The following is a 113,153-nucleotide window of genomic DNA, read 5'->3' as shown; positions in this document are numbered from 1 at the left end:
CCCCAATCCTCAATTTCCCTATTACTGTAGAAGGCACCCCATCATCCCAGTCCTTCAGTCTCCTGGTCCAAATGGCATGTTGAATTTCTCATTATCTTCTACTTCCTGTCCCACATCCAATCTGTTGCCAAAGTTTGTAGATTTCACCTTTGCATCATCTCTTGAACACTCCCCCTTTCATCCTCTGATACCAGCACCACTATTGTGCAGGTCCTCATCACCTTGTGCCTGGACTACTGCAATAATCTTTTGGTGGGGTCTGCCCACCTCAAGACTCCTCCCCACTATAGTCCATCCTTCATTTAATGGCCAAAGTGATTTTTTTTCCAAAAGAACCTCAATTCATTCCTCAGTAAAACTCCCTATCACATCCGAGATCAAATATAAAATCCTCAGTTTGATATTCAAACTCTACCTTCTTCAAGCAGACAGTAACTAACATTAAGTGCCTACTATGTGCCCAGCCGACAGCTAGGTGACAGTGGATAGAACACTGTGCCTGGAGTCAGGAAGACCTGAATTTAAATTTAATCTCTGACACTTACTAGCTGTGTGTCCCTGGGCAAGATATTGAACCCAATTGGCCTCAGCTTCCTCCTTTGTAAAATTAGTTGGACAAGGAAATGGCAAACTGCTCTAGTATCTTCCCCAACAAAATTCCCAGTGGAGTCAGGAGCCCAACAGGACTGAAAAAAAAAAAGACTGAAGGACAATGTGCCCAGCACTTTGCCAAGCCCTAGGGATACAAAAAAGTGGTATAGAGAAGTCCATGGGTATGTGGCTGGTGGGTAGGAAATGTTGAAATATCAGCCTTAAATTAAGTTCTGGGAGGAGTTCTTCACTGCCCATCCTTCACCTTCTAGATGGAGGCTGGGAAGGGGGTTACCCAGAAGCTGGGAGTATTGAAGAGGTGTTGTTAATTTCAGTTGATTGTCCTTATCAGGATGATAAATTTCTGCGAACAATGATTGAGACCCTCAGAAAGCAGCCAGGTGGACAATAATGAAGCCACTTTCCGGGTTTCCTTCCTTAACTAGGAGGATCTGGGAGGGGCTCCCCACTGTCTATCTTTTACCTTCTCAATTGGTGGAGTGGGGCGCAAGAGCTGGAGGTATTTAAGAAGTGCACGTTTCTGAGTTGTCTTCACCTGGCCAAAAGATGAGTTTCTGGAGACTAAGATAAATTCCTGGGAAGGCTATGGTGGGCAATGAGGAAGCAGATAAATGGAGGTCCTGGCAGGGGCTTTCCGAAGTCCTCTCTTCCCCCATCTCTAATCAGAGTGAAGGACAAAGGGAGGGCCCAGGTGCTGGGCATGGTGAGGTGAGGTGTGAGACCCAGAACTAATGCAATCTCCCTTTTTCTCTGACTGCACTTGCCTGGAATGCTTTCCCTCCCATCTTTCCCAACCCCTTTTCCTTTCATTGCTTTCTGGTGGTTATATCCTATCTTTTTTGTCTATGGCTTGTTTGAACATAGATGTTTGCATGTATGTAGTTGTAAGCTCCTTGAGGGCAGGGGCTGTCTTTGATCTTGCTTTGGAATCCTATGGTAGGGCTTGAGAATGCTTGTTGACCGACGACCTACTGTGCCAAGCGCTTCAAATACCAAGGAAAAGTTCTTAGGACTCCGCGACCCTCAACCGACATGGCGCTTCAAGAGTCACTTGCCTATACTTAAAGCCCTTTACAATTTTGGACTTTGCTTTTGCCGCCCCGTACTAAGGCCGCCTGCCCTTAAGAAAGATGGCACCAAAGAAGCTTCGATGCCCTTCCCTGACATGTCCTCTGGCGGCGGCGCGTGCACGCTATCCCGGGACCTCTTCCGGGAGCTGAATGAGCTGAGCCTCGGGGTGGGGGCGTGGCCAGGGGCGGAGACAGGGCCTCGGAGGCCAGAGATGCCGTGCGCGCCCGCGCCCGTGGCGAAGGCGCGACGACAGCGCGGGGGGGGGGGGGGGGTGCTGGGCTCAGGGCGCAGGCGCGGTGGGAGGGGGGGGAAGCGGCGAGTAAGATGGAAGATGAGGAGGTCGCTGAGAGCTGGGAGGAGGCGGCCGACAGTGGGGTAAGGAGGAGCCGCCGGCCCAGGCTGGGCTAGGCGGGACCTGGCACGAGGGGGAGCCTCGGGGGACCGGGTCGGGGGGGATGGCTCTCCCTAGGGAAGGGTCCCCCCCACGCCGGGCCGGGGCAGGAGAGGCCCTGGGCCCCTGAGCGCCTTGAAGGCCTCTTAAAGGGGCCGTGCTCTATTTCCTTCGCTGCGCCTCTCGGGGTGCCCCCTGGGCGTGCGGGGCTCCGCGGACCCCCGGAGGTGTCGCCCTGCTGGCTGGGGCTCGCCCTTTACTCTCCTTGGATCCCGGGCTGCCCCCGAGGCCCCCGCGAGGCACCATTTTAAACTTCGTCGGCCCTGCCCTGCCCCGCCGTGGGGCAACGTGGGCGGCCCGGGCACGCTTCGTGGCCCCGGCGTGGAGGGGAAACTGAGTCTTCTCCGGTCTGCTTCTCTGTGAGCTGGGAAGTTGCTCCTAGAGTAGGGGGCCCCCTTCAATGATCAGGCTCCAGGAGTAAGTGCTCCTTCTTTGCAGGCAGCGCCTCGTGCTCGCGGCCCCCGAGGTTCGGGGCGCCCCTGCCCGCCAGTCTTGGGTTGACTGGAAGCAGTGGTGGGGTCAGGGCGGGGACGGGAAGTGCCTGCGCTCGGGAGGTGTGGGGCCTCCCGGGGCTTGGGGGAGGGGGAGTCCGGAAGCCCGACTAGGGGACCCGGGGTGGGGGGGGAGGGCCACCCAACTTTTGGACGGGGGTGGAGGTGGGGGAAGGCCGGAGTTTGGAGCCGCAATTAGGGTAGTTAGTGTGTGGTGCGCGTCCGAAGCCCGCCGGGGATGCTTGCCAGCCCTTGAACTTGGAAGGAAGGAAAAGCCCGCTTCCCCATTCTTGGCCGGGGTTGGGAGCTTGGCTGGCTCTGGGCCAGAACGGAGGACGGGGTGCTCCTTTCGGGAGAGGGCATCCACTTAAGGCCAGGCATTGATTGCTTCTGGGGGGCGGGGGTGTGATCCCAGCGCCTGGCACACCACTTAGGACTCGCTAGATAAGAGCTGACGGCTGGTGTGTTTCTCCGCTTGAAAAGGTGCATCTTTACCGGGCCCTGGACAGCTGGGTGGGGACGAGCTAGAGAATCAGTTGCTTTGCGTGGCCGAGCCTGGTGGTGGAAACGTGGCTTCTCTGTTGTCTGGACTGCCCACTGGGAGCTTTCTACTTACTGGTTTCTTTTTCTCCTTCAGGCAATAATGGTTGGGGACGTGCAGAATGGCTCTGCCTTGGGGCTACTCAGCAAAGTTCTTTTGTGTTTGCGGGGGTACTCGTCGACGTTTAGGCACTTAGTAGGGGATCAACCAATATTTAATGACTTGTTTCTTGGAAGTATAGGTTTGGTCTCTCTATGCCCTTGGCTGCAGTGATTTTGTGCTAGGAATTTCAGATTTTCCACGAATTCAGGCTTTTTGTTCCTTCTTTTAAAAACACTATCAATCTATTCTAACCAATTAAATATTCCACTTATATTCTCATTGATTAAATCACTTCCTAGAAAAAGTCAAACCTGGAATTGGAATGACTCATAGAATCAATCATTTAGAGCTGGAAGAGACCTTTGAAATCTAGTTGAAACATTCTTATTTTACAGGTGGGAGACAGACCCAGAGATATTTTTTTTTACCCAGTGTCAGGTAATGGTAGGTGGACTTTGGACTTGGAACCTCAGTCATCTGATTCCCAGGCTCTCCTTTTTTTTAAACTTCCCCAATAGAATGTAAGCTTCTTGAGGGTAGGAACTTATTTTTTTAAACCCATAGCATCTGTTTTAGAATTAATAATTACATATTGGTTCTAAGGCAGAAGAGTGATAAGAGATAGGCAGTGGAGGTTAAGTGATTTACTCAGGGTTACCCTCCTAGGATGTGTTCTCTTATCTCTAAGCCTGGCTCTAAATCCATTGAACCCCTAGCTGCCTCCAAGATAAGAACTTTTAAAGTCTTTGTTCCCATACTCAACCCAGTACCATACAGGACTCGATTTTTTAGTATTGGGAAGGAAGAAATTGGATTCTACAGAATTTAGGTAGTTGAAACTTTTGGACCTCAAGAAATCAAGTCACTCATTCATTCCTTCATTTTACCAAGGAGGATAGTTACTGGGAATCTATAGAGAAAATGATTTACTCAAGATGACACAACCATTTTAATGGCAGGTGCTATAGTTGAACCAGTCAGCCAGTAAACATTAGTTAAGCACCAATTCCAGTCATTGCACCAAATGATAGAGATACAGAGAAAGGTCAAAGCCATTCCCTGCTTTCAGGAAGCTCACAATCTGCTTCCAGTTCAACAGTCTGCTCTACTATGAAGCCCTTTGCTTGATTACCAAGATTTCAGAGCTGGAAGAACCCTTGGAGCTGATTGAGGTCCAGCCCTGGGTATTAGATGATAAAATTAACACTTGGGGAGGTTAAGTTACTTGACCAAGATCACACAATTCAAATCCAGGTCCTCTGATCTACAGTCCAGTGCTCTTTCCCCCTCCTACAATAAGATCTTAATTTAGGTTAAATCATGACCCAGAGTCTTATGTTTCTGAAGGTAACCTGGAGACTAACTGGAGGTGTTGGCCTTATTTCCCCTGACATCTTTGTCGCTAGGTACAAAGAAAGTGCTGTTCTTTAAAATGATGATGGCATTATTGTTGCTTCATTAGTAGGACATCTGATTGGACTATTTTTCCTAGTAATATATTTGCATTAGTTTGTCCACTTCCCCAAATTTATACTGTTATCTCCCATTTTAAGGTTTATCTCGATACCCTATGATGGAGTGGTGCAGGTTCAGAGGGACTTAGATTTAGACCTGAGAACCTTAGAAAGATGCTCTTGTCTAATCCCCTCATTTTCCAGATGAAACTGGGGTCCAGGGAGATGGTGACTTGCCCAAGATCACACAGATAATGAGTGGCAGAATTTAGCCCAGATCTTCCGACTTGGATCCTAGCTGGCTGGCCTCCTTTGAAGGCGGCATGTATGATGTTACCAAAAAGTAATTTCCTTGCCTTTAATCTTTCAGCATCCTACCTGGTGACTTAGGCTGGTGGAGGTACTCTATTAATGTTTATTGGATTGGATTGCATCACACCCTTGTTTGGGAGCTTCTGGGAGTGGGGCCTGGCCAGTTGAAAGAAGTAGAGCTTACTCTACCCTGGGGGCATTTTGCCTAGATAAGGGAATTGAGACTTAATAGTTGGGGCGCTGACCTCATTTGGAATACAGGCTTGCTTTGACCTTACAAAACAATTTTGGAAATTGACTTATTATTCTTCTATTTTTACTCTCTAATTTTGATTGGTTCTTAGCAGCTATGCCATAGAATAGGTAGCAGGTAAGAATGATAACATTTGTGTAATGCTTTCCAAGTTTACAAAGTGATTTACATGGTTAAATATTTTCATTTGAGCCACACCTCTATCCTTGCCTGTATTGTCCCTAGATTGTGAGCTCCTGGTGGGCTTGTCTTTTGTCTCTTTTTGAATTCCTAATACTTAGCACAGTACCTGATACATAGTAGGTGCTTAATAAATGTTTGGGACACCACTGCTTGATCACATGGGTCTGTGGGGATATGATTGGGGATGTAGACAAAACTGATCACCCTGGTGCAAATATCAATAATATGGAAATAGGTCTTGATCAATGACACATGTAAAACCCAGTGGAATTGCATGTTGGCTATGGGAGGGGGTGGGACAAGGGAAGGGAAAGAACATGAATCACTTAACCATGGAAAAATTTTCTTAATAAAATAAATTTTTAAAAATGTAAAAAAAAATGTTTGGGGCAGCTAGGTGGCAAAGTGGATAGAGTGTTGACCTCATTTTCCTGAGTTCAGATTTGACCTCTGGCACTAGCTGTGTGACCCTGTGCAAGTTATTTAACCCTGTTTGCTTCCACTTTTTTTTAATGAGTTGGAGAAGGAAATGGCAAACCACTGCAGTATCATTGCCAAGAAACCCCCAAATGGGGTCTCAGAATTAGACAGGACTGAACAACAATAAATATTGATTGATAAGGCAACTGAAGCCTATTGTCTTAGGGTACAGAAATGAGGTTCTCATACACATATCAGAAACTCATCTATTTCTTATGATGACTGTACAGTAATCCTAAATCCTATTTTAGCTAACCCATTTCATATATCACCTTAATGAGTGCCAACTAACAGCTAAGTAATACAGTGGATATAGAGCTGACCTGGGGTTAGGATGATCTGAATTCACGTCTGCTTAAGTTTTCTCATCTGTAAAATGGGGATGATAATAATAATATCTGCCTTCCAGGGTTATTGGGAGAATAAAATGATATAATATTTGTAAAGTGCTTTGAAAGCCCTAAATGCTGGATAAGTGCTAACTATTATTCCCTGATTTGAATTTCCCCTTCTTAGAGGAAACCTGGAGAAGCAGATTGAGGAAGCCCTAGGTTCAAATCCCACTTTATAAACTCTGGTAACTGTGATCCTGGGTGGGTTGCTTAATTTTTTTGTTTCGACTCCATTAAAAAAATATGACAATAATATACTCCAGGAGCACTTCCCTCACTGGGTTTTTGTGGATATTCCATGAGCTCATGTGTATAAAGTGTTTTGTAAACTGTAAAAATGTCCCCGCCCCCCATATATTTTTTTCCTGTTTCTTCCCAGTCTGAGCCCCTTAGTCAACCTGGATAAATGGTGAGGGGGAGTATCTTTAATTGGAGGGGACTTAGAGGCCAAATGCTAGGCATGCTCTTCAGACCTTCAGATAAGGAAGGCTGCTGAGTACTCCAGGCCACTTAATTCTAATCTGTTATTTCATTTTGTCTGGAATCTCCTGCAGTAGAGATCAGGAAATGGACTAGAAGTTTGAGAATTTAAGTGACTTACTTACAATTTAAGTGATCCACTCAGCCAGTATGGATGAACTCCATCATTCTAGTGCCTGCTTATTCTACTGTGGACAGTGAACTTAAATCTGCTTCTACCCATTTCCCACAGTTCTGTCCCTCTTTTACATGATAGACCTTTGAAAACTTGAGTCCTTGTTCCTCTCTTCCTCCTCCCTATTTTCTTTTCTGCAGTTTAAATAGCCCCATTTCTTTCATCCCACTGCTTCTGGAGCCAGCATGGATCGACAACATTTACAAAGATGTGTCTCTCAGTGAATGTTAACTAGTAACCATGTTTGCTGGTATGATCTGCAGGTGGGTGTAAGTGACTTGGTTTTCTAGGATTGAAGAATTTTAATTGTAGGGCCAGACTTAGACTGAAGTGGATATGAGGTGAAACAATCTGTATCCCTCATTTTACAGGGGAGGAAACTGAGGCCCAGAGAAGTTAGATGACTTGTTCAAGTTAGCGACAAAGACAGGATTGGAACCCAACACAAGCTCTCTTCTGCCTGCAAATGCATTAATACTTTTAGCTTCAGCCAGGCTGCCTTCTTGTAAATGTGCCTTTCATTGGCCCCAGGGAAGGGTCATTTTCACCCTATTGACCAGCAAAATGAGCTGGAAAAGGAAGCCATTGGCACCTCTGCCAGAAGATAGAAAAGAAACTGTAAACTGCCCCTCGGAAGCTTTGAACTACTTTCTGGACTGTGGAGAGCACAAAATGAGATATTTCTAAAGTGCTATCTAAGTAATAGCTGTTATTGCCTGATTTGAATTTCCCATCTAGAGGTAGCCTGGTGAATTGGCTGTCCTATCTGGACTGAGGAAGCCTTAGGAAGAGTTGAGGAGTTTTATTGTGTTGGTTTTATTTTCCTCTTTTTCCTCTTCTCTTTACCCGCCCCTGAGAGTAACTTGAAATTTCTAACTTGGAAATCTCAACATATTCAGAGTCTTGTTTTCTGGGTCTTTGGGATTCTCCTTAAATAAATCAGTAGCTCACCTTTCTGTTGCCTTTTTTTTCCTCCTGTTTCCACTTAAAAGTTTACAAAACATTTTCCTCACAGTGGCTCTGTAAGGTCAGTAATGGGGCAAGTAGTGTTTCCATTACACTGATGAAAAACTAAAATGGTATTTGGACACTGGAAGACTTGCTTTGAGAAATTCCTTCTGCTGACAGAATGGTTTCCACATAGGCCTTAGCTAATTTTATCCCATATACATGCTACATCCTTAAGCAAAGGAATTATGGCCTCTACATTACCAAGGAAATGCTTTTAAAAAAGAAACTAGGTTGGGACAGGATAGAGTGTTGTCAAAAGTCTTGAAAACATGACATTGAGTTCTAAATTTTAAGTTGCTTTTTGTTGGCTTAAGCAGACCTCAGTATTTTACAAACAGCATTTCATAGTTGAAAATAATCTTTGTGACTGGAGAAACAAGTCAGTGTTAATTTCTCCAGTTTTTGAAGCTGTTAAGGATCCAGCCTGAGAAGCAATGAGGTGGCTCAGTGGATAGAGAGCCAGTCCTGGAGTCTATAGGACCTGGGTACAAATTTGGCCTCAGACCCTTCCTAGATGTGTGGCACATTACAACCCCAGTTGCTTAGGGCTTGCCACTCTTCTAGAATACAAGTATCCCCCATTAGAAGAGAAGAGAAGATAAGGGTTTGAAGAAAAAAATCTAGCCTTTAATTCACATTGGATCACTTAGTCATGTCAAGTCCCACCAGCCCTGGTAGAAGGCCTTTTAGCTGGAGATATTTGTAAAGTCTTGGATAATAGCTTTTCCAATTGGGACAAGCCAGAAATAGGCCTTTTGGATTTGAGAGGAAGTATCTGACTCCCCTGGCCACTGACCTAAAGTAGTGAAAGTTCCCATTTAGATATAGTACAGTTTTGTTCACAAAGGACTTTAGGCCAAATATTACTGCCCCCATTTAAGAGTTGTAGAAACTGAGGCTTCTCCAGGAGAAATGACTTACTACAGAATCACATATATATAAACAACAGCCAGGAATGGAAAAATTTCCTGACTTCCATCAACATGCCTAATTTTCTTTGCCTGTTCTGTATTGCCTCACCTGTTTTCCAGTGCAGAGTTCTTAAATAGGAAGAAGTTCAACTGGTCTTCTGGAATAAGAATCCCAAGTTGGCATTTCCCCTCAAGCCCACTTCATGAGTGGAGAGTAAGAGTGAGAACCTACCGCTTAGTTTGCTCTTTTCCCTTCCAGAGAAAAAACACTATCAGCATTGTTTCCAGGCATTGAATATTTTTTTCAGCTTTTAAATCCTCAGCTCAAAGGATCCCAGATTTTAGAATTAGAAAAGGGCCGTAGTGATGTCTTGTCTAACCCCCTTCATTTTATAGATGGAAATTGGAAGGCCAGATTGCTGAAGGGACTTGCTCCTGTGGCAGGCCTGATGTTGAGGCGTGGGTACACAGAGATTCCCTCTGCAGAGCAGACCTCCTTGTAATGCTTGCCTGTCTCTTCCCTGCCTCTGGCCTTCCCTGGCTTCCTTTTTTCTACAACTCAGCTAGAGGTCTTTCCTGGGCCTCCTTTTGCCGGCCTCTGAGATTGCCTTTGTTTCACCAGCCTCTGCCTTGTGTGTGCCTAGTTTGCAGGTTGATGTTCCCATTAGATTGTGAGCTCCTCTTGAGGCCAGGGACTACTTTTACTTGTCTGGGTATCCCCAGCTTTAAGCCCTGAGCCTTCCACATAGCAAGTAAGTGTTTAACCAATGCTTGTTGACTTGCTGACAGCCTTAGAAGGTGGTATCATTATATGATGTGTCTAGCTGATCCTACAAGCTGCAGCATTCAACTCCTGACAGCCCTAAGGAAATCTTCCCCATGCAAATTGGCCCTAGCCAACCTGGTTCTGGGCTTACAAGCATTTATGTGCCTAAAGGAAGGGGATTTCTGTCTTCCAAGTGTTTGGTGATTGTGTCCACTGAGACTAAAGAGCAGTTCTTGCCTTAAGGAACATTTGTTCTGGGCTTCTGACAGGCTTAGGTGACCTAGCTAAGGTATGTTTCAGCCTGCTTGGCTGACCAACACTTGCTCTTCTTTCTGACTTGCTTATTATAACCCTGGAGGAAGAGTTTTCATCTGGGGCCAAAATACCTACATAATAACCATAGTGATTTAATTCCATGTCTTCAGTTTCCACCTTGTAGACTTTTGGTCTTTGGTTTTCACAGGATTATTGGGAGAAAAGCCCTTTTTAAATCTTTAGATGTTAGAGGAATGTGTCTGTCTTAATTCTTTTGTAGCCTAGCCTTCTTAACTGTGACATCAGCATCTCTGCTATCTGGCCCCCTCCTCTCCATTCCCAACTCTACTGCTCCCCCCCCCCCCCCCCAATCTGGTCTGTACTAGACTGTTGGCAACAACCTCTTAACCTGTCTTCCCACCTCTGCCTCATCCTCTTCTCCAGACCAACTTTCACTGAGTCATCTTCCATATATCTCTCTCTAATCCTGGCACTCTTGTATCATTGGCTTCCTATTGCCAAATTAAGTATAAAATGATTTTGGTATTCAAGACTTTCCCCAGTCTGACTGAAACTTCTGTTTCAACTCAAATGGGTTCTTCTTTCTTCCCTCTGCAGAAATTTGGCCTGCCTGCATTACTGAGGCCTATTGGTGATGGCAGTTCCTCTAAGAAACTTTTCCTAACCCCACACCTTGCACCTCCCCCCCCCCCCCCCCCATTTCTTATTGTCCTTTGCCCAAACCCTTCTTTTGGACTTAATTCAAGTTTCCCTTCAGAGTCTTGGCTATTTGTCTGTAAGCATCTTGAGAGTAGGGCCTGAGTCATACTCAGCACTTTCTGGTGCCAGGCACAGGATTGGTCATAGAGTAAAGCACTTAATAAGTATTTGTTGGAATGCATTGGATTAAACTGGGAGGAATGAGACTGGTTAATATGGAATCACCTGTAGCTCTTTTTACCAGAAATTTTAGTCCACGGCAATAAACTAGTCTCTAATTCCTATCACCACCAACCCCCACCTCCCCCAGGCTGCTGACCCCCAAATGTGGGAGCCATTTCCTGAGTCTTAGAGGCTCAGTAGCACAACACAGGAAATAGCAGGCATTCCCTTGTAAGAAGAATGATAAATACACACAGCTAAACCCAGCCTTTCTCAGGGGCCTTAGTTCTCAAACAGGATCCTCTAAAAAGACAAAGTGGTGACCTGTTTCTGGGAAAAGACAGTGCCCTTATGGAACAGCTGCTCTTCTGGGCCTCCAAAGAGTGGTTTTGTTTTCTACCTTCCAGTTCAGAGATTTGTGAGTTCTTCTGCCACCTTTTTCTACAGCTTCTTCTAAGGAGTTATCATGGACTGACTTCACAGGCCTCAGTCCCCCAATTCTTAGGCAAGACATTTGACCAACTTTTTGGAGCCTTTTTCCTAGTCCCTTGTGAGTTAAATTGGATTTGATTTACAAGTTAAATGCATTAGAATCCAAATACTTTCTTGGAATTGGCTGCTTGTTTCTTTAAACATTTAATCAAAACTGTAACCTGGATAAGAATGTAACAAGTTTGCCCACAAGCAGAGTATCTTTGGCTCCTAACTAATGGATCATGGCCTATATCAATAAAATATTGGCTTTCTTTTATTGGGGCCTTACCAAGTCTCCTTTCCTTTTCTGTCAGAGGTATCTACTTCTTTTAACCAACCCACCCTGAGAATTAAGCATTCACCTTTAGTTGATTTGAAAACTTAGGAAGTGCAGTTGTGGGGGGCAGATCTGGAAGATCATGTGTTTAAATTTTACTTGAATTGGTCCAGCCTTCATTTTGTGTATTTCTTCCTAGGTGTCTCAATTTAAAAGACACAAGTTCTCTGTTCTTCATCTACTCAACAAAGCCCATTCTCCCCATTGCTATTCACTGAGTGGAAAGAACCAGAAATGGTCCTATATACTTCCCTCTGGGAGGTACACGGTGTCTTTGGTTTGCATATGGGTTTTAAAAAAAAAAGCTAATTTAATTAATTTAGAATATTTTTCCATGGTTACATGATTCATGTTTTTTCCCACCCCCCTCCCATAGCCAAGGAACAGTTCCACTGGGTTTTACATGTGCCATTGATCAAGACCTATTTCCATGTTATTAATATTTATACTACTAGGGTGATCCGTTTAGAGTCTACATCCCCAATTATATCCCCATTGAACCATGTGATCAAGCAGTTGTTTTTCTTCTGGGGTTCTACTCCCACGGTTCTTCCTCTGGATGTGGATAGTGCTCTTTCTCATAAGTCCCTCAGAATTGTCCTGGATCATTGCATTGCTGCTAGTAGAGAAGTCCATTGTTAGATTGTGCCACAGTGTATCAATGTGTATAATGTTCCCTTGGTTCTGCTCCTTTTACTCTATATCACTTCCTTGCGGTCATTCCAGTTCACATGGATTTCCTCCAGTTCATCATTCCTTTTTAGCACAATAGTATTTCATCACCATCAGATACCACAACTTGTTTAACCCTTCCCCAATTGAAGGGCATCACCTCATTTTCCAATTTTTTGCCACCACAAAAAGCACATATGGGTTTTTTGATATTAATCTGGGGTAGCACTTGGGGGAGGTATTGTTCCTCTGCAATTTCTCATTATCTGTTTCTACAAACAGTTGAGAGCAACTCTAGGAGGTCTAGTCCCGAGTATTTCCTTGTTTGGAGTACCCTTGGGAATAGGGTCTACCCTATTGAAATACATTGGGCCTCTCATGAAGTGTTTTATGATAGGAGAAGCTTCCAGGCTACCACCTGGCTATTTTCGCTCTGATTGGGGAGGAGTTGGGGGAGAACTAGGAGCATCAGTTCATTCAGTTCAATTTTCCATTTGTAAATGAGGGGAGAGGGAAGTTAAATTTGGTAGGGGTTTTCCAAGGTACTGTATGGTTTATAATTTGTAAAAAATGTCTCAAGACGTTTACTTTTTCCTGAAATAGAACATGAAAAAGCTGACCTGTTTGTGTCTACCAAACTAGATACAATGGAGTGTGACTGTAGCATGCAAAGAATAGTAAAGGAGGTCCCTAGAGGTTTACATGAGACAAAATCCAAGAAGAGAGGCAGTGGTAAAATCTGTGGCTTCATGTATCTGTTCACAAGCAAAACAGACTATAAAGCAAGGGGACAAGTTTCCCCATCACTGAGACTGGGGTAGAGATAGTCAAAGAGCTGGTTGCCAAGGTGATAGGAACTGAAGTGTGAGGGGGTGGTAACTACCCCTATCTTGGCATCCTGATACAGAGGGAAACTAGAATCCTTTAATACCTTTCTTAAGTCTAAGGGGAAACCCCAAAACTCAGGCATGATCTCATGGCCTAAAGTTCTTCAGGGAAGGTAAAATAAGGAGGGATGGAAAGGGAGAAGCTGCAGGATGAAATGTTGAAGACAAAGAACTAGTTTGAAGAAAAACCATAATTGCCTACAGAGACCAGTGTGAATGCACAAGAAACTCATCTGCCAGCTGAAACTTTTTTTTAAACCTTTACCTTCTATCTTAGACTCCATACTAAGGATCTATTACAAGGCAGAAGAGAGCTAAGGGTTAGGTAATGGGAGTTGTGACTTACCCAGAGTCACACAGCTAAGAAGTATCTGAGGCTAGATTTGAACCTAGGACCTCTGTATTTCAAGCCTAGTTCTCCATCCACTTAGCCACCTAACTGCTTCTAACTGAGACTTTTAAAAGACATGAAAAATTGAAACAGGGAAAGGTAACAACTTGGCAGAATTCCAACTGTAGGTGAGAGTAATGTCAGGAAGTCCCTGTGTTCAGAGTGCTGAGGAAAGCTAAAGATCCTTGTTCCTATTGGATTGGGTCCTGATCTTCTGTGGCAGGTCTGTCATTGATTGTTTTCTCTGCCAAGGAGAACAACTTAAAAGGATAGAAATGAAAATGCTCTTAGGAAATTGAAACCCCGCTGAGTTGTCTGTTTAATAGGACAGGGGCACCTAGATGCCATAGAGGGTTTCAAGTCATCTGGCCCAGCTGCCCTACATCAATGAGTATTGAAAGAACTGTCCTTGCAGAGAATTGGCTTGCTGATTTAGAATTGGGAGAGGTGCAGTGTTACTTGAGTTTTCAGAAAATGCAAGAGAATGGGTCTGAAAACTTCAGAACATATCATTAAAGGCACAGGGAGTGACAATCTAGGAAAGGAAATGCCAAGGAGATAGAGCTAGGAGGTCTTCATCCTGAACATTAGCCTTATTGTAAGGGAACAGGATCAAGAGAATTTGATAAATGGAGAATTATCTACACTGTTGGTAGCATTTGGCAGGATGTCGTCTTCAGTGACATGCCCCAAGCATCTGTGCTTGGCCCCTCTGCTGTTTACTATTTTAATCAAGGACTGAGAGAAAAGTATAGATGGTATGCTAACTTACCAAATCTGCAGGTGACACTAAACTGAGAGGAGAGCTAATCCACTAGGTGTGGCCAGGATCCAAAGAAGCCTTGATAATCTAAAATATTACTCAAAATTATTAGGATGACATTTAATGTGTTTTACATGATTGCACATGTAAATTCTATATCAGAATGCTTACCCTTGCAGCAAAAAAAGGGAAGGAATAAAGGAGGGAGGATTTGGAACTCAATTGGGAATGTATGCTAAAAAAAAATTTTAAGATGGCATTTAATACACAAAATTTTGATGCTTGAGTTAAAAAAATGACTTCACACCTATAGGATAGGAGGAAGCATGGCTAGATAGCACTTTATCTGAAAATGATCTAGAATTGTTTATCCATAATAAGTAACTGTCTAGTAACAGTCAAAAATCGAATACAAACTTCCTCCAAGTTAAGGCCAAGGAGAGGGGAGTGATGTCCAGGACCAGGAAGGTAATAATAGTCCCACCATGCTTCCTCTGACCTGGTCAGACTCCTTCTTGAGTGTCTTGTGCAGTTCTGAGGGCTGTGATTTGACATGGATATCAATATACAACTTTCAAAGGAAGCCAGCCAGAATAGCCAATTAAGGATCTTGTAGAAAGATCATTTAACCTGGAGAAGGAGGAAAGTCCATGAGAGCTATCTTGAAGTCTGTGTTTAGCCCTGGAGCACCGGACTAGGAGCAAGGAGAGACAAATTTTGTTGGAAGGAGAAACTTGTAAAGTGCCTTTGGAGATTTTGTAACAGTTTGGGCAGCCACTGGTCAGTATGATGTAAGGGGGCTTTTTGTTAAGGTAGTAGTTGGACTAACTGATCTCCTGAAGTCCTTTCCAGCTCTGGATTTCTGTTTTTATGATCCTCTAGAACCTTCAATAGTTTCAAAGTTGCAGAGATGGCCAAGAGGATAGGATACTAAGACAGGAATTAAAATTGACTAGTAGGAGATCAATTGTTGGACTTCAATAGAACAGATCATTTCCAAACTTTAAACTGGGCATCATCAGGTTTAGTCTTTTGGATGTTACATATGGCTGGTCTGAGGGTTTAACTGGGAGCGGGGGAGAAGCTTTGCTCAAAAATTTTTTTTTGGCTCCCAGAGCAAGTTCTGCCATTCTAACCAAATTCCAGGTGAAGAGATCATTTGATGTTTATTGTGGACAATGTGTCCCAAATAGTCTTCTAATGAATAGAGAGATCAGGGAACTCCAGTAGCAACTCTGGGGAAGATCTGAAAGAAGAGTGAGTCTGGTTTTCTCTTCACAGCCATTTGGATGTTTCTTTAGAATCTTTGGGCTGTATTGTTTGCTCCTTACAATGCTTCTCATCCAGCCCAAGGCAGATGGCATGGCCCTGCCTGATACCAGAGCAGCAGTGCATTATTAAGAGTTTCCTGCCTTGCTGTTCCTCTGTACAAGTCTAACACTAGTTCTATGTACAGCCACCAGTGTGGGAGGCCTATAAGTACCAATAGAAAAAGGTGAGCTGCTGCTCGTGATTTCAGGTAGATTTTGAAGCAGATACTGAAAGGAAAGTGACTGATTTGAGGTGAAAGAAAAATTTAGAACAGACTTGGGAAATAATGAGTCTTCCTTGGCTGGATCCCCTTTCTCTTCATTTGTCCAACCCCATCCTTATCCTCAGGTGTAGGTATCTGCATTGAGGCAGAGGAAAAAAGAATCTTTGAAGGCAGACCTCACCAAACCCAGCCAGCCTTAAATTCATAAGGGACTGGCAAAAAGGATAGGAGAGCTTTGGAACTAGACTTGGACCTGAAATGACCCATTCAGTTGAAGTATGTGGTGGTGGTGGGGATTTTCCTGGGAGGAATGGGAACTCTGGACATCCCCCTCTGCAGGGGTTATAAAGAGGAAGAGGATGGTATTGGACATTTTCTGTGATCACTTACAGCTGCTTTTAATCCTTTAGGAGCAGCCTAAGATTTTTGTGGTAGCAAGACTATATATGGATATCAGATCTAGTAAATTTGGGTGGGATGTTGGGGAAGAAATGAAACTTTCAGTGGAGCACCAACTGACTGTTTCGCACATTGTGGGCTAAGGAAAGATGACTGGACTGTGCACTAAACATCTCTTGCCTTCAGTCTTTCCCTTCCCTTTGATGCCCTCCACTGGTCCTGTGGGCTTTCAGTAATTAATGCTTGCTAACTAGTATTATGTTGTGAACATACTAGGCAGTAGAAAACAAGCTGTATCTGCCTTTCAGAGGTAAGGTTTCAAATCCCTTCCTTGTGATTCACTACTTGTGTGACTGAGCAATTCACTTTCTTAGGCTGCTCCTTAGGTTCCTTATCTGTGAAGGAGGCAGGTAGGGGGTGCAGACCAGCTGGTCTTTCAAGGCTCCTTTTGCATTCTAAATCTGGAGAATTGTCAGACTGTGTTTGCTTCTCTCTCACTCAACTGATGACTAGGACAGACCTCCTAAGAAGACTATAAGGAGGGGAGCTTTGCTTCCCCAAAACTTCAATCCCTCCCCAAATACAAGAAAGGCTAATTGTGGCTACTTCTCAGTCAGCCTGCTAATCACATAATGAATGAGTTGGTGCTGAGGAAGTCAGCAAGGGGCACTAAAGGAAGCCTTTCAGAACAGCTTTACTCTTGGGTTATTCCAGAGCTATTCAGAATGCATGTCTAGACTTGAAGGCAATTGATTTACTTTAAAGGGCACAGAAACCCTCTCTAAAAATCTGATAATTAATTAGCCTGGTTCTTGTCTTATTCCTAGCATGGAAGCATTCTGCTTGTTATTAGTAATGAATCTGAGGGAGAGCAATTGTATACCCTATTAGGTTGTGCTAAGTTCTCTTCTAGATTTGTGTGGTAAAAAATGGAAGAGCTCTCCAATCCAAGAGCAGAGCAACTAAGTGGCCTTGAGGTTAACATCAGATCCATGGGATGAGAGATTACCTTGGCAAATAGTTTCAGAACAAAAATCTACCAGCTGAGATTAGGAATGTGGTCCAGCAGATGTTTATTTTTCTCCAGAAAGTCTTTTTTAAAAAAGTTTTATTTAATTAGATAATATAGAATAATTTTCCATGGTTACAAGATTCATGTTCCTTCCCTTCCCCCCATCCCCCTCTCATATCTGACGTGCAATTCCACTGGGTTTAACATGTGCCATCAATCAAGACCCTTTTCCTTATTATTAATATTTGCATTAGGGTGACCTTTTAGAGTCTACTCTGAAAGCCTTCTTTTTTCTTTCTCTTTAAAACTCTTACCCTTTGTTTTAGAATAGATATTAAGATACAAGTATTAAGTAATATCTTAAGAATAGATATTAGGGTTCTGTAAAAGTTAAAATTAAATCTCAATGATAAAAAATACTACATTTTAGGAGATTTAATAAATATCAATTCAAATCAAGGAATAAAGAGGGGTACAAAATAAAAGCCACATGCCCATGTCTGATCAGCCAGTTCAAACACCTGCCTTACCACCACCAAGCTTGGGACCAGAAGTAAAGAGGTAGGACTTTCCAAGTCCCCGCCTAATATCCCCTATCTACAGGAAGTATGGAATGACAGGAAGTCAGTGGGCGCCTGAGAAATGTAGTTTTTTTTTTTTTTTTTAGGTAATAGATTTTCAATTATACAGTTCCAAGACAGAAGAATGGTAAGGGCTAGGTAATGGGGTTAAGTGACTTGCCCAGGGTCGCACAGCTGGGAAGTGTCTGAGTTCAGATTTGAACCTTGGACCTCCCATCTCCAGGCCTGACTCTCCATCCACTGAGCCATCCAGTTGCCCCCTGAAAGCCCTCTTTTAAAGAAGTGTGATATCCTTTCTAGATTCTGAAAGAAATTAGTTGTATTTTCACTGAGTTTTGTGGTTTAGTCTTTTTTTTTTTAGATTATACCAGGGGTTAATCAAAGGTCTAGGATCAGTAAATTAGTGATCTGTCACTTTGTTTTTAGTAATTTGCTTCCGTTCTGCAGAGAAGGCTAAGGAGGGTATTGGAGAGTTTTAATCCCTGTAGAATTGAAATAAGGTAGACCCTTTTAATTTGGAGATAAGTTGGAAAATATCCTGAGAATGAGAAGCTTTCTAGAATCAACTCATGGACAAGATTAACCATTTGTGGAAATAGTTCTAGAAAATGACATGCCTAAGACATATTGCTTCTTGGATTGCTGATGAGTCTGGGCCTTTTCTAAATTATTGGTGTGCATACTAGAACTTCAGCCTTTAGATATCACTTTCTTGAAAAAGAAGCTACCATCACCTCTACTTTACCAGAAATGTTGGAGTGACTTATAAGGGTTAGTGAAAATGGAAATGTGGGGTCATTGCCCCATTAGAGCCATGATCAGAACGGATTGGTTGAAGGAACCAGAGATGGTTTGCATGGACACATAATGGCAGACATAGAAGCATTAGAAGATAACTGTGCAGATAAAAAAATTATGCTTATTGTTCTTTGTACCAATAGACCACTTTTTTGTCTCAATATAAGGAAGTGACTTAAAAAATTAGAGAGCTAACCAAAAGTAAACTAGGCTGTCTCAGGATACAAAACAAGATCTGATTATGGGAAACTTCCCAGCAGAATCTGAGAGAATCATTCGTGCAGTTAGATCGTAATTTTCTTCTACTGGTATAACTTAGACCTCTTGGGTCCTTTATGACATTGAGTTTATAAAATGAAGATTGGTTCATCATTATCTATCCTGGAAAAGAGACAGTTTGTTACAGAAGTGAATACAATAATCTGATGAACTGAGAGATACCCTTTGTATTGGGATAGCACTGTAGATCATCAGGGCACCCTGGTTTGGATGAAATATCCCACAAATCTGTTGCACTTGTCTTGGATTCCTTTTTCACTGAGCAGCCTTCTGATTGGCTAAGTACCCACTGATGGAAAGGGGATTTCTTAACTGGCAGGTGTAGGGTGTTAGTCACTGCAGAGGTACAAATCCATCTTTATACTCTAATACAAAAGTATCCTGGTTTTATAGTCATTTTTTTGTGAATTGATTTTCCTGAATGTGTTCACTCTTGGACAATTCAGTAAAACATGGTGATTTGACCTGCCAGACCCAGGATTAAGTTTGGGACCTTGGGGGGAATCTTATCAAAGTACAGGCACTCTTGAGACTCTACATTTCTTATTACCCCCCCCCCCCAACTACAACAGGAGGTGATGGCTAAATGAACTAAAAGAGCAGGCCTGAAACTCCCCTGTTTTTTTTGAGAGAATGTAGAGGACTACCATCTAGCCCTCTCTGCTTTTCCTCATCCCCTAAAGTTTCCAGAAAAACCTCTGAGCTCTGGTTTATGTAAGGTCCTATTCTTCCAACTCCTGTCTTTTCCTCAACATTGAACTGTAGTCAAATAACAAAGTTGTTGAAAAGGTGGTTACAATCAGCACTTGATGATCGTGCTGTATTTTTACTTTGTAAAATGGATTAATATCAAGGATGTTGGTTTTGAGTCTGACTCAACTCACCTTCACCCCTTGGACATCTTTTCTTTCAGAACTAAGAAGCTTTTTTTTTGTTTGTTTTTAATCTTCTCTCATTCCTAGGAATGTACAGTGTATCAGAGTTTACTACTGGAGGGGGCACTTTACTTTTAACCTTTTGGTGCAAAGGTGGGGAAGAGGACACTTGACACACATTCATCTCTTCTTGAAGTACTTCTCATGCCTCTTGGCCAAAAAGGGGGGGGTGGGGTTTGCAGGTGAAGACACCATTGATGACTTGGTGGCACCTTTTTAGCACTATTCATTGATGTCATGGCCTCTTGGACACATTGATTTATTTGAATGGCAGCTTCCAGGGTATGCTGCTTCTGTTTGAAAATGACTCCCTTTTGGCAGGAAGAGCTCACATGGAAGGGTAAGTCAAGATCCCAAAGGGTGACCAACCCTTTTAGCTCTATGACCCTGGGCAAGTCATTTAACTTCTCACTCTTTGCTTCCTGTAAAAGGGAAGGTTAGACTAGATGGCTTCCGAGTACCTTTGAGCTCAGTGATTCTGTAATCTACAGACTTCTCTGATAGGCCAGTGTGAAGTTAATACAAACTTGGAAAGTATGGTTGAGCCAAGCTTTGAAAAAGATCTGGTGCTTTTACTGGATGGCAGGTTCAACAGAGGTCAGCATTGTGCCCTGGCAGCCCCCAAAGCAAGAGCAGTCTTGGCTTGCCTCAGCACAGTGAGACAGATTTGTCTTGCTGCCACCTGCCTTAGTGAGGCACTGTCAAGCATCTTCTGTCTTCTCTTGCCTGAGTACCACATAGTAGGAAGGTCATTAAGAGCCTGGTGTCTGTCCAGAAGAGGGAACAAGAGGGTTAGAGAGAGTGTCTACACAAGGAAGAAAGAGTAGAAGGTTTAGCATAAGCATGGGTAAACTGTACTTCTGCCTCCCTGTCACACACAGAACAAGGACTGAGCTAGTTCCTTTTGGACGCGGTGGGCATCCCTGGGAACAGTAACAGATTTCCATTCTTTCTAAGGGAAAACTTATTAGAGAAATGTAATTACAAAGACCAAATCTGGCCCAATGAGAGTGCACCTCATTAGGAACCAAGTGCTGCCTATACCATCAGGCCCAAGGCCTCCCCTCTTTGTTTCCTGGGTGTAGAGAGGAGATATTCTGAAATGAAAGTGATATTACCCCTATAGTGCAAGCTCCACATAATGGGATAGGCTTCTTGGTTTGGGGTTCTGGCCCTTCTATTCTGTATGATTCTAATGACTCTGCTTTGTGAGGCTGCCCCTCTGCTCAGCTGGGACAGTAGCAACCTGGGCAATACCAGTGGTAAGGCAAAGAACTCTCAAAGGCTGATGTACCAGTGTGATGGTTGGTTCCCTTGGGCTTGCATTGCCAAGATCTAGATGGACACCGGGGCTTAGCATCTCCATTAAGGGAAGTGAATATTCCTAAGAAAAGAATAGACTCTCATTTTTGTGGTGCCCCTTTAATTTGCTGGGTCACTTGGTCCAAGGCCTGTTATCAGGAAGGGACAGAGTAACTTTTAAGAGCCATTTCGTGTTTATTATCTTTTTTTTTAATTTGTTTATTTTTTCAGTTATATATAGGAACAATTTTTGACAATTGTTTTGTCATTTTGGGGTTGTCCTCCTCTGTAAATAATTTGATATAGGTTCTACTCATACTTTGATGCAATACATATTTCCATGTTGCTCATGTTGTGATGAAGGAAATAAGTGGAAGATGCTTGCTTTGATCTTCACTCAGACAGACTCTTTAACAGTTCCTTCTTCACCGATGATCATTATGCAGTATTTCTGGTACACTGTTCTGGTTTTGCTCACTTCACTTTGTATCAGGTCATAAAAGTCTGGTTGGTTTTTTAACTCGTTCTGTTTATCATTTCTTATGGCACAATAGTATTCCATTAAAACCATTTCTATAACTTGTTCAGTCATTCCCTAATTGATGTTTCCTCAGTTTCCAATTTTTTGTCATTACAAAAAGCTGCTAAAATATTTTGGAACAGGTAGGTCCTTTTTCTTTATCTCTGGTCTCTTTGGGATACAGACATAGTAGTGGTATTGTTGGGTTAAATGGTTTTATGGCTCTTTTAAGTGTGTTTCTGTATTTCTCTCCACAATAGTTGAATCAGTTCATAGCCCCAACACTGAATTAGTGTCCCAGTTTTCCCAAACCCCTCCAACATTTATCTTTTCCCCTTTTTATCGTTAGCCAGGCAGCTAGGTGGTACCAGAATTGTTTTAATTTGCACTTCTCTAATCAATAGTTATTTGGAACATTTTTTAATATGACTGGATAGTTTTAATTTCTTCCCTTGAAAACCTCCTGTTTGTATCCTTTGACCATTTTGTATTCTTTTAAGTTTGACTAAGTTCTTTATATATTAGAAAAATGAAGCCTTTGCTAGAGAAGGGAGTCTTTTCTTAAAGAGATCCTGGCATCATCATGTGGAAAGTTTTGGCTTTATCCATTCCTTCAAAATTTTGACTGCTTGGAATATCCTAGTCCTCTGCAGTTTCCAGGTGGCTACCCACCAGTGGATGGATCAGCTTTCTGCTATATCAGCTCAGGTGGTCCATCCCACATTTGGGGTGATGGAGAATACCTTCAGAGAATCTGATTGCTGCTTGCCAGTCTAGCAGGATTCTAGGGGGGGTGGAATCAGATGAAAGATCCCCTTAAGTGTCCTTCATACTACCACTTATTAGATTGGCTCTGAAAGAAAGCTCCCAAGGGATGGAGGACAATACTTGGTTACTGGATTAGATTCCCTTTTAGTGGGTGGAATTGGGAGGGAGCTATTCATCAGTAGGAAATTAAACTAGCACTTCTGTAGTATTTAGGGCAATCCTTGGGGTGATGTTCCTGGTATCCTGGTTGTACTCCCTGTTGTGGGAGGGAACCCCATACTTTCCACTTAGATTAGTTTTCTTTTTGAACTCTTGTCTTAGTATCAGTTTTAAGTCAGAAGAGTGGTAAGGGCTAGGCAATTAGGGCTAAGTGATTCACTTATGGTTATACAGCTAGGAAGTATCTGAGCCTAGATTTGAACTTGGGTCCTCCTGATTCTAGACCTGGTCCTCTACACTGTGCCACTGCTGCTCATGGTTTTCATCTTTTCATTCTTTACATCCCTACAGCTCACCTGCTACATCTTAAGTCTTCTTTCCCTGTCCATCCAAGACCATTTAGATGCCTACAATTTGCCATCCTTGGTATAGGATGCTAATTTACCTGTAGATTTTCCTCTCAAAAATATATATTTTTTAAAGATTTTGAATTATTTTATTTTTTTGAAATTTTTATTTAATCAGTTAACATTTATTCCCATGGTTACAAAATTCATGTTCTTTCCCTCTACATGTGTCATTGATTATCCTGTTCTTTTTTTAAAAAGACATTATCAATCTTTTAATATCCTGGCCTCAGTTCTTTCTCATCTCTAACTCGTTTCAACCACCCATCTTTTACATAAGTCCTCTTCCATAATCTTAAACTCCAGAATACACCTTCCTCTCTGCCTCTCTTGACTGTCTTCTACCTATCCCACCCAGCTTGCTTGTCTAACTCTTGGACCTGCATGAATCCTTTCTATTTATTCTCCTCATGCTTCACTTCCATTATGATTATTTGTATCCTTATCCAATTTAGACTTGAGTTAGGAATTTTAGCAAGCTCTAAGCTCTTCCTATTGAATTTCTTGCCAGCTTTCCCACTTGTCCTGCCTAGCTAATGTCTGCACTAGACAACCTTCAATGTTAACTACGTCTGCCCCAGGTGGCAAGCTGCTAAACATTTTTGGAGAAAGACACCAAACTGCCTGTGGGTCCTACCAATGAGCTGGACTGCTGTTTAATTTAGGTGGGCTTTCACCTCAGCTTCACCTGTCTTAAGTTGACCTCTTGATGTCTCCTTAGGTTTCCTGCAGAGAATCTTACCAATTCTTCTAGTTCCCACCTACAGATAGGGTGTGTGAGAGAGAGGACTTTAGTCTCCACACTGTCAGTCTGAGCTCCATCTCTATTTCTGCCTCAGAGTCTTTCTCTCTTGAACCAAGTCCTACTTCATTTTCAAGGCCAAATTTAATCTTGGTCCTGTCTCCTCCTGTCACTTCCAAAGCCTTGTTCCATCAGGCATTCCTTCTAGTTTTAATTTGTCCTTCTACTGGCTCATTCTATTTTGCTCAGATCTCCCCTAGTCTTAAACAAAACCAAATAGACAAGGTTTTTCCTCTCCATGTTAGTATCTTAAACCTCAATTTTTCTATCCTTTCACATGAAGTTTCTTGAGAGTAATTTATAATCCCAGCCTCTCCATCTTTTCATATCGTTCCCTCAGTAAGAGTGCTTTTTTTTTTTTTAATAATCCTTACCTTCTGTTTTAGAATCAGTACTAAGTATTAGTTTCAAGGCAGAGAAGCAGTAAGGACTAGGCATGGAAGTTAGGTAACTTGCCCAGGGTCTTCACTCCAGACTTAGTGTTCTATCTATTGTGCTACCTCGATGCTCTCCACCAAATGTATGTTGAGGACATATCTGACCAAGTCTCACTTTAAAAGTTTCAGTGTGCATTGTTGATAACCTCTAGGCTAAAACACAAACTCCTTTCTTGCATTGAAGGCTGGTTCTGACCTCTCCTTATTTCATATTCTAGCCCCATTCAAGTTTCAGCTCAAGTCCACTTCCTAAGGGAGCCTTTTTTTTTCCAGCCCCCCTACTCAAGCTCCAATGTTAGCATTCTCCAAGTAAATTATTTTTTTAAACCTTTATCTTTTCCCTTCAAATTGATACTAAGTATTGGTTCCCAGGCAGAAGAGTGGTAAGGGATAGGCATTTGGTCATAAGTGGCATGCCAGGGGTCTCATAGCTAGTTAGTGTCTGAGAGCAAATTTGAACCCAGGGCTTCTTACCTCCAGGTTTGGCTTTCTATCCAATGAGCTGTCTAACTGCCTCTGGCCTCAATAGTTTTGAAGAATATAAAAGATTCCTGAGAATTTAACTTTCTGAGCCCCCAAGTACCACCTCTTTAGTTTCCTATTGTATACTTCCATTTGAGTGATCCACAAGGCTCATGTTTGCCCTGAATTCCCTTTTGGATATCATCAGCATCCAAGTCGTCTAGATTTGAAAGTAGTGTTGTCTGATAATTGATAATTTTGTCTTGACACAGAAATGTTTGATATTAACTGAAAGGAAACTTGACTAAATTGGTGCTTAAAATCATTCACTGTACTTGATCTGAGTTTTGTTGGCAACTCAGCCAAAACTAATAGGGTGCTGAAATTTAAAGGTTGCTGATGGCCATTGTCCTTCAAAGTAAATGGAAACAATTAAAATTTAGCACCTAATTGTCAAGCTAAAACTGGAAACTCAGGTAGTGATCTCTAGCTAGCTTATAGCCTCTTAGTGTCCTGGGCTTATTGGCTTATTGACTTTTCCCCTTTCCCCTGACATTGGGGGATGGTATATTTTATATCTGATTCTAGGCCCATATTATATCATTTGCTGAAAGCTCAGAAATGATTCCTAAGTTTTTACATTTACCATTTGATGACCTCTCTTCTCTCTTCCAAATCCAGGCAATTGTCAAGCGGTTTTACTTTTCCCTTTCTCTCATGTTAGTCTCCTTTTTGATCACCAGTGTCATGAATATAGAATTGAGCCCTCTCTCAATGGCTGTTTCTTCTAGTTGAATTAGTCCTTGGATACTGATAGAAGTTTAATCTTCCTCAAACTGTAATAGTTACTCCTCTAACTTAGCTCTTCTGCTCTCACACAAACATAGCTCTTGTCACTCCCTACTCATAAACCTCCTATGGCCTCACACACTTTCTCTCTCTCTCACCGGCTCACAGAGATTTTCCTGCCTCTTAAATATTTGCTTTTCCTTTCGGTTACCCTTCTTTCTGCTCCATTATCCCAGCTCTACTTGTTTCAGTCCTTTCCATCAAAAACATCATCCCCAAATCCATGGAACTTTCTATCAGCCCGCAAGTGGACATAAGTTCTCTTCTTTCACCACATAAGTCTTTGCTGATAAGAGTACTTTGTGTGACCCTGGCCCATTCATTGAGCTCCTAGCCTCATCTTTCCCTGGACTCCCTACCTTATCTGAAGCTAGAGAAATGAATATGATCATCTGTGGTTGCCTTTAGCTATCTTCTCATTTTGTCAATTGACTGTGATTGTGTGGCCTCTGTGTGCATAGTCTAGTTCCAGGGACCAACTACATTAATGGATCTCATGATTCTGAGAGAAGTTCAATGCCAAACTCTCCCAGGCCTTACTCCAGCTGGGCTTTAGCCTTGCCAGGACAGGAGTGGTTTGTTGGGAGTAGCATGAAAGGAATTGGACTACTTTGGAAATAAGGTTGGAAAACCAGGGATTGTCTTGGCCCTGGAAGACCTTGTGAAGCCCAGCAGTGGAGTTTGGCAGCTGGGAGCCATTACTAGCTCTTGAGTAGACCATAACCATAGATCAAGTCTTAGAATATTCTGGTGACTCTGCAGGATGAATTGGAGAGGTGAGAACTAAAAAGAACAGAGACTTTGGACTAAGGTATATGCTCTAGGTTCATCCCTGTTCCCTAGCTCTATCCTGTGACCTTAGGCCTACCCAGAGCCAGTTCCTTCCTGCCCTGGACTCCGGCTAATTACTCCCCAAAGAGAAAGCTTAGTCTTTTAGTTGCTGGATTTCAGTTTTAAGGGTTTTGTGCTGTGGTGCTACCAGTTCACCCCAAGTCTGGTCTCTGTGTGAATAATTGGTGGTCCTAGGGAGTATTTGCATCTTAAAAGGCAACTTTTGTTAATTAAATGAATTTGCTGGGAATGTCTTGCTACTCCTGGGAACTGAATCCATTTTTCTGCCTGAAGGGTAGGGTTGGTGTTTGATTTTGTTGGGGGGTTGGGATACTGTTTTCTAAAACAGAATTCATTTCGTGGAAGTGGTTTCCACTTTTAAAGTTCCCTTTGAAAAATAAGATCATCTTTTTAATCTGGGTTTGCTTCCTGCAGCATCCATCCATGTTGATGGTATTTAGGGCTTGCTTGCCCTTTGTATAATGATATAGCTGAAAAATAGCAGAAAGAATGCTAGCCTGGAGTCAGGAGACCTAAGTTAAAATCCCAGCTATTTGATAGCCATGTGAGCAAGTAATAGAACTACCTAACCTCAAGTAAAATGCCAGTCGCACTGTTTTCATAATCTGTCACTCAAGGTTGTTGTGAAGAAAGCACTTTGTAAACCTTTAAGCACTATAGAAATAGGAGTTACTGCCCCTAAGAGGCCAGTCACCAGCCTGGGGTCCAGAGAAGAGTGGTTTTGCCTGGTTTCTCTTTTCTGGTGTGAGCTCCAGGCATGCCCGCTCTGGTATGGCATGGGCACCTAGGCCTCCCTCCAGGTAGAGAGCAAGGTGTACTTCCTGGTCTGAAGACCTTGCCAGGGGTCTTCTTCAGGGGGTGTAACATTCTAGGGATGTTCTCATTTAGATGAGCCTTTCAGTCACTTCAAACACCAGCCAGGCAGTAGTAACCTTTACAGTATGTGACAATGTCCTGGATTCTTTTTTAAAATATAGACAATTGAACTTCTATTTGAGAGATATGTTTTTTCCACTTTTTATATACATTTTTTCCCTCTAGGAAATAGACAGACGGTTGGAAAAAAAACTGAAGATCACACAAAAGGAGAGGTAAGACTACTCTCTGCTCCAGAGGACCCTTGCTCTCTTCTGTTTGAGAGTTGGGTAGTCATTGGTATTTTTTAGCTGACCCAAAGGTTTAGACTCTAGGGAATGAGCCCGCCTCCCCTTTGAACTGGGACATTTGGGCATGTCCAGTAACCCAGGCTTCCTGGAGGATGGTTCTTTGGATGACTTCTAAGAACAATCGTGTTCCCCATCAGAACGGGGTTCAAGGTCCGAGTGGGAGGACTGTTTTCCAGAGAAGGGAGCTGAGATGCCAGCATGTGATTGTGGTTTGCTTCTGTGCCCTAGCTAAGTCAGGAGAACGCAGCCCAGGGCTGGTCTCCGGTTGGGGAGTGGGCCACAGTCACTCTCCAAAGAAGCTCTGTCTGGGATGGTCGGCGTGCCTCTGCTCTAGCTCTCCTGGCTCCCCACTTCCTTGATCAGACTCCTGGTTCCAGGTCTGTCTGTCTGTCTGTCTGCTCATCATGGTGACTGTGCGCACCACTTCCCCATTCCAGAATGTTTTTCCATGTCATCCCCATGCTTGTTCCAGCTCAGCTATGGCAGCAGCTGCCCTCCAGTCCTTACCCCTCCCAGCAATCAGTGTTCTATAAATAAATCTGATTCTCCCTTGCCCCCCACCCCATGCCAGCAAACCATTGTTGGGAGGGATGGGCATCATGGGTTATTATTTGTGCCTCTGAAGAACTGCATCGTCCTGCCTTGAACCCCTTTCCACCTGTTGTCTCTCCCCTGCCCTGTGGCATTGATAGGACCCTCCCTCTTGGAGGGCAGCAGGGGCGGAGTGTGGCATTTTTGTCTGTGTTTCCAGATGTGGCTGACTACACATCTCTTTGATGTATAGGAGGCCACTTTCCCAAGGCATGACCGTGCCCTCCTGGGATTTCTGGAATTTTCCTTAACCTAGGCCCCGCCGCTGTCCAACTGGAATGTGCAGCCAAGCCCAACAGCCAAAGAGTTTCTTGGATAACTGGGGTGTCTCTGGGGTCTGTCAGTAAGGAACAAAAGCCTCATTCCCCAAAAGATTTTGGGCTGTTTTCTCAATCCCACCAGAAATCTTTTGTAAGTCCCTTGTAGCATGGGGTGATTTGAACCCTTCAGATCTCACGTGGGTGGGGAGGTACTGCCATGCTGAGGTGTTGTGTTCTTGCAAAGTGGCCATGGTCCTCTCTGAGCAAGGAAGCTGGGATTCCTGTTGGAGCAGGCTTGCTCAGAGAGCTGTGTTCAGGATGTGCATTTTGTAGCTTTGGGGTGCCAAGCAGTTACTAAATCTCAGAAATTTTCAGTTGAGAGAGATCTCAATGGTCTTCTACTCCAACTCATACCCCCAGGGAGCCCTACCACAATATGCTTGACAAGTGGTCCTCCAGCCTTTGCTTGAGGACCACCAAGGAGGGGGCAACTACCGCCTCCCAAGGCAGCCCATTCCACTTTGGGAGACCTTTAATCAGGAGGGAAATTTTACTTATATTAAACCTAAATTTGTCTCTTTACAATTTCTACCTATCACTTTCAGTCCGGCTGGGGGGAGGAGGGCCAAAGGTCATGGAGGAGGCAATGTGGGGGAGCCTCTTATCCCACCTTGGGTTGAGTTGCCTTTGGAAGAGACCAGGGGCTTTAGCCTCAAAAAGCAGTTTCATGTGTCTTGGCTGAGTGTTGGCTTGCTGCTCGGGGCAGTATACCTGGGAGTCATGGTTTGCTCCTTGTCGTCTGAAGCCTGGGCATGGATGTTGTTAGTACCTGGGACACTCTGGGGATGTGGGGTTAAATGTGGTGCTTGACTCTTCTTGTCTGAGAATCTTGAGGCCCCTTTGCTTTCTCTTATCAGCAGGAAATCCACGTCTCCTCCCAAAGTGCCCATCGTTATTCAGGACGACAGCCTTCCCTCGGGACCCCCTCCTCAAATACGAATTCTCAAAAGGCCCACAAGCAACGGGGTCGTCAGTAGCCCCAACTCTAGCAGCAGGCCGGCCCTTCCTGTGAAGTCCTTGGCTCAGCGTGAGGCGGAATACGCTGAGGCCCGGAAGCGCATCCTAGGTAGTGCCAGCCCTGAGGAAGAACAAGAGAAGCCTATCCTGGACAGGTGAGCCTAGCGGCCAGTGCTCTCTTCTGCAGGCCCCCATCCTCCTCCAGGAGATTCAGAACAGAGGAAGCACACAAAGATGCACATCCTGTGTTGCTTTGTCTCCTGAGGCCTCTCAAACAAACCACTCTATTCAGCTTGCCCTTCCAAGGAACCCAAGTCACAAGACATGGGTTCAAAGCCCAGGACTGCTGCTTGTGGCCTGAATCACTCTGGACAAGTTCCTTTCCTCTCTGTGCCTCTGCTTCCTCCTCTGTAAAATGAGGGTTGAAGTAGAGGCTATCTTGGGCTTGCTAGAGACCCATAGCCACACTGGGAAGCCAGGCAGCTGCTGTCATTTTCTGATTGTGACCTCTGAACCTAGGTGTCTGCAGGGAGCCTTTCACAAGACTCAGGGTGATAGTGGTTTGTGGAGCAAAGATTTAGCCTGGGGAGAGCTCCGAGGGACACTTTGGGAAACACCTCAGAAGGGATGGGGTTCCCTCAAACACCTGTAGTTTCCCTTGATAACCAATTCTTCATCTGTTAACCCCCTTTTGGAAACTATGTAAGTGGGGACTGATATGTAGCACAGTGCTTAGGGGGCCAGGCCTGGAGGCAGGAGGAGGATATGGGTTCAAATGTGGCCTTACTTCCTAGCTGTGTGTTATTTAGCCTCAGTTGTCTGGCCCTTACTGCTCTTCTCTCTTAGAATTGCTACTAAGACAGAAGGGAAGGGTTTTAAAAAGAACCTATTCAGTAGCTGTCATTCAACAATCGAATTGAAGCCTTCTTGAAACGGGTGTGTTTTGGGTGTACTATCAGGAAAGAGGGCAGACTCTTCTAGTGAGAAGAGTCGTCTCATCTTTTCATGTGAGGACAGACTGCTCTTTAAATCCTAGAGCTGTCACATCCCTTCCCCTCTCTGGGACTAATTCCTCCATTGTAATCCCCAAAGGGTTAGAGCAGTTGGGCTGGGACTCGCCATCAGCTCCAGACCTTCTTAGCTTTTGAGGTAACAAGTCTTCTTTCTTGCCTGCTGAACTTGCCAGATCTTCCACAGAATCCCAAGAGAGAGGTCTGGCATCTTAGTTTCTTTGTACTTAGTCATAACCACTGGTCCCTTGGCCCCCTTTGATTTTTTTTTTTAAACCCTCACCTTCCATCTTAGAATCACTCCTAGGTTTTGGTTCCAAGGCAGAAGAGTAGTAAGGGCTAGGCAATGGGGGTCAAGTGACTTGTCCAGGGTCGCATAGCTGGGAAATGTCTGAGGCCAGATTTGAACCCAGGACCTCCCGTCTCTAGGCCTGACTGAATCCACTGAGCTACCCATCTGCCTGTCCCCCCACCTGCCCCTTTGTGATTTTTGAGGGTGTTGACCTTCTTGCCCTGTTGCTTTCTTTCTTTAGAATTTTAATCTGTCTTTGTGCTTTCTGTGACCTCCCATAGAGGCACTTGGCCTCCTTTCTTAGGTTGGTCTGTATCTCATTGCAGTATTTGGGAGAATATTTGGGACCCTTGTCAAGGAAGGACTGTGTAGCCCAGTGCATAGGATAGGCAGAACACCCTCATCCACAGAGATGATCTGGACTAGAGTCATCAAGCCTGGAAAGGCTCAGCAGGCTCAAAGATAGGTTGCCTGGAGGACCCCCTCCATCTCCATCTTGGCAGTAGCTCAGACCTCCAGACTTGGTGCCAAAAGGCCAGCATAGTCTGTTAATCCTCCAAGACTTCATTGGGGTGGGTTGGATTGGGGGGAGGGAAGAGGGAGAGGAAAGAACAGCATCAAGAGCTAGCAGTTGTCTACACAGCCCGAGGATGACCGCCATCACTTTGATCTCCTTTTCTTTAGGCCGACAAGGATCTCCCAGCCGGAAGACACCAGACAGCCCAATAATGTGATCAGGCAGCCTCTGGGTCCTGATGGTTCACAAGGCTTCAAGCAGCGCAGATAAATGTGGGTGCCAGAGGATGCTGCCGCTGCCCCCGCCACCAGGGTCGTCCGCCACGGGTTGCACTGCCGTGGCGGACAGCTGGACTTGAGCAGAGGGAACGACCTGATTTACTTGCACTGTGATCCCCTTTGCTCCGCCCACTGTGACCTTGAACCCCATGCACTGTGACCCCCGACCCTCTCCTCCCACTGTGATTGGCACATCGACAAGGGCTGTCCCAAGTCGCTGTAAAAGGAGAAAGTGGGGGCAGGAGGTGGGTTTGGGGGGCCCACCGAGGACTCAGAGCGGAGAGTCAGATGGTGCCACTTGGGGTGAAGCCAGTGCCAGCAATAACAGTTTATCATGCTCATTAATTTGGGATTTCAAAACACAAATGGGAACGCCCCAAACGTGCATGTCTTCATCACTTAAATAGCAAGTTCCATTTGAAAGGATCGTTTTCTTTTTTTTTTCTTTTCTATTTTTTTGTTTGTTTCAGTCTGATTTGCAAGGAAAAGTGCATGGGAGGGGTTTTAGCTGTTAAATGAATTTTTGTTTTAATTGAGAAGGGTAGTTGATAGTCTTCTAAAATGTTTCAATGAATTTGCAGAAACATTAACAGATAGGATTTTGGCAAGCTTAGCTTCTTGTTCTTTATTCCTATTGCTGCCCCCAGGAAGGATGGGGCTTCTCAGGCTCCCACCACATTGCCTGTCCTCAGCTGGGGCCCTTCAATGAGACCAGACCAGAGAGCTGGGGCTGGGCAGGAGGGCGGGGGGCCCACTGTCCTTGAATGCCACCACTAGTCTTCATGGAGGTGGTGAAAGCAGATGGACTTTCCCTCCCTTTCTCCCCAGGCTGGTCTCCCCACCCCAGCATTCAAATGGGCTGTTTGTTTCCAGCCAAGAGTTCAGGGTGAGGGAGGGAGGGAGACTTGTCATATCCAGGTTTACAAGCAAGAAAAACTAGATTTATTCAGTATTTTGACTTCTTGTCCAAGGAAAACATGGGAACGAGTCTGGTTCCAGGGCCTCTGTTGATGAGCCATCTGTACAGTGTTGTCAGAGGGTAGCTCGATTTCCCAGCGATGGCAAGGTTGGAACTCTTAGGAGCCCGGGAGCCGCTATCGCATCACCCACGGTACCAGTCCAGAGCTGGACCTGGCACGTTTCCTTTTAGGAGTCATTGTTTTGGGGACTAACCATACCGAATAACATTTGGAAAGAAGTCTCCCATCATGCATTGGCTGGTGATAACAGACTGGTTCCCTCTAGACCTAAGCTACAGTGTTGGATCACCCCGGCTAGATGCCCAGCCTCCGGAGCAAAGGCTGGAGGAGGGCATTTGGCCCCTTAGACCGGGGCAGAGGAAGCAGCTGTCGCCTAAAGCAGCTTCCTCCCCGGGGACACGCACTGTGGAAATGTCTGCCTTTCTTCTCAGTCCCCATCTACTCTCTTCTATTGCACTGATTCTTCCTGACTTAGTTATTAGCCAGCCCTCTTCTGATTTTAACTGACAAGTTTCCAAGGGATTGGGAGATTGTTGCATTTCACAGGTAGCACGCGTGCACTGCCAAGCCATATTTAGACCCAGTGCGGCAGGCCGAGTTGGCTCTGGAGGTCTCAAAGGCCTGAGCCTTGCCTTTTTTCCGTGGTGGAGCATATGCTGTCTCTCCTGTCCCAACTTGTCCTGTCTTGCCGTGGAGTCAGGCCCAGCGGGGGGAAAGGGCTATGATTAGGAGATGGCCTCTGCCCCAAAGTGGGGGGCTTGTGGTGTCACAAGGGACATGACTACCCACCAGCCCAGATCCTTTCTCCTTGCCCTCTGGGTCCCAGAGGCGAGGGAAGGGCTGTCCTCCTTGGCCTTGATCCACTCGCCTGAGTGCACAGTCTACACAACTCATTGGCCCAGAAAAAATGGGGGCAGGAAACACTCAAAGCAGGCTCTGGCCCTGCGGGGCCCCATGTGCCCATTGTTATAGTGATAGCCCCAGTGCCTGGACCTAGTCATGTGGGGCTTCTTACCTGGGAAAGACCTTCCTGGGTCCTTTCTGCAGGGTTAAGGGTGTTGCGAGCCCCCAGGCCTTGAGCTCAGTCCTCCTTTGCTGAGGTGAGACTCAGCCCCATTGGGGAACCCCAGCAGCTCCTACACCAAGGCTTTGCCTTGGCTTCCCCACAGGGGGAAAAGTGAGAGAAGAAAATAGGAAACTTTATTATGTGTGTGTGTTGTGGGGTCGGTCGGGCCAGGGAGATGGGAGAAGGAAGGGTTGGGCTTTGTGTGGTCGTCCACATCTTTCCTAAGTGCTTTTCCTTTGGTTTAGTTCTGTTGTGTTTCATTTCTTTTATTTTTAAAGTGAGCTGTGGGCTTTGGCTTAGGAAATCCGGGATGGAGGTAGAGGGCAGTCACCTAAGGCTGCTGCCCCCTTTAGCTACCTGTCCACGGTAACATCCTCTCCTCCAGCTCCTCTGACCCCATGGGCCAGGCCCCTGACCTCCCGGCTTAACAGCTTCCAATGAGCCACTTCTCCCACATCAGCCTAGCTAACCAAAGGAGCTGGGGGTGCAGGGGCTGGTTACCAGCCCCTCTCAGCCCAGTCAATCAGGGTGCTCCCCACCTGCAGGCAGGAGGCAACACCCCATAAGCCCAGCCCGCCCCTCCCTGGGGGAGCCTTCCTGTTGAGACTAGATGGGTGGGGCCACACTGGCCACCCCTGGCCCAGAGGCTCCAGAGACCTCTTGGAACCTTGTTTCTAGTTGTTGTGTTTCCCCCGGGGTGAGCCAAGGTTCCCTTGGGTGTGTTCAAGGGAGAAGAGTAGGGGAGGGAGGGAGAGATGCCATGTGTCCTGCAGTTCTGCAGCTCCCTGAACTCCCACCCCTCTCCGCGGGTCCCCAAGTCAGCAGATTAAGCATTTTATAAATTGTATTTTAAATAAATGTTTTAAACTTGTCAGAGCCTTGTCCCTGGTTTCTTCTATTCTTTAGCTCCCTGGTATGAATTGCAAAAGTACTCAAGGACCCTTGGGATTGAATCCCAGATATGGTAACACTAGTTGTATGACTCTAGCCTGTTTACTTCCCTTTTGAGTCTTAACATCCTCAACCTTCTTAAATTCTTCTTAATCTATTTTCATCGGTTCATAGAGGTTCTTCCCAGTTTTCTCTGAAAGTGTCTCCTTCACAATTTCCTCTGGCACAATAATACTCCTTTATGTTTGTATGCCACAGTTTCATTAGCTACTCTAATGGGACGCCATCAATAGTTTCCAGTTTTTGGCTACCATGACAAGTATTGCTAGTGGAGTAGCTGGGTTGCACAGTGGATAGAGAGTTAGGCCTGGAGTTGCAAAGTCCTGGGTTGCAAATACGGCCTCAGACACTTTGGTGACCCTGGGTAAGTCACTTAACCCCCATTGTCTATTCCTTACTGTCCTTCTGCCTTGGAACCAACACAGTATTGATTCTAAGACAAAGATAAGGGCTTAAAAAAAAAAAAGTTGTTTTCTGCCCATGTCAAATGCTGTGTTCAATTACAGACAGTGGTTTAGGGAAAAGATGATAATAACTTTGAATTTTCAGAGGATGACAACCTAGGTAGCTTAAGGGTTCTAGCCTGGAGTCTCCCACTTTCCCCTCTCATATCAGATCTCTAACAACACTAGATGTCACTGTGTGACCTTGGGCAAGTCACTTAAACCTCTGCTTGCCTCAGTTTCCTCAACTGTAAACTGGAGATAATAGCCTCTCCCTTTCAATGTTTCTGTAAGGACCAAATGAGATAGTAGTTGTAAATTGCGTAGCACAGGGGCCAGTAGGTGGCTCAGGATAGAGAAGAATCTGGAGAAGCTGGGTTCAAATCTAGTCTAGACAGCTTACTGACTCTGTGACCCTGGCCAAGATCCCATTGCTTAGCATTTGTCACTCTTTTGCCTTGGAACTATACACAGTATAGATTCCAAGATGGAAGGTCAGGGTTTCAGAAAAATGCTTGGCACAGTGCAATTGGTTCAGTTTGGCCTAAGAAGGCAGAAACGAGCAGAGGTTGTAAAGAACCCAATAAAGTCTTGGGGGGAAATTCTGTAACAATTAGTGACTCATAATTTAGAGGAATGGTCTGGATGAGAGTTCCTTCTCATAGCCAGCCTTCACAAACCTGACCAGTGACCAGGTGACAGCTGTTCTGTAGAGGCCACTCATTCAAGGTGGCCACTGAGGTCCCCTCCAGCTCTGAAATCCTGTGAGCCTTCTAGGGTCCCCCTAGCTGGGGGCTGGAATAGAAGTGACTCCAGATCCAGTTGCCATGACTTGGGGGACACTGGTTTGGGGGAGGAAATGCTGGATTCAGTGTTGGAGGACCTGAATTCAGATCTCATCCAGCCTTGGCTCAAAGGCCTTTAATGAATGAGAACCCACTGCTTTAGTGCTTCCTTACATGGAGCCTTAATCTGCTTCTTTGCAAGGAACCACATATTTCAACTTGTCCTGCCCTCCGGGACCAAACAGGAAATGGGGAAGAGAATAAGCATTTAAACTGCTATGTGCCAGGCCCTGTGCTGAGTGGTTTACATTTATTCTCAGTTGATCCTCATAACAATTCTGGAGCAGGAGGAGGTTATGTTATTATCTCTATTTTACACTAGAGGAAACTGAGGCAGGAGAGATGAAACCAACTTGCCCAGGGTCACAGAGTAGGTGTTTATGGCTGAATTTGAATTCGGTTTTCCTGACTCCAGACCTAGTCCTGGATCCAGGTGCCTGGCAGAACAAGGATCTTCCTTCATCCATAAACCAACCCTACTTGAAGATGGCGCTCATGTTCTACTTGTAACATACAATGCATACACTTTTAGGCTTTCTTTCTCCATGCTAAACCCCTTCTCCCATCCCATTCCACTGACCCTCAGAAGGCTTGAACTCGAGTCTTCACTGACTTCAAGATTTATAGAAATGGAACCAGTTATTGTTAGTAGTCATTGCCGTTTGCTGCCCCCATTCCCCTCTGGGAAAAAACCCAAACATAGTCCCCTTAGTGCAGAGTCAAGGTAGTGGACATAGGTGGTGTGCTTAGTGTTTATGGTGAGAGGCCAGAGAACTGGCGCCCTCTTATCTAAAGCTGTCTCTTAGGGCCCCAGCTACCAGGGAACCCTTTCTTGGCCCAGGCCTTCTTTAGGAGTAACCTTGATCCTGATTAGGGGCTAGAGGTGGCAGTGGGCAATCTGGGAGGAACGCATCAGCCCAGGAAGGGGAGGTTGGACACAAAGACCCTACCCCCTGAGAACCAGATGAGGATGTTTCCATTTATTGTCTGGGCTGGCTAAGCAGGTAGACTAGTACCAAAGGTTGCCTCCTATCCTAGGTCCAGCAGCACCTTATACTTGGATCCCCAAGCCTGGAGAAATCCTCAGCCAAAAGGGTGGAAGGGTGCCAAGGGCTCCCAGCAGCTTAGTGGGTGCGGCTTGACATTGAGGTGAGCCACTTTCGGAGAGTGGGGTTGAGATCCCTGTAAAGAAAAGGGAATGGGTGGGGTGGTAGTGGGACAGAGGGCAGGGATTCTCCGCAGGGAACGTGAAACAAGGACAGGAAGGAGTGGGGTTAATTCAGTCTCTCATGCAGGGTTGGGAGGGTAAAGGAGGGTGAGGGTGAGCCAACCTTCCCCCCATGGCACTGGGCCCCCATCCTGAGAAGGCAGCACCCAGCTCCTAATCTCCCAGGACCAGGGGGATATGAGGAGTGCCTGATATTTAGTAAGCACACCTGACTCCCTTGGGTCCCATCTGAAAGAAGTTCCTGAAGTCAGTGGTTAGGTCAATGGGCTTATACTCTTCCAAAATGACATGGGACCCCTGCTTCCGGCGGGTTATCTTCCTGTCTAGACGGGGGCACAGTGAGTGATTGGCTCCCTGGATCGCGTAGGGGCTCTGCAGGAAGGTAGCTGATGGAGAGGGAGAAAGCTGCTGTGAAAAAGGCATGTGGGAATTCACCCAGATCCTTTGGTTATTTGTCTGGCCACGAGCCCAGGTGCCCTTGTGCTCATCACCCAGGAAACAACACTCCCTCCCCTTTAAGCAAGCTTTTCTTCATCCCCAGGGCCTGAGACCCCTCTGCCCTCACCACCTCTACCTCTGGGCAATCAGAGCTGTTAATAAGACATATCTAAATTTGTCACAGTTGGAAGAGACTTGAGAATGTCGAATGTCAGAGCTGAGATGGCCCTGAAAACACAGTATGTCAGAACAGAGGGTGGCAGGGGCCTTAGAGAATGGATTGCCAAGGCTGGGAGGGATTCTAGAATGTGGAATGCCACAGATGGGAGGGACCTTAGAACATAACACAAGAGAGCTAGAAGGGCTCTTAGAGTATGGACTGTCAAAGCTGGAACTCTAGGATATAAGTCTGACTTGGCTCACTAGAACCCTCTACTCATAAGCAAACTCTCCTTCATCCTAGCTATCTTCATCTCACCTTTTTCCATCATCTACCCTCTGGAGGGCAAAACATCACTAGCCACTTTTTCCAGGACTTGCCACTTTAATAAACCATTGCTAACTTCCCAGTTTCCTTATCTGGTAAATGAGGTTGGCCTAGATGGTCCCTGATGTCCTTTCCAAGTTTAGTCCCACAAGTCTATAATCTCTTCCCCCTACCCCACTTGAAAACACACTCAGAGGAAACTACCTCCATATCTTTCCTCCTGCTGACTTCTTTGCTCTCATCTCAGAGGAGGAGAAAGAGTCTCTTCCTGCCAAGATCAGTCTCTCTATTTGAGGTCAGTTTGTTGAGAGTCTGTTCCCCATATCACCCCTTTCTCTTTTTGTTTTTAACTCTCCTTATCTAATGAGTCTCCTTCATCCTTTAAAAAACAAATCCTTGTTTTGAGTTTTTTTTTTTTTTAACCCTTACCTTCTGTCTTGGAGTCAATACTGTGTATTGGCTCCAAGGCAGAAGAGTGGTAAGGGCTAGGCAATGGGGGTCAAGTGACTTGCCCAGGGTCACACAGCTGGGAAGTGTCTGAGGCCAGATTTGAACCTAGGACCTCCCATCTCTAGGCCTAGCTCTCAATCCACTGAGCTACCCAGCTGCCCCCAAGTTTTCTTCTTTTTAAAACAATTATTTGTTATAAATAAAGGATGACTTTTTAGGAGGCAAGAAGAGGCAAGCAGGGAAATCCAGGTAGTGTGAAAACAAAAGATAGGAGCATGTTTAAAAAATAAAGTTCTCTCAATTCCACATTCTTCTCCAGTTTGTTTCTTACCTCTAATGGCAAAGTTCATTATCACCTCCATTCACCTCCTTTATGTTCTCATTGCCCATTCATTCTTTACTCCTTTGTAATTGAGCTTCCCACTCCCCACATCCCATTTCTCAGCCCTCTACTGAGACTGTTCTCTCCAGGTACTCTCATTTTCCAAACCCAGTGCCCCATCTTCTGCCCTCTTCTTTGACCTTTTCTGGTGCTTCCTACATTGTCAACCAATCCCTCATCCTAGAGACTTCCTCTTCTGGTTCTACTGTTCTGTCTTGGACTGTCTCCCAAGTGTATGACCACTCCTTAGTATCACAGGAGTACAGATTTACAGTTATATCTAGTCCAGTCCCTTTGTTTTATGGAGGAAGAGACTTCTGCTTTGAGCAGCCAAGATGACAGAGCACAGATTGCTCTGAGTTTGCCCAAGCCTACCTCCAAACAACCACCAAAAAAAAAAAAATCCTTAAAACAGAGGAGGAAACAGAGGTTCAGAGATAACAAGAGAGTTGTCTAAGGTCACACAAGAGTGCAGCAATCTTGGTCTTCTTAGTATGTAGAAAAGTTTCAGAGTTTTCAACTCCTTTGCTGGGCCACCACCTCTTCCCTGCTCTTCTGACTATGGATGTTTCCCAGGGTTCTTAGTCTTTGCCCCCTTCTTTCCTTTCTCTCCCTGCTCTCTCGTGGGGAAATTTATCCACTGCCATAGTTTTAGTGAATGTCTGGATACCTATGACGCCCAACTATAGCTCTTAGTGAACTTCAGCCCCACAATTATTGACTGTTGGACAGCTCCACCTGGATGCAGTCAGCCTCTCCAATTCAACAAGTCCAAAATGGAACTCAAGGCCTTTTTCATTAAACTCTGCTTCCCCACAAGTTCCCAGTTTCCACCATTGTCTCAGTTATTCAAACTTTGGAATCTTTCTGGGCTTCACTTTTCCCCTTGCTCCCCATGTGGAATCAATGCCCATGTTTTAGCAATATCACCTCTATACTATCTAGTCATCAGTCAACAAGCATTTAGTAAGCACTCTGTGTGCCAGCTACTGCTTTTCACACCTTCATCATCTGCTGTCTGGGCCTCCTAATTGGTCTGCCTCGTTCCAGACTTTTCCCTTCTCTAGTCTATCCTCCACATGGCTCCATAGACTCTTCCTGGTGAATGCGTTCAGCCATGTCTAATATGTCCAACTCTCCTATTCCAAAGACCATCAGGGCTTCCCTCTTGCCTTGAGGATAGAATATCCACAATCCAGCCTGGCATTTAATCTGCCTCCCATGTCCCTTTCCAGCCTTATTTCTCAATACTGTCCGAAGGTTACATTGCAGCCAAAATAGGAGATTCAACATGCTATCACTGGCCTCAAGCTTTGAACAAGCCTTCCCTGGTGCCTGGAATGTATTACGTTCAGCTTGATTACCACTCCTAGGATGCCCTGGTGCTGCAGAAGACAATAGGCACTCTTTCTGCCCACCACCTTCCCCCCAACCCCTATCTCCGTCTCTGTGTCGATGTCTGTTACTTTCTCCTCTCCTCTTTCTTCTCTTTCCCTCTGTCTCCCCCTTATTTCTCCTAACCCCAACCTTAATTTTTCTATTTTCTTATCTGTGTACATGCTGTTACCTCCCCTAGTAACAGACCTGGTAGGGCCCTTAGAACAGGTAATATCAGAGCTGAGAGGGACCTTAGAACAGAGAATGTCAGAGCTGGGAGAGATCTTAGAACAGAGAATGTCAGAGCTGGGAGGATCCCTAGAACATGGGGTGTCAGAGCTGGGAGGATCCCTAGAATAGAGAATGTCAGAGCTGGGAGGATCCCTAGAACATGGGATGTCAGAGCTGGGAGGATCCCTAGAACATGGGGTGTCAGCTGGGAGGATCCTTAGAACATGGGGTGTCAGCTGGGAGGATCCTTAGAACATGGGGTGTCAGCTGGGAGGGAGCTTTGAACCAGAATGTCAGAGCTGGGAGTTATCTCATTGATTATCTGATAAAACAACTTTTCTAAATGAAGCTGTTGAAGTCTATTAGGGTGGAGAAAGAAGCAGGATGGACAGAATGACTTTCCTAAGTTCCACATCTGGATGGTAGCAGAACCCTTATTTTCTGAGTAGTCCAGGGCACAGGGAGGATTCCCTGGTGAAGGCTTCAGCTGCCCCACTACAAGCCCACCCAGTAAACAGGTGGAGGACTCTAGATGACACTCAGGGGAAAGAGAGAACAGATAGGGCTCGGGGTCTGAGGAACAGAGTAACACAGTCCTTTGCCATGGTCTGGTAAGGAAGGAAGGGGGTGGGCATAAGGGGGCTCACAGTGGTTTTGTCGCTTGATTCGATCCACGATATTTATGACTTTTTGCTCGTGGGGGCTAACATCTGAGGTTCGGGCGAAGGTTCTCTTGTGGGGATGAGGTTGTCGGGAAGCAGTAATAGGAGATTCTTTATACCTTGACATACCTTTCATCTTCTTTTGATAATAACTGTGGAATCAGAGACCCTCACTTAGCCCTGGGCCCCAAGGTAAATTTCCATGATGTGAATTATGGGCAACCATGGGGGCCCACTGGCTAGGGCTGGGGTTGGAGTGGTGCTTTTTTGTTCAGGAATACTAATGGGCCTGGGCCTGTGGTCATTTCTACAGAGCAAACACTTTCTTCAAAATAGCCCTATAGGAAAAGTAATGCAAACATTATTATGCCCATTTTCCAGAGGAAGAAACTGTCTCTCAGCCTGGCTCAGAGATTATTCCCATGGTTAATGATTGGTAGAACTGTCCAGGTCTCGGGCTCCAGACTTAGGCTTTTTAGAAGCCCAAGTTTACATTTAGATGTTGATTGCTTTAGAGATGGAAAGGACCTTAGGGACCAAGTCCAGCCTCCTCCTTTTACAAATGAAGGAACTGAGGCAGTCAGAGGTAAAGTGATTTGCCCAGGTTCACACAACTGATGTCACAGACAAGATTTGAACTCAGATCTTCCTGATACAAAGCCCAGTGCTCTAATCACTTGTACCACTTGGCTGCCTTCACTATATCGCTCTCTTCCCAGTTTCATTGGTATAGGGGACTACTAGTATGAGAACTCCCTCCCTTAAGCAGTTCTACAAGTCATCTATAACTTTTCATCCAGGGCCACTTAGGAGTTGTCATGTGCTCAGGTTCACAACCAAGATTTGAACCCAAATTTTAGTGCTTCTGAAACCAGCCCTCTATCCATTGTACCATGCTGGCCATATTCTACGTTATATACTAAGAGGCATTTTGGCATAGAAAATAGAGGGCTGTTCTTGTGTTTTTAGGTATAGATAAGCATATCTATATCTACATATAGATGTTGAGAGAGAGACATAGACAGACAGAAAGAGATGAAGAGATAGAGATACAGATATAGAGACTGACCTAGAAATATAGAGATAGATAGGAAGGTAAAGAGATAGATATACAGGCAGCTAGGTGGTGTAGTAGATAAAGTGCTAGGCCTGGAGTTAGGAAGATTTCCTGAGTTGAAATCTGGCCTCAGACACTTACTAGCTATATGACCTTGGACAAGTCACTTCACCCTGTTTGCCTTGGTTTTCCTCATCTGTAAGAAATGGCAAACCACTCCTGTATCTTTGCCAAGAAAACCCCAAGTGAGGTCACAAAGAGTTAGATGTGACTGAAAAGCACTGAATACATACATACATATATATATATATATACATATATAAATGGATACTTAAAGATAGATATTTAGCAAGGGAAGGAACTAGTTACAGATAGAAAGAGATGGATACCAATAGAAATAGATATAGGAATAGATATATGTAGAGATATATAAAGATAGACATATACAGAAAAAAAGCTAGGTAGCTATACACATATAAAGAGATGGAGAAATAGAGATACGGAAATAGAAATAGGGAAAGACAGATATATAAAGAGAGGTAGGTATATAGAGACAGAAGAAACTAGCTACAGATAGATATAGAGAGAGTGAAATGAAGTGATAGAGATATAGAAATACAGAAGTAGATAGAGGGATAGAGAGAAAGCTAGCTAGCCACAATTATGTATATGTATATATATTTGTATATGTGTGTATGTGTATATATATATATATATATACACACACATATATATATATATATATATATATATATATATATATATATATATATATATATATATATATATGGAGAGAGGGGAAATACAGATACAGAAGAGATAGAAATATAGAGAGAATCAGCTATATAGAGACAGAGTTAGCTAGAGATAGTGATTGTCATATTAATAGAGAGATAGAGATAGTCTGACTGAGTAGATGAGTCCTGGGCAGCTGCTAAGTAGAATGACTGGGTAAATGTCAGGGGATGGATTTGAACCCATTGTTTTCCTGACTAATAGACTCATATATTTTATTAATAATAATGCCTTATAATTACAGCACGCCTCTCTCTTATGTTAGAATGTTTTACAACAAAACCCTTTCACTTCTGTTATTTTGCCTAAATCCTCACAAGCATCCTGTGAAGGAAGCGGGATATGAAATAGTAATTCTGTTATATAGAAAAATCCCTCCAACTCAGTAATGCCTGGTGGCTTTCCCAAGGACCAGGGGGTAGTAAGAGGCACAACCAGGACCTGAGGCCAGCTGGTCTCTCTCCTAGGACAGGGCTTTCTCACATCCCCTAGTTCCTCACTCCCCCACCCTTTTCTCCCTGCCCTTGATTCCCAAGGCTCACTTGGTGATTTCTTCCATGAAGTTTTCAGGCAAGGCTAGCATCTCTATCAACTGGGAAAGGACTTCAAAGAGTAGAGTATGGGGGTTTCGACCATTTGATGAAGGGTTAGTGTGCTGTTCTGGGGGAAGAGTGGAAGGTATCATCAGCTTACACACCATACTTTTCTTACATTTTATCATGTTAGGTATATTCCTTCCTTCCTTCCTTCCTTCCTTCCTTCCTTCCTTCCTTCCTTCCTTCCTTCCTTCCTTCCTTCCTTCCTTCCTTCCTTCCTTCCTTCCTTCCTTCCTTCCTTCCTTCCTTCTTTTCTTTTCTTTCCTTCTCTCTCTTTTTAAAAACTCTTATTTTCCATTTTAGAATAAATACTGTGTATTGGTTCCAAGGCAGAAAATCAGTAAGGGCTAGGCAATGGGAGTTAAGTGACTTGCCCAGTTAGGAAATTAGTTAGGAAGTGTCTCAAGCCATATTTGAACCTAGGACCTCTCATCTCTGGGCCTGGCTTTCAATTCATGGATCCACCTAGCTGCCTCCAGTGTATATTATTCTTGGCTACAGGCTTGGGGTCTTATCCCATCCCACTCTAAACTAAAAATTCTTTGAGGTTAAGGACTATGTTTTAAATAAACTTTCTATCTTTACAAGCTTAGCTTAGTGCCCTGGACACAGTAGGAGCTTAATAACTGTTAGTTGAATGGGTAAATATGGAAGAAGTCTCTTCCAGTCCCAATATCCTAGGTTGGTGACAGGCTGGTGCAGTAGGAGGGCCCTGTCAGGTCACCAGCCCTGTGTCTTCTGTACAGGACTCACCTTCTGCTCACTCAGCTTATCCCTGACCCCCACCTCACCCACAGGGGCCCCTTCTCACCCACAGATCGACAGAAGCGCTGAGTGTCTGTTAGAACAGTTAGGAAGTCCTTAAAGTCCACATGTCCATCACCTGCAAAAACATGCAAAGATTCACGCAAAAGCTTCTTTCCCAGATCCCACTCACCCATGTAATCATCTAAGAAATGAGCTCTTCTTTTCTTTTCTTTTCTTTTCTTTTCTTTTCTTTTCTTTTCTTTTCTTTTCTTTTCTTTTCTTTTCTTTTCTTTTCTTTTCTTTTCTTTTCTTTTCTTTTAAAACCTTTTCCTTCTGGCTTAGAATTGATACTGAGTATTGGTTCCAAGGTAATGGTAAGAGCTAGGCAATGGGGGTTAAATGACTTGCCCAAGGTCACACAGCTGGAAAGTGTCTTATTAATTAATATTCATTAACTCTAATCAATTTAATTCATTCAACATTTATTAAATGGCTATAGAGAATTGTTGAACAGGAGAGAAGTCAGGAAAATTAGGTAAGATATGACCTTTCCCTTTATGGAAATGACATCTAGGAGGGGGAATGAGTAGAACTTAAACATACTTTGAAAACAGTCATTTCTCACTCTTCTGCATTGGAACTAATATTTAGTACCAATCCTAAGACAGTATATAGGGCTTTTTTTTTAAAAAGGGAAAAAAAGGGGATAGCAAAGTAGTTCAATAGATAAGAGAGCCAGGCTTTGGAGTCAGGAGGTCCTGGGTTCATATCTAATTTCAGATACTTCTTAGCTATGTGACCCTGAACAAGTCACTTAACCTCAATTGCCTAGCCCTTGCCCTTCTTTGATGAGACAGAAAGTAAGGGGTTTAAAAAAATAAATTTCATCCCAGTATCCCTATTTTCTTTATCTTATAGACTTAAAAAATAGCTGTGTCACTTGATAAAGTTTGGTTCTTCAAGGCATTTAAAAAATTGAGTCCTGATAAGTGAATACACCTTCCAGATCCTTTCCTCAGGCATCTTGATAGATAGTTTCCTGCCAGCTAAGCTGTAGACCAGCAGATGGGCATTATCTAGGGTCTCAGTTTCCTTTTCTCTGCAATGCAGGGGTGAACAATATCATATTCCTTCCAGTTCCACCTTCTATCATTCTGTGATACTCACTTAGAAGAGATGGATGTGGGGGGGAATGAAGGGCAGGGGGCAGTTAGGTGGCTCAGTGGATAGAACTAGGCCTGGAGTCAGGAGGTCCTGGGTTAAAATATGACCTCGGACACATCCTGGCTGTGAGATCATGGGCAAATCACCCCATTGCCTAGGCCTTACCATTTTTTTTGCCTTGGAACCAACACTTAGTATAAATTCAAAGACAGAAGGTAAGATAAGAGTTAAAAAAACAAAAAGAAGAGGAGGAAGGAGAGTTGGTGAATGTCTGAGCTTGGCTAGACAGGTATTATAATCTCCATTTGACAAGTGAGGAAACTGGGGCTGGGGGTGATGTATGGTCTAATTACCTAAGATCACACACTAATTTATCCTAAATGAGTTAGTGCCAGGGCCAGATCTAAAACTCAGCCCTCCTGACTTCCAGTGAAGGGCCCTTTTTACCCCAGTGTCAGTCCTCAGAATGGATAGATGTTTGGGGAAGGAAATGTCAGGAGAATGGAGAGGAAGCTTGGATCCTGGGGAAAGGGTGAAGGGAGCTCTTCAGAGTTTGCTTACAATTCACATCAGCACTCATCAGCGCTTCAACCATCTCAGCCGAAGTCCTGGAGATCCCCACTATTGATAGGATGTTCTTTAGGCTGTGGATATCGATTTCTCCAGCATCACAGAAAAACTTGAAGTATTCTCTAAAAGCTATGGAAAAGTTGGGGTAAATTGATGGAGGGAGCTAAGGAAATCATGAAAAACTGAGAGCCATTCCCCTTAACGGACAAATAATCAAAAGATATGAACAAACCGATTTCAAAGGACCAAAGAAATAATCCAAGCTTTTAAGAAGGAAAAGAAAAAATGCTCTATGTCACTAATAATTATAGATATGCAAATGAAAGCAACTCTCAAGCATTTCTCACACCTGGCAATCAGATTGACAAAAAGGAAAATAAAAGAGGCAAAAGACCAATCTTGGAGGGGCTGAAGGAAAAGCAATACATTTGTGTACTGTTTGGTTCAGCCATTCAGCAAAGCATTTTGAAGCTCTGCCCAGAAAGTTACTAGATTCTGCATACTCTTTGACCCAACTATACCACTATGAGGCCCAAAGAAGTCAAAGGAAGAAAAAAGAGGGATCATATGTACAAAATTACGTAGACGGGACCTTCGTAAAGTAGCCCCAGGTTGGAAACTAAGGGGTGGTCCTCCTATTAGTGAATGCCTAAACAAAGTGGGATATTTGAATGCAATGAGATATTATTTTGCCATAAGAAATGATGAAATGGACAGTTTTCGAAGAAACAGATCTGATGTAGAACAAAGTAACAAGAGATGGGAGGACAATGTATACAACAATAAAAACAGTATAGAGAAATACAAAGTATTGGTGAACTGAGAGTCCAAAAAAATGATGAAACATACCCATTCCTTCTGACAGAGAGGGGAAAAGGAAAGGAATAAGCCTTTATAAGGTGCCTACTATGTGTGGGGCCCTGTGCTAAGTGCTTTTTACAAATATATCTCATCCCATTGAAGCACTAGCTGCCTCAGAGACTTCAATGAACTGAAACTGTAGAGGGAAATATACATGTTCAGACATAGCCAATATGGGAATTTGTTTTGCTTGGCTGTTCAATTATGGATTTTTTATTGTTTAGAATTTTTTATTTTAATATATCTATTATATTATCTCTTATTGTTTTATATTACTTTTCTAGATTATATAAATAATATTTATTTTAATCTTTGATCGTAATTATCTTTAATATACATTATATTTCTATTTTATATGTAATACAATTATACAATAACACAATATTATTTTATTTATCTAAAAATATTTTATTTTTTAGAGTTTTAAAAAATTTGCTCAATTGGGTGGGGGTCTTAGTGGGAGAGATTGATTTATAAGAAATACATATTAGTTGATTGGCTTCTCCCCACCAAAAAGAAGAATGATGTCTCCCTCGTTATTTCTTTCACTCTCCACCCACGAATCTACTTCTTCAGAAGGAACATCTTCAACTCAATTTGACTACCAAGTGTGTACATCACTCTGCTTGGTACTGAGAAAGGAAAAGTTTGGATAAAACCCAAAGTCTCTGCCCTGGTGAAGCTTACAGTCTAGAAGACACAAACACAAGTATCTCGTGTAAAAGTAGTAAAGAGAATTGGTTGCTAGAAGGAAATAACACAATATTAACAACCTCTTAGATTTTTCTTCATCTAGTCCTTGGGATATGCATGGACCACAATTGGCATCATGGAAGTAAAAAGGAATTGTTTTACTATTAAGCCAAATAAAACTTTAGACTAGAGGGCAGGCAGGTAGGTAGCTCAGTAGGTTGAGCCAAGCTTAGAGATGGGAGGTCCTGAGTTTGACCTCAGACACTTTCTACCTGTGTGACTCTGAGCAAGTCATTCAAATGCCCATTGCCTAGCTCTTTCCACTTTTCTGCCTTGGAATTGCCACCTAATATTGATTCTAAGGCATTAGGTAAGGGTTTAAAAAAAAAAAAAGCTTTCACTGAAAACAGCCTAAAAAGGTGCGGCACGGGAAAAGGAGTTAAAAAGATTTGCTTAAAAATCTTCAATACTTCTCTATAATTAGCTGTCTGAAGTTTGCATCACAAAAGAAGTAACCTATAAACTGAGTTGTAGATTCCTCCCTCTAAGGGGAAAAAGGTGCTTTGCAGCTTAAGATCAGAAGATGGCATGAGAGAACAGTAACAGCTTGGCATAGATGCCCAGCAGAGAGTGAAGGCTCCCTATAGAGAACAGCACACCATCACTAGAGGGTCACTGGCAACTCCATAGCATTAGAGGGGTGAATTTGACCTGCTGTTTGTGTTCCTCTTCACCTATGTTCCCTGGCCAAACATAACCTTACATATATGTTCTTGCATATATGTTTCCTGGCCATGTGTATCACTGATGGTCAAGTAACCAGAGGAACAATGTGTATGATGATATAGGGCAGTGATGGCAAACCTTTTAGAGTGCCTAAACTACAATCCTCATGTTGTATGTGAACCCCCCTGCCTTACCTCAGATGGGGGAGGGAGGAAATGCTTTCATTAGGTTGCAGGGCAGAGGGACAGATGATGTGAGAAATATCCTCAGGTATGCATGGAGAGGAGGAAGGGAGCATCCCCTTCCAGCACATGTACTATAGGTTCGACAATACAGATATAGGGCAATTTTTCTTTACACTTATTTTTTCTATATTGTTAAACATCCTTTATTTTGAATTAATATGTATTCTGGTTAGACTAGTAAATGAAAACACATCAGTGGGGGATTATAAGCTATACTTTTGAGCAGATACTCACCCATATGGGATACACAACCCTAAGCATGGGATATTTTTTGGGGGGAACCTAAGTGCTACATATTTATATTATGTCATATGCCATATTGTTGTTATATTATTATATTGTGCTATATGACATTACAGATAATGTATATAAGTTCATGAGAGAAGATGCAAGCAAATGCTACAAGAAAACATTCTTGAAATATTTCAGTGCCTAGATCTTTTTTTTTCCCTTTTACCAGCTTGTGACTAAGAAGATGAGGCAGTAAGATGGAAAAATTAGGATAGTGATTAGGGTACAGATAGTATTATGAGTTCATACAACTTAGTACTGGAATCATAATAACATATTTCTAAAATTCTTTTTAAAGCAAAGTTGATCAAGAAGTTCTGATCAACTGAATGTCCTGCAGTCCAACTCAAGTAGAAAGTAAAATATTCCCATATTCCCTGGCTTCCTTTATCTCATCCTTTATTGGAAGCCTTTCCCAATACCTTAACTGTAAATGACTTCTCTTTGTTAATTATTTCCTATTTATCCTATACATGATTCACTCATATATATTTGTTTGCATGTTGTTTCCCCCATTAGATCGTAATCTCCTTGAGGGGAGGAACTGTCTTTTGTCTGTATCCCTAGTGCTTAGCATAGTGCCTGGCACATACTAGGTGCTTAATATTTATTGATTGGTTTACAGGGATGATGAAATATTGAATTATGGACTTCAAGAGGCAGAAGACAAAAAAAATCCAAAGTGTTAAACTCTTAAATGGAATGTGAACATGTGTTTAAACTTTGTCAGTCCTTTCAGAGGGGTGAAGAAACTACTTCACTGAAGATGATTTAATCAGAGGATGGCTCAGCTGGCTGAACCCACCCTGGTGTGACCTTTAGAAGGAGGACAGAGTCTAGAAGTCATTTGGGTCAGGAGATACCACTGAGGAGCATGAGCACTGGAGTCTGGGAGAGGAGTCCATCTTCCCCTCTTCTGCCCTTGCTGCTGACCATGGCATCTCATAGCAGAGCCACTAAAGGAAAAGTCACTCACTCCATAGGAAACATTGCTCTTTAGCCCACTTGATGAAAATACAGTACTTAAGAAGAAAGTAGGGCAGCAGCTGGGTGGCTCAGTGGATTGGGACCCAACCCTGGAGAAGGGAGGTCCTAACCAAATTTAGCCTCAGACTCTTCCTTGTTGTGTGACCCTGGACAAGTCCCTTACCCCCCATTGCCTAACCCTTACAGCTCTTCTACCTTGGAACCAATACACAGTATCGATTCTAAGAAGGAAGGGAAGGGTTTAAAAAAAAAAAGAAGAAAGTAACAACTCCCAGGAGGCAACAGGGTGGCACAGTGTATAGAGTATTGGACCTGGAGTCAGGAAGACTCATCTTCCTGTGTTCAAATCCCACCTCAGACATTTATTTACCAGCTGAGTGAACCTGAGTAAGTCATGTAACTTTTCTCATACTGTTTCCTCATCTTTAAAATGAGAGGATTGAAAGTCATGGCATCTAAAGTCCCTTCCAAATTGAAATGGATGATCCGGTGATTGAGGGGAGCAAGAGCCATGGCTTTCTACTGATTTGTCTCAGAAGATGGGATGGTTAACAATATGTCTTGAATGAGAGACCAAACCTACACTCCAGCTATGGCCTCGGTTCACAAGAGTTCAGAAAGAGCAAGCAGTAGTACAGTGCCTCAATGTATGGTCAAGAACTCCAATTAAAGCATGGAATCCTGTTACCAAACCAGAAAAATACAAGCTAATAGACCAATAGACCCACCACATAGCAAGTAGTAGGAATTCTAAGCAGTTTGCTAAGCTACAGAATAGCTCCAGAGACTTGAATGTGGCCTCGAAAAGGCAATACATTGTTACTGTTTATTTTCTGTAAGGGAGGGTTTTTTTGGAGTCTCTGGCAAAGAGAACATAGAAGCCTCAAAGAATTCAGTCTTCTGAGAGACTGTATCCATTAGCTACAGATGGACACATAGTCCCAGATGATGCTCCCCCACCCCCAAGTCGAAGATCTGGTTTAAGATCCAAATGGAGATGGGAAGGAAGATTTTGATACCACTTTGGGCACTGGGTAATGATACCAAGTTTTCCCTAGCTCAAGGAGGAATCTTTGCCAAGGGGCAAGGGCTGTCACTCCGGTCTTAAGAGAACAAGTACTACCTATAAAGATGGATCTTGGGGGCAAGAGACAGTTCTTAGGAACCTAGCTAAAATCCGACCTTCAACAAAAAGTCTTTCACAATCCCCCTTAATTCTTTCCCTCTGTTATTTCTAATTTATCTTGTTTATATCAGAGTTTTTTACCTATTCTTTCCCCATTGGGCTGTGAGCTCCTAGAGGGCAGGGACTTTTTTTTGGTCTTTTTTTTTTGCAACCCCAGGACTTACTTAGCACAGTGACTGGCACATAGTAGGAGATTAAGGAATAATTCTTGACTTGACTTGATTGGCCTTGACTTCTAGTTCATTGGCCCTGGATTGGGACTCTTGGGCCAACAGACTGGAGAATACCAGATCTCATACCGATATGAAAAGATTAACACTGAAGAAAAGTCAGTGGTTCACCACAGAAGCACCCAGATTATATGGCCAGTAGCCAGTACCCAAAGGGAGATAGGTGAGGATGTCACACAGGAAACTAACTCAGCAGCATATGCAGGCTTGAAGAAAGTAAGATAGCACCTAGAATGTGAGGCACACTTTTCATGTAATTCTAATGTTGTATCATACTGTTGCATATCATATGCAATCTATATATCTGGTATGCTTTGCATGTTGCTCTATTATGTATATATGGATGTTATATGACAGATATCTACAGACCATGCATAAGTATCCACTGCAATTTGCAGGGGCTGCCAATTTGTTTATTGTGGGGGGGGAGGATGAAAGAAACATGAACTACCAGGAAAGGAAATTGTTTTTTCATAATGCTGTGGGTCTGAGATCCATGTATATTCAAGGCTTTGAGAACAGGGGTTTCTTGGAGGGAGAAGAGTCATGAGGAAGATGGAAGAAGGAATTTCTGAATGGTGGTAATGTAAGACAGTAGCAAGAAGCAGTGTGGATGGATGCAGCCCCTGGTGAGTGATTGTCAAGGAATTCTAGGAGCTATAGGACAGGCCACATCAGTGATGACCAAGAATTGTGATAGAGACAACAACAGACTTGGAATCAAGGCAAGAAGCAGATCTTCAGAAAACAGGTGATAGGGAGGGAAGCTTAGGATCTCCAAACCCATTTATGTATCTGGGATCTTTCTAACTGTGTTTTTGTGAGTTGATGGTGACTAGGTTAGGCCCTTGCAGGAAGGGAAGAAATGATACCATTGCTACCCAGGCTCAGGTATAAGTTTCTTTCCTGTTCCTTTCATTACTCTTAATAAATAAATCTATGTTATTTTGATAATTACAGGGGAATGAATACTATTAGGAGGATTTTCAGAGGAGTTCCAGCTTTTACTGCTACTCAGCTGCCATCTTGGCTCTTTCCCTCAATGAATAATACTACTAGGAAAGAACTAGAAATAAGTCCAGTTCTGAAGGTTATGGAGAGAACTCTGGGAGTCTAGGAGAGTAAATGCCAATGATTAAGTTTTTAATAACAATAATAATGATTGATAAATCTTTAAGATTAGAGCTGGTCTATATGATCTCAGAAACTACTTTTCTTGGGTGACATGAGCAACAGATTACAAGAAGGAAAACCAGAGCTCAGGTCCAGAAAGACCCTCTTTCTATTCAATCACATTGCTTATTGCTTCCTCCTTCCTCCCACCACAACCCCAGCTCTCTCCTGAATCCCTTACCTTCCTCTTGCTTCTGAGTGAGAAACTCATCCTTCCAGTCCTTGAAAGTAGAGACAACAGGGATCGAGTCACTGTCCCTTTTGTAGATATGAGAGCTGAGGGGCCTGGTTGAAGACTCCAGCCTTTCTATTGCTGAGGCAGTCATTGGGCTAGGGCAAGGCAAAGGGAAAGAACTGAAGTCGGGGGTGGGGGTGGGGGTGGTGTTGGCCAGGTGGAAAGGACAAGAGAAAGAAAGAATGATCCAGCCTCCTTCCCCATCCCAGACAGAAACCTTTGCCCAACCATTCAGGCTCAGGGATCCAAGGTCAATGGGGCAATAACCCGGGACTCAGATTCCTGAGCCATTAGAGAAAGAGAACAGAGAAAAAAGAAAAGAGAGGGGAATAATAGAGAAGATAAAATGGAAAGATAAAGGAGAGAGATTAAAATGAGGGAGAGATAGAAGAGAAAAGAGAGAAAGTCAAAGATAAAGAAAGGGAGGGAGATTTTTAAAAAGGAAAGAACAGGAGATAGAAGAGACAAGAGAAAGGGGGAAAGGAGACAAAAACGAAAAAAGACAGAAGGGCAAAAAGGTAGGAGGAAAAACACAAAGGAGAAGATAGATAAGAGAGTTGGAGGGAAGGAGAGGAAAAAGGAAAGAGACAAAGTGAGGTGGAAACAGATATAGGGAAAAAGACAAAAGAAAAGAGATGTAGGAGAAAGACAGGTGGGTGGGAGTGGGGTGAAGAAACAGATCAGGAGAGACAAAGTATAAATCATATACAGGAAAAAAGAGAGAGTGACAAGAAAAGTCAGAAGAAAATAGAGAGGGAAAGATAAAGAAAAGGGAGAGAGACAGAAACAAGGAACGATGGAAGAAATACTGTATATAGCCCAGGGTAGGGGTGGGGATGGGTTAGAAACAGAAGGAAATTCTATATTATTTAACAAGAAAGAAAGTCTAGGGCCCCAGATGAGAGAGGGGAGAGCATAAAGGAAAGAAGACTAAGAGAAGCTAGAGACACAGAGACAGGGACGCTTACACTGAATCATGCTTCAGATTCTCAAGGACTCCAAGCCTTGTCTGTCTTGTCTGCTCTGGCTGGGGGCTGACTGAGGAAGAAGGGCCCCATCCCCTATAATCACTCCTCTTAGGCAGCCCTTCAGGGAGGGATGGGGCTGAGGACAGTTCTGTAGGACTGATTAAAACAAGCTATAGGGACAGGAAGTCAAACAGGTATAAGATGCCCCAAGCTAGGGCTTCTTACCGAATCTTGCTGTGTGGCCTGTCCAAGTTCCGATGCAGCTCTGTCTTCTTCCAGTTCTTTTCTGAGCTGGTTGGGACTAGCGTCAAGGGAGAGGCCTGGGTAGTTAGATTTAGGGACACACTTGACTTCCAGGATTTAGTGCCCCAGACCTTCGACTTCCACCTCAGGGAAGATTCTTCTTTCTACAGAAGGCACTTCATGAAAGCTTGGGCTCTTCATGAAAGAGAGGCCCCTGGGCCCCCTCTTCTCCAAGGACCCATTGACCTCCAGAGACCAGAAGGATATTTCTTGATAGTTTTGGCAGTTTCTTTCTTTAATCCCTTTCTCCCCTCCAAACCAGGTTCTACTCCTGCCCTTTTCCCTCCTCACTTACCCCTGTCCTCCCTTAATATTACTCTTCCATCTCTTTAGACTAAGGTTTAAAACTGGTATATCCAGTAGGACAAATGGATCCTGAGTCAGAAATTCTGGTTCTGTTCTTTATTAGTCTTACAACATTGAACAAGTCATACACCTTTTAGACCTAAGGTAGGAACTAGTCTTGTGATTTAATCAGTTTAGGGAATTCCTAAATGAGTATTTCAAAGCTGGAAGGGCCCTCAGAATATAGAATGTCACAGTTAGAAGGGCTCTAGGACATAGAAAGTTAGAGCTAGAAGGACCCTTAGAACATAGACTGTCAGAGCTGGGAAGCCCTTAAAACACACAATGTTAGAGTTGGGAGGGCCTTAGAAAACACAATGTCAGAGCTAGGAGGATCCTTGAAGGATATGTTAGACCTAGAAGGGATTTTGGAACACTATGATTAGGACTAGGAACCTTAGAACAGAGAATGCTATAACTGAAAGAGGCCTTAGACTATAGAATGTTAGAACCAGAAGGTCCAAGAGGGATCAAAAGATTTGCTAGAGGATATGCAGTTAGTAAATATCAGAGCTGGGATTGAAACCCATGGCTCTTGACTCCAGATCCAGACCTTTACAACAACATTAGTCTGGGAGAAGGGTCTAGAAGAAATACATATGACTCTTAAAAACCTGGAAATTGGTGCTTTGTCATCTACAGTTTAACTGTCTTAAGCCTGTGACTGAGGTCCCCCCAACCATTCCTTGGGTGCTAATGAGCCCAAGATATGCAAATGTCAAAAGCCTGTTCTTCCTTCCCAGTTGGAATCCCCTGCTCTTCCATCTACCAGATCTTGCGAAGACCCTAACCCAATCTCCCATTCACAGTGTCCCCAACATGACTCTTTACCTTCCAATCTTCATCAGACTCATCTTCCCTGTCCTTCTTCTCTGGTTGGATTTTTTTACGTGAATGATGAATAGGGGGCACTGCTGGGCTTGGTACCAACTGGGCCTTAGGAACCTTCTCCCTAAGCAAGGAGGAGTCAAAGGGACAATGTCAGCTTGGTCTCTTTCTTCTCCAGATTGGAACTGTCCAAAAGTTCCTTGGTGGTTGGAAGGAATCAAGCTCATCATTCCTAGTGGTCACAATTGGAGACTTGTCAGGGATATTGAGGATATTGTAAGGAATTAACATTCTAGTATTTAGATCTGGAAGAAGTCTTGGAGGCTATCTAGTCCAAACCTTATTTAACTTTTATAATTATTTTTTTTATTTTAAAAATAAATTTTGATAAAGAAATTAAAACTATCTATAGTCACATTTTTAAATGCTCCAAATCACTATTAATTAGAGAAATGCAAATTAAAATAACTCTGAGATATTACCTCCTACCAATCAGACATGACCAAAAAGGAAAACGATAAATGTTGGAGGGAATTTGGGAAAATTGGGACACATACACTGCTGGTGGAACTGTGAACTGATACAACTATTCTGGAGAGCAATATGGAACCATACCCTAAGAGCCATAAAGCTATCCATACCCTTTGACCCAATAATACCACTACTAGAGAGAAATAAATAAATAAATCCCAAAGAGATCAGAGATGAAGACAAAAGACCTACCTGTACCAAAATATTTTTAGCAGCTCTTTTTGTAATGGCAAAGAATTGGAAACTGAGGACATGTCCATCAATTGGGGAACGGATGAAAAAGTTGTGGGGTGTGGCTGTAATGGAATACTGTTGTATATAAGAAATGATGAATGGTATGAGTTCAGAAAATACTGGAAAGACTTATGAACTGATGCAGAACTAGGAGAACAGTGTATACAATAACAGAAATATGGTGATCAACTGAGAAGGACTAAACTATTATCAGCAAAACAGTTCCCAAGATATCCACAAAGGACCCAAGATGAAAAATGCTCTCCACAGCCAAAGAGGACCTGTTGGAATCTGAGTGCAGATCAAACATACCATCCTTCCCTTTATTTCTCTCATGAATTTTTTATTGTATGTATCTTCTGTCATGGCATGGAGAATATGGAATTATGTCTTACATGCAAGCATTGGTATAAACCCATAAAAGGATTTTTCCGGGGTGGGGAGGTGGGGAAGAGAGAGGGAGGGAGAGAATCTGAATCACAAAATGTCAGAAAACAATTACCAAAAATAGTTTCTACCCAGAATTGAAAAAATAAAAGAAAGTTTAAAAGAAAAATATTTTTAAAAGTAAATTTTATTGCTATCATTTCTTTTTATATCCCATACATTTCCCAATGCACCCCTCCTAACTTCCTTTCCCAGGGAGGTATCTCTTTTATTTACTTATCTTCAAAATTTTTATTTATTTATTTTTCAAAAACCCTTACTTTCCATTTTAGAATCAATACTGTGTATTGGTTCCAAGGCAGACAAGCAGTAAGAGTCAGGAAATAGGGGTTATGCAATTTGTCAGGTCTAGAGCCTAGAGCCAGGCCTAGAGACTAGGAATTCTGGGTTCAAATGTGGCCTCAGACATGTTCTATCTGTGTGACTCTGGGGGAATCACTTTCCACTCTTCTGCCTTGGAACCAAAACATGGAAGGTAAGGGTTTAAATAAACAAACAAATCAAGTCCTCTGACTACAAATCTATACTTTTGTCTCCCCTATGTTGAATTTGGTTTTCAGGTTATGATTGGGCAAGCTCCTAGTTCTAAGATTTCTGATTCTCCCTCTCCCTCATTATCCCCTGCTAGCTTCCTGAATGCTTCTTATTAAATAGCACAATGAAATGGAGCATCGTATTTCAGAAATTCCAGGTTTGTGTCCCGGTTCATTATTTACTAGCTGTGTTACCTTGGGGACATTCCTTCTTCTCTTAGGCTCTTTTTTCTCCCTTGTAATCCTTACCTTATGTAAGGAGAGTTTTCTACAAATGAGAGCTTTTAGAAATGAGAATGCATCACTTCCTCATCTTTGTAGAAGTGGGGGACAGGGCATGTACTATTCTACTTGGCTGATGTTTTAGCCAGTTTTGCTTCTCTCTCTCTCTCTCTCTCTCTCTCTCTCTCTCTCTCTCTCTCTCTCTCTCTCTCTCTCTCTCTCTCTCTCTCTCTCTCTCTCTCTCTCTCTCTCCCCCCCTCCCTCCCTTCCTTCTGCCCTCCCTTCCTTTCTCTTAAAAAAAAGTTTTTACTTTCTGTATTAGTAATGACTCTAAGACAGAAGGGCAAACAGGATTAAGTGACTTGCCCAGAGTCACACAGCTAAGAAGTGTCTGAGGTCACATTTGAACACAGGACCTCCTATCCCCAGGTGTGGCTCTCTATCCAACTGTGCCATCTAGCTGCTTTTCTCTTTCATTTTTATATTTATTATAAGGGATGGCTCTTGGGAAAAGTTGGGATGGGGGTGGGGTTCAATGTGGCATGGCACAGTGGCACTCTGACTGGGTGGGGGTGGGGCCAGGTACTCCATCTCTTAAAGGTTCAACATCACTGCTGCAGGCTCTCTTCTAACCACCTTTCAGAAAGATCTGAGCCTTGTAGGGTGGTTCCTTTCTAAGTCACCCTACCCCTCTGCAGACCTAGGACCCTTTGAGTGAAGCTAGTGGCTATGAGCTGGGGCAGAGAGCTGGCAAAGAGCATGACTGTAGATTCACTCACCTCACCTTAGGCTGTATGGGTGTTGGGCTGAGCAGAGTGCTGGTGCTACTAGATGAAGGCCCATCCATGGAGGATGGTGTGGGTAGAGGAGATCTCTCCTCATCCTGTGACCTCAGCTGGAAACTTTGGTCTGGGGTGTTGTCCTCAAACTGCTCAGAATCCGCTTCCACTTTCTGCATGGGCACCCAGATGATTGGAGGGTCATGAACTTCCTGGGAGCTATGTCTTCCTGATTGCCCCATACTGTCTGGGTCTGATAATTCCTCCTTCTCCATCAATTCACCTTTGTCTACAGCCTGTTGATCTGGAAAGGGGTGGTCCTCTGGCTTCTGCTATTAATAAGAAAGCCAGAGATCCTGAGACCTTCTCACTCTTTGCCCCCACTACATCCTTTTGGGGCCCCTGCCAGCCTATGAAAATGTCAAGGACTTGCCCAGGCCTGGTCTTCTGGACTCCCACCAGGAATCAACTTCACATCCTATTAAGTTATCCAGTCACCCGCTCAGGTCATCTTACCATCTATCTGTTGTCACTGACCTGTTGTTCCCTATGAGGACCAGGACTCTTCATATCAGACCTGAGAGCTAAACCTTCAAACTTGGTCTTCCAGAATGCAGGCGATAGTTCCTGAAAGAAGTTGACATTCATTTTTGGAGTACCCACCCTAGGGCTCAACTGAGATGCTTGGTGACTGGGGGTCTGTGTAAACTAGCCTACAAAATCCACTATATCTAACAGATAGCTCTAGACACCAGACCGTGCTTCTACCAGCTCTCCCACCATCCTGACACCACTCACCTGCTCCTCCCCACAGGGGCCAGCACTTTCCACAGAAGATTTGACACCTGAACTTCTGGGAAAGTTAATCCACACATCTTTGGAAATCCCACCCGGGGCCCAGTACAGTTGATTGGAAACTATATTCAACTTAGCCCACTTGGTCCAATATAACCATTGGCTGTCCCTGGACACCAGACCATGTTTTCACCAAAGTTCTCACCATCCAGACATCTACCCAGACCATCTATCTCATCATCTACTTGCCATCTCTTACCTGCTTCTCTCCATTGGGACCAGAACTTTCTGAACCAGATTTAACACCTAACCTCCATCTCTGGTCTTCTTGTATACAGGCTTCAGTCCCTGGAAAAGTTATTCTACACATCTTTGGCGGGCCACTTAGGCCAATATAACCACTGGCTACCCCTAGACACTTGACCATACTTATATTAAACTTCTCACCCCCCATCTTTCAACCAGACCATCTTACTATCTCCCTGATATCTCTCACCTGCTCCTCTCCGATGGGACCAGAATTCTCCCCACCAGACTTGACACTTGAACCTCCTCCTCTGGTCTTCTTGTATCCAAGCCCCAGGCCCTGGGAAAGGTTAATCCACACATCTTTGGAAGTCCCACCCTAGATCCTAGCCCAGTTGGTTGGAGAACGTGTGTGTGTGTGTGTGTGTGTGTGTGTGTGTGTGTGTGTGTGTGTACCCTAACCCACTTAGCCCAATAAAACCATTAGCCAGATCAGACTTCTATGAAACCTCCCACCTCTCACCATCCACCCAGACCATCTCACCATCTACCTCTCACCACTCACCTGCTCCTCTCCACTAAGACCAGCACTCTCCCCACCAGACTTGACACTTGAACCTCCACCTCTGGTCTTCTTCAATCCATGCCCTTGTCCCTGGGGAAATCAATCCAAACATCCTTGGTGAGGGTTCCCACCCCAGAGCCTAGCCTAGTTGATGGGAGATTATGCGCTCCCTCACCCACCTAGCCCAATGTAACCCTTAGTTACCCCTGGACAACAGACCATGCTTCTACTAAGCCTTCTACCTCTCACCACTCACACAGACCATCTCACTATCTACCTATCATTACTCACCTGCTCCTCTCCACTAAGACCAGCACTTTCCCCACCAGACTTGACACTTGAACCTCCACCTCTGGTCTTCTTCAATCCATGCCCCAGTCCCTGGGGAAACCAATACAAACGTCTTTGGGGGTCCCCACTCCAGGAACCAGCTCAGTTGATTGGAGATTGAGTGTGTGCACTACAGGTCATTTAGCCCAATATAACAATTGGGTGCTCCTGGACATGAGACTGTTTCCACTAAACCTGCCACCATCCACCATCTACCCAGACCATCTCTCCATCTACTTGCCATCACTCACTTGTTCTTCTCCAATAGTTCCAGTTCTCTCCACACTAGACTTGATACCTGAACCTCCACATTTGTTCTTCATGAATCTATGCCCCAGACCCTGGGGAAGTTAATCCACAAATCTTTGGAGGTTCCCCACCTTGAGTCCAGTCTGGTTGATTGGAGACTGAGTAGAATTGTGTGACTTAGTCCATTTAGCCCAATATAACCACTGGCTGGGCCTGGACACCAGACCATTCTTCTACCAAACCTTCCACACTTTCCTCTACCATCTTACCATTTCACCATCTATTTGTCACCACTCACCTGCTCTTCTCCACTGAGACCAGCACTCTCCACACCAGATTTGAGACCTGAATCTCCTCCTCTGGTCTTCTTGTATCCAGACCCCAGTCCCTGGGGAAGTTAATCCATCTTTGGAAGTCCCACCCTAGGACCCAACCCAGTTGATTGGGACTGAGTTATGTGCAACTTGGGCCACTTAGCCTAATATATAACCACAGACTGGCCCTGGACCCCAGACCATGCTTCTTCTAAACCTCCTACCTCCTACCACCCTTTAGATCATCTCATCAACTCTCTGACACCACTTACCTGCTCTTCCCCACTGAGACCAGCACTCTCCCCACCAGATTTGAGACCTGTACTTCCTCCTCTGGTCTTCTTGTATCCTGGCCCTAGTCCCTGGGAAAGTTAATTCATACATCTTTAGAACTCTCACCCTAGGGCTTGGCCCAGTTGATTGGAGACAGAGAGTGAACAACCTAGCCCACTTAGTCTATCATAACCATTGGCTGGCCCTGCACACCAGCTATGCTTTCACTAAACTTCTTACTATTCAGATATCCACCCAAATCATCCCCCACCATCTATCTATCACCAACTCACCTGTTCCTCCCCATTGGGAACAGCACTCTCCCCACCAGACTTGAGACCTAGACTTCCTCCTCTGGTCTTCTTGTATCCAGGCCCCAGGCCCTGGGAAAATTAATCCACACATTTTTGGAGTTCCCACCCTGGGTCCTAGCCCAGTTGGTTAGAGTCCAAGTATGTGTACACTAACCCACTTAGCTTAATATAACCATTAGCTGTCCCTGGACAACAGATGATGCTTCTACCAAACCTCCCACCTCTCACCATCCACCAAGACCATTTTACCATCTGCCTATCACCACTCACCAGCTCTTCTCCACTAAGACCAGCACTCTCCCCACCAGACTTGACACTTGAACCTCCACCTCTAGTCTTCTTGAATCCATGCCCTAATCCTTGGGGAAGTTAATCCACACATCTTTGGAGCTTCTACTCTAAGGCAACTGAATGGTGGCTGAGTACCCTAGCCCACTTAGCCTAATGTAACCACTGGCTGGTCTTGGACAACAGATCATACTTCTATGAAACCTCCCACCATCTAGATCAGTGGTTCTCAACCTTTCTAATGCCGTGACTCCGCAATACAGTTCCTCATGTTGCAGTGACCCCAAACCAAAAAATTATTTTGGTGGCTACTTCAAAACTGTAATTTTGCTACAGTTATGATTTGGAATGTAAATACCTGATATGCATTATGTATTCTCATTGCTACAAATTGAGAGGTTGAGAACCGGTGATCTAGATAAAAACTCAGACTATCCCACCATCTACCTGCCACAAACTCACCTGCTCCTCCTCACTGGGACCAGTGTTCCCTACACCAGATTTGACACCTGAACTTCCACCTCTGGTCTTCTTGAATCCATGCTCTAGTCCCTAGGGAAATTAATACATACATCTTTGGAGCTTTTGCCCAAAGGCAGTTGACTGGAGACTAAGTGTGTACAACTTAGAACACGTAGACTATATAACCATTGGCCTTCCCTAGATACAGACCATTCTTCTACCTAATAGTCTATCCTTGCAGCCTAAAATAAATCCCTAAACTCAAAGGGTCTTCAGTCAAGAACTGTCCTCTGACCTTAGAGCTCCTCCTATTCCCTGCTCCTATCAGCCCAAAGTAGTGACCATTAGAGGGTTGTCGAGTTCCATTTGGAAAGGAAGACTTTAAAAAAGACTGCTGTGGATTTCTTTATTACTTCAGTCCCCTATGACCTGTTATCACCACTGACTCTCACCCCAAACTGTATTGAATTCTACCTGTATAATACCATCTGCAGAAGTTTCCACTTCTTACTTTCAGTTCCTGGAAACCCTGAGATTCTGACCTGCCTCCTGTGAGGTAAAAACTGGATTTCCCAGCTCACTCTCCCTACATTCCCATCTTTAACCAACTCTTCCCTCCCCTTTCCTAGTCATGAGATCATAGATCTAGAGTGGGAGGGGACCTCAGAGAATACTGCTTCCAATATCTACATTTTATATATGGCAAAAATGAGGCCCAGGGAGATGAAGTGATTCACCTGAGGTTGCATAGGTAGGAAGTATCTGAGGTGGGATTTGAACCCAAGTTATTTAATTTCAGATTCAATGCTCTTTCCACTTTATCTTCCCTATTCTTCATTTCTATGCCCTCTTTATCTCCTGCTTAGTTAAGGAACTCTCCTTCATCCTGGATCTCTTTCTTTCACATTCCTTCCATCTCTGGACATTTTAGGGAACCTGCCTTTCTATTGATAATACCGCATCCATGGCTACCCCTCAAATTTGCCCCTCTTCCAAATATCCCTTTTATTGTTAAGATTAACACTAGCCTCTCAGTTACCTCACTTTACAAACTCGGTGTCTTCCTTTCCTCATCTTCATTTGCACTTACCTCACATATCCAATCTATTGTCAAAATTATTTTTATTCTCCTTCCATAAGATCTCTAGTGTATGTTCTCTTTCTCCACTCACAGGGCCACCCCCTTGATTAGACTCTCATCACCTGTCAGCTAATAGATTTCTAAATATGCTAGAGAACTCAACCAATAGAATGTACTAGAACTACCATGTCATTATAAACCAAGTTATTGTCTACAATCCCCTGGATCAGCATTGGCAGGTTTTCAAGTTCCCATGCCCAGAGGGCAACTTTAAACTGTCTGTGAGCCCCTATCCCCATTCCTGCATTTACCAATAGAGCTAGAGAGTGGAAGGAGGAAGTGTTTGCTTTGAGTGGCTGGACAGAGGGGTGGAGGATGCAAAAAATGACCTCTGGCTCTGGGAAGAGGGGGAACAAAGTCGCTCCCCCATGCCAGTGGCCAGCCTGCATGCCAATACTTCACCAACATTGGCCTATATGTAGCACTGATCCATAAAAACTTGTTTTCAGTAGATGTAGTCATGACAAATATTTATAATCTCCATGCTTTATGTAACAAAAACCTTCCAAAATATAGAGGGTTCTCAAACCAGAAGAGATCAAAAGGATGAAGTGTGCCATCATCCTGTCTGCTTTTAGACTTGGCCTAAATGTTTTCTGTACATCTACAAAAGATGAGCTTACAAACTAACAATGTTATTCAATTATAAAAAGCAGAAGTTTTGTTCCCTTATATAATGATCCATAGAACATTAAACAAAAGAATCATAACAGATATCAAGTTGTAGTGGTACTGGTGCCAAAGCAGAAAGAACTAAGGGGCTTAGCCAACTGGGGTTAAGTGTCTTGTCCTGGGGTCACCCTGCGAGGAAGTGTCTGAGGCCAGATTTTAGCCCAGGACCTCCTATCTCCAGGTGTGGCTCTCTATCCACTGAGCCACGTAGCTGTCCTGAATTTTTGACATAGTGATGATTGATACGAAAGGTTCCCATTGAAGGGAAATTGAATATGAGGCAACAGTGCATTATTAATATAACTCCTTATAGTATTTAGCACCAAAGAGATGAAAGCCTAGCTGTCCTGTGTTTGGATCAGATCCCTGAAGAACGTGTTTACTTCTGATATCCAAACTTAGGAAGAACATTGACAAGCTGGAGAATGTCCAGGAGGGTACTCCTGGGATGGTGAAGGATCTGAAAACCAGTTCCCCCAAGGAAAGAATAGAATAAGCATAATTAAACACCTATAGTGCCATGCATTCTGCTAAGCATTTCACAAATAGTAACTCATGTGACCCTCACAATACTTATGCAAGGTAGGTACTGTTAGTATCCCCATTTTATAGTTAAGGAAACAGGCAGACAGAAGCTCATTGACATATCCAAGGTCACATAATTTTAAATCACAGAGGATAGACCTCAGAATTAAAAAGACCTAAGTTCAAATCCAGCCTCAGAAACTTACTAGCTGCGTGACCCTAAGCAAGTCACTTAACCTCTTTTTTCTCTTCTCTGTGAACAGATCTGACTCTGGGTAGTTCCAGAAAGCAGATCTAGAAGCCTAGAAACAGTGGATGGCAATCATAGTGAGGTCAACTTTGACTTTCTAAAATATGGGCTATCCTGATTCACACATACATACACATTCCTCTCCACATAAAGCTCCAGATATTACCTGTTGGTTCCCTGAAGCATGTAGATCTGGGCTGGGCAAATTCATTTGGTTATCATGATAGCCTTTTGCCGACTTCTCAGATCGGGTCTGGATTTTAGCCTCAAGACCCTGAATAGTCATGGTGGTTGGCACTGATGCTGATGTTGATGGTGATATATACTCGGCTCTGTCCTTTTCTGAGCGGAAAGCTTCTTTCCTTCAGGAAAGAGTCATCTGGGTGTTGCCATCCTCCCAGGATCACAGAACACAGAATATCAGAGTTGGGGAGACTTTAGAACAGAAAATATTGAAACTAGGGGATGGAGCATAGAATTTCTAAGCTGGAGGGGCCCTTAGAACATCAAATGTCAGAGCATAGAGTCCTTGGGACATAGAATGTGAGAGCTGGGAGGGACCTTAGAACACCAAATATGAGACCTGGGAGGGACCTTAGAACATCAAATGTCAGAGCATAGAGTCCTTGAGATATAGAATGTTAGAGTAGGGAGGGGACCTTAGAACACAGAACATGAGAGCTGGGAGGGACCTTATAGCATGGAACGTCAGAGCTAAGAAGGCCTATATATCAAAGAAAGTTGGAGCTACAAAATTGGATGAGTTTGATCTCTGCATTTTATAGATGAGTGACATTAAGGGCAAATACCCCAAATCAACAGTCAGCTAGTCTCCATTTCTTGATCATTAGAAGAACTCATCTAGAATGTGTCCTGAGGGTATGTTCTCGCCAGGCCACAATGTCCTTTAAGGACACTTGAACCTGGGGCTTAGGCCTAGGCCAATTTCAAGGGTGTATTAATAATTTCCAATTCAACTAATGCTTCTTAAGTGATTTCTGTGTGTCCACAATATGTCTGCATAGAATATACATGACTGGACACTTTTTCCTTTGTGAGCTTTGAATGACGTCTTTCCTAGCTCTGAGGTCAGTCATTATCTGTTTGCTTCTGGGTTTTTCATAGCATACATACATGCAAAATATACCCACAATTCCATCCCGAGAAGGTACACATGTACAAAGCATGTGCCCCACATGTATGTGACACACCAACACACGGGTGACATACACCAACAGTTGTACTCCCAAACATGCACACACATACAGACACACAGAGGTATACAGAGACTTTTCTGACCCTCTTCCCCAGGGGGAGAGGCCAGGCTAGGGGCCCTTGGGAGGAGACAGTTGGGCCCTGGAGGTGAAGTGTTCAGGAAGCCAATCACCCAGCTCACCCAGCTCACCCAGCCTCCGCTCCAGAACGGGGCCTCCTTTCCTTAGCCCTGTCATTCAAAGGCCCTTTCTCTGCTTCTTCTCCCTGTCTTGGGGTCTGCTCTGGCCCCCCAGGAGCCAATGTGGTCAGCCTCCCTCTTCCTCCTGCTCCTGCCTCCCGCTCCCTGGCTTGGAACAGATCCCAGTGTTTCTCCGTATGAGACTTCACCCCAGCTTGCTCCCTGACAGCACCACTGCCGCCGATGGAATCCAACCACAGATACCGCCCCTGCAGGAGAGACACGCCAACCCCCAGACCATATGAACCTCCATTCCTGGTCCTTTTCGGGAAAACCAACCAGCCACCACCCACATAGAGCCTCCCAGTCCAAGGGCCAGTGGGGACCTCTTCTGGGGCAGGGGGATGAGGAAGGAGGCAAGTTGAGGCAGTGTTGGGCAGGGCAGGGCAGGGGCAAGGCAGGGCAAAGACTGAGGACACCCAGAGTGGAATTAGCAGGGGGGCTGGATAGTGGGGAAGGGAAAGCTTTGGGGGAGCTCTGGGGTCCACAGCAAGTAGAAAACCTTCAGATTTGCTTTGTCTTGTTCTGAGATGAGATTGAGAATGTGTAACACCATCTGAAGAGAGAAGGAGCTGAATGAAGCTCAGAGGAGGACAAGAGACAGGGGGAAGGGAAGGGGAAGGGAAAAAAAAACTGGGAAGGGGAAAGGGAGGGAGAGATGAATACAGAGGTTTTCCCAGGGGCAGATAGGCAGACTAGGGTCGGTGTTGCCCTTCTAGAATTTTAGGGAGCAGAGCCAACTTCTGTAATATGTTACACAGAGGCAAGATGTAGTGGAAAGGGCACTGAATGGAGAGTCAAAAGTTGCTGATCAGTCATTTTAGTGTTGTCTGATTCTTTGTGACCCCATTTGGGGATTTCTTGGCAAAGATTCTAGAGTGGTTTGCCATATCCTTCTCCAATTCATTTTACAGATGAAGAAACTGAAGTTAACAGGTTAAGTGACTTGCCAGGGCCACACAGGTAATGAATATCTAGAGTCAGATTTAAACTCAGATCTTCATGACTCCAGGGTCTGTGCTCTATGTCCACTGAGACATCTCATTGGCTTATAGTCAATAGACCTGAGTTCAAATCCCAGCTGTGTCATTTACTGTCTGTATGGCTCTAGGCAAATCACTAAATTTCCTCTTTTGTAAAATGAAGGTGAGGACTTGATGACCTCTAAGGATCCTTCTAGTTCTAAATCCTGTGGTGTGTAGGGGCATTGAAGGCAATGTCCTTCCTCTTTTGATAATGACCCTAAAATCTAATCCATCTGGTCTCTCTCCCATAGTGGAGCTTGTCACCCATCTAGGCTTGCTCTTTCTTCTCAAGTAACTCTTGTACACCTCCATAGGTTCCCAAATATCCCGAGTCTTGCCTCTTTGGTTGTTATGTCTTGTCCTTTTCTCTGCATCTGCCTCTGATGCCTGACATTTCACTACTAAAGCCTAATGCACTGGGGCTAAGGCATTATTCTTTGCCTTTTAGAGACTGAAATAATCCCTGTGTCATTAATTAAAAAAAACAAAATGAACACACTCTTATCTTCCTCCTTAGAATTGGTACCCTATGTTGGTTCCAAGGCAGAAGATTGGTAAGGACTTAGCCAGGGGGAGTGAAATGACTTGCTTAGGGTCACACAGCTAAGAAGTATCTGAGGTCAGATTTGAACCTAGGACTTCCTGTCTCTAAGACTGGCTCTCTATCTACTGAACCACCTTGCTCCCCCATGAGTCATTAAATATTAAGATAACATTTGTCAGGACAGCGTGGTGCTTCAGGGGATAGACAGTCAGCCTTGGAGACTGGAGAACCTAGGTTCAAATCTAGTCTCAGATACTTCTTAGCTGTGTGACCCTAAGCAAGTCACTTACCTCCCCCTGACTAGCTCTTACACTCTTCTGCCTTGGAACCAATATGGTTCTTAGTATTGATTCTAAGATAGAAGGTAAGGGTTAAAAAAGACAGAGAGAGAGAGAGAGAGAGACAGAGAGAGAGAGAGAGACAGAGAGAGAGAGAAAGAACATTAGTCATTAACACTTGAATTATCTTCAGTGTCAGTCTGGATAGGGATTGTGGAGAGATGGGATCAGAGATTGGATAGGGACCTTGAGCCAATTTTGGAATAGAGGATGAAATGAGGATAAAGGACAACAAAAGGGGAGTCTGGAGGCAACTAGACTACCTTCAAAGGTTAGCCTTAGTTGGTCCTCTGGATGATTCCTTCCCCAAATTTAAAGAAAGCTCAAGGGTGCAGCTTGAGAACTGGTGGAGCTAATGTAGGGGTATGGACCAAACCCAAATGCAATATAGCTTCTCACCTTGGATGTCCACTCTTCGAATTGGGAATGTATTACCTGATTGAGTCCAGATGTTACTTTTGGAATTCTCTCTCTGCTATAGTTGACATTTCTCCGGCCTGTTGTTATTGGGAGTTCCAGAACACCCTCTAGCTCTGCTAGCTGCTGTCCCTGAGCTGGGACAAAGGTCTGAGAACGCGCCAACCGTTGCACCTGGGTTTCCTTGGAAACAGTCCCAAAAAAGTGTTGTCCATTCCATAACCCTAATACCCCCTGGAACAACCCATTTGAAGCCTGGAAATTTGTCCTGCTCTATGAAGACAGGTTTCTAGAATTGCAACCCAGGGGAAGTCAGAGAATCACAGAATCTGAGAATGTTAGAAATCTGGAAAGGGGTCCAGAATGAGGTCTGGGTTTGGAGTCTGAAGGTTGGAATTCAAATCATGAGTCTACTATTGACTATCTATGTGTCTTTGGACTTGAACTCTCTGGGCCTTAGTATCCTCACCTGTAAAATGAGGGGGTTGAACCAAAAGACCTTCCAGATGTAATGTAATGAGTGTGTGGATTAAAGCAGATGTATTATGTGTGGAGATGTATGCTTAAGGGCTCATTCATTCACATGTGTGCATATTCAGGGATGTATGTATAGGTAGCTATTATGTGTGTCTGTGTTACATGTATATGTCTTTGTATATTTTGCCATGAACATAAGAATATTAGAACAATGTTAGAACTGGAAGGGAGAAGATCTAATCCAACCCTCTTAATTTTATAGGTGAAAAAACTGGAACCTAGGGAGGAGAGATGACTTGCTTAAGGTCACATGGTAAGTTAGTGACAAATCGAGGACCTTGCACACAACACTCACACTCTTGCTTGTGACCCCCCCCTCCCAGTGGCCTTAGGGCCATTATTCTTAGGTCAATGGGTGTGGGCCCCCCATTTGGTCCTGTTGGCTCTATAACCCTCCATTTCCCATTGAACTAATTAATCATCCCTTCCCTGCTTCCTCCCCATGTCCTTGATTGGTGTCCCAAAGGACCCCTAGGCTCTTACTTCACACCAGGCCAGCTGGGCCCTCAAGTTTTTCCCTCTTCCCTTGGTGGTCCTCCCTTCTCCCATTTGGGCTCGAAGAGGTGCTCCTATCTCCTTACCCCACATGGGCTTCCCTTGAATTACTCTTTCCATTATTGTACATTGTTTCTCTCAGAACTTTCAGGCTCCAACATTCCAGGGGCTGAATTTTAAAGGGACAGGCTGTGCCAGCCCCTCCCCTGGGGCAGAAAATGGGTGGATGGTCTGGGACAGTCAGGATGACAAACTCATAGTTCATAACTGGGTTATACTATCGGCTTTTCTAGTCTGGTAGGTTCTGCCAGTCAAGGTGGCTTTTGTGGGGGGGAAAATCTAATATTAATTTAAAAAACTATGGGGGTGGTGGTGGTGGACAGCTAGGTGGCTCAGTGAATTGAAAGCCAGGTCTAGAGATAGAAAGTCCTGGGTTCAAATCTAGCCTTAGACATTTCCTAGTTATGTGACCCTAGACAAGTCACTTAACCCCCACTGCCTCATCCTTACTGCTCTTCTGCCTTGGAATCAATATATAGTATTGACTCTAAGATGGAAAGTAAGGGTTAAAAAATTATTCTGTCTATGTAATCTTATATTAAATTGATCAAAATGTCTATTTTTAACTCAATACTTTAAATTTTTTTCAATTACATGTAAAAAATTATTAACATTCATTTAAAAAAAAATGTGAGTTCCAAATTTTCTCCCTACCTCACTTCTCTCTCCCCTTCTTGAGGAGGCAAGCAATTTGATAAAGATTATACACATGTGAAGCCATATAAAATATATTTCCATACTAGCCATATTGCAACCCCCTCCCCAAATAAAGTAAAATAAGTATGTCTTGATTTGTATTCAGACTCCATTAGTCCATTCTCTGGAGATAGATAGCATTTTTCATCATAAGTCTTTTAGAATTGTTTTGGATCATCACATTGCTCAGAATAGCAGTTGATCAACATATGATATTGCTGTGACTATGTACAATGTTCTCCTGGTATTATTTCATTCTTCATCAGTACATGTGAGACTTCCCAGATTTTTCTGTTAGTCCTATAAGAGTCCATGTTTCTTTGAAATGATTAACTAACCCCCCTTTCCTCCATACACCCCTGATTGCTTTTTTTTCCTGAAACCATCCTGCTTATCATTTCTTATACCTCAAAGGTTTTCCATCATAATCACATATCAATTTGTTCAGCCATTCCCCAACTAACATTCCCTCAGTTTCCAATTCTTTGCCACCACAAAAAGAGCTTCTCTAAATAGTTTTGGATATGTAAGTCCTTTTTTCTTCTCTGATCTCTTTGGGATATAGAACTGGGAACAGTGGTATTGCTGGGTCAAAGGGTATGCAGAGTTTTATAGCCCTTTGGGTATAGTTCCAAATGCTCTCCAGAATGGTTGGATCAGTTCAGAACTCCACCAACAGTGCATTAGTATCCCTATTTTCCCACGTACCTGTCAGCATTTGTCATTTTTCCTTTTCTGTCATGTTATCTAATTTGATAGATATGAATTGGTACCTCACAGTTATTTTAATTGACATTTCTCTAATCAATTTAGAGTATTTTTTCAAATGACTTTAGATAATTTTATTTTTGTAACCTTTAACCTTCAAATCTGATAGATGACTATTATCATGCTTTAAAACATCAACAACAAGGAGGCAGCTAAGTGGCTTAGTGGATTGAGAGCCAGGCCCAAAGGAAGGAGGACCTGGGTTCAAATTTGACCTCAGATACTTCCTAGCTGTGTGACCCTGGGCAAGTCACTTAACCCCTATTGCCTAGCCATTAGTACTCTTTTGCCTTGGAACCAAGATATTGATTCCAATACAGAAGGTAAGGAAGGACTTAAAAAAAAAACCTAACTAAAAAAAATCAATAACAAAAAAAATGTTTTTATTCTTTCCATGTATTCATCCTGATACATTTCATGATCAAATTTAGCAAGATGTTTAAAATATCTTGCAGGATTTTAAAAATTGATATTTTATTAAATATATATGTCATTTTAGAGAGCTTTGTCATCTTCATTATATTTAGCTTATTTATTTAGCCAGAAGTAAAATATATTTCACCATTTATTCATTCATATCTCATAAGAATCTTATGTAATTTATAAGATGTTAGATTTAGAACTGAAATAGACCTTTGAAGTCAGAGTCCTGTGTCATAAAACACACAAGAGGTAGCTTAATACAGTGAAAAGGGAACTGGATTTGGAATCAGAACACCTGGGTCTGAATTCCAGCTCTGAAAATTATTGCTTGTGACCCTGGTCAGGTCATTTAGTTGCTCTGTGTCTCAGTTTCTATAAAAAGAAGGGGCTAGATTTGATGATCCCTAATATCCCTTCTACCTCCAAATCTAAAAACCTCTGAACTCTCTTAATTAACTGCCTTTGTGATTTTGGGCAAGATCCTTCACATATCTGGGCCTCAGTTTTCTCATCTGTAAAAAAGGAGAGAATTGGAGTAGACCTCAAATCTTTTTCTAGCTGTTATCCTAGGAAACAGGATTCTGAACATAGATTTTTCTGACTCCAGATTAGAATTTCATTGTTTTCTTTGAGCAAATATTTTGTGTCTTGAGTTAGGTTAATGCCTAAGTACCTAATGGTTTTTTTCTTGCAATTAAGAGATTGAAGCTTTTTTTTTTATTATCATATTTTCTAGCTATCTCACCTGTGCATTCCAATAAGTTCTCCTCAATTACTTCCTATTGACACAGAAGTGGCTCTGGCTCTTTCAAAGACTATATAGCTCTCTCTCTCTCTCTCTCTCTCTCTCTCTCTCTCTCTCTCTCTCTCTCTCTCTCTCTCTCTCTCTCTCTCTCTCTCTCTCTCTCTCTCTCTCTCTCTCTCTGTCATATCCTCCCAGGCTAGAAAACCTGCAGTGAAGAGTCTTTTTTCGTAAAATAGTAGCAAAGAGATTACAGCAATATGTCACAAAGATCATATACTCAGACCAAGTGAAAGTTATATCAGTATTATAGGACTGGTTCAATATTAGGAAAACTATAAGCATATTTGATCATATCAATAACAACAACAACAAAAAATACATATCAATAGATGCAGAAAAATTTTAACAAAATAAAATATCCATTCCTATTAAAAACAATAGAAAGGGGACAGCTAGGTAGCTCCATGAACAAAGATCCATTTCTGGAGACTGGAGGTCCTGGATTCAAATTTGACCCCAGACCTTTCTTAACTGTGTGTTCCTGGGCAAATCACTTAAACCCAAATGTCTACCTAGGAACTGATACTTAGTATAGATTCTCAAACAGAAAATAAAGATGAAAAAAAAACCACATTAGAAAGCATAGGAATAATTTCTTAAATGAGAAGTATGGTCCTTCTATAAGAAAGAGTAAGCATTATCTGTAATGAGGATAAGCTAGAAACCTTACCAATAAGATCAGGGTGAAGCAAGGATGCCCATTATCACCACTACTATTTAATATTGCACTAGCAATATTAACTATAGCAATGACAAGAAAAATAAATTTGAAGATAATGAAGAATCAAAACTATCACTCTCTGTAGAAGATAGTATACTTAGACAATCAACTAAAAAACTAGTTGAACTTAACAACTTTAGCAAAGTTGAAAAATATAAAATAAAGCCATAACAAAGTTACTGATAAAGTCCAACTGGAAGCTAGAAAGAGAAATTCCATTTAAATAGCTACATAGAATTCTTGGGAGTCTGCCTGACAAGACAAACCAGGACAGTATAAATACAATTACAAGACATTTTTCATACAAATAAAGACAGAGCTAAACAAATGGAGAAATAATAATTGCTCACATGTAGGCCAAGCCAATATTATAAAAATGACAATTTTATGCTAATGTACTTATTTGATGCTATGCCAATAAAACTATTAAAGAATTATTGTATGGAGGTAGAAAAATAATAATATAATTCATCTGGAAGAACAAAATATCAAGAATATCAAGGAAATTAATGAAAAAATATAAAACAAAGTGACCTAGCAGTATCCAATTTCAAACTATTTTATAAAGTGGTAATCATGAAAACCATCTGGTATTGGCTAAGAAGTAAAAAAGATGGGTCAATGGACTAGATTAGGTACCTAATACACAGTAATAAATGACCATAGTAATCTAGTGGTTGATAAACCCAAAGATCCAAGCTTTAGTGACAAGAACTCAGTGTTTTGCAAAAAATTTCTGGGAAAATTGGAAAACAGTGGCAGAAAATATATATAGATCAACATTCACATCATATACCAAAGTAAAGTCAAAATGGGTATATGATTTAGATATAAAGGGTGATATAATTAAATTAGTGAAGCATGGAAATGTCATATATATTGTAACAGTTAAAATTTAGGGGAGACTGAGGCAGGTAGAAATTAGTTTCTCTCTGCAAGGAGTATTATATTTTTAGAGGTTTATTGAAGTTAAGGATTAAAGAAAATACAGGATAAGGAAAACGTGCTTAGGCCAGGGAGGCCTAGACAAGCCCTCACCTACATTATGGAAAGAGCCATGTCTGCTCCAAACGGAAGTCCAAAAAGAGAGAGAGCTCAAAAACCTTTGCAATCAACTTAAGTACTTTCTTGATCTCGCCCACCTCAGAATTCCGTGAGATTACAAAGCATTTTGGGGAAGTGGAGCAAGGACTTGTGGGGATTGAAATCCAGAGTTCAAAATATGGAATGGGGAAGAGTTTGTAACAAACAAAAGACAGATCACAAGAAGTAAAATGGATAATTCTGATTATGTGAAATTTAGGATTGGCACCAATTAAACCAAATGCAGTCACAATTAGAAGGAAAACAGTAAACTGGTTGTGTGTGTGAAATTTAGAACAAGTTCCTCTGAAAAGGCATGATTTCTCACATATATAAGGACACCTGATAGTTCAGGGGATAGAGAGTAAGGCCTGGAGATGGGAGGTCCTGGGTTCAAATCTCAGATACTTCTTAGCTGTATAACCTTGAGCAAGTCATTGAACCTGAATTGACTAGTCCTTCTGCTGCTCTTCTGCCTTTGAACTGCAATTTAGTATTGATTCTAAGACATATACCAAGAGTGTATATATGTATATATATATGAAATGTTTATAACATATAATATTATGTGTGTATATAAGTATATGTATATATATGTATATATATATATATATATATATATATAGAGAGAGAGAGAGAGAGAGAGAGAGAGAGCGAATAGAGCCAAATTTATAAAAATAAGATCCATTCTCCAATTGATAAATGGTCAAAGGATATGAACATGCAGTTTTCAGATCTATCTAGAGTCACATAAAAAGTGGTCCAGATCACTGCTAATTGGAGAAACGAAAATTAAAACAACTGGTTAACATGACAGAAAAGGGGAAAAGAAAATGACAAATGTTGGAAGGGATGTGGGAAAATGAGGACATTAATGCTCTGTTGGTAGATTTGTGAATAATGGGTCCTACCATTCTGGAGAGCAATTTGGAATCATGCCCAAAGGACTATAAATACCCTTTGATCCAACAGTATCCCTCCTAGGTTGGCATCCCAAAGAGAACAAAGGAAAAGGAAAAGGACCTATATGTACAAAAATATTTTTAGCAGCATTTCCAAAGAAATATAAACCAAGAGGTTGCTCATCAATTAGGTAATGGCTGAACAAATTGTGGCATAAAATTGTGAAGGATACTATCTTGCTATTTTCTGAAAGCAGAATGACTTTAGAAAAATCTGGGAAATCTTATATGAATTGTTGCAAAATGAAGTAAGCAGAACCTGGAGAACAAAGTAACAGCAACAATGAACGATGATCAACTGTAAAGGACTTGGCTACAGTAATCAATTCAATAATTCAAGACAATTTCAAACATCCCAGGAGGAAAAATCCTTTCCACCTCCAGAGAGATAACTAACAAACTCTGAATGCAGATTGAATCAGATTTTTTTCCTTTTTATTTTTAAAAATTAATTAAAAAAACAAAACAACCCTTACCTCCTAGCTTAGAATCAATACTGTGTATTGGTTCCAAGGTAGAAGAGTGGTAAGATGGAGGTAGTGGGGGTTAAGTGACTTGCCCAGGGTCACACAGCTAGAAAGTGTCTGAGGGGAAAGTTGAACCGAGGACTCTCTAGGCAGGACTCTCAATCCATTGAGTTACCCAGCTGCCCACAAAAGGGTTGATTTGTAGTCTTTCTTTCTTTTTTTTTTAAAAACTCTTATCTTCTGTCTTACAATCAGTACTGAGTATTGGTTCCAAATCAGAAGAGTGGTAAGGGCTAGGCAATGGGGGTTAAGTGGCTTTATTTTTTGAAACACGGTTAATATGGAAATGTTTTCATGACTTTACATGTACAATGTATATCATAGTGCTTGCCTTCTCAATGGGTAGGGGATGGGCAAAAGGGAGGGAAAGAATTCAGAATTAAAAAAAAAATTTAAATGAATGTTAAAAATGATAAAGAGACTGTCAGATCCTGCCTTAGAACATGGAATGGCAGAGGTAGGAGGGAACTTAGAATCTGGAATGTCAGTGCTGAGAGGGAGAACAAGGGCTCTCAGCCTTGGGAGGAGCTCTTATAGAAGCCCTCATATTATGGAGGAGTGAGATGGGGCACAGAAAGGGCAGGCGGCTTAGGCCACGTCATACGGCCTGTCTGGGGCGCAGTCATCCGAAGCCAGGTCCTTCTTAGCTGAGACCTGGCACCGGAGCTTCCAGGTCTCCAGGCGCTCCAGCCTGTCCTAGCTCTCTCGGTCCTGGAGGGGCCGCGCGCTCAGGGGCTGCAGTGGCTTATGGGAGGAGTGTGAGAAAGATTCTTGCCTCCGGCTCGGCCCGATGAGAGTACTTCGCTCTAGCCCGCCTCTCACTGCCATAGAGCTCGGCCAGCCGTCCTTTCCGGGGAGGAACCGGATGTCCGGGTTTGGGTGCCAAAATGGAGGACAGTGAGTACGAGTCGGTTCTCTGCGTCAAGCCCGAGGTGCACGTCTACCGAATCCCGCCCCGGGCCACCAACCGCGGCTACAGGTGACCGCCCACCCGCCTCCCCTCCCTGGCGCCCCCTCGGCTCTCCCGGGGTTTTCCGCATCCTCACTTTTTCGGCATAACGCTGCCCTTCTCCGGGAGGGAGTCCTTCCCCATTCCCAGTTTATCAGGATCATCCTCTCCCTCGCTTTTCCGGAATGGCCCGGGCCGCGCAGGGATTTCCTAGACGCAGAGAATAGCGTACTTGGTATGCAGGGAGTCCGCCCTGGGTTCGAATTCGACAGTAACGCCTTGGGGGAGACACTTTCCCGGGTTGGCCCCTTTCTCCCTTTGTAAACAAATACCGAGGGGGTCGGGGTTGGATTCTGGCTCGGAGATCTTTTCCAGCCCTGGGTTTGCAGTCCTGGGAAACTGATCACAAGGGAAACAGACCGAGGATTCCCCCAGAGCGCCTCGCCCACAGTGGAACCAGTGGAACCTGTCTTCTAAGGGAACTTGAGCCTTGCCCTCCCCCACCACGTGGAGCCCCTCACTTCTCTGCCCCTTCCTACCCCTCTTTCCCCTTTAGGAGAGAGGGGGAGAGAGAAAGAGAGAGAGAGAGAGAGAGAGAGAGAGAGAGAGAGAGAGAGAGAGAGAGAGAGAGAGAGTGAGAGAGTGTGTGTGTGTGTGTGTGTGTGTGTGTGTATGTATGTGTATGCTGAAGAGAAGTTTTTGTCAGATCGGATGGCCTGAGAAGTTTCTTCCAGCTCCCTTTCACCTGTCTGGTCTGTCCCATTTGTAGGCCTCCCTTCATTCCATCGGTGCCCAGAATAATCCACTAGCATATTGACATGATTATATGGGAGTGAGCAGGCCCTTCTCCCATTCTCTGTAACAAGTCACCCCCCTTCCATATGGAAAGACAGCCTTTTCACCCTCGAGGCAGAATAGCCTTTGGTAGCCCAAATAGTCACAGCTGTTGAGGTGACAGCTGGAAAGGAGCTTTAGGAATCATTCGACATTTTAACAGCACCTACTGTGTGCCACATACTGCTAAGCATCCACAGGGCTGGTATCAGGGAATTGGAGACAATGATTGGCACAGAAACTCCTCCCCTTCTCAGTTTTTGATCCTCTGGTCCTTGTTCTAAATCTAGACTGTCTCATTATAGGGGTCTAGAGAGGGCAAGTGGGTGCCGGGTGAAGGACTAATAAAGCTCTTGGCTCTCAATTCAGGGCCCCTCCCAGCAAAGCACAGAGCTTCCCCATCTCGGAGCCTGACTTCCACTTGTCAGTAAAATATCCCAGCATGACAAAGGGAGGTCCCAGTTCCTCTGGAGAGGCAGAAGAGTGTTGTGCAGATAGAACTGGCTTTAGAGTTGGTGAACTTGGGAACAAGCCCAACTCTGTCCCTTCCAGTGTGACCTGGGGGAATGCCCTTCCTCTCTCCTGACCTCATTTTTCTCACTTGTAAAATGTGAATGTTGTACTTGGGGTTGTACAAGACTCAGTTCCTAGACTTTTATCTTCTGCCCCATGGGTAGTCCTTTTCATAGTGGAAGATAGCTTTGAATGTCACTCCCATTTCCCAGGTTTCTCCCAGAGTATTACTTCAGTCCCAGCCAACCAGTCAGTGTTTGGGAGGATGGGGCTTTAGGTAAGCTGCTTAGGGAAGAGAAATGCCTCCCTCCTCTCCTCCCTCCAGAAAAATCTACACCTGTCACATAACCTGTTTTATTAGCTTTCCTGGGCATTGGTCCAGAGGTTTTATGCTGTGGGCTTTGGTAAATTGTTGCTTCATCAGGACTTGGGAAATAAAAACCCTTTGGAAATTTTATTTTGCTTTGGGATTTTGTCTGAAACAACTCACTGATTTGCCTTAAGCCATGATTATATGTATTTCTGAGTTATTGTTTCTGTTTCAGATCTCTTGGCAATTTATGAACTCTCGGTTGATTTATCCTTAACGTTTTCAGATTTGGGACTTATCATGATACTTTCCCCTTCCTATTCCTCCCCCACCCCCCAAAGTATTATCAGCACATGGTTGTTAAAAAATTTAAGTTAATATGAATTTAGTCTTTAAGACTTGACCACACCACACCCTAGAGTCAGTTACTGACACTAGGATCAAGGAATCAATGATCTAGAACTGGGGTGATCTTAAGAGGTCATTTGGTGAAACTGAGGCTGCTCCAAGTTAAGTTAGGCAGCTAGATGGTATGGCGATAGAGCTATGGATCTGGAGTCAGAAAGTGAACTTCAGGACTTGAATTCAAATGTAGCTGAGATATAAACCACGTGACCCCAAGCAAGCGATTTAACTTCGGTTTATCTCAGTTTTCCTATTTATGAAATAGAGTTAATAACAGCAGCCATTTCCCAGGGTAGTTGTGAGGATCAAATGAGATAATAATTGCAAAGTGCTTTGCCGACCTTAAAAGCTATTTATAAATGTCCAACACCAAAAAGGCAGTAAGCCTTAGAGATGAGATTAAAACCCAGGCTCTCTGTTTCCAGAGCCTTTCCTCTTTTCTCTGTTATGCTGCCTTTTTCAGAGATGTGGCTAAACCAGAGAATCTGCCTTTATCCTCTGGTCGTGCTCTCCTTATATGATGTCAATGAAACTGATTTTGCTAATAGTTCTGCCCTTTTCAGAGAGCTTTTCTCCCTGACATGCTGTGAAGTGGGCAGTACAGATGTTATTCTCATTTTATAGATGAAGACTGTGAAGTGCCAAAAGAGGAAGTGATTTAGATGAGATTGAGTTGACTCATTTAGCACCATTTATCCACAGAACTGTGCTGGGCTTGATGCTAATATTTAGGATCTCCAGGAAAAGGAACTGAAAACAGCCTACTAAAGTATAGATTGAGGTTCTGCATTTGTGTGGGCCTGGAACAAATCAGGTGTCTAGTAGACTCTTGCTAAGGCTTAGCCTCACAAGGCTGTCATGAGCCAGTGCTGAAGTGAACTGAAGCACATGCTACCATTTTCCAGGAAAAACCAGAGCTCTTGTGACAGGGGTGTTTCCTGGACTGCTTCCTCAAATGTGAGCCAAGGGTCAAAGAATGGGATAAGAGATCCCACTTACCCCTACACATCAATTCCCCTTTGACTGTCTGCCAATAATCCCTTTCCATGGTAAATCCCTTGATCCTTTTTTCTTTCTCATACATCAAGATCTTCCCTTTTTCCTCTTCTCAAGGCCCTCTCCCTTCTGTTTCTTTCTCTAAGCTGTCCATAGGTCCTAGTTTGTTAGAGTAGGCAAGGGGTCTAGAGCAACCTTTGGATTTAGGGAAGTTCTGTTAAAGGTAGGGAAATGTTGGCTATATCTTCTGACTCTGAGCTCATTGACAAAGCCTCTCTTGTTGTCAGCCCTTCTTCCCCACCACTTTCAGAAGCATTACCCTGACACCTTAGTGGGCCACATCCCACTGGTGGTTTCTCAAAGACTTCTTTATGTCTTTGTGTCACTTGTGCTTTTTGCACAGTAGATGGCTAATAAATGTTTGCTAGGTGTCACTGAAATTTATTTTCTAATTGCCAACTACATTTTATAAGCTCTTGATTTTGAAACTTCACAGAATTGAAGAGTTGGAAGGGATCCTCAAAGGCCATCTAGTCTAATCTATACTTGAATAAGAATTCCCACTACACCCTTATCTTGTAACTTGACCCATGGTGACCTAGCCTTTGCTTGAAGAGCTTCCATGAGGGATAACTTTTGACAGCCCATGTCACGTGACCAAAACTTATATCAAAGTTCAGTTGATATCTTGATTGCTTTCATCCATTGTTCCAGTTTTTGCTCTTGGGGACCAAAAGCAACATTCTTTGAGCTCTCTTCTGTAGTCCATCAGGTACATGCAGGTAAATATAAAGTGCCCTTCCCCTCGAATTTTTTCATCCTACCATAAGTATTCAGTTCCTTTTAATCCAGAGGTTCTCAGAATATGGTTCCCTGAGACTTTAACGGGTTGATGAGGTCAAAACTGTTTTCATAAATACTAAGACTTTTTAATACAATATTAGCAGATATAACCAACATAAAAACTCTTGTGGGGGAGGGGCATCTATAAATTTTAAGATTGTAAAGGGACATAGCTAGGTAGTACAGTGGATAGGCCCCAAGATTAGAGATTCAGGAGGTCCTGGATCAAATCTGATTTCATACTTCGTAGCTGCGTGGCCCTAGGTAAGTTAGTTAACCTCCTTTGCCTAGCCCTAACTGCTCTTCTGATGTTTTAGAATTGATACTAAGGTAGAAGGTAACGGTTTTAAAAAAAAAGAGTGAAAAGGGGTACAACACCAAAAGTTTGAGAATCACTGCTTTAACATAACACTTCCTTATATGTCAGGAACTGGAATTCCTTCATTGTTCCATTCTCTGGACACTATTCTTCCCTAAATCATGGTCCCCAGACTTCAACACTGTACTCCAGCTGTACTCTGAGCACAGCAGAGTACAGGGGAACTTAAGCCCTTATTCCTGGAATCTCTAAATGAAGGCAGAAAAAGCATTCTCTTTTTTGGGTGCTACTTTGCACACACTTTCAGAATTCTCCACCATTGGTAGTAGGTCTGGAGCTGTTCACTCCCTTTCCATATTTTGTTATTCTTATTTGAGCATTCTTCCATGAAACACTCCCTGACTTTCTCTTCCCACTTCTAGATCCCTCCTTTGCTATTGAAGTGCCTTGTCTACATCTCTCTTCTGCCCCCTCAATAAAAGATTGTAAGCTCTTTGAGAGCAGAAAAGAAGTGTCAACCCTGCCTTTGTATCCTGTGACAAGGATAGCAAGCATTTAATAAATTATTATTGACTAGAACCCAAGTTTCATGACTCCCAGATGGAGACTCTTTCATTTTTTAAAGTCTTAACCAATGGGTTTGGTTTTGTCATAACAGTTTCTTAATACCTGTTGTGCCTTCCTTTGAGCAAAAACCCAGTTCAGCAAAACTGGCCAACAATGCCCATATCTGATGGCAATACATTATATTTTACTCCTGTAGTCACCCATCTCATTGAGAAGGACTTCATCCATTATATTCTAGGACCGAGATTGGCCATTGTTATTCTCCCATTCTCATTCTTATCCACTTTGCATTTTGCAGCATAAGGAATATCTCCTAGCAACTTGCACCTTCTTAGGGAAGTTTGGTGAATTGAAAGATCAAAGTGAAGAACAGACATTCCAGAAAGAGTTAGGAAACTAGCTTTATCCTTTGGGACTTAGAGTACACACAATGAGTAGATATAGCCATGCTCTGGCATCTCAGTGGGTTTTTGTCCCTCATAGGGCTGCAGACTGGCAGCTGGACCAGCCATCATGGAGTGGGCGGCTGCGGATAACAGCAAAAGGGCAGATGGCTTACATCAAACTGGAGGACAAAACTTCAGGTAAAGGAGAGGGGAGGCCTGAGCATCATTGTTGCTTCCTCCCATAGAAATTTCACTTTTCTGCTGTCAGACTGGCCACAGAAACCTTCTAGGGAAATGGTATACTCCCATCCCAAGATCCAATGCTAGCATCTCCAGCCTGGAGAATATATTACTTTTGAGGGGAATACTAGTTCCCTTGGGATTCTTCTGAGACTAAACTTTGGAAGAGGACACTAAAGGAGACCGAGAAGAGGCCAGCTAATTGGGCTGGAGAGGAACGGTCTCTGGCTTTATCATTGATGAGTGCACAATGCAAGAGCACCAGGTTAGGTGGGAATCCTGTGCTGGTCACTCCTGGCATGTAGCTACTTTGCTTAGGAACTTTACTTCCAGAAGTCAGGTGTTCCCTGAAAGTGAATGCCCATTAACCAAAGAGACATAAAACCCTTCCTACTGCTTCCTGGTCAACTTGTGTAACAGTGATAAGCACAGTGCCAGGAGGCTTTTAAAGAACTCTCCTAACCTTGTGAGGTAGGCACTATTATTGTTCCCATTTTACAAAAGAAATTAAGGCCCAGAAGGGAAAAGTGACTTGCCCTGGGTCACCTACAGCAAATAATTCCTTTAATTGGTATCAAAGCTCAGGTTTCTGGCTCCAACTTCAGTGCTGTTTCCATACTACATCTATACCGTACAGTGGCTTATAGTATTAATACTTAGTGCTTGCTGAGAGACTCATCAGCCCACTTCGGAGAGCCCCTGGCAACTGTTCCCAATCTATTGTAGCCACAAAGCTGGAAGGGATGCATAGAGATCGCTTAGCCCAGATCCCTTGATTTATAGATAAGGAAAGACCCAGAAAGCGGACTTGTCATTCTCCAAGTTATCTGATGTGCAAAGCTAGCATTCAAACTTAGATTTCTTGACCTTAAGTCCACTGTAATTTCTTATTGTCAGCCTGTGAGAAGTGGTATTATAGCTCTTGACAATTACAAACAAGCAGGATAGACTTAAAAAGCAAAGCCAGGAAGCAGCTAAGAGATTCAGTGGATTGAGAGCCAGGCTTAGAGATGGGAAGTCCTAGGTTCAAATTTGAGCTCAGACACTTTCTAGCTATGTGGTCCTGGCCCTTGCCTAGCCTCTAACTGCTCTTCTGCCTTGGAACTGATATACAGTATTGATTTTAAGATGGAAGGTTATGGGTGAGAAAAAAAAAGCAAGCTCTAAGCAGAGAAGAGGCCTCTACAGTTTTGTGTACCATATTCTCCTTTCTATAAGGCAGATGGAAACACCTATTTTATTTTGTGTTTGTTAAGAGCAAGAAGAAAGAATCCTCCTAGGGAAATGGTTCACAAAGGGCCAGTCCTGTCCCTTCCGTTTTCATCAATATCACACAACTTTCTTTTTTCCCAAAGAGAGCCCAAATGTGAACATCTATGCCCTCCAGCAGACAGTGTAATGGAAGAGTTTGGACTTATTCTATGGCCTTGGGCAAGTCATTTAATCTCAATGAGTTTTATTTGACTTCATCTGTAATAGCACTTATAGCACTTATACTAATGATAATACTCTACTACTACTATTACTATTACTACTACTTCTAGCATTTATATGGTACCTACAATATGTCAGGTACTTTGCTAAGTATCTCATTTGCTAAATATACTATTCTAAATATCTCATTTGATCCTCATATCAACCCTGTGAAACAGGTACTTTTATTATCCCCATTTTATAGATGAGGACACCGAGGCAGACAGATTAAGTAAACTTGCTCAGAGTAATACAACTGGAAGCATTTAAGGTCAGATTTGAACTCAGGTCTTCCCGACCCCTGGTCCAGTGGCCTAGATAGGTGGCACTGCCTACCTCCTGGTTTGGTGCTAGGAGGAAAGTGCTTTTGTATACCTTGAAGCACTATAGACAAGTGAGTTCTGAGGGTAAATAGCAAGTTAGACTGAGGCTCTGTCCAAAGGTCAGCTGGGATTTTCTGATCACTGTTTAAAAGTGCTAAAGGATGTGAGACACCTGGGCAAAAGCTTAGGATCTGGAAAGTCAGACCTGGCAGAAGGTTGCTTTTGAGAAAGATGGTATGGCTAGAATTGATTGGGAACAGTTCTCCAGGTTCCCCAAAGTGGGTGATAAGTCTCTCAGCAAGTACTGAGTAATAATGATTATAATAGCAAATTCTATCATCTTTTAAATAGAGATGATTGAGGGCAGCTAGGAATTTATACTTGATTCTGGAGGATACTGGGAGCCATTAGAGTTATTGAATTGGGGCAGCTGGGTGACTCAGTGGACCGAGAGTCAGGCTTGGAGATGAGAGGTCCTGGATACGTATCTGGCCTCAAACCCTTCTAGCTTTGAGACCCTGGACAAATCACTTATCTCTCCCCCCATCCCCCAATTGCCTAGCCTTTACCACTCCTTTGCCTTGAAACCAATATGTAGTATTGATTCTAAGATGGTGAATGTGATCTCATTTGAGCTTCTCCAGAAGTCCTAGTACAAGCAGTGTTATTTTATCTCCATTTTCATATAAGGAAATTGAGATTTTGAAAAGAAAAGATTTGCTGCTAGGGAGTGTCAGAGATAGGATTTGAACCCAGATTCTCTCCCCCCTTCTCCTCCTCCTGATGTTTAAGGCCTCTAGCTTTCTAGGTAATAGCTGCTTTTAGAGACCTACTAAGTACAGGAAAGTGTTACAGACAATGGCAGAATCATTCAGAGTCCAGAGACTAGGCTCACTGGGATTTTGAATAAGTTGTTTCTCTGGATCTCTGTTTCTTATCCAACAAAAAGCTTGGATTGAATGATAGCTTTCATTCCATCTGTAAATTCTGTGACCTGTAAATTCTTACAACTTCTTTTTCCTCTGGAAGACTTTGGCTCTAAGAGGAGCCCCTCTCCCAACTCCCTAAAAAGAGCCTTTTGAACCCTTTCAACTCCATTCTCTGCCATTTAGCTTCTTCACTTTCTAATTGCTTTGTGGTTCTGGACTGGCAAATCTACACGGGAATCTTCAGAGGATGTAACTAGAGCCAGAGAAAGAGGAAGGATGCTGGCTTGGGATGAAGACTTGAGGGTCTTGATTTTACTTTGCTCTTGGTAACTTTATCATATATTTGTAGGCAGTGCTTTAAGCTTTGCAAGCACTGTTCTCCCAATGGTCTCTGAGGTACTTTGAGCCATATTCTTGGGCCCATTTTCCTAATGAGAGCAGTCTAGATGAGAGCAGTCTAGATTGCACAGCTAGTCAGCATCTGATCCTGGAGCTTTGGATTTGGGATGCCCATTCTGTAACTGAGGTCATACTGCCTTTCTCTGAGAGTAAAAGGATTAGAAACCATAGCATTCTTGAGCTGGGAGGATTCCTAGAGACCATCTAACTGAGGGGTTTCATTTTACAGAGGAGATGAATAGAGACCAAGAGGGGAATGACTTGTTTAGAAGGCAGGGAGAAAAATAAGATCTTTCCTGAAAACGTATTAACTGGAAGGCTCATACCCTTCTGCCCTCCTACAAAGATAAGCCTTACGTTGGGTAGTGATGGAGGTGGTCTGGATCAAGCAAGGAACTTCATTGTTCCCCAAAGGGTAGGCCTTGGTAAAAGGGCCACATTAACTTTATAGCCTTCACAAGACTCAGTGAAATCAGTTTTCTTTCTCCAAATTCTCATTTGCCATTCTTCCCTTTATTGGAGGTGGCCTCAGCTCATGAATTCTTTCCAATGGTGTGGGTACTTCCAGCACCTCAGTATTAGTGTGTTCTGTTCTTTCTAGTATTCACCCTAGCCTGAGCTTGTACTTACTAGCTGTGTGATCAGGGGTAAATCACACAGCTACCTCTCTGGGCCTCAGTTTCCTCATCTGTAATACGGGAACAGTAGCATCTGTAGATCCCACCTCACAGGGGTTCTTATGAGCAAAGTGTTTTGTAAACCTTAGAGCCTGAGATGAATTGAAAGGCAATGTGGTATGATAGCTAGAATGCTGGCTTTGGAGACAGGAAGATCTGGGCTCAAACCCCCTCACACTTGCTAGCTAGTCACTCCCTCACCCTTTCCTCATCTGTGTAAAATGGGGCCAATAATACCTTCTAGGGTCGATGTGAGGTTCCAATGAGGGGATGCCTGGAAAGTCCTTTGTAAACGACAAAAGAGCTTTATGAAATGTGCGTCATTCTGGGGTGCTTCATGGTTTTTACAGAGGGCAATCCTCGGCAGCTCAGGAGGACTCTCACCCTCCCTTTACAGGTGAGCACTTTGAAGGTCAAAGAGGGGAAGGGACTTACTTGAAGTCACAGCTAGCAAATTGGAGTCCTGGAACTCTGAACCCTGTCCACACTTGACTGTATCTTTGTCTGCCTGTCAATAGTTGACCCACTTATTAATTGGGATGGTCTGTGTTCTCCCTATACCACACATTTACTGATTTTATTGTAATAAACCATGCTGTCCTGGGGCTTCTGAGAAAGGGTCTACAGAACAGACTTGGCAGACCAAGGGGGTTACTCCATATTCATCCCCTCTGGGGGGGAGGGATCCCTGACCTTGGTGTAGAGTGCATGACATCGAAGAAGGTTCATTCCTCATGCTGACTCCTGATTTCAGGGGAGCTCTTTGCCCAGGCACCTGTGGAGCAGTTTCCCAGCATTGCCGTGGAGAGTGTGACAGATTCCAGTAGATACTTCGTTATCCGGATTGAGGATGAAAGTGGTATGTGAGCCTTCATCTTTGGGGGAAAAGTCTTTTGCCCTGGAATTACTGTGGGACTCAGGGTGCTGTGTTCCCCACAGGGCGTCGAGCATTTATTGGTGTTGGCTTTGGCGACAGAGGGGATGCCTTTGATTTCAATGTTGCGCTACAGGACCATTTCAAGTGAGTAGGCAGCCCTCTGACGGGAGGATCTTTGTTGCAGTGAATAAAATTGAAGCATATGATTATTGGTGCAAAGCCCATAAAATGGTGCCATGGGGCAGGCCTATTGAGCTTCTCCATGCTACTTTCCTGAGAGCTGGCTGGGCATTCTTGGGGTAAAACCTGCCCTAAGTTCATATTGTTCACAACCTTTTCATCTTTGCCCTTGATAGTGCCCTCCTCTGTGGTCAGGCTGTTCTGTGGCGCTTGTTTTTTTCTTCTTCCTCTTATTGTAGTCCTTTTCATCTTTAGAACCTTTCTTCTGTGGTGCCATTAGTCCCAAGTGACTCATTTCCTTTTCTGACCTTTTGCTGTATTTGGAGTTTCTATCATACCTGGAATATTGGGGAGAGAGGCCTAGATTTGCATTGAGAGGATTTGGGTTCAAATCCAGGTTCTGACACTATTACTTTGTCAGTTTCCCTATCTGTCAGCTGCAGGATTTGGATGACATGGCAAATTTATTATTCTAGGGGCCTGTGATTCTTTAGCACTTGGTTTTCAGCTTGGGAAGGGGTTTATTTCCATAGTTTGATTGTAAATTGGTTGTTTGGAAAATGACTAGTGTGGAAAAATGTTTTACATGATGGTACATCTAAAATCTCTATCAGATTGCTTACCATCTGAGGGAAGGAGAGGGGTGGAGGGAGGATGAGGGAAGGAGGAGAGAATTTGGAACTCAAAAGTTAAAAAAATGAATGTAAAAAAATAGTTTTTACATATAATTGAGGGAAAAGATTTTTTTTTTTAGATTGGTTGTTTGGAACTTGAAATGTAGTTTTCCATAAGCAAAGCTCAAGGATGGATGGTGACCAATTGCATCTTTGCACACCCTTGCACCCTGTGCCCACAGGCTGCTCTGTTGGGCTTTGCTTTCCATCCTCCTCCCTTCGTTTATCCAAACCTTACTCATCTTCAAGCCCCACTTCCAAGCCTGTTAGTAGCTCACATGCCATTCACTGACCCCTAGGTAAACCACAAGGAAAAATCCTTGAGGGCAAGGTCTGGGTGGTTATGCTTGTATGTTACCCTCCTCCAGCCCAGTGCTTTGCATAGATAATTATTCCTTAGGAAATATTGGTTGGATGAATGAACAAACTAGAAGAAAGAGACAAGTTTCTGTTCCCCTCTCCCAACCCTGGAAACTACTAGTCAAAACTCAGGGGCTGGCCATAGGCTTCTTGCCAGTTCAGGATAACTGAAGACTGTGTGTCTTTTTCATGAATCTTGTTTGTATAATTCTGTTACAAGCTGTATCTCCTCCTTCTCCTCTTCTTCCCCAGCATCCATCACCTGGATGTCGGGATATGCAGGGGTACTTAGTCATTGACTTTGTCTGCACGTGTCACATGATTAGCATGGCAGGTGCATTTTTGACTTTGTCCTCTCTTCCTTTCCTTTATTTTATCTTTTCTTCTCCATAGATGGGTGAAACAGCAATGTGAGTTTGCCAAACAAGCCCAGAACCCGACTCCTGGCCCCAAATTAGACCTGAGCTTCAAGGAGGGCCAGACCATCAAGCTCAGCATTGCGGTAAGACCCTCTCTATTCCCTTTGTGCTGGAGGCAGTTCTTGGGGAGCCTTGCCAGGGTTCTTGAAAGCTTGAGGGTAGCTGGGACCCATATAGCTGACACATCTCATCCATAGGCTCAGGGATGAAATCTTCATTTCCTTAACACAGATTGCCTTGGAAAGCTAGATGTTGAAATGGTCTAGCACAAGAAAATGACTCAGCTTCTTTGAGATATAGAGTGAAATTCAGGAATAGGATATCATTGAGGTTGAGTGAGTAGACACTTCTGGTCAGAGTGTCATCTCCCTGGTGGCCAGCCAGTTAGGCTTTGGAGTAGAGAGATTTACTCCTGCTCAGTGGCTTTTTGAGGGGATCGGGGACTTTGAGGAGGAAAGCCCACTGTAGGCATGAGATTGTGCCCATTTGATCACATTGCTGTGGGCAACAGGACAGCAGCACCTAAATGATGGTCCAAGACAGCCTCCATATAGAAAACATCCTTGTGAGTCTGGTCCTTTTCCTGCTTCACTTGAGGCTGACAGATACCTCCTAGAAAGTCAGCTAGGAAGAACCTTACGCTGCAGAGTGTCAAAGGCAGAAATGACCTTGGGACACTAAATGTGGGAGTTACAGTGGTCCTTATTTGTCAGAGGAGGATGCTAAAACCCTCTAAAAGCCCCTAGAGGCTTATGATACCCTTTCCACAGATTAGATCCTTGGTCTTAGGTCATTCAGCCCCAACTTCAGGACTCTGCAGTAGACCATGGCTACTTTCTTGTACATGACCCTTTCCAAATCAGAAGGTGGTGATAGGAGGTGAGGCATGTGGTGTCCCTGCTTTTGGGGAAGCTGAGGCTAGAGAATTTCTTAAATGCTAGAATTCTGAGTTACAAGAAGATGGAAAACTGAGTGTCTGCATTAAGTCTGGTATTTCTAAGGGGGCCCTCAGGAGTGGAGGACCAAACCAGGCTGCCCAGTGAGAGGTTAGCCATCTCAGATTGGAAATAGAACCCTTCAGAGTTTCTGTGATAATTAGTTGGGATCATACCTGAGAATAGTCACAGTGCTTTGAGCTTGGGAGAGGTAGAGATTCCTAGTCTCAAGACAGAAAAAAGGAAGGGAGGAGAAAAGGAAAGAGAGGGAGAGAAGAAGGATGGAGAAGGGAGAGAGAGTGTGTTAGGGAGGTAGTACTTTACTACTCAGAATCTTAGAGCTAGAAGTGACCTGAGGCTATATTGTCCAACCCATTTCTGAAGAAGAGTCTCTTCTACAACCCAAATGATCATCCAAACACTATTTGAAGACTCTAGTGAGGAAGAACCTACCATTTCCCCAGGTAGCAGTCCATTGCACTTTTACATTGTTCTAATAGTTCATAATATTTTCCTCATATAAAGCCTAAATTTTCCTCTACAATTTCTCCTAGGTCTGTCCTTTGGAGGCCAGGCAGCCCTGGCTAATCCCGTTTTTGTACACCACTACTTTCAGTGCATAAAGGTAGTTCTCACATGCTCCCTTGAAGATTTTCTTCAGCAATCTAAGTTTCCCTGTGGCCATTCCTTCAATTATTTCCCATAGGACATGGACTGAAGGCCCATCATCATCATGGCCAACCTTCTTTGCCTTTTAGCCAGTTTACCACTTTCCCCAATGCAGGGCACCCAAACTAAACCCAACACTCCAGGTTACAATATGGTAGTATTCATGCCTCCAAATGCTGCCAATGATTGCATTCCCTTTCTAGACTCCCATGCTCAGTGGATGGATACCATAAACCTTTCATAAATATTAACTTGGGCAGAGTGTTATTGGAGGTAATTGAGTTGGGAGTATGGCCTAGAGAAGTCATGGCCTGGGTTGGGTCTTTGGGCACACCTGCTGGGAACCTCCTTGTCCCCAGAAACTTCTTTCTTCCTACTTGATCTCTTTTTTTTCTTATTGATGTTGGTTATTAGTTTGGGCCCCTTCAAGCTGGTCTCTTCTGGTTCTTCTTCATCAGAGAACTTGTGGATCAGATTTTTGTCAAAACAAAACACAAAATGATGGCTAGGTATTTGGCCAGACTTCCCTCCGTGCTATAATTACATTCAGAGATCTGAATTGTCCTATAGTGGAGCACAAGAGAGAGAAGACTGGCTCTGGAGCTGGAGGACCTCAGTTAAAATCCTGCCTGGCCCTGAAGACTCTGTGGGTGACTTTGGACCTATCACTCCTTCTCCCTGGGCCCCAGTGGCCTTAACTATAAAATGATGGGATTGGACTCAGTAGCTGTCTAGCTCTAGCTTGGTGGTCATGTTATCTTCTTCATGGCAGCAGACTCTGAGATAATACATATATAAGCCAGATGGAATTGCTTGTCAGCTCCGGGAGTAGGGAGGGAAGAAGAGAGGGAGACAATATGGATAATATGACTTTGGAAAACTTGTGTGGATGTTTGTTATTAAAATGTAAAAAATCTAATAGACTCTGACTTGTAGAGCTTAGGCAAGGTCACATGGCCCAGATTGATGATGTGAAGTCACAAAGTGTCCCAGACAAAGGCAACATTGGAGCATATAGAGGGGAGACAGTCTCTCACTCTGATCCCTTCCGTCTTGGAAGACACTGCTCAGCACTTCTCCCCACCCTCCCACATTCCTGGTTTCACAGGGGCCATTTCCAGGGCAATGCCACTGTAGCTATGTGAAAAGAGCCTGTGATCAGTGCCCATTCTAATGCAAGCTTAGAACATAGAACACTGGAACTGGGAGGGCCTTTAAGTCCTGGACTCTTTGAGCTGAGAGGAACGTCACAACATAGACTAGGTCGATTCTAGGTTATTTTCTAGTTATTATATATAGCATCATCATTTCTATGGTTTAATTTCTCTTCACTGAACTGAATTCTGTTCTTCTCTTTAGAATATAAAGAAGAAGGAAGGAGCAGCTGGAAATACCAAATCCCGGCCATCCAGCAGTGCAGGAATGAGCCTGCTGCCTCCTCCTCCTCCCCCTGGGGGCAAAACTTCTCATCTCCTTCCCACTAGGGAGCACTTAACTGTAGGAGTGGCCCAGTCCCAGTCAGCTATTGCCACAAGTACAGGTCAGTGCTCAGACTGGGAGTTGGCTTTCCCTGTTGATTGGCAGCCTGTGTCATTCTTCTCCTGGAGAAGGGGCAGAGTTTTCTCTGTATACCTAGCTCCTTGCAGATCCTTAGGATTAGGTGCCTTATTGAGCCAGGCAAGTCAAGAAGCCTATTCTGTTGGAGTCACACAGTCAATGTTGGCTTCAGTGTGCTTGGAAGTCTGTTGGCATTATCTGGAATCACCAGATCCCAGGAATCCCATATGACATCTGTTCCTCCTTGCCCTGTCCAACTTGTTTGTACAACTGCTGCTTTTAGGTCTCCTTGCCCAGGTCATGCCTGCTAACTGTGAGTGCCCTTCAAGGCTCCATCCTGGGCCCTCTTATCCTTCTTTGCTATCTCACTTGTTGCTATTATCCGTTCCCATAGGTTTCATTCCCATGAGTGTCCTCTAGACAACTCAGTGTCAAATATAAAATGAGATCCAAAATAAAAGTCATCATCTTCTCCCCCCCCTCCCCCCCCCCAAATCTTCCCTTCTTCAGACTTCACTATTACCATTAGGGGCACCACAGGCACCCAGATTCTGAGAGTCTTTCTCCTCCCTTGAACCCACCCCCAGCCCCCAACTTTCATCTAGCTATTTTGTTATCAGATCTTGCCATACCCACTTCCACAGTATCTCTCCTGTCTGTCTGTCCCTTTCTGTCTACTCACACAGCCACAAATTATCTTTGGATAGGTTGTGATAAGTAACCAACTGCCTCCCTGCCTCAAGTCTCCTCCACTCAGCTACCAAGGTGGTTCTACAGCCTAGTTCTGGCCAGGTCACCCCTTTCTTGGTGAGCTACACTTGCTCTCTGGCACCTCTATGATCAAATCTAGATCCCTCTGTTTAGCATTGAAAGTTCTGCATAACATAGCCCCTTCCCTCCTCTTCAGCCCTTTTTACTTTGTGTTCCCCCGCTAGGCTTTGTGCCAGAGCTCCATGGGCCTCTTTGTAGTTCCTCACACACAGTGCTTCTATCCTGTCATCTCCATGTCTTTGCCCCTGTTGATTCCTATGCTTGAATGCACTCTGTCCTCAGTGATACCTCTCTATCTCTGTGGCTTCCTTCAATACCCACCTTTTGTAGGAGGTTTTCTTTCTCTCCTAAACCTCTTATGCTCCCTTCAGTGTTAGTCATGCCTTCTTGTCCGAGATGACCTTCCATCTATGCTGCATATAACATATATGTACTAAGGTGTTCATGTGTCTTTTTCCATCTCAACTTGAGAGCTCCTTGAGGATTGGGCTGGGTTGTGGCATTTCTTTGTTTCCCTGCGACTTCACCCAAATCCTGACACATAGAAGAAGAATAATTGTGTGCCAACTTGACTTTGATGAGAGCTCTCCCTGATAGGCTGGGATGCAGACCTTCCAAACCTTTGTCCTTCCCAGGACTAGGCAGCAAGCCAGGCTTTCTCTGAGTCATCTCCTTCCAGGTCTCCAGAGGCATCCCTCCTCCTCATTCCCCAAAGGAGCTCTTGTTGGCACAATCAGCCACAGCTCCCCCCTCCCCTCAAAAGCCCAACAACAACAACAACAACAACAACAACAAACACACCTTCTGTCCTAGAATTGATACTCAGTATTGGTTTGAAGGCAGAAAAGCAGTACGGGCTAGGCAATGGAGGTTATTGCTTTGTTCAGGGTCACTCAACTAGGAAGTGTCTGAGGCCAGATTTGAAACCAGGACCTCTGTTCTCTTGGCCTAACCTCTGTCCACAGAACTACCTATTGCTCTTTGGAACTGGCTTTTTTAATACTATGTTCCTTATCCATTGATCAGTCCTTTAGTCCCTCACCCCTTTGATTCTCTCCTGACTGTGACTCTTCTCTTCCCTCCTATTAACCTTTCTTCACTTCTTGGCTTTTTTATCTCTCCCACTTGCTGGTTCCTGAAGGCAGAGGCTACTTTTTCATATTTTTGTCTTTGTGTTTCTAGTATCTGAAATGGCTTTGGGCACACAAGTAGATATTAAATAAATGTTTGTTGGGTTGAATGGGATTGAACCAAATCCCCAAGTCAGGAAGTCACTGGGGAGAGAAAGTCCTCAAAGGGCCTATAGAAAGCTCTCCCAAGGTTTCTGCAGAAAAGTGGTCTCCCTTCGGCCTTTAGTTTCTATCCAGACCTTTGGGCTATTAAGCAATCGTACATTTCTTTCCAAAGTGGGTAAGCCGGGTTTTCAGCCTTCATTGACTTAGAAACTGAAAATTAGAGAAGAATGTTATTAGAAGTGGGCCAGATGACCAGAGGGGTAGCAAACAGCTGGACTGGGGATGAGGCCAACAATCAAGAGAGATGACAATTGGATTACTTTTTTTTTGCTTGTTTTTACCCTTCTGTCTTAGTATCAATTTTGAGACAGAAGAGCAGTAAAGCTAGACAATGGGGGTTAAGTGACTTGCCCAGGGTCACACAGCTGGGAGATATCTGGGGTCATATTTGAAGCCTGGAGCTCTACCCACTGCAGTAGCTAGCTTCTCTAATAATTAGATTTCCACACAGTACAATTTTAGGGCCTGAAAGGGGTGGGGACATACTTTTCTGACTTAGAAAATGGACTGATTGCCTTCAGTCCCTCCTTTCCTGATGAATGTACTGATGAATGAAACATCACTGTTTCCCTAGGGACCTATTCTTCTGTTCTGTTTTAAGGAGTGCTGAAAAGGGGGTTGCCTAAGGAGGGGAGGTGCAGTGTGAGCAGTGGTTCTGCCTAGAAATTAGACCCTGAACAGGGGGGGATCATTAGAAATGGTGGGGAGAGCCAGACTTCTCTTTGGCACAAGGTTTTACATAGAAATATTTAATTCAGTGAAGCAGACATTAAGCATTTATTTGGTAAGGCAGTGTTCTAGGTGGTGATTCTTATTTAGTGTGGGGATTATATACTCAGACTTGTCTCTTTTCTCCCTTCTCTGGACTCTGAAACCATTGGCAGATGCTACTTTATCCTGGCCACAGCCCACCACCACCCTTGCAGCAACAGCCGATGTCTGGGGTGACTTTGCCAAAGCCTCAGGGTAAGGATTCTATTGGCGGGTGATATCTTGGTGGCCCTGGAGCTGGTAATATACTTTCCTTCTACCAGGTGAAGAACAGAAGGCACAGCTCTGAATATACATGAGAGAGGGCAGAGGGTCACGGGGAACATGGGCTCCTCATTCATCTTCCCTTTTTGAGATCCCTTTGTAGGTAGGAAAGATCACGTGTAGAGCTGATTTCTGCTCTGTGAAAGGCTCTTAATGTTAGATAGTTTAGAGGGTGTTAGAGCTGGGAGTTGGCATTATATGTAGACAGTGTCAGAGCTGGGAAAAGCCTTAAAACAGAATGTCAGAGCTGGGAAAAGCCTTAGAATACAGGATGTCAGAGCTGGAAGGGGCCTTATATGTTCTTTATCATCTTTTGCCAGCTCTGTGTTCCATAAAATTCCTTGTCTTTGCTTTAAACTCTTCATAGAAAGGCATCAGCTTGTTGTGGTTGCCTGATAGATGCAACCTGGGATACGAAAAGTTCATTTGTTGATGCCTCTTGTGGATAGACAGAGGCCTGCTTCACCTGTTTGTTTTAAAAGCACTAAAAGCAATTTTCCCTTCGCAGGTCATCTTCAGGCCAGACTCAGCAGGGCTCAAACTGGGTCCAGTTCTAAACTGGCTCTCCCTTTTGCTTTCCTGACATGACTCCTGGGGAAGAAGTGTCTTTGATTGTGGACCAAAGGGTGGAGGACCCAGTTCTCTTCAGCCTCTCCATTTGGAATGTGCCTCCTTTCCCTCTTCCTCCTCTCCTCCCTCAGGGCCTGCTTCCCTGTCTCTGTGGCTTCACTTGTCTGATTGGGCATTGTAGAAGACTTCCAGGATTCAGCACTGACCACAGAGACCAAGAGTTGGAGAGACTGAGAGTAGAGGCTCAAATATCTGAGGCCAAGTCCAGTTTTCTTTCTCCAGGGCTGGAGGGGATCTCTCCATTGGAGAAGCCTGGGATTCTGGCTTCAGGCCTTTCTTGTGGTTATCCAGACCCATGAGACTAGGGGCAGGTTGATTCTCTGGCTAAAGCCTCCTAACCACAGTGTTTATGTTTAAAGTGAGAGCTTAATTGGCAAGCATTAGGTTGGGTGATTCTTCCCCTGCTCCTTCTCTATCTACTAGAGTTACTAAGATCAGGAATGGAGGTACCTGTCCTGGTTTCCCAGTAGGCTAAGGGATAAGGAATTCCTTTGGGAGGAGATCAGGAAATACCCATTTGTATTAAGCCTTTCTTTTTTAATATTTGCTTTGCTGATCTGCATAATTTACACTAACCATGGGGAACTGCCCCTGCCAGGACCTCTGGAGGATCTACCTCTGGCAACCACAGTGCCCACCTGCTCTTTGGACTCCTCATCCTGTACTCCTGCTCTCCCTACCCCATTCTCAGGGGCTCCTGGGACAGTTGTCATCCACCTCCATGTTGTGCCCTGAGCTATGATGGTAGCCATGCTGGGCAGAAGCAGGAGGGGTCGGGTGGGCAGGTACAAACTGTTCTCTAGAGTATTAAGCCTAACATTTGCCTACTCTGGAGACCCTTTCCTCCAGATCCTGCCAAGAAGGACCTGGTTGGGCTGGGCCTTCTCTGGGTGGTTTCTGAGTGCCTTGTTGTCTAAAGACAACCACTTCCTTTTCCCTTCTCCTATGTGCACTGTGAATGAAAGCGAGGAGTCTCTCACAGGGATCCAAGGCAGTTACCTGGACTACTGTTTTTAAAGTAATGCTATCTCTGCAAGCCTCTGAAATTCCTTTTCACGTCTTGTCCTTTTTGATATTGTCTTCTTCAGAAAGGTTTCATTCTTTTTTGGACTGGCCTTTTTTGCTTGAAAGTCCTGAGTCAAGAATAGAGACCATGAAGAACTCTCTCTCTTTATAGGATTTTTAAAATAAGAAAATGTTTGCTTTTTCTAGTTTATGTCAAGGACAGGAATGTTTGTGACCATGGATATTCTTGCCTGGCGGCTAAGAGTCTTCAGCTTATTCTCTGTCCCTGTTAAGTAGACGTTTGGATTGTTTCTGAAGCAAAACATGGACGTGTGTGTTAACTTGAAGCCAGCCTTTTTTTTAAGTGCCTAGAGTAAATAAGTGCCAAGTAGAACGAGTTGGATGAGAATAAATACTATTTGGACACATTTGACTGGGAGGTGTTCATTCAGAAACTGCTTTTACAGAGCTCATTTAAGCTTCTGGGAATTCAGGTATTGGCTAAACAGTTGTTAACGGTGAATTCTCAGTGCAGCCATGCTGAGCAGAGGTGATCCCACCTAGCCAGATGTCAGATGAGAAATTGAGAGCTGGCTTGGGCCTTTGACATAATAACTCCTCCATATACTTACTCTAAGGTTGGCAGAGCACCTTTGTAAGGACCCTTTGGCATAGGCAAGGCACCCACTTTTTTTTAACCCTAAGACAGAAGAGCAGCTTAAGTGCTCTTATCCAGGGGCTTACGTGACTTATGCAGAATCACATAGCTAAGAAGTGCCTGGGGCCAGATAATACAGCAGCTTTTATACCCAGTTTTGCAGGCAAAGAAGTTTGGGCTCTGAGAAGTTGGGACTTGCCCCATATCAGGCAGCAACTAAGTCCAAGACAGGATTCAAACCCAGATCTCACCAACACTGACAGCTGTTGGAGTTAAAAACTGGTTCTTAGTTTCCATAGAGTTTATTAATATTACTTGAATAAAGAAGATATTAAAGCCTTATTTCTAATCTAACCACGTGTCTCCACGTGGCTCTCTCTTCAGCCATGGTCCTCCGTCCAAGGGAATAGAGAGCACTCCCTGGAACCCCCTCTTTTATGTCTTTTCCTTTAACCCTGACCCCATGGGCCTAGCTCCCTGTCTCGTGACTCATGCTGGCGCGTTCTCACATGACATAGAGCCTGTAGTGCAGGGATGCAGGTAGGATAACCCCAGGATGTGATTTCTTGGGGAAGGGGTTCCCTTCACACACGGCTCTGCCCTGCTGTCTGGGATCCAGCTTCAGCAAGCCATTATTAAACCCAAATGTGTGCTGGGTGCTGTGCTAAGCATTGAGATCCAGAGGATCAAGTTTGGGGAAAGGGGAATGTGACTTGACCGAGGTCACTGGGGTTCGAAGTAGAGCTGGGACAAGTTGTCGGATCCCATGTGTCTGCCATATTCTTCCCTGTTATCCCAGGAACAATAATAATTGGTATTTATTTAGCCCCAGTTGTGATAAAAGTTTGTAAGACCTCACACAGGTTGCCTCCAGTCACTGAACCTCATGATACTTCATTTTTTAAATGAGGGAATAGGCCTGCTAGGTCATGTCAGAAATGGGATTTGAACCCGGGTTGCTCTTAACTTCCAAGTCTGGTTTTCTTAGCTTTTATAGGCTCTTGACAGGGACGATGACTAAATCTCCAACTCTTGCTTAAGAAACCTGGAGGGCTGCTGGGGGCCTCTGTGGATGGCTGGAGAGTCAGGCTTAAAGACTTGAGGTTCTGGGTTCAAACCTTGCCTTGGAACATTCTCAGCTGTGTGACCCTGGGCAAGTCACTTGACCCCATTGCCTAGCCCTGACCACTCTTTTGCTTTAGAGCCAATACCCAGTAATGAGTTTAAGAAGGTAAGGGTTAAAAAAAAGTAAATCTGTTCCAGTGCTGAGGGAAGGCAGTCCTGAATCCCAGACCTGTTCCTTACCATCCCCATGAGAGGTTTGGGGAAGTGAAGGACTTGGAAAAGACATTGTCAAGAGTGAAAATCTTGTCTAAGATCCCAGGGTGGCTGTTAGGGACCTGAATTCAAATCCAAACTCATCCTTCCTAGCCATATGATCCTGGGCAAGTCACTCTACCTCTGCCTCAGTTTCCTCAATTGTAGAATGAGGATAACAAAGCCCCTCCCTCTCGGGGTTGTCAAGAGGATTAAATAAGAGAGAATTGTACAATACTGTAAGAAAGCTGGCTCTGACCATGGGATAAGAAGGGATTGGGCTAGAAGGTCCCCAAAGCCCTTTTCTCTCTTCTTCTGGAATTCCTGCCTCCCAGCTAGTCTAAGCACTTTGTGGCCAATCCATCTTTGGGGCATGTTTTCACTTGATTGTCCCCATTTGGCCTGCAACCAGCAGGTGGGCCTTCCCCTCCTACTTAGCTTAGCATGCCCTGAGCTTCGCACAGTCGGACCCCTCTTCCTAGCTTTCCTTCTGAGCATGGCCTGGGCAGGAAGAGGAGGAACAGCCCCTGGTCGGAAGCCTGAGAAAGGCCCTTCTTCCGGCCCCTAGAACAGAGGCATGGTGGGAACACCAGCATCGGCCCTCCCCTGCCCAGGCAAAGGAGCATTTACTCAGCATCTGCCCCATCCCAGGCAGCCCTAGGGGGGAGCTCTTTTTGTTAGTTCCAAGTCACAGTTTAGGAAACTGAGGCGGAGTCACACCGACACTCAGTGTCTCTCACGAGGCTGCTCAGTGCTCCGTCCCCTGCCAGGCGCCGTGTTGGATTTCTGGCCCCAACAAACAACCAACATTCAACATTGCCCTAAGCCCTGGCAGTGCAAAGGACAAAAGACAGCCCCTGCCCAGGGGAGACACATTAAAAAGAGATGGGAAGGGGGCAGCCAGGGGCCTCGGTGGATGGAGAGTCACTTCCTGGCTGGGTGACCCTGGGCAAGTCACTGAAGCCCCATGGCCTAGCCCTTCCTGCTCTTCGGTAAGGGAAGGGTTTAAAAAGGAAAAATGGACAGGAGGCGGGGCCACAGCAGCAGGTGTGAGCCAGATAAGAGTGCAGATAACAAGGAAGGCTCCAGGCTAACCCCACTGAGGCAAGGCTCAGGAAGTCCAAGTGATCCCACATCACTGATCCCAGCTGGATTTGGCCCCTCCAGATCAGCCTTCTCTTTCAACCCGGGGAATTCGAACCCAGACCCACCTTCCAAGGGAGGATGCTCCAAAGGCCACCAGGGAGTCAAATGGAGTCAAATAACTGAGCTCTGGCCCCCAGGGAGTCCGGAGACCACGCAGCACATCTCTACAACCCCCGAGAATGTGGCCCATTATTCAGAGGAGGAGTGCACCGGGCTGACCCAAGCTCCCTCAGCCAGTGACTAAGCTGAGCTGGAAACCCAGGCTCATGTCCCCATTTTGCTGCAGCCCGGAGAAAGGAAATGACTTGCCCAAAGTCACACCAACATCATGAATCTTTAGAGGATGCTTTAACGTTTTCAGAACGTAGTTCATTTTATATATACTTTTTAATTTGAACAACTCTTACCTCCTGTCTTGGAATCAATATTGAGTATTGATTTCAAGGGCTAGGCCATGGGAGTTAAATGACTCACCCAGTGAGGAAGTATCTGAGGTCACATTTGAACCCAGGACCTCTCATCTCCAGGCCTGACTTATCCACGGAGCCACCTCAATGGAAAGCCCCATTTCTTTTATCTTGACAACAGCCTTATGAGGCAAGTAGGATGGTTTCTTTTTTATTTTTTGCTAATCCTGGGCTGCACTGCTGTTTTAATCCATACGAAGAACTCCCAAAGAGAGTCTCCCCTTCCTTCTTATGCAGTGCAGATGGGGGGCTGTTGTGTACCCTAACAGCCTTAGACAGCTGTCTGGGGGTCCCACACCTGCAGGTGTCCTTCCCACTGCTTGGGAGTAGCCAAGCTGCCAATCCAACCTGGCTCTTCTAGCTCCAAACCTGGTGGTCTCTCCACTATAACTTGTTGCCTCTGGCTGAGGTCCAGATGGGAAACCAGGACCCCAAACACTGGCAGACGAATTAGATGCCAATACAATATTTTTTTAATGCCTATAGAGGCAAAAGACTCGAGTTCAAATGCTACTCTCAGCCTCAGTTTCCTCCTCTGTAAAATGCAGGGGTTGGCTTTTAAGGTCTGTTTCAGACCTCCATCTGATTCTGTGACCCAGTGAGTACAGGACCGGCTCTCCCCCTACCTCCTGCTGCCATCAGGGGAGGCCCAAAGCCCGGCAGGAATTAGAACGCTAAACATTTCTTGAATTTAAAGGCTGGGGCAGTGGGAGGAAAGAACCCTCCTGTGGGGAAGGGGAAAAGAAGAGGCTCCAGGGAGTGGTGGCCGGCAGCCTAGACGTGGGGGAAAGCGATGGGAATCCAGCCACGGACTCCATATGTGAACTTAAGATTTAGGGGTGGAAGAGACCCCTGAGGCCATGTAGTCCAAGCTCCTCGAGTTACAGGCGAGGAAATCGAGGCATAGGGTTCATGTCACGTAGGAGCTTCAAGAGGCCACCTCGGACAACCCTTTCTCTTTATGGATGAAGAATGGGCGCCCTTCGAGGGGAAGGAAAGTGTCCAAGGTTACGCAGCATTAGAACCCAGGGCGCTGCCCCCTCAGAGTCGGCTGTCCTTTCCTCGCGGGGCAGGGGGGCAGCGGGGTTTCCCTAGCTTCGTTAGGGATGAAAGGGGGCGCGTTCTTGGGGCGGGGGTCGTGATGCGAGAGCCTAGAGCGGCAGCGGCAGCGGCCGCGGCACCCCAGGTCCCGGCACATTTGGGGAGGTTCCGGAGGCCGGCTCCTCCTAGTTCCCACCCCCGGGGTGCCCCCCGCCCCTTCCCCAGCGGCTCTGGCGCACTGCAGCCCCGCCCCGGGCCTCGGTCGGCCGCGCGGGCTGCAGGGCCGGAGGTAGGAGGGCCGGGGAGGGCTGGGAGGGCTGGGGAAGGCGGGAGGCTGTGCTCGTGGGGGCGCAAGGGGACTCCCTGTTCCCGGTTCGGGGTGGCCGCGCGCACTCGGGGCTCGTGGGAGGAAGCTGCGGGGAGAGGAGCTGGACCGGAGCAGTACGAGGGGGGGGGGGGGGAGGATGGAGGGCGGGAAGGGGAGCCATAGGCATCCTCCTGGCGGGGAGCCCCGCCCCAATGCAGTGGGAGGGGCTTGCCTCGAGCTCGGGCCGTGGGGACGCCGGGATGCGGGGGTCTTCCATCCCCTCAGTCCTTCGCGGCCCGGGGCCGGGCCTGATTCGGAAGAGAGGGTGGGAGGGCGGGGCATTCCGAGCAGTGGGAGCTTCTGGCGAGGAAACCACCGAAACCTCCTGCGTCAAAGGAGGAAGAGGGATCTCGGAGTCCCGAGAAGCTCTAGACGGGCCACCGGGACGCCCAAGACCCTCTCCCCCGTCCCCTTTGCCCCCATTAGACTGTCCTCCCTTTCCAGCCCAATCCTTTATCCCACGAGCATTTGTCTGCTGCCGCGGGGACTTAGCCATCGAACGGTCCCTGCCCTCGGGCAGCTTCCACCCCATTGGCTGGAGGCTACTCGCCGGTGCCTGTGAGCTCCCTGATCGGGCATCCCCCAGCTATGCAGCCGGAATTGCATCGCTAGCTAAGTACAAATGTATACAAAGTGCTTTCCGGGGAGGAAGGACTCTGGCCACGAGTAGGAAGGCCGGGGCGTTGGGTCCCCCTCCCCCCTCCCCGGAAGAAGATTCCAAGAGGAAGAGGGGGGGAAGGGGTGCATTTCTGCGCCGGGAGACCGGATGGGGAGAGGTCGTTTATGCACTACTGTGGACCGTCCGGTACTCGTCTCACTTTGCACTTAGCTAGAAAAGTAGAAATCGATGACCCAGGGGCATCCAGGCGACTCAGTGGATGGAGAGCCTCGCCTACAGAGGGAGGTCCTGGGTTCAAATGCTACCCCAGACCCTTCCTAGCGGGGTGACCCTGAACAAAGCACGAAACCTCCATTGCCTAGCCCGTACTGCTTTTCTGCCTTGGAACCAATACACAGTATTGGAAGGTTTGAAAAGAAAAGAAAAAGATGACCGGGGAAGAAAAAAGCCTGGCTCCAGAGTGGGGCAGAGAGCTAGAGTTAGACCTCAGAAGCCGCCTAGCTTTTCAGCCTCCTTATTTTTCAAGCAGTGCAAAAAAGCCAAGTCAGCAAGCCTCCACTGCCCAGTGTGCCTGGCACTGTGCTGTGCCCCCGAGTGCAAAGACTGACCAACAGGAAAAGGCAATGCCTTAAGGGAGGGAGGCCGGTATAACCGAAGGGACGGTGGTCTGGGAGTCCGGAACACCCGAGTTCAAATCCTGATTCCAGTTACCTTTCTCAGCTTTCCTGTATATTATGCATATTTGTATATATGTATAATAATACATAATATGTATAATATTATATATGTATATTAATATGGAAGCCATGAAGCACTATAAACATGAAGTTATTATCATTAGGAGGCATTGCAAGAAAGGGAAAGAGTGCCATATAAGGGGTTAGAGGAGCCAAATACAAACGCAGCTCTGTCCTCACTACCTGTGTTACCTTGGGTAAGACCCTTGACCTCTCTGGACCTCAGACTCCTCATCTGTAAAACGAAGAAGTCAAACTACTAAATTCTAAAGTTTCCCCTTCCAATTCCAAATCTATGAAGTATGAGATAGTATTTAAGGATTATTAATGAGCTTCAATTCATTTCCCTCCCCTCACAGGTCTGACCATGCCACTCCCCGATCAAGAAATAGTGGCTCTGTGTTGCTTTTATTTTTATCATTTTTTTTTTCTTTTTAAATCCTTGCCTTCTATCCTAGAATCAATACTGTGGATTTGTTCCAAGGCAGAAGAGTGGTAGGCAGTGGGGATTAAGTGATTTGCCCAGGGTCATACAGCTAGGAAATATCTGAGGCCAAATTTGAACCCAGGACGTCCCATCTCTAAACCAGACTCAATCCCCTGAGCCACCTAGCTGCCTTTGGCTTACTTATTTATTCATTCATTTATTTACTTGCTCATTAATTAATTAATTTTTAGTTAATGCATTCATTTGCTCATTAATTAATTAATTTTTAGTTAATTTATTTATTTATTCATTTATTTATTTGCTCATTTATTCATTTATCTGTTTTTAGTTCATTTATTTATTTATTCACTTATTTATTTTTTTTAAGCCCTTACCTTTGAATCAATACTGTGTATTGGTTCCAAAGCAGAAGAATGGTAAGGGCTAGGCAAGGGTGGGGGGGGAGGTTAAGGGACTTTGCCCAGAGTCTCATTTTGCCTTTAGTTTAAAATGCAAACTCCTCACCTTGGAATTTAATGTTCTTCACAGTCCTGCTTCAACCTCCTCTTCTAGACTTATTTTATGCTACTCCCCTTGTCTCATTGACTTCTGGCCAAACCATCCTATTTTGTGTGGTTTTGTCTCTGTCTTCCATCTCTGAAGCCCGGAAAGCAGCCCCTCTTCTCCTCAGCACCTTCGCCCCCTTGTATGCACATTGCTTCACACATACAGTAGGTACTTAATAAATGCTTATAAATGATTTGTCAAGTGATGTTATCCCGGAGATTAGTTGGCAGCCAGCCTGGAGCAAGATAACAGCTCCCATTTGTACCCAAGCTTTCAAGAGGGCTTTCTCCATCACAGTCCTATGCTTGCAGTACCGTTATTCATAAATTATGGACAAGGGCCAGAGCCAAGAAGGGCCAAAGCCAGGCTTCAGTAACAATATTTAATATAGTTTGTAATTTATCTCATTTGATGTGCATAACAACCTTGGTAGGTAGGGGCTATTTTTATTCCTATTTTACAGATGGAAAATTGGAGGCAGATATAGATGAAATAACTGATCACACAGATTGTATGGGTGGTGAAGTCAAATTTAAATCAGGTCTTCCTGACTCCACTCTTTATCCACTCACTGTACTGCTCAGCTGCCTGGGGTTTTGCTTCCAAATCTGACATTTTGCTTATTCTGCACTGGATTTGGGTGGGTGGAGAGGGGTTTAGGATGGTGTGTGTATTTTCTCTCTCTCCATCTCTCCCTTTTCTCTCTCTCCCTCCCTCTCTGTCTGTCTATCAATCTCTCCCTCTTCCCCCTCTCTCCCATTCCCATCTCTTTCTTTCCCCTTCTTCCCTCCCTCTCTCTCTCTCTCTGTCTCTCTCTCCCTCTCCCACCTTTCTCTTCTCTCTCTCTCCTCTCTCTTCTCTCTCTCCCTTTCCCCCTCTCCTCTCTCTCTCTCTCTCTCTCTCTCTCTCTCTCTCTCTCTCTCTCTCTCTCTCTCTCTCTCTCTCTCTCTCTCTCTCTCTCTCCCTCTCTCTTCTCTCTCTCCCTCTCCTCCTCTCCTCTCTCTTCTCTCTCTCCCTCTCTCTCTCTGTCTCTCTTCTCTCTCCTCTCTCTCTCTCTCCCTCTCTCTCCCTCTCTCTGTCTCTCTGTCTCTCTCTCTCTGTCTCTCTCTCCATCTCTCCCTTTTCTCTCTCTCCCTCCCTCTCTGTCTGTCTGTCTATCAATCTCTCCCCCTTCCCCCTCTCTCCCATTCCCACCTCTTTCTTTCCCCTCCTTCCCTCCCTCTCTCTGTCTCTCTCTCTCCCACCTTTCTCTTCTCTCTCTCTTCTCTCTCTCTCTCTCTCTCTCTCTCTCTCTCTCTTTCTCTCTCTTTCTCTTCTCTCTCTCTCTCTCTCTCTCTCTCTCCCTCTCCCTCTCTCTCCCTCTCTCTCTCTCTCCCCCCCCTCTCTCTCTCCCTCTCTCTCCCCCTCTCCCCTCTCCCCTCCCCCCCCCTCTCTCTCTCCCCCTCTTCCCCCTCCCCACCCCCCTCCTCAGCAGGGGTTAATAAATGCCTTGACTTGACCTTGCCAAATAGGCACCCAGCCCAGGGACCAGCCTGAGGCTCCTTCAGCTGCATGGCAGGAATCCAGCAGGGCTGAGCCCTGAGCCCTGTGCTGCGTGACTTGTGGCCTGCTGAGAATAGGGGATCTAGGCCAAATTCCTCTCGTTTCTCTGGGAGAACCAGCCCTGAGCTCTGACTGCTCTGGCCCTTCTCCTCCATAACGTAGGTAACTTTACAAATGGAAGCCACGCTCCAACCTGCTGGCCGCAGTGACCACATGCTTCCTTTTTTGTGGCTCATTTGTGGTCAGTGTTTGACTGAGGCGTCGGTCAGACGGGCTGGCTGAGCTTTTACTCTCCCAGCGAGTGCATAGAATCAGGGTTTGAGTCACCCCTCAGACGACTCACCTGGGACGGTCACCTGTGAACCTCAGGTTCCTCATCTATAAAATGGGAACAATAATCGCGCCCACCTCGCTGGTTCCTGGTAAGGATCCAACAAGATGATGCATGGAAAGTACTGTCCATGCCCAAGTTATACAAATGTAGCTCTTCTAGTTGAGAGAAACTACTTTCCCCCCCTCTAAATCTTCACTTTTTGTCTTAGGATCAATACTGTGCTTCGGTTCCACAGCAGAAGAGTGGTCAGGGCTGGGCCATGGGGGCCAAGTGACTTGCCCAGGGTCACACAGCTGGGAAGTGTCTGAGGCCAGATTTGAACCCAGGACCTCCCGGACCCGGCTCTTCATCCACTGAGCCCCTCAGCCATCCCCAGACATCCACTCTTATTATCTTCCACCAACCCTCTGGGTGGATCTTGCTGGTACACTATTGTCTCCCCCATTAGACCAAGAGCTCCCTGAAGGCAGGGACGGCTTTGCTCTGTTTCTCTGTCTTGTTTTCTAATCCCCAGCTTTGGCACGATGCTTGGCACCGGGTAGGCACTTAATAAAATGGTTTGATTGGGCCAGGCTGGGCGAGAGCCAAGAATGACTGATGGCTCTGGAGCTTGGTTCCTCCTGCTTGCTAAGAGCCTGGGCTAGCGTCAGCTTTGGAAGGGGAAGAGTCCTGAGAGGGCCTGTCATCTCGCTCCCTCAGTGGACACGCCAGAAAACTGATGCCCCTGGAGGCACTTGATTTCTCAAGGTCCAGACCCGGAGCCAGGAGGATCTAAGTTCAAATCCAGACACTTAGGGCAACCCTGGGTAAGTCACTTCTCCCTGTCTGCCTCAGTTTCCTCATCTGTCAAAAGGGTTAGGAAGAAAATGGCAAACCACTCTAGGATCTCTGACAAGAAAACCCCCAATGGGATCATGAAGAGTCAGATAGTAGTGTGGTGAACAAGTGTTGGGCAAGTCACGTAACCCTGGGTGCCTCAGTCACCTTATCTGCAAAATGAGCTAGAAAAGGAAATAGCAAACCACTGCAGTATCTCTGCCAAGAGAACCCCAAATGGGGCCATACTATATGACCCTGGGCAAGTCATTTCCTTCTGTTTGCCTCAGATTCCAGAAAATGGGCTGGAGAAGGAAATGGCAAACCATTGTGGTATCTTTGCCAAAATAAAACAAAAAACAAACAAAAAAAATCCAAATGAAGTCATGAAGGATTGGACAGGACTGAGATTACTCAGTCTCTCCAAATGGTCATCTAAGTGGCAAAACTAGGATTTGAACCCATGGAGACTGCAGCCAGTAGAGAGACAGGAGCTCTGGCCTTTTCCCACTTGGGTATAATGAAAAGCATACTCAGAAGATTGGCTTGGTTCTGTGTGCTTTTAGGGGAGTTTCCTCATCCCAGGGATAGAGAGGGCTGCAGGTGTTATTATTATCCTCATTTTACAGATGGAGAAACTGAGGCAGAATTAAGTGACTTGCCCAGGGCCACACAGAGAGGAAGTACCTGATCCTGGATTTGAAGTTGGGTCTTCCTGACGCCAGGCTTGGCTCTCCATGTTTTCCCTTAGCTGCTTCTGCTATCTAATACGCTTTCTGATGATAATCTAATGATGTGCCCCAATAATATCTAAAGTGTACATTAAGCTGTAAAGGATGAAGAAGAATTCTTTGGGTGGTGTCTGAATAAAATGAGGGGTTTAGAGTAGATCGAGAAGTCCCAACCTGAAGATCCTGCCTAGATCTCAAGGGATCTGGGAGTTTTGATGGGGAAAAAGGACCCCTTTTTGGGTTTTCTTTGTCATGGTCACGTATTTAAAGATATGCTTCTGCGGAGATGTCTAGGGCTCCATCAGCCTGCCAGGTGGGTCTGTGACAGAGAAAAAAAGGCCAAACCCCCCCCAGAGATCCTCTCTAAGGTGCTTTTCATCTCTTAAAAACCCTCCGCTAGGCAGCACACGGAGGATTCTAGGACCCAGAAATCCTGCCGCCAAATGAATGAAGGACCTGGAAGAAGGTTGGGGGAGAACTTGGCATTCTGGGGTCCCTCCTCCTCTCCCGCCTTCCTTGGTCACATGGAGGGGGGAGAACCGTCAGTCAGGGATTAATTATAATCTGGGTTGGCCTGGAGTCTCTGCTGAGGCCAGCAGGCAGCTGTCACCAGCTCCTGAGTAAGGAGGAGGGCATCATCCCTCTCTCTCTCTCTCTCTGTCTCTCTCTGTGTCTCTCTCTGTGTCTCTCTCCCCCTTCTTTCTCTCTGTCTCTGTCTCTGTTTCTGTGTCTCTCTCCCTCTCTCTCTCTGTCTGTCTCTCTCTCTCTCTCTGTGTGTCTCTCTCCCCCTTCTTTCTCTCTGTCTCTGTCTCTGTTTCTGTGTCTCTCTCCCTCTCTCTCTCTGTCTGTCTCTCTCTCTCTCTCTCTCTCTGTCTCTCTCCCCCTTCTTTCTCTCTGTCTCTGTCTCTGTTTCTCTCTCTCTGTCTCTCTCTGTCTGTCTTTCTCTCTGTCTCTCTCTTTCTCTCTGTCTCTGTCTCTGTCTCTCTCTCTCTCAGCCCGGGAAGAGGAGGGAGGGAGGGTTAAGTGCCAGGCTCTGCCAGCCCCCTCCTCCCCCCACTTGTCCCCATGAGCTCCAGGGATGAAGGACCACCGGTGGCTTCACCCAAGTTGGAGACAGTCATTCAGGTGAGGGGCAGCGGGGGCCACGGGGATGCCCACAGTGGGTGAGGGCTGGGCAGGGACAGAGGGGGCCCTTGGTTCAGGCAGGGAAGGGGCAGGGAAAGGAGACCTAGAGGGGGAGGGAGGGACCCCCAATTAGTTATTGAGGTGGCCCAGGTGAGAGAGGCTGAGGGGGACCCCAGCTAGGGGAGCACCTGTGGGAATGGAGAAACTGGGGGAGAAACAACAAGCCTTAGCAGGGAGACTTTGGCTCTCCTACTTAGCACTGCTGCTCTGGCTAGTGAGAATTTTTTTTGGTAACTGGACCTATGATTTCATCGGAGTAAGGAACTGTGGGAAAGGAAACTCCCCCTACCAATTCTGTAAGACACCTGCTCTTCATCTCACGGCTTTTAGAAAAAAACCATCCCGTGCACTGAGGAAATGAATGATTTGCCTGGGGTTGAGCAGTGAGGCTATGTTGGAGGTGGAATTTGGACCCAGATCTTCCTGTCTCTGAGGCAGGCTCTCTAACCACTGTCAGTTATTTATTTTTTAAACTCTTACCTTCCATCTTAGAATCAATACTACACAGTTTTTTGGGTCCAAGGCAGAAGAGTGGTCAGGGCTAGACAGTGGGGGTTCAGTGACTTGTCCAGGGTCACCTAGCTAGAAAGGGTCTGAGACCAGATTCGAAACCAGGACCCCTGATGTCCAAGCTTTGCTCCCTATTCACTGGTCCACCTCACTGTCCCCGTATAACTGTTTCTTTTTTCTTGTTAAATCTTCACCTTCCATCTTGAAATCAAGACTCCAAGGCAGAAGAATGATCAGGGCTAGGCAATGAGAGTCAAGTGACTTGTCCAAAATCACACAGCCAAGAAATGTCTGAGGCCAGATTTCAACCCAGAAACTCCCATCCCTAGCCTTGGTTCTCCATCCACTGAGCCACCCAGCCGTCCCCTCTCTTACCATTATAACCATGCTGCCTTTCCATAATAATATCTGACATTGAGAGTTTAATAACTGACTCAGTTATCTTTATAACTGATGTCTAGAGCGTGCTTGGCCTTCTTTTCTCACTTGAAATATTGATCTCATTTAGACCTTCACAGCATTGCCTTAGAGAAGGCACTTGTTCATAGCCACATCGCCAGTTAGGGTCCAAAATAAAATTCGAATCCAAGGGTTTCTGACTCCCACATCCAGCCCTTCAGCCCGTTATAGGATGCTCACTTCCCATCTCCATTTTGCCCTCCATAAAATGAGGGGGTTAGACTACATGAAAGGATGGATGGATAGATGAATGAATGAATGAAAAAGCATTAAGTACTTATTATTTGTTCTTTGTTTCTTTAAATCCATGATTTTAAGGGAATAAATGGCCTCCGTTCATGCCCCAGGGCCTTTTTGCTGTCATTTTTGGGAAAGAAGGGTCCTCCCTGAGAGGAGAGTGAACCATGAAGCAGAGGGCCTGGGCATCCCCCACCCCCAGCCCTTTACTGTTGGGCTCAGACTGTACGTTTTCTCCCTATTTCTTCTCCCACCCAAACCCATCTGGGTCTCTGACTGATGTGCCATATGCTGTGTAGGATCTGAGTATTTGCTATGTAGTATTCTCAGGGAGAGAAGGTGAGCTCTGGGAAGGGAAGGGAAGGTTTGGGTAGTGATGTGTTGCTGAGAGCTGAGTCAGACACACACACACACACACACACACACACAAGGGATTCCATCCTGACTGTGACTCTTTAGGAGTCTCTCTGATTTGGAAGGACCCTGTATTGGCTGCCCAGAGTCTCTTCCCAATTATTTCTGGGAGTATTTGTGGAGCAAAAAACTCAAGGCTTGAATTTAGAGTTTGAGGATCTGGGTTCTAATTTGAAGAATCTGGCTGAGTCACATTCCCTTGGAGCTTCGGTTTCCTCCTTGATAAAACGAAGATGATAATATTAATATTGTTGGGGTTTGAATCTGGCCTCAGACACTTCCTAGCTGGGTGATCCTGGACAAGTCACTTAACCACCATTGCCTAGTCCTTACCTCTCTTCTGCTTTGAAACCAACACAAAGTATTGATTCTAAGATGGAAGGTAATGGTTAAAAAAATAATTATGTTGTAGGAAAGCATTACAAGACAGAGAAGGGAATATTTGATGCATCTCCCACGCTTCTCCTCTCTACTCCGGGGCCATTGCTACTCACCTAGACTATGCAACAGCTTCCAGATTGACCTCCCTGCTTTCGCTCCTCCCCTCCGTATTCTAGCCACGCTAACCTCCATGTTCTTTGCCCAAATGAGCCTTCCATCTCCTGCCTCTGTGCATGTCCTTCCCCCTCGTTTCTGCCTTTTCACATCCCTGGTTTCTTTTAAGACTTAGCTCATAGGCTGTCCCTCATGTGAGGTCTTTCCCGATACCTCTCGTTACTATTCTTCTGCCTCAGTTTGTCCGATAAATACTCACATCAGAGTTGGGAAAGACCCGAGGTCAAGTTTGATGTCTGAAACCAGAACCAGGATCAGATCCCGAGGAAGTGTCCGAGAGTAGATTTGAACCCAGGACCTCCCAATTCAAGGTCTGGCACTCTATTTACTCTATGCATCTCATCCCTATGAATCTTTTTCCTTTTTTATCTCTATAGAAAATAGGAACTCTATAGGAACTATGGAAATGTGGCTGGGGCTTGGGTACTATTGCTACTTACATGTTGTACCCCTTTCCCAGGAGTAAGGGCTCACTGAGTGTTTGTTGATTGATGTAAACTCTTTGAGGGAGTTGATTCTGCTTGTCTTGGGTCTCTGGCACCTGGTGTTCAGTAGGCGTTTAAGAAATGCTTGTTTGTCTGTTGGCATGTTTCTCAGGATTTCCTCAGTTTCCCCACATCCTATTTTATGGGATCCCAGAGCGTCTTCTCATGGTTTCTGTCCCTGTGCTGGGGAGGCTGGGACTTGGGCGACGCTTGCTTAGCTCGCTTGGCTTCTTGGCCCCTGTCACACAGGCTCTCTCTGCCTTTCTGCCCTCAGAAACTGGAAAGCAGCCTCCTGACCTCAGAGGAAGAAAAGGACCTGACGGTGCAGGACCCCGGCCAGGACGGGGCGCCCTCCCGCCTGCCCGCCTGCATCCGGGAAATCGTCACCCGGAATCTCTCCGAGCCTGAGAACCCAGGTAGGGTCCCTGCTGTGTGGGAGGACCCCAGCCCTGGGCTGTTGGATCACTTCACCTTCCCCTGGACAGGGAGAGACTTTGAGATCTTCACAAGTCTGGAATCCAGAGTAGTTGCGGCTGAAAACCCCACAGACTGCTGTTTTACCTGCCTGCATGGGGGGGGGGGGAGGAGACAGTTTTTTGGGTTCGAATTCCTAGAAATCAGCTGTGTCCTGGCCTGAGAAGGGGGTGGTACCTCTTTTTACCAGCCTGTACCGGGCATCCCAGCTGGGCTTATTTATTCGTTCCCTTCTCTGAGGGTCTCCCCTACCCTGTAAATTTTTTTAAACCCTTACCTTCCATCCTGGAAGCCATACTGAGTGTCCATTCCAAGGCGGAAGAGTGGTCAGGGCTAGGCAATGGGGGTTAAGTGACTTGCCCAGGGTCACCCAGCTAGAAAGTGTCTGAGGCTAGATTTGAACTCAGCAAAGACCACCCATCTCTAGACCTGGCTCTCCATCCACTGATCCACCCAGCTACCCTTTACCCAGTAATTCTTTTTTGAACCCTTACCTTCTGTCTTATAATCACTTCTGTGTATTAGTTCTAAGGCAGAAGAGTGGTCAGGGCTAGGCAATGGAAATCACTTTCTTTTTTTTTTTTGAACCCTTATCCTCTGTTTTAAAATCAATACTATGTATTGGTTCCAAGACAGAAGAGCAGTCAGGGATGGGCAATGGGGGTGAAGTGACTTGTCCAGAGTCACCCAGCTAGGAAGGGTCTGAGTCCAGATTTGAACCTAGGATCTCCCATCTCAAGGCTTGGCTCTTCATCCACTGAGTCACCCAGCTGCCCTCCACCCAGTAATTCTTGAGCCATTCTCTCTTCTGTTGGGTTGGCTATCTAAGAGGAGAGGGTTGGATTTCCCAGATTTCTCAGAAGTGAGACAACAGTGTGAGATTTCTTTCCTCCTTTCTACCACTCCAGAAACTGTTCAGACCCCAGAGATGGCATCCCTGCTGAGCCTCCAGGAAGAAAATCACATCCTGCAGCAGGAACTGTCCCGGGTTGAGGACCTCCTGGCCCAGAGTCGGGCAGAACGGGATGAGCTGGCCATCAAGTACAACGCCATCAGTGAGCGGGTAGGTGCTGGGAGAGGCTGCTGCCCTTGAATAGGAGCAAGATGAGGTGAGACCGAGGTTGCTCCTCCAGGGCTACTTGTGAGAAATGAGAAGGCACAGACAGATTTAGTTGGTGATTCCAAGCCCTTTTACTCGTGCACCATTTATTTATTCCTCCTTGATTGTCTGGGAATTTAGATCAGTCTGTCAGCCATAGTCGCATGAATTCGATATTGAATTGAACATATTCAGTAATTCAATAATTCAGGAATGTATGTAGGGTGTAGAACCCAGATCAGATTGCTTGTCACTTCCAGGAGAGGAGAGGGAAGGGAGGAAGGGAGACTGTCTGGATGTTATCACTTCAGAAAATGTATGTGGAAAATGGTTATTCTATGGAATTGGGAAAAGAAACTATCTTTTATGAATAATAAAATAGGTGACCCTGGGCAAGTCACTCCACTTGCATTGCCTATCCCTCACCGTTCTTCTGCCTTGGAACCAGTACTTGGTACTGATTCTGAGACAGAAGGTCAGGGTTTATTTTTATTTTTATTTTTTAAAATGTATTTATTTACTCTAAATGTATTTAGGTATTCAGAATATTTTCCCCTGGTTATAGGATTCATGTTCTTTCCCACCCCTCTTCCTTCCCCACCTCCTAGAGCTGACAAGTCATTCCACTGGGTTATACATGTAGCATTGTTCAAAATAAGGGTTTATTTTTTCAAAAAATGTATGTATGTCCCTGGGTATGTGTGTGTGAAATAATAGTTATTATACATTTTAGAACCATACGATGATGGCTTTCGAGCTAGAAGGGACCTTTGGAGGTTATCTAGTCCTCTTGGTTTGGATGTCTTGGTGGCCTGGCCAGACCAGTGTTCCTATTGTTCCTTGCTCATATTCCATCTTCCACAGGCATCGTGGAATGGATCCTACCCCGTTCTGCCCTCCAGTCCCAAATCTGTCCTCCAAGCATTTGGTAAAGTGACGTTTCTACAACAGGATACTCCCTTGCTCAAGAACCTTCTCTGACTCCCTATTACTTCTAGAATCAAATACACTCCTCTCTTTGGCATTGAATGGCCTTCAGAACCTGGCCTCATCCAGACCTCTTGTTCATTCCGCTAGCAATTTAGTTATTCCATTTCTACTCTCTGCCAAGCTCCATTGGCGGGGCTATGAGAATACAGACAAAAATGGGACCATCTCTGCTCTGAAGGAATTAACCTGGAGATAGAAAACCAAAACAAAGGATTTTCTACCTTTAAAGAGCTTGGAAGAAGCAATGTATTCCTAGAAAGTTAAAAATG

General features: G+C 44.5%; 4 protein-coding genes across 16 annotated transcripts in view; 3 read left to right on the top strand and 1 right to left on the bottom strand.

Annotated features, from left to right (window-relative positions):
• Window positions 1-1,160: 1,160 nt before the first annotated feature.
• Window positions 1,161-34,493, top strand: SZRD1 (SUZ RNA binding domain containing 1). Of its 4 annotated transcripts, none has more exons than XM_007491641.3 (4): window positions 1,161-1,320; window positions 27,484-27,533; window positions 29,380-29,631; window positions 31,463-34,493. In XM_007491641.3, the coding sequence occupies exons 1-4, from the start codon at window positions 1,198-1,200 to the stop codon at window positions 31,563-31,565; spliced, it is 528 nt and encodes a 175-aa protein (XP_007491703.1). In that variant the 5' UTR covers window positions 1,161-1,197; the 3' UTR covers window positions 31,566-34,493. The 4 variants fall into 4 exon arrangements, with proteins under 4 accessions (XP_007491703.1, XP_007491702.1, XP_007491705.1 ...); XM_007491640.3 differs by having other exon boundaries at window positions 1,163-1,320; window positions 29,377-29,631; XM_007491643.2 differs by lacking the exon at window positions 1,161-1,320 and adding an exon at window positions 1,966-2,058 and having other exon boundaries at window positions 29,377-29,631.
• A 2,323-nt stretch (window positions 34,494-36,816) lies between these two features.
• Window positions 36,817-69,211, bottom strand: SPATA21 (spermatogenesis associated 21). Of its 9 annotated transcripts, none has more exons than XM_056795707.1 (24): window positions 69,081-69,211; window positions 68,043-68,243; window positions 66,239-66,292; window positions 65,689-65,945; window positions 64,450-64,645; window positions 61,696-61,785; window positions 60,925-61,014; window positions 60,631-60,720; window positions 60,343-60,432; window positions 59,757-59,846; window positions 59,466-59,555; window positions 59,151-59,240; window positions 58,397-58,486; window positions 57,860-58,191; window positions 55,117-55,237; window positions 53,863-53,957; window positions 53,638-53,793; window positions 52,616-52,764; window positions 46,034-46,171; window positions 44,373-44,444; window positions 43,508-43,625; window positions 41,099-41,265; window positions 37,295-37,472; window positions 36,817-37,040 (listed from the first exon to the last, which is right to left on the bottom strand). In XM_056795707.1, exons 1-24 carry the CDS (start codon window positions 69,183-69,185, stop codon window positions 36,983-36,985), a joined length of 3,117 nt encoding a protein of 1,038 aa, XP_056651685.1. In that variant the 5' UTR covers window positions 69,186-69,211; the 3' UTR covers window positions 36,817-36,982. The 9 variants fall into 9 exon arrangements, 8 of the variants coding, with proteins under 8 accessions (XP_056651685.1, XP_056651686.1, XP_056651691.1 ...); XM_056795708.1 differs by having other exon boundaries at window positions 57,860-58,188; XM_056795713.1 differs by having other exon boundaries at window positions 57,860-58,032.
• A 6,441-nt stretch (window positions 69,212-75,652) lies between these two features.
• On the top strand, window positions 75,653-96,135 carry NECAP2 (NECAP endocytosis associated 2). 2 transcript variants are annotated; one of them, XM_007491635.2, is made up of 9 exons: window positions 75,653-76,116; window positions 81,357-81,457; window positions 85,651-85,697; window positions 86,055-86,159; window positions 86,240-86,321; window positions 87,785-87,893; window positions 90,774-90,954; window positions 93,922-94,003; window positions 94,581-96,135. In XM_007491635.2, exons 2-9 carry the CDS (start codon window positions 81,387-81,389, stop codon window positions 94,627-94,629), a joined length of 726 nt encoding a protein of 241 aa, XP_007491697.1. In that variant the 5' UTR covers window positions 75,653-76,116; window positions 81,357-81,386; the 3' UTR covers window positions 94,630-96,135. The 2 variants fall into 2 exon arrangements, with proteins under 2 accessions (XP_007491697.1, XP_007491696.1); XM_007491634.3 differs by lacking the exon at window positions 85,651-85,697 and having other exon boundaries at window positions 75,655-76,116.
• Window positions 96,136-107,095: 10,960 nt separating this feature from the next.
• CROCC (ciliary rootlet coiled-coil, rootletin) overlaps window positions 107,096-113,153 on the top strand; it is an 87,277-nt gene continuing 81,219 nt past the window's right edge. Inside the window, 3 exon segments of the mRNA XM_056795706.1 lie at window positions 107,096-107,601; window positions 110,596-110,737; window positions 111,704-111,858. Of these exon segments, the coding sequence (XP_056651684.1) occupies window positions 107,542-107,601; window positions 110,596-110,737; window positions 111,704-111,858 (357 nt within the window). The 5' untranslated portion in view covers window positions 107,096-107,541.

This window comes from Monodelphis domestica, chromosome 4 (assembly GCF_027887165.1).
Source record: "Monodelphis domestica isolate mMonDom1 chromosome 4, mMonDom1.pri, whole genome shotgun sequence".
In the NCBI taxonomy this organism is placed as follows: domain Eukaryota; kingdom Metazoa; phylum Chordata; class Mammalia; order Didelphimorphia; family Didelphidae; genus Monodelphis; species Monodelphis domestica.
This window is presented reverse-complemented; position numbering and strand designations above follow the sequence as displayed.

What these genes read in the sequence shown, in the direction of transcription:
- SPATA21 (XM_056795707.1), bottom strand. Translation starts at nt 69,185, where the DNA reads ATGTGGGGTAAGGAGATAGGAGCACCTCTTCGAGCCCAAATGGGAGAA. An exon ending in AGGCCACACAGCAAGATTCG is followed by an intron (nt 53,794 to 53,862) that starts GTAAGAAGCCCT and finishes TGTTTTAATCAG; the next exon opens with TCCTACAGAACTGTCCTCAG. An exon ending in TTCATGGAAGAAATCACCAA is followed by an intron (nt 41,266 to 43,507) that starts GTGAGCCTTGGG and finishes CTGATTCCACAG; the next exon opens with TTATTATCAAAAGAAGATGA.
- SZRD1 (XM_007491640.3), top strand. Translation starts at nt 1,198, where the DNA reads ATGGTGGGCAATGAGGAAGCAGATAAATGGAGGTCCTGGCAGGGGCTT. An exon ending in CAGGTGCTGGGCATGGTGAG is followed by an intron (nt 1,321 to 27,483) that starts GTGAGGTGTGAG and finishes TTTTCCCTCTAG; the next exon opens with GAAATAGACAGACGGTTGGA. An exon ending in GAGAAGCCTATCCTGGACAG is followed by an intron (nt 29,632 to 31,462) that starts GTGAGCCTAGCG and finishes CCTTTTCTTTAG; the next exon opens with GCCGACAAGGATCTCCCAGC.
- NECAP2 (XM_007491634.3), top strand. Translation starts at nt 76,025, where the DNA reads ATGGAGGACAGTGAGTACGAGTCGGTTCTCTGCGTCAAGCCCGAGGTG. An exon ending in GCCACCAACCGCGGCTACAG is followed by an intron (nt 76,117 to 81,356) that starts GTGACCGCCCAC and finishes TGTCCCTCATAG; the next exon opens with GGCTGCAGACTGGCAGCTGG. An exon ending in ACTGGAGGACAAAACTTCAG is followed by an intron (nt 81,458 to 86,054) that starts GTAAAGGAGAGG and finishes TCCTGATTTCAG; the next exon opens with GGGAGCTCTTTGCCCAGGCA.